The sequence below is a fragment of the Xenopus laevis genome, chromosome 8S, assembly GCF_017654675.1.
Source record: "Xenopus laevis strain J_2021 chromosome 8S, Xenopus_laevis_v10.1, whole genome shotgun sequence".
Taxonomy (NCBI): domain Eukaryota; kingdom Metazoa; phylum Chordata; class Amphibia; order Anura; family Pipidae; genus Xenopus; species Xenopus laevis.
Window position 1 is genome coordinate 57344086 of NC_054386.1, and position 133885 is coordinate 57477970.

The following is a 133885-nucleotide window of genomic DNA, read 5'->3' on the forward strand; positions in this document are numbered from 1 at the left end:
TGTCACTGCAACAATAACATTTGTAAAACAGCTTAAGTAGTACAGAGATTTGCCTGGGGTGGATGGATTAAAGTCTCCTAAATTATCTAGATAGATACTGCAGGTTGTTCTATTGGATATATTTGGCTGGGTTATTAATAATGTATTAGTGTTGAACACTACAGGGCCTTGGCGCAAAATCTATGCATAGTAGGCCTTGTGGATTCAGTGCAACATTTGTTACTACTGGTTACTAGGGTACATTTTTATTTTATTTCACACTGCTGTGTGCCAAAGTATTAATGCATCCCTCTTTAACTGCTTGTCTCTCTCTCAACTGTGTGTCAAACAGCATGTAAAATCACATGTATTTATAAAACGGTGTAATAGTTTGATGCAGTTTCTTAAATTCAGGAGGTGTTAGCAGAAATTTATATTTAATTTTGAAATCTGACATGGGGCTAGGCATGATGTCCATTTCCCAGGTGCCTCCAGTCATATGACTTTTCCACTCTTTACTGCTGCACTGCAAGTTGGAGTGATAACCCCCCCCTCAGCAGCCCATCAGCAGAACAATGGGAAGGTAACCAGACAACAGCTCCCTGGTAGATATAAGAACAGCACTCAATAGTAAAAATATATGTCCGACTGTGACTCCTTCAGTTACATTGAGTAGGAAAAATAATAGCCCGTCAGAAAGCAGTTCCATAGTGCAGCACTGGCTCTTTCTGAAAGAATATGACCAGGCAAAATTGACTGAGGTGGCTGCCTACACACTTGTTGGTTCAGGAATTAAATTTTACATAGTAGAATGAATTATTTGCAGTGTAAACACTGTAATTAGAAATAAATTTAAAGGGAAAAATAATGAACATAGATATTTGAAACTGACAAGAAGACACTAAGGGGCCCATTTACTTAGCTCGAGGGAAGGAATAGAATTAAAAAAACGGCGAATTTCGAAGGTTTTTTTTTGGCTACTTTGACCATCGAATTGGCTACTTCGACAAAAATTGTTCTATTATTCGACCATTCGATAGTCGAAGTACTGTCTCTTTAAAAAAAACTTCAACCCCCTACTTCGCCACCTAAAACCTACCGAAGTGCAATGTTAGCCTATGGGGAAGGTCCCCATAGGCTTTCTAAAGTTTTTTTGGTCGAAGAAAAATCGTTCGATCGATGGATTAAAATCCTTCGAATCGAAGCATTTAAGCGTTCGATCGAGTGATTTTTCGTTCGATCAAACTATTTGCACTAAATCCTTCGACTTCAATATTCGAAGTCGAAGGAATTACATTCGGCAATTGAATATCGAGGGTTAATTAACCCTCAATATTCAACCCTATGTAAATCTGCCGCTAACAGATTGGTATAAAAATATTTTAAAATGTTAATAAACTATGACAATTTTAAAGCCATACTACTTTGTAAAGCATCAGGATGAAAAAAAAGACCAATAACTTTATAATGTTAGGATTTTGCTATGTTACTGAGTGAAACAGGACAGTAGAAGCAAAATTACAACTTTTAGCCTCCTTTGAGCAAACTGGAATCTGGACAGTGTTATAAAGGGGAGCCCTAAGCTAAAATCCCAATATGTTCCATTAAATGCCACTGCATAGTCTCACGCCCTTCACAGACACACAACCAATAAGCTATTACACATTGTGCAAGGTGCCTGTTTGGTGCCCCAGTGATCACGTAGCATATCATTATCTAAATGACCTCAAATGAGATTCCCCCATAGCCCACAATCAGATATGCTGAATAACCCTTCGTGCATCAGCAAAGTGCCTCATAGCATAAAATTCCCATAATATATAGTAAGTTTGTAGTAACTGCCCTATAATTGCCACAATTCCACAGTAATTTTAACTGTAAGGAAATAGTTGAATGAGCACGCATTCCTGTGACGCACCAGTTGGATAAAATATCGTTCTTTATTCTATAGGTCAAAATCAAACGTCCTAACGCTTTTTCGTATCTAGAGATACGTAATCATAGGCACAATGCAATCTGTAGCACACAAGCTTCCAGTCTGGGGCGTTGTCACGTATGGCTCCCTAAATTCAGAACAAGTGCTAAGCTCCCTGGTCACGGCTTAATCTTCCGCATGTAGCAGCCGCCTTTGGCCTCGGGAGGAGCCCTCAGCTACTCAGATGCCGCCAGGTCTTACCTTGAGATGAGCAAAGCAGATGTTCTGAACGAGCAAAGGGGCACGTGCTTTTCCAAGTTTTAGGACAGAAGGCATCAGTTCAAGGAGTAGAAGAAAAATGTAGTGAGGCTGGCCGGGGTTGGTACAGGAGGAGTTCAAGCGAGGTCAATCAGGCCAGGGTCGGTACAGGCAGCATTCAAGGAAAAGTCGGGCAGGCAAGGGTCAAGGATTAGCAGAGTACAGAATAGTCAGGTAGGCCAGGATCAAAACTGGAATCAAAACAGACAGCATTCTCACCCAGATACTAAGCACGGGCAATGATTACCAGCCCAAAGCTGATGATGTTGTGACGCTCGCAAAGCGTAAAAGCGTCATGAATGGCAATAGAAGGATCACTAGCGGCAGTCATCCCCGCCGACCCACTAGACCAACATGGTGAGTCCTCACAGCTGTCTTCTCTGAGATCTTTACTACCACTAGTTTTTGCTGGTCCAAGAAGCCAACATGACCTGAGAAAGGCAGAGGGAGAGTACATATTACTTTAATATTGCACTCATTTCCAGATATAGCCAAGAGAATTAAGTATTATAAGATATAAAGTATTGATATTTCTTCTATATTTTTTATTTCAGATTATCAACTTTATGCTACAGTTAAGAAAAATGTCCACAAACAATAGATAAGACATCTTCAAACAAAATGTTTTAGTTTTGTTAATAAGAGGCAAATGGATCATGGAAATATTTTAGGCCCTCAGAGTATATTATATATTTTTATTAATGCTTAGAGATAAAGTTCTACATGTTTGGTGTAATTATAAGTTCATATTTCTGAACCATCACTGTTCTGACAGAGGGGGTTACAAGTCAGTGGACTCTAATTGTATCTACTTTTGACCATACACAAATAAAGAAAGGCGAAATACCCACTACTGGCCTTGCCAAGCTCAGAGTGGAATCTGAATCAGTTGATGTTGATTGGGGCAGGTCTTGTGGCTGGAACACAGACAGAGTCTCTTTCTGCTGCTGCTTCTTTCCCCTGCTGGGAAGAAATTACATTAACAACTCCCACTGCAAATACAGTAGGTCTTATTTATAAACAATGGGCAAATATTTGCTGTTCAACCTGCAGCTGGCTGAAAAAAAGCTAATCACTGGTTGGTTGCTATGTGTTACTGCTCATGTGTAAATTAGCCCAGTGTTTAAAAATGAGTCCCACTATCTCTTATAGGGGAAATATACCCTGGTAAGTATTAGGCTTTTATTGAATGTATTTTCTGTAAAAATTTAAGTGAACCATATTAGCAAAGTTAGCATTATGTATCTGCATATTTCATATGAGATATATCCATATTTAATCATTACAATGTCAATATGTTAATTATATTAATATCAGTAGGTTATCCTGGTCCAGCAGATCAGCAAATGCCTGTTATGTTCTCCAACAATGATTCAGACCTAGTAGCTATTTCTGAAAATAACCTCTATTGCTATTGGTAAGAGGGGGGCAATATATGTGAACTATATCTTTATATGATGTACCAGTACGATCTCCTCTTCAGCCTGTGTATTCCTCATCATAACTATAGATACCCATCCCTTTCCTGAACTTCAAATAATCACCTCCCTTTATCAAATTGCAGTGAGATTTCCCACTGGGAGGATACAGCAGCCAACATATCCCACATTGTATTGATCACACAGTGCCCCTGTAGATCCTTTTATCCTACACAGGTATTCCTAAACACGTATCTAGCAGTCCCCCAGTCAGGAGTTTTCAATTGCCACAGATTTCCAGAAATTACATAACTAAGCTCCAATTATAACAAATGAAATCACCATTTATAAGGATATAATTTACAGGATATTCATGGCTCTTGTGTATTATATTTTAATAGCTTTCATACACTTTCAGTTTTTGATGTTTCTGTTCCTTTAAGTGGAGCCTTGATCCATGAAATTCATAAAGCTCATTGAGTGTGTAAATACTATAAAAAATTGATGCTCAGCTATGAAATGAGATGTTTTACATTGAGCTTTCTCACATGGCTCCAGCAGATGGCAGTGTTACAACAGTCTTACTGCAAGCTAAAACCTAGCAGCTAAAGCTAATACCAAAGTTAATGCCTAGAAGCACACTGCGAGATGTAAATATGGTTGCCACCTTCTGTCCCGTGGAAATCCGGACAGGGGGTGGAGCAGAAATGTAAGGGGGGCAGAGGCATGAGGTTGTGGGGGCGAGTCATGGTGTATTGGGCGAAGCTATGACGTGATGATCGGTGATCGCCACGTCAATCATAGGAAATCATGCCCGGTTTTCCTAACTTGGAAAACCGGACAGGGTACAACCATAGATGTAAAAGAGAACATACAATATTGCTATATAGCTCCTTCCCAGAGAGTGTAAAGCTCATGGTTGGAAGATGGGAACCTGGTCTCTAACTCTCTGGCTTGTAGAAGCAACTTATCTTTTGAGCTCAGGTACATATTAAGGGACAATGAACTCTGTTCTTGGAACATCAGTGAAACTGGACTATGAGGATCTAAGCCTGAAGTCTAGTTAGGGTGAGATTAGGACTGAACATTGATTTACTATTTTGAATTTTCAAGAAACCATCGCAATTTCACTTGTTGAAGCACTGCCTGCTATTTCTAGCCATTCTTTACATTCCTAGAACTTACTATAACAAATAGGTAGTGTCACGATCGCAGCCCGGAGCAGGTCCAAGAGCTCCGGGCGGCGCGTCCCTCCTTGCCGGCGTCGCTTCCAAAATGGCGGCGCCCATGGCCGCCACGTGGGTAGCGGCGCCGGCGCGATGACGTCAGTGCGCCGACGTCGGCGCAAGGGCGTCAATGACGTCACAATGGCGCCAAATTCAAAATAAAAACGCCAACTAGACGCCAGAATGGCGCCCAAGTATAGGACTACTTTCCCTATAGTATCCTGGGTTTCCTGTGAAGCTTTATTGCTATATCTTGTTCCTGATTTATATTCTGACCCTTTGCCTGGACTTTGGACTTTGCTGATATCTGCCTGCCTGTGAACTTTTGCCTGGATCTCGACTACTCTTTTGATTAACCCTTTGGACACCGCGAACTTGCTCCCTCAAGAGGGCTTCCTCCTCGATCCTGACAACCTCCCTGGTGGGAGCATCCCGGCTCCCTGACATTATACTTGGGCCATGGATCCTACTGAGGAAGCTACGCCTGATGTCGGACGAGCGCTCCGCGGACTGGCGTCCCGCATGCAGGAATATGAAGCCCAGCAGTACCACATAGGACAGGCACTCGATACCCTTCTCTCCCGAGTGCCTCCAGCGCCTCCTGCTTCCCAAGTGGCTGCAAATCCTCCCATGGCGGACGTCTCGTCTAGCACAGGTTTCTCGTCTGGTGAGCCTCGTATTCTGCCTCCTCCTCGCTTCAGTGGGGACCAACAGGCCTGCAGAGGTTTCGCTACACAGTGCCAGATCCAGTTCGAATTTCAACCCTCGCACTTCCCCAATGAACGTTCCAAGGTGGGGTATGTGATGTCTCATTTGGTGGGCAAACCGCTTGAGTGGGCAACATCTCTTTGGGAGAAGAATTCTCCACTGACTTTTGATGCCAAGGCGTTTCTTCAAGCGTTTCGTACGGTGTTTGATGCCCCGGGTCGGGTCACAAATGCTCCTTCTCGCCTTCTGCAACTCCGTCAGGGAAACCGCAGTGTCAGTGACTATGCTATTGACTTTAGAACTTTGATGGCTGAGACTTCCTGGAATGACGATGCCTATAAGGCCGTATTCTATCAAGGTCTGTCTATTCGCATTAAAGATGATCTTATCTCCAGGGAGTTCCCTGATCTGCTGGAAGACCTGATTGAACTATCCATTAAGGTGGACACTCGTCTTAGAGAGCATCAAGTAGAGAGGGAGCATTGTAAACGATTTCAACCCGTGTTGGCACCTCGCTTCCAGAGACCTCTCTTGCAAACTCCAGCTGCTCAAGCCTCTCCTTCTCCTCCGGAGGAACCGATGCAAGTTGGAAGGGCTCGTCTCTCCGAACAAGAACAAGACGAATGGCTGGCTTATGTCTGTATTGTGGCGGACAGTCTCATTTTGCAAACTCTTGTCCGGTGAAGCCCACGAGTTCTGTTCCCCGAGGTATTTCCAGGGTAACTCATGTAGGGGGCACTACTCCGAAGTCTCAAGAGAACTCTCACAGGTTTCTCCTTCCTTTACAGATTCGCCTAGCCACTAAGACCATTGTCGGCTCCGCTTTCATTGACTCTGGAGCTGCTGGGAACTTCATGGATGCTCTTTTCGCCAAACACATGGAAGTTCCCTTATTCCCATTGTCCACTCCGCTTCGTGTCACTGCCATTGACGACAGACCCCTGGTGGCTGAATTTATCTCCATGACGACTGGTGAATTGCCTGTGCAGGTTGGGACGCTGCATAAAGAAAGACTTTCGTTCCTAATTATTTCCTGTCCATCAGTTCCAGTCGTTTTGGGTCTCCCTTGGCTACGCCTGCATAATCCCACCATTGATTGGTCCGCAGGACAGATTTCCCGTTGGAGCCCATTTTGCCAGAAGCATTGTCTTCCTGCTGAACCCCTCCAGAGGGTGAATATCTCTATGTCTGATCTGAAGACTCTACCCTCCTTTTACAGGGAGTTCTCTGATGTATTCTGTAAGAAGTCTGCAGAATTCCTTCCTCCACATCGACAATACGATTGTCCTGTCGATCTTCTGCCTGGAACCATGCCCCCTAGAGGTCGTACTTATCCTCTCTCTCCAGCGGAAACCACTGCCATGAAGCAATATATCCAAGAGAATCTCCAGCGGGGGTTTATTCGCCCTTCTACTTCTCCTGCCGGGGCTGGATTCTTCTTCGTGGAAAAGAAGGATGGAGGTCTACGTCCCTGCATTGACTACCGGGGTCTTAATAAAATCACCGTTAAGAACCGGTATCCCTTGCCCCTGATTGCTGAACTCTTTGACCAACTGAAGGGGGCTAAAATCTTCACTAAGTTGGATCTCCGTGGGGCGTATAACCTTATCCGCATCCGGGAAGGTGACGAATGGAAGACAGCATTCAACACTCGGGATGGGCACTACGAGTACCTCATAATGCCCTTTGGTCTCTGCAATGCCCCCGCTGTCTTTCAAGAATTCGTGAACGACATTTTCCGGGATCTCTTGGGAAAATTTGTGGTCGTGTACCTAGATGACATCTTGATTTTCTCCAAGGAACTTGCGAGCCATCGCTCTCAGGTGAAGGAAGTACTCTCTCGTTTGAGGAAGAACTCTCTCTTTGCCAAACTGGAGAAATGTGTGTTTGAAGTGTCCAAGATCCCTTTTCTGGGCTATATCATCTCCCCAGAGGGTTTCGAGATGGATCCTGTGAAAGTGTCTGCAATCCAAGAGTGGCCTCTACCCCTAAGTACTAAGGCAATCCAGAGATTCATTGGTTTTGCTAACTACTATCGGCAATTCATTAAGGGATTCTCTTCTCGTATTGCTCCAATCCTTGCTCTCATCCGAAAAGGGGGTAAACCCAGCTCTTGGCCCCCACCTGCTGTTGAAGCTTTTCAATCCTTGAAGGATGCCTTCACTTCTGCTTCGGTTCTCCGCCATCCTGATCCAGAGTTACCTTTCTTCATCGAGGTGGATGCTTCTGAAGTTGGAGCCGGAGCTATCTTGTCCCAAAGACATCCCTCTGATGGGAAGCTGCATCCATGTGGGTATTTCTCTAAGAAGTTCTCTCCTGCGGAGCAAAATTATGATGTAGGAAATCGAGAACTCCTGGCGGGTTAAGCTTGCCTTAGAAGAGTGGCGTCACCTCCTTGAAGGTTCCTTGATCCCAGTCACGATCTACACAGATCATAAGAATCTTGAATTCATCCAATCTCTCAAGAGGCTGAATCCCAGACAAGCAAGGTGGTCTCTCTTCTTCTCTCGATTTAACTTCGTCTTGACTTTTCGCCCTGGCTCCAAGAATCGGAAGGCCGATGCTCTGTCTCGAAGTTTCACTCCGGTGGATCGTACTCCTGAAAGACTAGAGCCTATTATTCCTCCTGTCAAGATCATCGCTTCCTTGTACCCTCAATTCGCTGATCAAATCCTGGCTGGTCAATCTTCTGCTCCTCCTGATACCCCCATTGGGATGGCGTTTGTCCCCTCCGAGTTACGTCTGCCCATTCTTCAACAGACTCACTGTTCCAAGCAAGCTGGACATCCCGGTCCAGAAAAGACTCTTGAACTCCTTCGACGTTTAGTCTGGTGGCCGACTATCCGAAAAGATGTCAAAGACTTTGTTTCTGCCTGTACTGTTTGTGCCACTTCCAAGTCCAGCCATTCTCGCCCCAGTGGGTTACTACAGCCGTTGCCTGTTCCCTCTCGTCATTTGGCAATGGACTTCATTGTTGAACTTCCTCCCTCCTGTGGGAACACCGTAATTTGGGTTGTCATTGACCGCTTCAGCAAGATGGCCCACTTCATCCCTCTACGGAAGCTTCCATCTGCAGTGGAGTTGTCACAGTTGTTCATCCAGTTCATTTTTCGCCTGCATGGCTTCCCAACTGAGATCGTTTCTGACAGAGGGTCTCAATTCACGGCTAAATTCTGGCGTTCCCTGTGCAAAGATCTAGGTATTAATCTTCAGTTCTCCTCAGTTTATCATCCCCAGACTAATGGAGCGGCTGAGCGAGTGAACCAAGCCTTGGAACAGTTCTTGAGGAACCACGTTTCCCTTTGTCAAGATGATTGGTCTGATCTCCTCCCGTGGGCGGAATTTGCTCATAACAATGCCTGCCACGCTTCCACTGGAAGGTCCCCATTTATGTCTGTGTATGGTCTACATCCTCTAGCCTTCCCACAAGACTTTGTGTTGTCTGATGTTCCGGCCGCTGATGACCATGCAGCCCACATGTCTGCTATTTGGGCTGCAACCAAGTCAAACCTGGAGAAGAGTGCTCTGGTTCACAAGTCGTTTGCAGATCGTAGACGTAGACCCTCTCCTCCCTACAAGGTCGGTGATAAAGTCTGGTTGTCTTCCAGGAACATTCGGTTGAAGGTACCATCTCCTAAGTTGGGTCCGAGGTTCGTAGGTCCATTTCCCATTTTGGAGGTGATCAATCCTGTGGCTGTCAGACTTCAGCTTCCCCCTGAGATGCGAATTCCCAACGTGTTTCATGTCTCCTTGGTGAAACCCGCCACCTCCAACCGCTTTTCCGTGGTCCAGCCTTCCCCTCCTACTATCTCTGTGGATGGCCAACAAGAATATGAGGTGGAGAAGATCCTTGACTCCAGGATCTCCAGGGGCTCTCTTCAGTACCTCATCAAGTGGAAAGGCTTCGGCCCTGAAGAATGCTCCTGGGAAGGATGCTCTGATGTCCATGCTCCTCGTCTGGTGAGGGAGTTCCACTCCAAATTTCCCCAGAAGCCAAGTCCTGGTGGTCCGGAGGCCCCCCGTGAGGGGGGGGTACTGTCACGATCGCCGCCCGGAGCAGGTCCAAGAGCTCCGGGCGGCGCGTCCCTCCTTGCCGGCGTCGCTTCCAAAATGGCGGCGCCCATGGCCGCCACGTGGGTAGCGGCGCCGGCGCGATGACGTCAGCGCGCCGACGTCGGCGCAAGGGCGTCAATGACGTCACAATGGCGCCAAAATAAAAACGCCAACTAGACGCCAGAATGGCGCCCAAGTATAGGACTACTTTCCCTATAGTATCCTGGGTTTCCTGTGAAGCTTTATTGCTATATCTTGTTCCTGATTTATATTCTGACCCTTTGCCTGAACTTTGGACTTTGCTGATATCTGCCTGCCTGTGAACTTTTGCCTGGATCTCGACTACTCTTTTGATTAACCCTTTGGACACCGCGAACTTGCTCCCTCAAGAGGGCTTCCTCCTCGATCCTGACAACCTCCCTGGTGGGAGCATCCCGGCTCCCTGACAGGTAGTCCTGACAGACTTTACTTCATTGTCCCTCTAGGGCAGAACAGGTTTACTGAGCCTTGTTAATTCCAAGCTTCCTGGACACATCCAGCTGAGTTAGCAGACGAAGGTCAAAAAGGGAGAGCCACCTTTTTGCAGTCATTATATTGAAATGTTACAGGAGGTGGTCACTATCTCTAAGAACCAATAACAAGGACCTGTAAATAAAGGAAATTAAGTACATGGGCTTCTGCGCAGTCACTAAGGAAAATATTAGGGATTAAAGACATAGGGACTATTAATCCTATATGTCCCTACATGTGTTACAATTTATTTAAATTGCACAAAATTAAACTCAAAGATAATCCTCTGGATTTCTGAAATTATAAACATGTTGGCCAAATTTATTTGGGGAATCATGTATAGGTAAGGGAAAGTCTTTGTACAGCATTAATCAAGGGCTCAATAAACAAAAAATATCATTAATTACCATTAAGTAACAAAAAAATTATTTATTAGTTAGTTATGATGGCTGTGCATAAAGGGATGCCGCATCATTACACAGTGAATGGTTACACAATGGTTTTCATGGACTTGAAAAATATTTTAATATGTATTAAAGCATTAGTGTATACAATAGAGAAGTCAGAGTTCCAAGACCTACCTGCACTGTTGGCTCAGCTCAATCTAGTCAGTGACTGATTCAGGGTTCATAAAGCTTTACTAAAATTAATGTGAACTAGGCGTCGGATGGAATACACCCTCAGGTACCAAGAGAGCTTAGTTCAGTTTTAGACCAGCCTCTATTTCTGATTTTCTCTGATTTTTGTTCATCTGGTATGGTACCTATGGAATGGAGGAAAGATGATGTAATTCCAATATTTTAAAAGGATTACAATCTCAGCCTGGCAATAATAGGCCAGTAAATTTGACATCCGTGGTGGGAAAACTATTTGAAGGCTTGTTAAGGGATCACATTTAAAATGTTGTCCTGGTGAATGGCATTAGAACAGCAATCAGCATGGCTTTATGAAGGATAAGTCATATCAGACAAATTTGATGCTGGGCAGTGGGGGAGCAGTACATGTGATTGGATTTTGCCAAAGAGCTTGATACAATGCCCCACAGATGACTGCTTTCTAAACTAAGGGTTGTTTGTACATGGATAGGAAACTGGCTACATGATTGGGTACAGAAGGTGGTTGTTAATGGTACATTTTCTACTTGAAATAAGGTTCTTAGTGGGGTTCCCTCAGGGCTTAGTATTGAGTCCTCTTTTATTTAACTTGTTCATTAATGACTTAGGGGAGGGTATTGCAAGTAATGTATAAGTGTTTGCAGATGACACAAAACTATGCAGCCCAATTAATTCTATCCAGGATGTGTTATCCTTGCAGCAGGATCTGAACAAACTAGCAATTTGGCAACTAAGTGGCAAATGAGATTTAGGGGCACATTTACTAAGCTCGAGTGAAGGATTCGAAGTTATAAAACCTTCCCCATAAGCTTTCTAAGCTTTTTTTGATCAAAGCAAAATCCTTCGATCGATGGATCGTTCGATTCAAAGGATTTAATCGTTCATTCAAACGATTTTTCCTTAGAAGTATTTGTGGTAAATACTTTGATTTCAATGTTCGAAGTCAAAGGATTTTACTTCGATGGTCGAATATCGAGGGTTAATTAACCCTCGATATTTGACCCTTAGTAAATGTGCCCCTTAATGTCTATAAATGTAAAGGGATTCAACTTGGATGTAAAAATATGCAAGCCACTTATACAGCACTAGGCAAATCCATAATGGAAAAGGACCTTGGAGTCCTTGTAGATAGGCCCCATCTAGAATACCCCGTACAGTTTTGGTCTCCGGTGCTCAAACTGGACATTATTTAATCAGAGAGGGTCCAGAGAAGGGCAACTAAGTTGGTAAAAGTTATTGAAAATCTTAGCTATGAGGAAAGACTGGACAAGTTGGGACTGTTCACACTGGAGAAGAGGTGCTTGAGGGGTGATAAGATAACTATGTATAAATATATAAGAATAATCTTTCAGATACTTTATTTACCAGTACCTGACAAATGGGCAGCCATTCTGATTAGAAGAAAGGAGGTTCTGGCTAAATATTCGGAAGGGTTTTTTTTTACAGTGAGAGCTGTGAAGATGTGAAATTCTCTCCCTGAATCAGTTGTATAGGCTGATACATTAGATAGCTTTAAAAAGGGTTTGGATGGCTTTTTAGCAAGTGAGGGAATACAGGGTTATGGAAAATAGCTTATAGTACAAGTTGATCTAGGGACTAGTCCGATTGCCCTCTTGGAGTCAGGAAGGAATTTTCCCTTCTCTGCTGGAAATTGGAAATGCTTCAAACTGTTTTTTTTTTGCCCTCCTCTGGATCAACTAGCAGTAAGGTTGGTTATATGTAGACCTAAAGGTTTGAACTCGATGGACGTGTGTCTTTTTTCAACCTTACTTAATATTAACTATTAGGCCTTGAGACTATATAAGAATTGCATTTTAGGCAGGAATAATTACAATACATTTAATATGGCGCTGGCAGCACTTTTTTGTTTCATTTTATTGACACCTTTGCCAAAGCAAAAGAACAGTTAATTTGCACATCTACCTGGTGCTTTCTTCATATTTCTGCAGACTTCCCCAAACATCTGCAAACAATTAGCACAATGACTTTATATACAATGTCTTTTTTTATTAATGTTATTAGAAGAACAGTTTTAACATAGTATCACTACATTACGCTCCTCATTGTCAGACTAGGTTAATTTGTTATATCAAGGTATTCATTACATAATATCAGGTTTATCCAGACAAAATGCATTACATTAGCAGTTTAAAAATAGCTTGACCAAAAATTCCCATGTAAATAACCAACAACAAAAAAAAGAATTCCCGGCAGAAATAACATGTTTACTGTTTGTATTGAAAACTAAAAGTAAATGGAAACCATGCTAATATGTAGGAGCTGTTTTATGGGAAAATTGCAGACAGACAGAGCACATTGCAAGGAAATGTTTATATTACTGATCTAACAGGGAATGCCTATTGTGTGCAATTACTCAGGTACCCAGGTGAGGAAATAGAGGTAGACTTCCTTGTAGGAGGATTGTCCCCCCCTCCGTGACTCTCCTGTCATGTATATAAAGAGCTGAGACAGGTTTCCTTCCGGCACTGTTGTGCTCCTTACCGCAGAGGCACCTTTGTGTTTGCAGCTCTCCATGAAGTAATGGCTAAGAAGGTGGCAGTGATCCTTGCTGGCTGCGGGGTTTATGATGGCAGTGAGATTCATGAGTCGGCAGCTGTATATGTTCATCTCAGCAGAGCTGGAGCTCAGGTAACAGGTTCTTTACAAACTAAGCCTTCTTACTGTTAGGCACTGCTGTTATACAATGCCCCAAGATCTTAATTTGTACTGGCTGTGTGTACTTTATTATATCTTTATCCTTATTTAGTATACTAACTACTCCCTGCTAAGATATCGTTCAAGCACAGATAGTCCCTTCCTTACAAGCTAAATACTGGGTGCCTGTGCTTTATCTTGTGATTCTGTTCCAATCCTCTTTTTAGGGGCTGTGCGTACCTTTCAATTTTGTTCATGCCATTCAGACTAAAACAGCATGCACTGAATTATGCATATGTACATTGTGTCTAATGTAGGCGTACCCATACTTCATCAGTGCAGGGTCTACCTTTAGTGATATTGTTCCATTATTCTCTACATCCATAAAAGCCTTTTTTTAGCATTCTGTTCTATGGAAGATATTACTTAAATATTGATTTATGAGAAAATGTATATTGTTATATTTAAACATATATTACTTATGTAACCTTAACATAGTAAATATCTGAAGAAAAGCATGAAACAGGCAAGCTGTTTGTTGACAGTGTCTTGAGATCTACTGATCACCAGCTAAAGGTCTACTGGTAGATCCAATCAACCTTTTGGGCACCCCTGATATAATGTGACAATATGAATTGCTTTATAGCATGCCTAGGCACCCAGAGCTTTGAAACATAAATCTGATTGGTTGATATGGGTAAGCAGACCTGTTGAAAAGAGCAGTTATTATCCCTTACAGTGCTACACAATATGTTGGCGCTATATAAATACATGTTAATAATAATAATAATCCCTAAAATGCCCTGTCCCAGACTAATGAATGCAGTGCTGTTCTTTACATATGCAATGGTCAGACACAGTATGAATTTATATTATAATACTATTTGATGCCTCCCATCCAAAGCTTTATATTGTCATGCCAGTTCTACCCTAAAAACAATCACAGTCATTTTATTACAGTGTTTTTATTGGCATAATTATTGCAAAAGCCTCTTAGTTAATAACTGTTGCCAGTTAGCGTCCCTGGCACATAATCCAGCAATTCTGTATTTGTTTCCTGGAAGTCAAGTGTAATTGTTCAAATTTGTAGCACAACCGCACCCACTAACTATTAAAGGAACAGTTGCGTTTTTTATCGGGACAATGAACCGTTACAGTTATTTTGAATCAGCTTGTTGTCTTTATTTACTATGGATTATTGTACCAGTGCCAAATAGCAATTTGCAATAAGTTAGTCAGGTGTTGGCCAGTATTAATTATTTACAGTTTCACTTTAACAAGTCCCATAGAGATGTGTACCTGATACAAGACACAGACTACATTTGTTACAGAGTAAAGTAAAGTATTTGTCTGGGACTCTTGCTCCATAACCTGCACACCATCTGAAAATGATTCACCCCTAGAGCTCACAATTATATATATTTGTAGCTAAGGAAAAGCAGTGTATGCAGTAAAAACCTTTTAGGTCCCTGTCTTTGGGGAAAATCAATGGCAAATCTAGAAATGATTGGAAACACAAAAACCTCAGCAAGAGACCTGTTTCACATACATAATGTTTCAAACATAATACATTTTTACATTATTCTGGGCTCCGGCAGACCCTGTATATGCATGGGCCTCCTAACAACCACATGGTCTGCACCCCTATTTCTTTTAGAAGAATCCAAACAAATTGACATTGCACATCAGTTATGAACATCTCAGGCCTCTGTACTCCTGGACCCCTTGTCATAAACTTGAGCTGAAGTTTTTGCATTCCAGTATCTAGAAAGCAAATTTCCCCAATTTTTTTAATTTCTAACATTTGTATTAAATTGCTCCAGTACAGATACTCATAGCAACCGATCTGTTTATTGAGCACATCCTAATAGGTTGCAGTTACAAATAACCTGATTTTGGGCTGAGCCCTTCTAACCCCATTTTGGGGGTTAATAGCAGCTGCAAACAGCTCTGAGCTATACCGACATAGGTAAGATGAGATACCTTCTGCTACTTCTCTGCTGATACAGCATGAACATAGAAATAGGCACAGATGTCTGTATTCAGTCTTTATAAACCTGCCAGTTTGCATTACTCTGTGCTGTTGGGTTAACAAAGCAATTTTTCGCTCCAAACAAAGAGCAGATGCATGTAGTGAATCACACCAAAGGGCAGCCCACAGAAGAGACACGCAATGTGCTTGAGGAAAGCGCACGGATCGCAAGAGGGAACATCAAAGACCTCAAAGAGCTTGATGTTAATGAATATGACGCAGTCATTATACCAGGTAACAGATTTGTCTGGGTCTATACACAAAGTAAATTATAGTAGAAATCATTAAACAATGTGGGGTTTGATTATTTATCATTTTTCCAACTATTTTTAGGTGGCTTTGGAGTTGCCAAAAACCTGTCCACCTGGGCTGTGAAAGGAAAGGACTGTACAGTTGAAAAAGATGTTGAAGCCATTATCAAAGGATTCCATGGAGTCAAGAAACCAATCGGTTTATGCTGTATCTCCCCCGTATTGGCAGCAAAACTATTTCCTGGATGTGAACTGACTGTTGGCTGTGATACTGAGTGTGAAAAGTATGTCCCGCCTTTGGTAGCACTCTTAAAACTCAATATAAAACCATAACTATTTTGGATGAATGTCTTTAAAAAAATAAACTTCTTCCTAAATTTGCTCAATGTTGAACAGACATTCAGGGACTTGTGTATCTGGAATAGAGAGAGAACTGCATACCTGGATCATCAGCAGTTACGGTATCACTGGCTGAATAAATACCCAAGATCAGAGACTAAACTAGATTAAGCCAGTGTTTTGCCTAAAGATCCCCAAAAAAACACTTCTACAAACCCATTATAACACCTGGGGCATTCCATACAAATTCCAAATCCCAGGTAGTTACATGGCAAAAATTGCAACACAATTTTGCCCTATGCTTTTGCTATATTGCACTCTTGAATTAGAGGACAACTACTTTAGTAAAGATTAACCTGTATATCAATTTCAATATAACATACCCAGTGTAGTGTGTAATCATATTTTATAAGTTCCTTGCAAAGACCTTATTCCCATTGCCTATGTCCCTAAAACTGGAAATACAGGAACATTGTAACAATGGAAACTTTTTCTCTAAGTAGAAATGAGATGTTGCCATTGTCCCTAAACTTCCATTTGTTTGTTCTATAGGTGGCCATATGCAGGCACAGCAGCTGCCATTAAAGAGCTCGGCTGCAAACATGTCAACAAGCAAGTGAATGAAGTTCATGTGGATGCAAAGAACAAATTGGTCACCACGAGCGCCTTTATGTGTAACAGTCCAGTTCATGAGATTTATGACGGAATTGGTGAAATGGTAAAATACGTTTTAATAAATTAATAACAATGTTCATGAGGATTATTTAAAATGTGTATTTACTGTACTGTATATATCATACAATAAATTACATTCTTTCAGCAGAATATTTTTTGTGTGTTTGAGTTTTCACTTGATCCTTACACAGATTCTAATAAAAGATAATAAAAGATATCACTGACAACAGTACTCAGATAATACCTGATGGCACTATGATGGGATTTGGAGCTTATTTAGAGTTTGGATTTAGAATTTACAAACATTAAAGGCACACCACAGTAACACTGCTAAGCACAAAACATGTTGATAATTTACTGATCCCTGTGAAAATATGCCCCATAGCAATCAATCAATAAATCTCTTTGATCCATCTATTGCAGGTATAATATGATAAAAACAAATGTCTGATTGGGTAGATACTGTATATAAACTTCTGCCTGTTGCTGGCTGGGCTCTTGTCCAACTTAAACTGGACAAGAGACTTAAAGGTATAGGAATACCAAAAAATGAAAGTCTTTTAAAGTAATGATAATATAATTTACTATTGCTCTGCACTGGTAAAACTGGTGTGTTTGCTTCAGAAACACTACGCTACTCGTGTAGCCATGAGGGCAGCCATTCAAAGTTCAAAAAGGAGAAAAGGCACAGGATACACAACAGATAAGCTCTGTAGTATACAATGGGATTCTTCAGAATTTATATGTTCTTCTTCTGTGTATCCTGTGCTTGAATGACTGCTTTATATATATATATATATATATAATATATATATATATATATATATATATATATATATACCAGTGCAGGGCAACAGTACATTATGCTATCAATCCTTTAAATCACTAATGTTTGGGTGTTACTGTTCCTTTAAGTTATATGTTTTAGGATGCACTGTCATTAAAATCATTAATACACAAGAGGTTTTCAGATAATTTGAGTTCCACCTAAAAAGATTTAAAACATTTTGCCTTCCAAATGTCATTTAGTCTCAACAACATTACAGATTTACAAATATGATTTCCTTAATCATTATCAAAAGGTGGCGGACAAGGAGCATCAATATAAAAACACATAAATACAAAAATAGAGTGTTATAGCTTGCCCTATTGTGGCTAATCTATTGGCAATAAACTGCTTCAGTAGGTTTCCTTCTCCTTTAAAATATATTATATATTTTTAAATCATTTATTAGCCTCCAAATTGTTAATGGGAGCCCTGAGCAGACCTGAGTTTTTTGCTTCATGGTGTCTGATTTATAAATGTACCTTTAAAATAAATGAATGCACAGAGTGCTATTCTAAGAACGTTTGTAGTTTACATACATACATATTTTTACATTTTACATTAAGTTTTTTTTTTTTTAATGAGATTCCAAAATGTAAGGAAAAATGCACTGCTAGTATATTAGAATACATCGCTCTTTGGAAGAAGCCAGACGGTGAAACATGTCAGCGGTGAAAGAGGAGTGTGGAAGCAGCAGCCGGAGTCCCGAGACACGTGTGCTGATACAAGAGAGATGCTAATAGACTCGGATCACCAGACGGATGCGCTGCAATGTTCTTAAAGGAAAACTATACCCCCCAAACAATGTAGGTCTCTATTAAAAGATACTGAGTAAAACAGCTCATGTGTAAAACCCTGCTTCATGTAAATGAACCATTATCATAATAATATACTTTTTTAGTAGTATGTGCCATTGGGTAATCATAAATAGAAAATTGCCATTTTAAAAAATATGGGCCGCCCCCTAAGATCGTACAATTCACTGTGCACACATACAAACCACATGTAAGGTCACATGAGCCAGAGTTCTGCCTTTTGCTTCCTCACTTCTTCCTGTTACAGTTAGGGGCAGATTTACTAAGGGTCGAATATCGAGGGTTAATTAACCCTCGATATTCGACTAGGAACTAAAATCGTTCGACTTCGAATATCGAAGTCGAACGATTTAGCGCTAATCCTACGATCGAACGATCGAAGGATTATCCTTCGATCAAAAAAACGCTGGCAAGCCTATGGGGACCTTCCCCATAGGCTAACATTGACTTCGGTAGCTTTTAGCTGCCGAAGTAGGGGGTCGAAGTTTTTCTTAAAGAGACAGTACTTCGATTATCGAATGGTCGAATAGTCGAACGATTTTTAGTTCGAATCGTTCGATTCGAAGTAGTAGTCGAAGGTCGAAGTAGCCCATTCGATGGTCGAAGTAGCCATAAAAACACTTAGAAATTCGAAGTTTTTTTAATTCGAATCCTTCACTCGAGCTTTGTAAATGTGCCCCTTAGTGTTGTAGTTTTTCTGGTCAGGTGATCTCTGAGGCAGCACAGATAGAGTCACGAAATGGTGGTTCAAGGCAAGAGATGTAAAAGGGCAATATTTATGTAAATATATATTCCAGTTTGGTAAGATTCTTTAATATGTCATTCAATTTGATATAAACTATCTGTTGCTTAAGTATTCATTTTGGGGGTATAGTTTTCCTTTAAAGCAATTTTAAAGAAGAAAGTTTGATACAAGAAGATTATAAGTGAACCAGGACACCTACCAATCTTAAAGCCTTTCTTTAACTTACTTCTTGTAAGTATGATCACCTGCTAAACTCACTAGGATATCAGATTGGGCTCTTGTGGAACTAGACACCACGGGTGCAATTTCTTCTTTTCAATACCCTTTGTTTATAGGGGATTGTATGCCACAGAATGCATATGTATTAAGGTGGCAAGCAACAAAAAATGTGGGTGTGAACTTAGCATTTAAAACAACTTTTAGAGTATTTGTGGACATTTTACTCATAAGTACTACACTATATTATTTGTGTTTTTTTCCCCCCTCAATGGTTTTTATCTTTGAGGTATACAGCAATCCTATCTTGAAAAGATACTTTTTGTAACAACAGCACCACCTGTATAACTTACAGTACTAATGATGTGCTGGATGAATAAAGTATTCTTAGCTTTTGTCCTAAACTATCACAGTTTTCTCAAATCCCCTTCTTTGATCTGTTATTGATATTTTATTGATATTATACACAAGAAGCCTGCACTCCAGTGTTGCAGTACAAGAGCAGATTCTTTGTGTATGCAAAATATGTTCTGGGCTGAGGATCCCTTTAAAATCACAGTATCAGGCCTCAGTAGTTGGTTCGTCAAGTAATAGCCTCCCCTAAGCCTCTCACTGGGAACTCAATGCCCTATTGAGGTGCAGAGAACAACAAAAAGTTTGTTATACACTTGTAGGCACTTAACTAACAACCGAGGGAGGGAATCAGAAGGGAAGAGACAAAATCATAAACAAAGTCAGGCACAGGTCAAATCTGGAGTCAGCAGCAGACAAGTAGAATCCAAGGGGAAGTAAGGAACAAGCCAATAGTCAAAACCAGTAATCCGAAACTTAATCAGAACGCTCAGTGTCAATCAGAAGGCGATCACCTCGCACTGGATTGAGGGGTCCAGCGTCTATTTACGAAATGAACGTATGCGTGAAAATGTGAACGCAAGGCACAACGTACGCACCAAATTTACCGCACATGTGTGAATGATGCTGATCAGCACTAGCACCGCCGGAGGACTGCCACAGTAATAAAGCAAAACTTTTTTTGTAATTGTATTTTTTTATTTTGTTAGGAGGGAACTAGTGCAACTTACATAAATATAGTATCAGGCAATTAACTTTGTAAAAAAGCAGGAAAAGAAAATAATTCTGAATTCTAAATTAAAATAATTTTTTTTTTGCACAATAATTTTATACTGTCCCTGACCACATATAGAAACATATAGTTTATACGTATATTTGAGGGAAAAAAACACTATATAAAATTAATTCTGAAAAGCTACACTTCTTTTTCAATTGATTCCATAGTATCATTGCTTATACCCACCGCTTGCAGGAGATCCACCAGTTCTGTGCTGCAACACTTAAATATATGGGCTAGTATATGAAAGAGTGTTGGTAGCCATTTGGTAGATGACAACACCCAATGACCACCAATCTGCTGCTGACATAAAAGGGGTTTAAAAAAAGTGACAAGAGGGGTTTAGGTGACAGAGAGTGTATTAGTGACATGGGGGGTATAAGTGACATAGAGGGTGCTAAGATGACATAGAGGGTGTATAATTGACATAGAGGGTGTATAAGTGACATAGAGGGCGTATGAGTGACATAGAGGGTGTATAAGTGACAAAGAGGATGTTTAGGTGACATAGAGTGTGCATAGGTGACATAGAAGGTGTATAAGTGACATAGAGGGTATTTAAGTGACATAGAGGGTGTTTAGGTGACATAGAGGGTGTTAAGATGACAAAGAGGGTGACAAAGAGTTGGGCAGATATGAGGCTACATACTCAGAATTAATGCCACGAGAGGCACCTAATAGGGTGGGGCTGATGATTTCTGGCTGGGGGTGTTAATGTGTACAGTAAGAAGATGGCATGGTGTCACTGTGGTAGGTGCATTTATTGTTGATGAAGAGAGGAAAGGAATATGGTGCCATTTTTAAGGGCGGAAGCTCAGGTACGTTACACATTTATAGCTCCCCAAACTGGAAAATCACTGGAAACAAAGGAAAGGGTTAGTTTAGGATATGAGCTGATGAATGCAATTATGTGGGGGATAATGGAGTAGGGATGGTAAAAGGTGGAACGGCATTACTGCTACTTGAAATGAATGGCAAACCTACACAATGCGAGTAGGAGAGTTGCAACGGATTGCATCTGGGTGCAGTACAGGAGCTTGAGGGATTAGGAACACTTGTATTCATGGACGCAGTCTAGAATTCTAGTGCCTTCCTGAAGAGACAAGGTATGAAAATCTTTCCTCTAAGCCACTTTCTTGTCCTGCTGCTGATTGTGCTGGGCTTCTTATTGCTGCCGTTCCATTTTCTATGGAAATCCTTAGGTCTGGTACATCACAAGTTGTTCCAGAAAAGGTTATAAGGTTATCTTGGATACCACCCCCCTTGTATGCTGCTACCTCAATTACATTTGTTAACCTAGCCTTGCCCCTAAATGTAGCCACCCCTTAAGCAGCCCATTGTTTGCAAACAAAACCCCCCAGACCGGTAATATTGACTGATTCCACCCATAGTCCTTATGGAGCTTCATTTGTATGACTATTTTAGAGCTTCCAAGACAGAAATAGAGTATTGGCAGTGAAATATAACAATGGGTTTATCCCCTTCTTCTAGTACCAAAAAAGGGACTGTAACTTTCTAAGACAAAAATGACACCTTTTTAATTAAATCTTTTGCTTTAAACATGCCACTCTATCTTGCATGTCTCTCCCTTCCATGCTTTTGATTAGCTGTCACCCCCATCCAGCTGGCAAAAGTGCAATTGTACCCCCTCACCTGACACTTGGGGGCTCCAATCTGCTGTACAAGGCAGGGGCAGCAATGCATTTGCAGTATTGTGTTTATGAGGCAGCTTGTCCCGATCACGTGCCTGGGGAGGGGAACTGGCTGTGTCACTGATAAATGTCTTCTTGACTTCCTTCTTGTGATAGAACAGAGGCAAGCTCAGTCATACACAGCCACTCTCAGGATTAGGAAGGAGCAGGAGCATAGTGCATTGGATTATTTTTTCTCTGTCCAGCAGGGCACAATGAGCTCGGGGGACGTAGTGTGCACCGGCTGGCTCATTAAATCCCCCCCAGAGAAGAAGCTGAAGAGATACGTAAGTAGAATGCTGTGCAGGCATCTGTTTATGGACTGAATTCAGGCACAAGATATAAGATCTGGGCTTTATCTCTCAGTCAGCGATGTGTTTTCTTCAGCGATCTTTTCTTTCCCACGGCTTTCTCATGTCCTCACTAGCTTACTATTAGCAGCATCATGGTCATGTCCTCTGTACAGGAGTCAGTCCCACTAAGTGAATAAATGGCTTTGCTCAATTTCATTCTTTTCTCCATAAATCTGAAAGGCATAATAATTGGGAAATTTTTATGGGTTAAGTAGTTTTCTTGATATATCTTCTGTTTTATGAGCTCTTCTTCCTCAATCTATTAAGCGCTTACTGGGCTGCAGTCTGATATACACAATATTACAAGTTTTGGTATGCTTACAGTATATACACAGAACTCCTGAAGCTTAAACTATGGCAACAGTTTGTCTCTTTTACAAGCACAAAAAGGGACTGTAACTTATTAAAAAAAACAATAAATTAAGCCCTTTTCTAAAATATCATGCTTTAAATGTGATGCGTTAGTAGCATGGAGGGTGATGGGAGTTGTAGTGCAAAAACATCTGGAGGGCTGCATAACTGGGCCACCTAGTGCTTGATGTGGGCAAATAGGCAAGTGCAGGAGAGGACCTACAAAGAAACATCATTTTTATATTTCCTATCATTTTCATCAGACATCCGACCAGGTTATTCCCCTGTTTTAAGTCACCCCTAGCACTGGATGCAACATAGTAATGTCCTTCATCTTATGAGCTGGGATGGCAGCGAGGATGATAGGAGGATGGAAGAAAGAATGTGCACTTTGCTCTTCTCCCCCTGTAGTGTTCACTGGTCTTTCTTTTCTAGAAAAAAGCAGGGTGTGTGTTTTAAGGCATATGAAGCTGCATCCGCACTGGGAGAGACATTCCAGCCCAAAAAACTGGGGGGCTATTATTTGTTCACACGAGCTGAGACATACTGGTATTTTTAATTTGATGGGAATTGTGTGGGGTGGGAATTAGAACACTGTCTAATTCACCAGTGACAAACCCACAGCACATGGATATTCCCAGTGTTTCTTCCCCCTGTTCCACTGCCTGAGAATGGCAGGCTTTTTACTTTTTCCTAAAAAATTCAAAGGGGAAGTTCACTTTTGCCATTTATATTTCATTTTCTTTGCCTTTTAACACGTTTTGAAACAGTTTACATTTAATCTGTTCTCAGGTTGCTAGGGTAGGGTCCCTCTTAATGGCTAACTGTGGTTCAAAAACTTTTATACTTCCTCACTCCCAATGTGCCTCTATTTCCAAAGTTCATTGGAAAAGTTTGTTCCTCCCCCCCCCCATTCTTTGCAGAGTGCCATTATTTCTTTGCTGTTTATGCATTAAATTGAGGAACAAGGCCACCGAGCTCATCATTTTACCCTTTATCACTGAGTACCAATCCCCAGTGACTCATGGCCATTTACATGTCTCATGAATCTGAAGTGGGCAAACAATCTACCACTAATTATATGGTTTAGACATGGAGTGTCAGATCATTAAAATTACATGTTTGCTTTCAGTTCACTAGTAGAATTATTGTATAATTTCTGGTTTGTGGATCAGGATCTGCAATATAACAGAGTAACTGAATAACTGACATGTTTTTTGATAGGTTCCATATATATTTTCATGCTAAATAAGAGCGTTCATTACACTTTATATTACATGTTGTATCTTTATCTTCTTTTTACTTCCTGCAAATCATCAGAGAGCTATATTTGCTTTTCTAAAATCTTTGGTGGTTTGTTTGTTGTTTAATATAATTACGATGCCAAACCAGCTGTAGCACTCTACTGCACTTTCTCTTTGACAAGTAAACAGTGTATGGCGTAATCTGTTGTCTCATCAACCTTTGGGAGGAGCTTTTCTTAAAGGGGATGTAATTCAAAATAAGAAAAACCTGCTTGATAAAAATAAAATGTCACTCTGAGCAACATTCCAGTATAAAATTATAAGTATAATAGTCATACCTGTCCCTTTCTACTGTCTTTCTTGGTTGGTACAAAGAAACAGAACCATATTGATTAACAGATGTGGAAAGAAGCATGCATGTCTGACTTCTGTTACTTTGTTTCAAGAGACTGCTGTAGAGACCAGGATTTTGATATAGACCATCGTTATGCTAACCATGCACCATTATATTAAGCTATCATGTCAACTGATGGAGTCAGTAGTCCAGCATATTTTCTAATTTCAATGTTTTTTATTGGGCAATTTTTAAATTTTACAACACAGACTTTGCATAAAAGTCAATATATATATAATGTATATAGCCTTGTTTACTTAAATGCTTAATAACATGTAGCACACCCTTGAGTGTACTTTTGCTGTGGATTAGAGCTATGTGTGACCAGGCTAACACTGCTATTAATGTGCCCCCGACCCCCAGTGTACCCAGGCAACTCCCTGCAACTCCCGGTACCTGGTGTGGATAAATGCAGCAGTAGATTCAGCCAGACAAGTCCTTTGCAGTAAATTATAACTGGTTTATTAACAGAGCACCGGCAAGATCATGGGTTACAGTACTTTGATGTTCACTGGCAGTTATAGAGTAGCCTCCAACAACAATATTCCCTCCAGGGGGGTAGAAGATGCAACAGACGGAGTAGAAATCAATATAGATCAGTAACAATAGACTTTGGAAATAGTTACCACTCTCACTGGCACTATCCTTATGGTTGAACACTAAGGCATGGGTTTCTCAGCCTGGGGTCTTGTATCTTGGCACCGGACTTGATCCTCACCTCACCCACTGTATTCAGCCTGGGATCTTGGGTCTTGGTATCCTATCTGGTCCTCAACTCACCCACTGTAGTCCCTGCACTAGTGGTTCAAATACCACGGGGTCCTAACCCCACTATTTCTCCTCGTTGGAGCCACATCTGCTCACTAGCTACCCTGTGCTGACTTTCACTCCTAGAGCGACTATTACTGTATTACTATCACTATCTTACACTTAACTAACTTTCCCGGCAGGCCTGGACCTGTAGTACCTCTCAGTGAGGCAAAGTCCCAGGACAGACCCAGACCTCATGGTGCTAAACCCTTTTATATTATCAAACAGTGCCATCTAGTGGACAATCCCCAGGTACTAGTGTGGACCCCACCAGGGACATAGCTGCCTAACTTAACTAAAGAACCCTTAGGTGTCCAAATACTAAAGAGGAATGCCTGAGATAAATACACCCAAATCTCAGGGTCTCTACATTCTCCCCCCACTTAGAAACGTCAACGTCCTCGTTGACAAACTAAACAGTTACTCTCAAGTGCACAATAAATCACATTGTAAATAACATTTACTATTTGTACATCACGCTTCAACAGCCTCTCCAGCCTCTCCAGAGGACTGCCCATGGTACAATGGATCCTGTAAACAAAAATATTGCAAACATGCATTTTTCCTGAGCACTGTATCAATACTTTAATGCAACCTCATACTGGGTCCACGGCCGTGGCCCTAAATCCTATTACCTCGGGATTAACCCTACTATTACCAACACTGTACTTAAATCAGGTATTCACATTTCTTTTATTTATGCACTTAGGAGGGAAAAAGGGAATTGGGATTTTAGGACAAGTGTCCCTTAACTATTTACAGTCTCTGGGTTGTTTGCCAAAGTCCTCCTTCCAGGTGGGTGCGATTCACCCCGAGAGTGGCTAAAATAAAGAACCCACTACAGAGTCCAACATGGTTTCAGTCATGCTGCAGGTCAAACCTGAGTCTCTGTTCTTTATGTGTCCTGACTCCAGGGGAAGCCTCCTCAACTTGAAGAGTCTCAAACCAGAGATAAATAAAAATAAAACTCCATTCCTTGAAGTCACTTGGGAAAAAAATAGAAATGCAACAAAAGACCTCCAGTGGTCAACTTTAACTTTTTTACTGGGGGTGGTTACTTCACCCTGCCCCCCACAACAGAAAACAGCACCCTCCTGGGTGTGACTCCTAGCACGCGGCTACAATGATAAGTCCCACAGATGCCGGTTTAGATCATGTAGGTGAACCGCATCTTAGTGTCCTCGTAGCTAATGTAGTATTTTGGGTGCGGCTTCTCCACAGTGCCCCCTTCTGGAAGTGGAACATCCACGCTGAAATAACGCGGCGCAGGGTTTTTCTTTCCAAAGCTGTGGACAGCATGGCGCAAAATGGTGTGTCCCCACCACCACTCATTCTCCAGGGACCGCACAAAGCTCCAGGCAGCTGCACGCCTGGCTTGATCAGGGTGGGAGAGAGTATTTCCAATTGTCTTTTCTTTCGCCACAATCTCCTCCACCACCCACTCATCTAGATTTTCCTCCACCTGCTCGTAAACCCACAGCGGTGCGTAGGGCATATAATACCCCCATTTCCTGTACACACGGAAGTTTATGACCCGCTGTACCCGGGAAACCCTGCAGAAGATCTCAGGATTGGCTCGGCCGGGTACTACCCAGAAGTGCTTCTCTTCAGCCCGGGTAATTTTCTTAGGGGCCCAGAAACTATGGGGCAATTTGAACAAAGGCCGGTCGGTGGCTCCATCATCTTCCGCCTCATCCACTGTTCCCTCCTTGCCACTTGACGCACCCTGAGTGACCCCTCTGCTTGGCATATCTGCTCCCTTGCGGGCCCATCCCTCTTTGCTGCTAGCCTCGGGGTATGGGGGGGGTCCTTCCCTCACGGGTGGCTCTTGGGGACCCCGGCTGGGGATATTAACACTTACCCCCTCTGGGCGGTTGGAGCGGCGGGAAGGTGGCCGTCGTTCCTCGCGGGTGGCATCCTCCGCTTCCTGGGAACCTCTGGAATGGATCTCCTGCTTAGGCCCTTCCTCCGGTTTGCTTTTCAATGGCACCATGACGCTCTCCGCAGCCGCGGGCAGAACTGGTGCCGTTTCAGGTGGGACGGAGGCCTCCGTCACTGCATGAACATGCGGGGTGCTGCCCTCCAGGGGGGTCTCTTCCTCTGGACGGTCGGTGATCGTCAGGAGGGCGGTTTCTCACTGCCAGCTCTCGGTGAGGGTTAGCCGCCTCTGGATCTGTCGATTCGGACTGACTTGCACCCTCCGTAAAGTAGCGCTCCTCATTGGCCATGAGGGCGATCAGTCCTAGAACAGCCTGGGGTGATCCTTGAACCTTGTCATCCACATAAGGTCCGATCCAGCACCTTTGCTGGCAATGTGGACATCGACCCCTAACATCATGGAAGGCTGGGTAAGCTTCATGTCGACATCGGCCGCAGACGGGGACCATCACTGAAACACCCGAGTCGCTCACCTTTTGAGCAAACACTCCACCCCAGGTATAGCGGCGGCTCGTGTCTTTCAGCACGCCAATCGACAGCATTGCTGAGGTAGATCGGAAGCTACCCTGATCACTGTCAGACATACTGGACCCTTCTGACACTCGTTGAAGTTTCAACTGCAAGGCTCGCTGCACACGTCTTCTCCTCTGGCCAGCTACTCTCGCACTCATTCGCAAAATGGCCGCCATGACGTCAGTCTAACAGGGGCTCCTCCCTGCTCCCTTTTGGCGCCGAATTCTGCACGTCAGATTGGCTAATACCCCACCTCCTGGTGTCAGAGGAGGTTGGGCTAAACAGGGTGGTACTGCAGACAATTAGGGCCACGTCACTCACACTTGTTTCGTGCCTTTCTCTGGCGCCAATTTACACGATCCTGATTGGTTCTCCCCACCAATCTGGAAAGGTGGGCACACAACTTTCCAGTCAGCCCTCTCCTTCAGGCAACAGTAAATTTAGGGCGGTCGGAACTCAGGCTGCAAGCTGCGCTAGGCCAAGATGCCTTTTTCCTCTCTGGTCCGGCACTGCAGCGCCTGTCACACTTTTCTCTCACAGCAATGAGTTCAATAAAGATATCCCGGACGAGCCCCCAAATGTAGCACACCCTTGAGTGTACTTTTGCTGTGGATTAGAGCTATGTGTGACCAGGCTAACACTGCTATTAATGTGCCCCCGACCCCCAGTGTACCCAGGCAACTCCCTGCAACTCCCGGTACCTGGTGTGGATAAATGCAGCAGTAGATTCAGCCAGACAAGTCCTTTGCAGTAAATTATAACTGGTTTATTAACAGAGCACCGGCAAGATCATGGGTTACAGTACTTTGATGTTCACTGGCAGTTATAGAGTAGCCTCCAACAACAATATTCCCTCCAGGGGGGTAGAAGATGCAACAGACGGAGTAGAAATCAATATAGATCAGTAACAATAGACTTTGGAAATAGTTACCACTCTCACTGGCACTATCCTTATGGTTGAACACTAAGGCATGGGTTTCTCAGCCTGGGGTCTTGTATCTTGGCACCGGACTTGATCCTCACCTCACCCACTGTATTCAGCCTGGGATCTTGGGTCTTGGTATCCTATCTGGTCCTCAACTCACCCACTGTAGTCCCTGCACTAGTGGTTCAAATACCACGGGGTCCTAACCCCACTATTTCTCCTCGTTGGAGCCACATCTGCTCACTAGCTACCCTGTGCTGACTTTCACTCCTAGAGCGACTATTACTGTATTACTATCACTATCTTACACTTAACTAACTTTCCCGGCAGGCCTGGACCTGTAGTACCTCTCAGTGAGGCAAAGTCCCAGGACAGACCCAGACCTCATGGTGCTAAACCCTTTTATATTATCAAACAGTGCCATCTAGTGGACAATCCCCAGGTACTAGTGTGGACCCCACCAGGGACATAGCTGCCTAACTTAACTAAAGAACCCTTAGGTGTCCAAATACTAAAGAGGAATGCCTGAGATAAATACACCCAAATCTCAGGGTCTCTACAAACATATACGGCATTTTAAGATAACATAGTTAAAGACACAGTATTTCTTGTATAAAGAAAGAAACTAGGCCTAGGTTTATATAAAGCAAATTGTCTCCTTGCAGGCCTTTTCGAACCATAAAAACTAAGAAGTCCAAGTAGAATATAATAATCAAAAATAAAACATTGTAATAGTCTTTAAGCTAAAGTATCATCTCAGAATACATTTTACTCTATTTCCGGTATCACCTTCTTTGTATCAATCCTTATATAAAGTATTCCAGAGAAATAAATTTAAGTTTTAAGTGAACCAGAGCTTTTTCTTATACTTATTTTGTGAATTACCCAAAGTGACATACAATACAAAAAAAAAAAGGACTACATCTACAACTAAACTACACTAAAACTACACTTAATTGGCTGTAAACCATCTTTGTTGCATTAGTAACTTATAACACAACCATTGTGAGAAAGTATCTTCTTCTTTCTAGCAGTATCATCCAGAGTCGGCGAATATACATGCATACATATGTAAGAGGATAGTAGATAGAACAACTAACCAATTAAATCTATGAATAATTTTGTTTCAGGATAAACCAATGACCACATTCTAATTTTAGCCATAAATGAATCTAGAGATCCAATTTTTGTTGCCCACGCCTTTTCTGCAGAAAGATTAAATTCTACCCTTTTTATTATCTCCTCAATTTTTGGGATATAATTCAGTTTCCAATTTTCTGCTAATAGGATTCTAGTGGAGACATAAACATGGTTATGAATAAATCTTTCTCTTGGTGGTAAGTCAATGACTTTCAGGTGTAACAAAGCCATGTGAGGAGGAATATGAGATAGGTTAACTGGAAGTCTTTTTAGTATGTTCTCCACTTCCTTCCACATGTCCTGAATCTTAGGACACTCCCAAAACACATGTTCCAGTGTTCCTTCCATACCACAGTCTCTCCAGCATAGTGGGGAAGCACTGGGGTCAAACCTGGTGATCTTGTCTGGGGTCATATACCACCTCCATAACATTTTAAGCAGATTCTCATGGTGAGAGACACAGCGGGACGACCTTTTTAATGTCCTCATAGCAAGTTCCCAATCCTCTTGTGTTATATCTTCTTTAAGATATTCCTGCCATCTATCTAATTGCTTATGGGGTATTCCTTTTTGATTATTTAGTAATGTTCGGTAAAAGAGAGCAGTACCTTTCAGGTGTGAATTCTCAGGTGATAATAACTTTTTTATCTGAGGGGGAAGTTTAATTGATATAGGATTGTGCGTTTTAAAGTATTTTTGGATTTTGTTGTATTTATGTACATCTGAACTAGGTAGACCATATTGCCGAACAAGTTCATCAAAAGGCCTAAGCTCCGAGTCCTGGAATAATTTATCAACTGAGCTAAGTCCCAGTTCAGTCCAGTTATCTAAAGAGACTTTTTTCATTACATACATTAAGTTATTTAAAGGAACCGAGACTTCAGATGCCAGTGGTTCATCTGAGCACTTCTTAACTAATTCTTGCCATGTTTTTATAGTATTAGCTATTACTGTATTTGAAACTTTAGTATTAGTCTTCCATGTTAGTTTTGTTTCTAGTAGATTCTTATAAGGAACACTAGGGTTGTGTCTCTGCTCCAACTCAATCCACTGTTTGCTCAACTCACCTGTCCAAATCCCTCTGGACTGTTCCAGGACTGTAGCTTTGTAATATAGTTCTAGGTTTGGTACTCCAAAACCCAGATTAGAGGCATGTAGTGTCAGAACTTTGTAAGAAAACCTAGGGGCCTTGTTAAAAAGAACAAATTTTATAAGTAAATTTTGTAATGGGGGAAAAAATCTTGGGGGTACTTTGATGGGGAGATTCCTAAATAGATATAATAATTTGGGGAGGATCATCATTTTGAACGCTGCCACTCTTCCCAACCACGAAAATTCCATCTTTGTAAGTGCTTCCAACTGTGTTTTCAACCTAGAGATCCACGGTTCAAAATTTTCCTTGTATATTTGTGATATGGAGGGGGTAATGTATATGCCTAAATATTTAATTGATTTTTCTGACCAGGAATAAGAACATATATTTTTAAGGGAGGTAATTGTTTTTGAGTCTAGATTACAAGGTAAAACCATTGTTTTATTTTTGTTTAATTTATAGTAAGATATTTTGGAGAAATTATTAAATTCTAATTCTAAATTTGGGAGTGATATTGTGGGATTTTGTAAATATAATAGAATATCATCGGCGTATAAGCCTAATTTAACTTCCAGATCACCAAGCTTAACTCCATGTATCAGGTTATTATCCCTGATTCTCTGTGCTAAAGGTTCCAATGTCAATATAAAAATCAGAGGGGACAAGGGGCAATCTTGGCGTGTGCCATTCGTAATTGTAAAGGGACTGGATAAAGAACCTGAAGATAGTACCCTAGCTGATGGTTCAGTATATAGTGCCATTATGGCCTTATGCAGGTAACCAGAACACCCAAATTTTCGTAAGACAGTAGACAAATATGTCCAATTGACCCTGTCAAATGCCTTCTCTGCGTCCAAAGAGACAAACAGAGAAGGCCCTCGACTGAGGCCTAATTCATGCAAAAGTGCTAGCACCTTTCTAGTAGCATCACTAGTCATCCTACCTTTAACGAATCCTACTTGATCAATATTTACTAATTGGGGAATTAATGGGGCTAGTCTGTTGGCTATGATTTTGGCGTATATTTTAAGATCTGTGTTCAATAGGGAGATGGGCCGGTAACTGCTTGGATCACTTAAGTCTTTGTCTTCTTTGGGATTACCGAGATAATTGCTGACAGAGATTCTTGGGGAAATTTACCTACTTTAACAACTTCGTTGAACATCTCTATTAACGGTTTGATTAATATGCTTCTATGTTTGATGTAGTAATCATTCAAAAATCCATCTATACCTGGGGCCTTGTCTCTCTTCAAAGTCTTAATTGCTACTTCTACCTCATTTTTCTGAAAGGGGATATTGATTTGCTTTTGTTCAAAGTCATCTAGGAATGGTAGTGTTATATTTTCTAGATAACTATCTATCTCTTTTTGGGTGGGTTGATGGGTATCTGGCTGTTGTTTCAAGTTGTATAAGGACTCATAATAATTTGCCAGTGCATTCACTATCTCTGTTGGGTGGTGTACCACTTGACCAGATCTAGGGTGTTTAAGTTTATAGATTCTGTAAGCTATCCTGTGGCCCTTTATCTTACGTGCCATAATTTTGCCTGCTTTGTCTCTATCAACATACCAGTTTTCTTTTAGTATGGATTGCCACTTATCATATTGTTGGAACATTAATTCACTAAGTTCTTTTCTCTTCTCTTCTAGTTGTGGGATCATAGATGTTTTTTTGTTAGTGTATACTTCCTTTTCTAATGTCTTAATCTCCTCTAGAATTCCATCTGTTTTTTCTTTTTTCTTTTTTTTAAGGATAGAGCTTTGCTGTATAAAGACTCCTCTAACAAATGCCTTATGGGCATTCCAAAGTGTGGTTTTGGATATTGCATTAGTATCATTTAGGCTAAAGTATTCCTCTATTTTCTCTTTTATTATTGGGGCTGAGTGCTCAGAGTGAAGTGTCATTTTGTTCATTTTCCACATATAGGTTGGTGGTGGGGAACCCTGAATTTGGATTTGTATTATCAAGGGTGAGTGGTCTGACCATGACCTGGTACCAATTTCAATATTGAATAATAAGGGGAGTGTAAACCTGTCCATTAAACAATAGTCAATTCTAGTGTAGGATCTATGCACCGACGAGTATAAGGTAAAATCTCTCTCTCCTGGGTGCATACATATCCAAGTGTCGTAGAGCTCGTATTTCAATAGAGTGGGTTGCAGGGAGGTCGGAGGTCTCTTTCTAATCGAGGAACAGTCAACAATGGGATCTGCTACTGAATTAAAATCACCAGCAATTATCAGATGACCTTTAGTTACCTTTTCAATTTGTCTTAATTTTTTATTTAGAAAGCTAACTTGGTTTCTATTTGGTGTATACAAATTTGCTATAGTATATTCTTGATTATCAATTTTGCCAATTAGAATTATCATTCTCCCATCGTTGCTGCTATACGTTTTTGTTATCTCAATACCTGAAGAATCCCCGACCGCCACACAAACTCCACTCCTTTTCTTTTTTGTTAGGTTAGAGTGAAAAATTTTTGAAAATTTGTGTAATCTGAATTTGGAGGCCCCCTCATCATTCAGATGAGTCTCCTGTAAACAAACCACATCAACTCCTTTTTCTTTAACAAGTTTGTGTATCAGGTACCTTTTTCTATGAGAGTTCACTCCTCTTACATTCAATGACAAAATTTTAAGTTTTCTAGACATATGTATAATGATAATACGCAAACTCTTTGCATTGACACATTACCGTATCTGGATGAAAACAACAACAGCAAGTTGGATTGTTCAAAACCTGTGAAAGTTCAGATTGTCCATTTCTCACATTCCCAAGGGAAAAAATGAAGGTTAAAACAAGAAACTTTTTAAGAAACCAAAGCAACAATAGCGTCAAGAAAGTTTTTGACTTCTCTGACACCACTAAGGATGCCATAAAACCCATATGCATCAAAGGGCCTAAAAGCGGCAAGGAAACTTCAAAAAACAAAGAAACCTTAAAGAAGTCTAAGAGACCTCAAAATTAGGAATCCAACAAAAATAACAAAAACAAGAAAAACTGATGACCTCTATAGGTCAGAGGTCAACACAAAACCAGATCACAGTCCACGGCCGTGGACTATGTATCCGAACAGTTCTCCTCTTCCTAAAGGTGTTACAAGGAAGAAAAGGAAGGAGAAAAGTTCTACGGGAGGGGAAAGTTTGTGGTACAACACTGAGAGTCCCTCAGTTCAAGTTCCTCCAGTTGCAGCAGAGGATTTTTGGCTTTCCTCAAGTTCAGGTGTGGTATCCATGGGCAGGTTGGATCTTCTATCTCTAGGGACAGTCACCTTCATTTTCCACTTTGCAATCTGTTCCATACCTTCCTGTGGGCTGTTGAACACGTATTTAATACCCTGTCTCGTCATCTTAAGCTTAGTTGGGAACCCCCATGAGTACTCCATCTTATAGGCTCTTAAAGTTGCAGTCACAGTGGAGAATTCCCTTCTGGCCTTGAGTGTGGTCTGAGAGAGGTCAGAGTAGAGAATCAAATCATCATATGGCTTAGGAAGTTTCTGTCCTCTCCTGGTGGTATCAAGGAAGGCCTCTTTGACATGATAAAAGTGCACTCTCATTATGACGTCCCGGGGTACATGCGGTTTAAGATAAGCAGGTTTAGGTAGCCTGTGGACCCTGTCCACGATCCTCTCAATGTCAGAGGTCGCAGGTAGAGTGGTCTTGAGCATGTCCCCAACATAGTTTCTCAGCTCATTTGTTGTTACGCTTTCTGGGACCCCCCTTATCTTGATATTGTTTCTCCTGTTTCTGTCCTCAGAATCTACCTGTTTTTCTTTCAGCCATTTCATGTCGTCTGCTATCTCATCATAGGAGTCCACTACCTCATTGTGTGCTGTAGTCACATCTCTCAGCTTGTTCTCTATGGCGGTGACTCTCTTATCAGTAGCCATGGTGACTGTGGCAAAAGTATCTGCCAGGGCTTTGAGGTCCGCTTGCCAAGCGCTTCTCAGGGACAACATAAGGTCCTTCATCAGGGCCAGGGTTAGCGGCTGGTCAGTTGCTGGGATGTCTTGTAAGGGGTCTGGGTGACTAACGTTTGGGGATGATTTGGTCACATCAGGGCCTACCTGAATCTCCGGAGCCTCAGTCCTCAGCCTGGATTTTGCGGGGCTCCTGGACGTCGGAGTGTCTGGAGAAGCAGTTCCAGCTTCATCATGCTTGTAGTTCTCTCCCTCAGGGGTCAAAACGCCAGGGTTTAGTGAAGAAAATCTATTCAGGCTCACAGGAATCTGTGATGCTGCAGATGTCTGTCCCCTGTCCTCATATCGGTGGCCATCTTGGATTTCTGGGGAGAAGGAATTCAAAAGCTTTCTAGGTCTGGGGCTTCTGTTTTTTCTCTTACTTTTCACTTTGTTCCAGTCCATGGTGTTCCTGAAGCAATCCCCTTCAATTTGGGTGCTGGATGGGTGCTGTGGAAGTCGCTGTGGGCCGCTGTGATCAGTGTCTCACACAGAGCAGAAGGATCAGGCAGCCATCTCACTCTGTAGCCACGCCCCTCAATCGTCCAGCATATTTTCAATGGACCATATGTTTGATCAATACAATTTTTTTGTGGCCATATTGAATTGATGGTTTCTATCCTGTAAGTGCACCCATGGGACTAGAGCTTGTAGAGATCAGGCCATAGGCAAAACAGCCTATGCAGGGGCTCAGTTATTATTAAAAGGAAAGGATCCATCATATCACTGTTCAGCTCCTGCTCAGAAACAATTCATGGAGAAGTAGAAGTTACAGTTTAACTACAGTTGGATGCAGCACTAATAAGTTGCTTTCTAAACTGATGCTGGTACCCCAGAAAAGCAGTTTGTTGTATTTACAGGTAAAAGTAGTTTGTCAACACTTTGGCAGCTCTGTTATTGAAGGACTGTTTCTCTTCACAAAGGTTACAGTCTATTATTTGTTTAAAACTGGCAATTTTTTGGACCACGTCCATTTTTGTGGCCACACCCCCAATTACCGTTTTCATTTTGCAAAGTTTCGCAGGTTATAAAAGTTTGAACATATTTCGGTGTTTTTTTTCAGTTATTACAGTTTTGTTAATGAAGATGAATTGCCCTTTAAGCTGTGAGTCTAACTTTTCACAAGGCCTGTTAGACCTGTTATCTTATATTGTTACAATTACTTATTTGCTTATCTAGATACATTTGGATAGTTACAGATGTATCATATCTTCTGTCGTGGCTGTTCTGGGCTCTCTGCCAAAAGCTAATTAAGTAAGAAACTTAGTATCTTTTTCTGCCTACGTATAACATACAAGCAAATATACAAATATAGGAACTTCCCAAACATATGATATTTCAGATAACATATACTCTTTGTTAACCACCTTACTCTTACTAACTTGGAGGGGCTTTCTGCACAATAGAAATAATAGAAGATAAATTAAGAATTAGCAATGAAAGACAAGCCTTAGACCTGAGGCACAGGGTGGTCAATGTCAGGAATTAGTAGCCATTTACCATGTATTTGACCTCTTATATTTGAGAAAGTAAATGCACAGCATTTCTATATGCAAGTGCAATACTGCATGAACTAGGATCGCCCTTTACCATTTTGCCTAGCAATTATCTGTAAAACCCCTGTAATGAAGGTGCATGTGCTGAGGAACATGCAGTAGTTAACAACAAAATACATTTTATGACCTTTCTTATCAGTGTGAGGAGAAGGAATTGATGCCAGACAACAGGAGATATATTACAAGTGTTCCATACCAACTAGCTTATCTGCCTCTCAGAGTCATATCTGGGATTAAGTGCATTTATATATATATATATATATATATATATATATATATATATATATATATATATATATATATATATATATATATATATATATATATACTTCCCTTCCTCCTGCAATATTAGTCTTCCTGTGCCCTGAATGATTCTTTTATTATATAGCATTGACATATTTACATAGCGATATGTACAAAGACTGTTCTCCGTTTTAATCAGTCTCTGTTTGAGAGGAGTTTGTAATACAAGGACTCTATCACAGGTCTTTCTTCGGTACCTGAAGGAAACTCACAAAGACACAAGGAGAACATACAGGCTCCTTTCAGACAATGCCAGTGTTGGAGGCAAATTGAGGACCCCTGCACTGCAATGCCTGCTATCCTTCAAGTCACCAAGTGAAAACTTCATGAACACTGCAGGGAACACGTCCAATAGCTGTAAGTCTATGTTTCAAGAAACAGTTCCAATCTGGCGACTGCCTACTGAGTTTCAAAACAGCCTGTTGAAGAAACATAGTCAGCCCATCAGTGGGGCTTACCTACTAAAGTCCTTTTTCCAGGTGGCCAAAAGCTGCTCTTTAGCATCTTGTTCCTCAGCAGAGCAAAAAAAAAAAAACTATGTTCTCATCAAGCAACATAAGCTAACCCATAACCAAAAACATCTGCGTTTCTTGCCAGATCAGATAAGCAGACCATTACCAAATCATCTAAGTGATGGGTGAAATCATTCTAAGCTGCTCCTATAGCCCTGAAGACACATAAGACATTATCATTTCACATCAGTTTCAATCGCTATAAACCTCTTAACATACAGGTATAGGAACTGTTATCTGGAAACCCATTATCCCGAAATTTCCAAATTACGTGACCATCTCCCAAGACTCCATTTTAAGAAAATAATTCTAATTTTCAAAAATGAGTTTTTACCTGTAATCATAAAACAGTACATTTTGCTTGACCCCAGCTACTATATAATTGATATAATTGATCCTTAATGGAAGCAAAACAATCCTATTGGGTTTGATTAATATTTAAATTATTTTTTAGTAGACTGAAGGTATGGAGATCCAAATTACAGAAAAATCACTTATCTGGATGTTGCCAGATCCCACAAATTCTGGATAACTGGTCCCATGCCTTTATTACATTCTGTCCTATTGTGTAACATCAGCTGACATTAACAGTAAACTTCCCTCTTCCCTGAAAGGAAACATTGTGCTGTTCACAGATATGTGCATGTGTCAGAGTTCCATTAGCTTCACAGGGGATCTTTTTAATTTTCCAGCAGGGTGGTAAACACTGTATTCCCCTAAATTTCCCTACCTCCTAATCAGGAACTGATAATCTGCGGCAGCAGAAAAGGCAAGAAGTAGAGAGTGTAAAGGAAGTTGCTGATCCCAGGTGGCTAAAGGACAGCACACTCCATATCAAAAACCTTTACTGATGGTGACATTATTTTCTTTATATTTGTCATATTTAAAGGTAATTGAGTGTTTGGCAAAGCAAAACAATGGTGGGGTAATGGGATTATATATTTAACTGCCAGAGTAATAAAGTATAATAACAAAATAGTTGACCAAACAGAGGTAACTACTAATTGGTTGATATGGGGTACTAGACTTAAGAAAGCTTTAGTTCATGGAGGCAATGAGGATTCAAACAGAAAACATAGCTCTGTTTTCTTGTACCAAGAGTTCTTTGGTAACCTGAACATCCATACACCTCAGCAGGTGAAAGCTATAGGGGGATCTAACTGGCAAATTCAGGGTAATGAGTTTCACAAACCCCATGTAGGGTTCTCGGAATGCTGGTATAAAGGCAAGAAGATTTTTTTTCCATGAGCTGAACACAGGAAGTCTGGAGGTAGCCAGTTGGCTACTACTTCAACCAAAGTGCTACCATTCTTGAAACACTTTTCTTCTGTCCTCAACAGTTCAGCTGTTACAGTTGTTTTTCTTTCACAGCAGTTCCTCTTTAAGGTCAGCCCTTTATTGTAACAAAGACTTGTTTTTACAGTTATCTGACCCATGAAAGTTCCTATTTTTTTAAGCATTTCTCCATATCAGTTCACAAATGACTGGTCAACCTGAATGCAAAGAGGATGCATTGTGGATATTTGTGCGTGTTTGAGTGTGTGATATGTAATCTAGCTGTTTCAGTTGATCTCAGTCAAGGAGATACACTGCTGAGTGAGCGTGAGGGCTTTTTGTTCTTCATGTCCTAATAAATGCTCTTGCACTTTTAATTATTTTTGTTTGATTTTTGAGAAAATTCACACTGCCATGCTTTTTATAAACAATTATAAACAATCTCCTTCTCATCTCCTTTAAAAATATATAGGCAGAATGCGACTTTGAATTAGTTATATATTAACTAAAATGCCTTCACAGTGCAATTGGGAGTCACTGTGAGCAAGAAACAGCCAACCCCTCCAGCTAAAGCCTAAAATGGCCCAAAAGGCTTCAATAAACCTAAGGGCAATATCACACTGTGGGCTTGATTCAATTCAATGTGATAAATTATACCTCCAAACATTTTGGAAATATAAAGAGGCACAAAAAGAGTTGCCATGATAAGCGGGGCAAACATTTTTGGACCACGTCTATTTTGTGGCCACACCCAATAATTACAATTTTCATTTTACAAAATTTGGCAGGTTATGAAAGTTTAAACACATTTCTATGTTTTTTTTCAGTTATCACAGATTGCTAATGAAGGTGAATTGCCCTTTAAGCTGTGAGTCTAACTTTTCCCAAGAGACATTTTTATCTTAATTGTTACAATTACTTATTTGCTTATCATAAAATTGTTACAAAGTATCTTTGTGCACCTGGTGGCTGTTCTGTGCTCTCTGCCAAAAGCCAATTAAGTTAGAAACTGTGTATCTTTTTCTGGCTGTTCAGTGCAGAAGATGAAAGAGAAAGTTGGGACATTTCAGTAACATGCCGGGACTGCGGGTTGAGCTGTGAAAAGCAGGACTGTCTCACTCAAAATGGGACATTTGGGAGGTATGGATAAATGAGTGATAAAGTAAAGATGTATTTACCTTACATTAATTTTACCTAATTCAATTCATTGCGATAAAGAATTTAGTGAATGCAGGAAAGGTCAATTCTGCAGAACTGCGTTATCGACCACCAGATATAACAATGCTATAAAAAAGATGTGTTTCCGGAAAATTTGCTCCTCACCAAGGGGGTAATAAAGCCACATGAGTACAATCTGTTGCATCCATGGCGTTAGGCATACCTCCTTAGACATAAAAGTCCCTTTTAAGTTTCAGCCAATCCTATTTGGTGTTGGGAAAATTTATAAATACATGACATCTTTTTTTAAGAGCTTGTAGAACTTGAGTCAATGACCGAGAGAAAGTGGATGTGCCACTAACAAGACCTTCTGATGACTGAAAGCTGCCAGATGCCAGAAAATGACAGGTTGCCAATGAGTTTGTGAAGCCTGGAATTGCCCTAGTTATAGGTGCCTGAGGATCAATATAAGCCTCCCCTAAGACAGACCAGGGTCAGATTGGCCCGGCAGGACACCTGGAAAAAAAAAACCCTCTCCCAATTTCCTGTACCTACAAAAAAACAATTAGCGGCTCCGTTCATGCATATGCGCCATGCAGCATCACAGTAGTGGGGCCAGGGGGTCCGGAGGGGGGCTCTGGACTGATCCTGAGCAAGACCCCGACTCTATATAGTCTTGGGGTACATTCAGGGGTGACAGACAGAGATGCTGCAGCAACTACTAGTGGATCCTCTGCTGAATGGTGTGATGCAGCAGGGGAAACCACAGCCCTTCTAACCTGCAATTTAAAGCAGAGTCTCCTCTTCTAAGGCTCATCAAAGTAATTTTCTTTTCTCAGCATTCCAGACACATCTGGGCAACATGGGAGTGCCTAAATTCTCCATGACGTAGGCCAAGAAGCAAACGAGTGAAGGGTTTTTATAGTCCCGTTTGCTTTGGCCAAATTTAGCATTAACACTTTTAGATCTGGGTTTTAAAAACAACATTAAATATGACATTAGCACATTCAACTTGCAAAGATGAACAGTCATGTGCAAACAACTGACTGTGTTCAGCCTCAGGGGAGCGCAGGAGTAGACGCACTGCATTCTTTTCAATGGGACTGTACTCATACAGATGCATGTAAGCGTCGAACGCAGGTTGGGAAGCAGCATGTTGCATTTTTCCTGCATTCGGCGCTTACATGCATCTGTGTGAGTACAGTCATATTTAAAAGAATTCAGTGTGTCTACTCCTGCGCTCCCCCTGCGGCTGAATGCATGAAACCGGAACGCAGGGGAGTGCAGCTAAAAACGCTTGTCTGTAAGAGCCCTAAGGGATAACTGCCCATGTATGGACACTCTGTGCACTTTCAGCTCCTGGCACTATAAAGCAGCTTGGGTTAGTAATCACAATCATATCCCCCCACCATGGGTCATAGCATAATTCTTGCAAAGATGAAATATAGTCCTAAATTGAACCAAAAATGAACTAATTTTTTTGGATTCATTTGGCAGTTTTGTTCGATCAGAGTTTGCAAGTGTGGCAGCCATCTTAAAGAGGAAGTAAATCACCCAAAAATTGTTGCCAATTAAAAAAAGTTATCATTGTAAGTGACTTTCCAATGTACATTCATGACAGATGATTTTATACATATTTGTTAATATGAAAGTGGTATTCTCTGTCTTAGGGGTTCTGCCTTTTGAAACAGTATAACAGAAGCCAACTGATGATCATGGAGATGCATGCAAGCATGACTCTGCTACTTTGTTTCAAGAGACAGAACCACCAGAGCAGAAAGGAACAGAAAAATACTGCTTTCAATTGCAAATATATTTAAATTTATAGCCTTTGAAATGTTTAATGAATGTATATTGGAAAGTTAGATATTGCAGTTGGAAATTTTCTTCCACTGGGCAACATTTTATTTTTGGGGTTACATCCCCTTTAAAGAAAAAACAGTAAGTAATGTGTACAAATGTTAATGCTTCAGAAAATGGTAAGGAATAGGAGCAGGAGGGTTTTAACTGCATTTCTTTATCTTTATTGGCACCATAAAAACTCCTTGAAAAACTCTGCTTTTATTGGAATATTTGGTATCAGTGTGCTTAAATGAACAGTAACACCAAAACTAATTAAAATATCATGTAGTGCTGCCCCGCACTGGTAAAACTGATCTGTTTGCTTCAGAAACACTACTATAGTTCATATAAACAAGCTGCTGAGTGGCAATGGCGGAAATTGAAAAAAGGCTAAATGGCACAGGATAAATAATGGATAACAGATAACATTATGCTCTACTGAGCTTATCTGCTGTGTAACTTCATTTGTGCATTTTCTCCTTTCAATAGCTGCCCCCATGGCACACAGCAGCTTATTTATATAAACAAAAGTAGTGTTTCTCAAGCAAACACAGCAGTTTTACTAGTGCAGGGTAACACTGTATTATATTTTTATTACTTTAAAACAAGATCAGCTTTTGATGTTACTGGTTCTTTAACACAATAATTTCCCTTTGAGGAGTAAAGCTGGAATGTCAGTGCAGTTAAGTCAAGCACAATCTCCTGTTATACATTCAGCCCACTTCATGTTGCTTTTCAAAACAAGAGAGCAGAATTTTTCCACTTGCTGCATTCCTTAAAGCAGACACTCCCAACTACTGTTATTCCTGCAACTCCCAGTATCCTGCAACAAACAATGGCTTGTGGAGGATGCAGGGAATTTTCGCTAGGCAACCTCCATAAGGACAGCCGTTTAAAGATGACAATGGACATGAAGAGATTATACTGTGTTACCTCACAACTTCAGTTTACACTTGCTCTGTTTGTATAAGAAACCTTTTTTGACATTGCTTACAACTGCCTTGAGGGATTGAGAATTTTATTAACTGGCTTTTATGATCTTAAAACAATGGAACTAGTATAACATCATTTAAAGGAACCACAATGCCAATATTAAATTACAATAATAATTCTGTTATTCTACCATCAACACGCACTCTGCATAGGTTGTCTAGTGTAATTTAAAGTGAACATAACACTAAAAATAATAATAATTTGATTATATTAGTATTTCCTTATATATAAAGTTTGTTTGCCTCAACTGATTCAGTTGTATAATATTACATCTTCATGTAGAATAAATTGTGAAGTGCTCTGAGGGAACAAGAACTTTGCACCTATAATGAGATTAATTAATTTACCCTTTAAACAGTAAATCTACCCCATTGTGCCATTGTCGTAAAGGTGTTTTTCATTTAGGGTAGGACTACATGGACTTCTTTGGCGCGTTCAGGCACGCTGCAAACAAACGCCATAGTCAAATTACATGTGACGGAAATAAGGTAAGTGATGGCAATGTCGGATGATGTCGTAGCATTGATCCGATGCAACACGACTGTCAGATGCAGACACAGCGTGCAGCGTCTGCAGCCGACAGTCGTCTCGTGTGAATCAATGCTGCGACACCATGCGACAATGCATTCACTTACCTTATTTCCTTCACATGCGATTTGATGCCGGCGATTTGTTGCAGAGCGTCAGATTGCGCCAAAAACGTCCATGTAGTCCTACATTTAGGGGCAATGCAATGTAACAGGTGCTAATTTTGCCCAGTACTCAACAAACAGGCCTGCCAAGAAACTTGGAGAGATTCCCAGTGGAATAATGCTTGTGTGTTTACCAGCAAAGTGGCCAACAAAACCATGGGAAGTGTCTCTCTATTGACCTGAATGGCATTCATCTGTATCCTGCCAGCATACTTGTGGTTCAGGTGATTATTACTCTTGGAAAACGATATAATGGCATTTGGAAGTTGTCTTTTTTTAAATCTACAGACTGTGCTCTACAGTAAACTTAAAATTCCTTTAGTTTATGTTGGATTCAGGGACAGACTGGCTGAGAGAGGGCCCATCGGGGCTGACACATTAGGTCCCTGCCGCCACCCCCGTAGTAGGGCACCCGCCGCTTCTCCCCAGAGGCAGGGCCCCTGCTTGCTACAGTCTCTAATGCTCCCTCTCCCCCCCCCGCCGGCGTGTACCTGCTTTGTTCATCACCCCCCCCCCCCAGTAGCAGGGCCCACGTCGTTTCCCTCTGCCGGGCTCCCTCTGTCCCTCCCCCCCCCTGCCAGTGCGCACCTGATTTACATATTGCACCTTCCTTACGCGATCAGGTGGGGGAGGTCAGGAGCACCGGCTATGTCTTGCCATGCTGTCTGGGCTGGCGGAGCCCACCGGGTTTTTTCCCAGTATCCCGCCGGCCCAGTCTGACGCTGGTTGGATTCGAAGATGTTCAATTTATCTCCCAGCATTCCATTAAGGGAATATATATGTGGACTTATCACAAAAGCAAAATAACTTAAAGAGATACTGACACCAGAAATTAAACCTTTTTTTTACATCTAACATAATATTGTCTTTGCATGCTATCTATAATTTTGCTATGAAAGTATTTACAGATGCTTTTATATTACCCATCTGATCAACCATGTTCCTCTCTGAGGGGGCTGCTATATTTGAGCTTTCAGATGTCTGTTAGCATTAGAAAAACTCTAACTGACATGTTGAGAAGGGACAGTCAAGTTGGCAAAGCAACCCTGTGAGTGAAAACGATCAACATGAGCTATAGGTAACTTTTAATATACATTAATATTGTTTTTCATAGTATGATGTCTTCCCAAAAGAAACTGGCAATCTTTGGATTCTGCCAAATGCTAGAGGGACAGATGTAAGCCACTATTTAGTGGGCTGATGGAGGCAGTTTGGGCCTCTCTGTACTTGAAATGTCAGGGCCTATTTTGTATCCCAGTCCAGGCCTGACTATGTGTATTCCTTTCTAACACATCCAGTGAATCTATTCATTCAGCTACTCTGTGCTGTGTTAGTATGCTGCTGTTTTAGCCCATCAATGACAACTTTGCTGCCCTCCAGCTGTTCTGTGCTTGGCTTCTGGGGTATGTAGATTAGAAAAGATAGGAGGTTGCAGGTTTTTTTTTGCAATTTTTGGATTTTCCTGCCAAGATAACACTAACTGTGGGGTGTTAATCCCATTTCTAATTCCTACACTTCCTCCGCTCCCCTCCCAAGTTTCTAGCTATTGCCCTGAGCATTCACTGCCACAGTATGTTTCCTGTGTTTGCTGGTTCAGTGGTAAAGCTTCATGCATTAACATGGAATGTACAGCCCTATGCACCCTCTTTGCAAATTAAGCTCTAATGAGCAAGGGCCCTCTGCTTCCTGAATTGGTCAGTATTTGTTTGTAATTTGCATGCTAAATGTACACACCCTTCTTTTGTACAGCCAAATGCCCTGCAGTTTTATAAATATGTATTAATTATAATAATTTTGCTTTTTACAAAAAGTTAGAAAAAGTCAGAGCAGACACAGGAATCTCTCCTGCTATTGTCCCCTCTCCCATTCCTCCCTTTGCTCCTCACAACATCTTTCACCCATTGCCTGATTATGTAGAATTTCCTTTTTTCAGTCTCACTTTTGCTTCACTTGCTCCCTATCATCCATCTAAGCCTCTAAGGGGAACATTTACTTAGGTCTGAAGTCATATGTATGTCTATATTAGTGATGGTAAAATTGCTTGAAGTGGCCACTTATTATTAAAAATGTCCAAGGAAGAAAAATACGGACAAAAGAAATTCTCCATTGTCCTAAAAATGAACCTACCATAAAACAAATGTGGCATGACCTTCAAATGGTTACAAAAGTGTAAATAACATACAGTATACTGTATTTAACAGTTACAATTGTTAAACATAGTCCCACATTAAAATATGAAATATTGAATGCAGGATATAATGTCACTGACATAGTAATGTTGAGAATGTAGCTTCATCTTAACAATTTTCCAGGTAAAACCAGGCGAAGTAGACTTTGGCGAAAAGGGTAACGTATTGGAAAATTTACACTTTGATAAATTTGCAGATGAACAATCTTTTGCCTGAGAGAAAATTTGCCTGGTGAAACAGCTGGAAAGTTCTCTAGTGCTGAGGTTTTTCGCTAGCGAATTTGCTTCTTCTCGATTAGGCGATGTCATGGCAAATTTTGCTAAACATCAACAATTCGCCCTTTAGTAAATGTGCTCCTAAGAGCTACCTTTCTCTGTTTCCCCACACTCTGCTACCAAATTCCACTCTACCTGTTTTTCACAAGACAACTATGGCTTGAACTAAAGGCTTAGTAACTTGCATTGTGTAGCATTTAGGGGCAACTATCAATGCATGTGCTTCCATGGAGACAGTGTTAAAGTGAGGCAAGAAGTATGATCTCATTCTGTATCATGTCTTTAATGCAAAATCAGTAAAACATAACTTGATTCTTACTTTTGTTGGTTTGTACATTTGCCTGGACTAGAAGAATAATCATGTGACTTGCAGTGTGGCCAAGTGAAACCCCTTTTTAACTTTTGGCTCATTTGAGTCAATAATGAAGTCAATAATGTACAGGAGTGAAGATAGGATTTTCACAACAAATAACCAGATATAATTTTTCCTAATTAGAGGCTTGCCATAGTATTTGTGATGAAGTAAAACCATGCAGTGCTTATGGTAATTATAATATTAGCTTAAGAATCCAGTCCCTGCTCGAGGAGGCCTGTAAAAGGGATAATAAACCTATGTCGTATGATGTTTTATTTAGTGCTCACACTGCTCCTCTAAGGCTATGGACACACAGGCTGTTGTTAGCAGCTGATTTGGGCTGATCTCAGCATGTGTGTGAACGTACACAGGCTGATCAGATTCAAATCAATGGAGCAGGGGCACTGAGCAGATCTGCTTCTCTCAGCCTGCAAAGTTACTCAGGCTGACAACAGCCACTGATCAGCAGCTGACAACAGCCTGTGTGTCCATAGCCCAAGACTTTATGGGTTAAAAGACATGGCTTTTGAATAATGAGGTGCACGAGGAGTCATCCAGGGTTACTATCTTTGAATGATTACATTTTATCAAAATTTCTATACATTTATATCACTGAATAGCTTTGGTTGCTTTGCTTCAACTAACCTTTGTTATCTCACAGCCTTCACACAAGGAGTGGTGTAATTGCTGATGTCACAGGACTGGCTTTTTGGCAGGAAGGGTTGTTTAACTAGCGCAAGCACTGTTTGCAAAGTGCTCAAATTTACCCAAAACTGGGTCATTTACAAAAGGTTCCTGTCCTGTTCACAAAGGTTCCTGTTCTGATGAATTGCACACATGGATGCAAGGGAATATTGAAGGTAATGCCAGGATCCCCTTAGCAGCTTGCATACATGGACACTAGGTTTTCACACTAGTGATGTGCAGGTCAGGGTTTTCCTGACCCGCACCCAACCCTAACCCGCCCTGCTGCAACCCGCGCCCGCACCCACTCTTCCAGGGTCCTTTTATAGACCCGCGCCGCCCCGCCCCACTGATGACGTCACAATGATGTCACAAGAGGGGCGGGGCGAGCAAAAGCGAGACTATAAAACCAGAAGTCGGATGCCGGCATTTGAAGGTGGCGGGCGGGGAGAGCAGGAGAAGAGCTCAACCCGCCCACCACCCGTGATGAGCAGTGCAGGTAAACCCGCGGGTCCCGCGGGTATCAGGTCGGCCTGCACCTCACTATTTCACACATTACAGGATTTACAGAATACCTTTGGCAGAAGTCAGCTGAATCTTAAGATCTCAACCAAACTGCTTCCAAAACCTTAAGGTCATGTGACTTTCCCTGGACATCTGACATCAATGCCGTTACTGATGTTGTGCATATTAGTACCCCAGAAGTGATGCCATCCCTACTGTGAAAATTGTGTGCCACATCTTGCACTTGATTTATCAAAACAGACAATAATTGCATATAATTCAAAATAGATATAAGAATAACCCCAGTATATGGTAAATGTGTGTGAACTCTCCAGTAGACACATTGGGTGCCAAGCAGTGTCGGACTGAGAGACCAGGGGCCCACCCAAAAACCATAGACCAGGGGCCCACTCTAAGTCCTATTATTCTTCCTTTCCTCACTCAACCTCTATTCTCCTAGTCTCTTTTCTTTACATACTATAATCTATTATTCCATGTATTTAGCCTCTTTGTTCTCATAGAAATGGGGAGTGACCATGAAATAGACCAAATGTTTAGCAGCATAAGGGCCCACTGACACCTGGGCCCACCATGAGTTTTTCTGGTATCCCGGTGGGCCAGTCCAACACTGGTGCCAAGCCCACACCTAGAGCCAGAGGGAGCTGATCTAATCAAATAGAAAAAGTGAGCAGGGCACTCCAAAAATCCAATAGACCAAATAAGTTAAAAATTAATTTTTATGAAATTGCATGTCCCTAAAATGCCATAAAAAGGTTTATTGTCTCATAGGCTTTAATCACATTCAAGTTACAGTGGATGCTATATAGCAGGGAATTACAGTAGCTATGCAACCCCGGGGGAAAATCAGAAACTTGTGTCTCAATTTTACACATTGCAATGTGCACAAAGAACAAGGTGCAATATCCACCAATGTAATGCTAACATATGGTAAGCAGCAGGGAGAGTTTTCAGGTGGTTTGCTGCTTGCCAAAATACAAAAAACACTGCAAGCAAAACCCCAGAAATCCACCTTGCGTGCCATAGGCCTAAGGGCTTTAGCACACAGGCAGATTCAGGGAGATTTTGTCGCCTGGCGACTAATCGCCTCTTCTTCGGGGCGACAATCTCCCCAAACTGCCTTCCCCCTGGTAAAATGAAAAATCGCCTGCGGCAATGCACTCGCGACGCTTCGGTTTCCGAAGTCGCCTGAAGTTTCCTCGTGAGGCAACTCAAGTATAGTGGATTACAACACTAGTATGGGAAGGGGTTTAATATATGTCAGTGTTCAAGACAAAATAGCACATTTAAATCTAAGATCTGCTATGTACACTGCAGCCCAGGTAATAGTAAAATACCTTGGCTTTGCTCAGCTTCAGGCTTTCTGTGCCATGCACCTGTACATACAGTAGCAAGGGGAACACTGGGAATATCAGTTGGAGCATGTGCTGAAATAAAATTTGGGCTGGCTTTTTCTTTCTGCTGGCTCTAATTAAGTAACCACTATTTCACAACATTCCGGTTACGTGAAGTGGTTAAGTGATGGCAGACCTTAACCATCACTTGCAAAATCCTGCATGTGTGTGTGTCTCTGTACAAAAACACTCAGCCCTCTGTGCCAGATAAGTGCAGGCTTCTAGGTACAAGTGCACAGCGCTTTTATGCTGAATCACCGAACAAATGCTTTATACAGTACCACAAATTGGGAGCTTTTTTTGCAGGAACAAGTTCCTAGAAAAAGGACAGTCTTTGAATTTAAAGAGTTGAAGGTTCACGTTTGGGAGGGAACAGTGATAATGTGCACAGTTTTGAAGAGAAAGGCAAAATGGCTATAAACAGTTGACTAGAGACCTATATTGGTGGGTCTTAAAAGAATAAGTAGATACAATAGGGAATAGTTGTTTTTTATGTTCCTGAAGAGCAGGGATATTTACATATTTACAAAACTTTGTTAGATTATCAGGACATGTTGGATGTTTGACCGGATGAAACAGGGGGTTCTTTATTTAGAGGGCAGAAAAAACCTTTAACTTGTTTTTTTTTTTTTTAAAGTTAAAGATGCTTTAGAATGGAGAAACTCCATTCAGCTATAGGCAAATATTTTCTCTTTCATATAAATGGGAAGCAGCATTGATGAGGAAATGTGTTTTGGATGCCATCAATGTCCTGGAAAGCAGCACAGCTTTCAAATTCCCTGGAGTGCAATAGGGATAATGCTTTTTCCTATATGGTATATCACAATCACCATCATTTTTTTTTTTTTAAATCCATGTCCCACTTTGACACCTTCAGTTATATTGAGTAGAAGAAACCAAAGGCTGCCAGAAAGCAGTTCCATCCTGAAGTGCTGTCTCTTTCTGAAAGCACATGACCAGGCAAAATGACCTGAAATGGCTGCCTACACAGCAACATTACAACTAATATATACTTGTTGGGTTAGGAATAAAATTTTACATGGTAGAATAAATTATTTGTGCCAGTCTTGTACAGGACAATTCAGACTGAAATGGATCAGTGGGAATCAGGGCAAAGCTAGATATTGTCTGACAGGGTCGTCTAAGGTTATCATGTACATTTAGCTGTATTTCCCAAAATACATTAGCACCAACTGTGTTTTCTATATACATCTGACGGGAAGAGTCACCTTTTACTTAATGGTATAAATGGCTGAGTTGACCTTCAATGGGTCGCGGTATTTGTAACACTTCATTGGTTGAAAGTTGACCTTTAAAGGTGACACTCATCTTAACTTGTTTAGTAGAAAAATAAAAACTGGGTAAATAGATAAATAGGCTGTGCAAAATGAAAAAAATTCAAATATAGTTAGTTAGGCAAAAATGTAATGTATAAAGGCTGGAGTGACTGGATGTGTAACATAATGGCAGAACACTACTTCCTGCTTTTCAGCTCTCTTGGTTTTCACTGTTTATTTAACTATTAGGTTTATTTAATGTTTAAATGATTTTTAGTAGATTTGAGCTGGATACAAAAAGCCATGGGTAATTTGATATCATTTGATATCATTGCAATTGCGCCAGTAAGACTGCTGTTAATTAATAAATGGTAGAAGAGAAGGGTTAAGTCTGTTTAAATGAAAAAGTTATAATCAAACAACTCTTTCCTTTAAGCATTTGCTGTGACTATTTTTATTGTTCTGTCATCACAATTCTAAGAATAGAGGTTGCTTTAGTCTTTTGTGCAGTAAACTGATGTTAATCAGTCATAGATTTCCCATCTCTCAGCAGGCTTATTAATATTACAGTTTATAGTCAGGGACAGTCAGCAGATTTTCAGCTTGCAACATTTTAGTTGAAATATGTAGCTGTACTGGCCATCAGTATTAAAGGGAATTTACTTTTAGTATGGTGGTATGGACATTAGAATTTCACGACAATCTGCAATTGGTTCTCATTTTGTACTTTTTTGTACATTCTGGCAAGGCATTTAAACTGTTAATCGCTTGGAGGTTTATAATCTGCATCAATTCACTAGTGGTGAATACCGACAATGAAATGCACAAGTCCTTGCCGATGTCTGTTATACAAGTGAATGGGTGGCGATTCTATTTTAAGTGTTCTGACCCCCACCCATGGAGCTACTGATTATCACAGGGACAAACCATTCAAAATAACCATGTGTGCTGTTGTCCTTAAAGTTGTTTAAAGGAGAACTAAAGCTTAACAAAAGAAGTAGGATAGAAACGTTGTACATTATGTTTTGGGTTTCTGTACCAACCTAAGGCAACCACAGCCCTTTAGCAGAGAAGATCTGTGCCTCAAAATATGCTCTAGTAGCTCCCCATCTTCTTTTCTACTGATTCACTGCATATGCTCTGTGCTGCTGTTAGTTACTGAGCTCAGGGGCCCACTCACAATATACAGTACACATAGAATATAAATGTCACGATATAAGGCTGATTAGTAATTAATACAGATAAATACTATGGCAGCACAGAAACCATTGCAACTAGCATCAGCATTTAATAATCAGCCTTGTAACATCAGCTTATCTGACAGGCCAACCTCATTTTCTGCTAAGCTTCTCAGCAGCTGCTCAGAGCCCACTGAGCATGTGAGTGTCGCAGACATTTTCCAAGATGGTGACCCCCTGTGACAAGTTTGAAGTGCTGGATTATTGCTGCTATTGAGAAGCTGAAACTTTAGGCCAGTGCAATAAATTCAGTATACAAAATAGGGCATTTTTAGCCAAATTCATTTTATGGGTTTAGTTCTCCTTTAAGGAAAAGCAGTGAAAAGAAATATTATTTGAAATTATGGAATGCTTTGATAATTTCATTCATTTGAATAATTTAGCCCCCTGCAGTTTGCATATATAGAGGACACAAACTCAGCAGTTTTTCAAAGTATGTGGCATCTACCCTGTTGGACCAAGGTGGGTTTGGATGAGATCACGTGCTTTACACTAAAAAGTGGTCCTCGTATTTAGAAATGGTCTTGACAATTTTGAATATCATTAACAAACTCTGTTTTCAGGGTTACAAGTGTCTGTATAGGCAAATATTAATTAGTAATATTATTATTTATTACTGTTACATACTTGTTTGCATTGATTCAAATGCAGTATTTTATCCTAGAAATAGAAAAATTAAATGTATTGGATTATATTATGCAGTGATAACATAATATATGTGATAGTATGATAGCAGCTATGTACACAGAGCAAGCAGTCCACTGAGTCTCACCAGTGAAAGTTTAGAATACATAGCGGCAAAACCCTAGACCCCATTTTAATATAATTTTAGATCCCCTAATCTTTGTGAATAAGAAGTTTTTCATATAAAAATATTGAACTGCTTATCAGTCAGTGCCACACTTCAAATAAACCATTTTAAAAAACTAGAATGTTTATTTATGAAAAAATCTGAATGTAAAAAATAAAAAAATGGTATAACTCAAATTTTTCAGGTTTATAGGCTTAAAAAACTCAAATTTGTGAGTTTCAAAACTCAAAAATCTCAAATTAAAAAATGGCTTGAATTTTGCCTAGAACAATTCCATTGACTTCTACATAAACTCACCAGTTTTTAGATGCAGATTTTTTTACATTCAGGTTTTCGAGTTTTGTTTTTGCTTAATAAATACCAGATATTCAAGTTTTTAAAAACATAATTTGAATGTGTGAGTTTTTGTGCAAAAAAATCAAATTGTGGAGAAGATTCAAATTCAAACCTTGATAAATCATGCCCTTATGGTACCTATGAATTGGAAGACAAATGATGTAATCTCATTATTTAAAAAAGGAATTATATTCTCAGCCTGGCAATTACAGGCCTGTATGTTTGCATCTGTGGGCAAGTTATTTAAAGGTTTGTTAAGGGATCACATTCAAGATTATGTTCAGGATAATGACATTATAAATAATAATCAGACAGATCATGTCAAACAAATGTAATTGCTTTTTATGATGAGCAACATAAAGTAACAACATAAGCGGGAACTTGTACAGTGGGGTTGCAGTAGATGAGATCTTTTTGGAATTTGCCAAAGCTTTTGAAACAGTACCACATAAATTACTGCTTTCTAAAGTAAGGTTTGTTGGTCTTAGTAAAGTTGTTTTTTTGTCATCGCATGCAAAAGCATTTAAAGCGTTGATGTTAGTAGGGCTGCTGGTAAATACCGGCCTTCCTATATATTCATCTTTTTTCCCTATTAATAACATTGGGATCAACCATAATTTTTACAGGCCAGGCCGGTAAATTACCGGCCAGTTGGCAACCCTAGCTGTGAAACAAAATTCACCTGGTGAACCTGCTTTAGTTTGCAAATATTTGTCTTGGAAAATATGTAAACGTTTACATAACCCAGTGACTGTGTAACGGTCGGCACCCAACACCAGCAGTGTGACCGCCTTTGGGCCTCGGGAGGAGCCCTCGGCTTACTTGGATGCTACCTGGACTTAAACGAGAGGTGCAAGATGGGAGTTCTGGATAGGCAGAGGGGCACGACTGTAGAGCAAAGTCTTTGGACAGAAGGTCGTAGTGCAAGGCGTGAAGGAATAGAATAGTCAGATCAGGCTGGGTCGTGGCAGGCAGAAAGTCAGCGTAAACAATTCAGGCCGGGTCTGGGCAGGCAGCGTTCAAAGCGAGGTCAGGCAGGCAAGGGTTCAAAACCGGGAGATCAATCAGATGGGATGAGGCAGAATCGGAGTCAAATAATAAGCAAGGGTCAGGTTCCAGAGATCAGAGTAGTAGAACAGCCAGGCAGGGTCAAACACAGGAATCAAACAGACTAGAAGCTTAACAGCACAAAGTACAAGGCACCAGGAACAAAACCTATCACGGGCAACCATAAAACAACAAATGCCCCTTTAAATATTTAGAATTTGGCACCATTGCGCGCTGACGTCATACGTCAGCGTGCCTGCGCCTTTAAATAGCGATAATGCGCGCGGCGTGCGCACTAGGGGGAAAGCCGGCAAGAGGAGCGGCGCGCGTCCCTGGCCGCACCACTAGACCACCAGGGTAAGCGTTCTTGACATTACCCCCCTCTCCAGGGGGGGCCACTGGACCCCCAGGCCTCCCAGGAAACCTGGAATGGAATCGCCTCCTGAGGCGATCAGCACTAATGTCCCCAACAGGAACCCAAGAATTCTCCTCAAGGAGCTCCTGGACTTCAAACTCTGGACGACCCTCAGCCAATACTGGAGGAGGAACAGAAGATTGACGAACATGTGAAACAGGCTTAAGGAGGGAGACATGAAAAGTGTTAGAAATCTTGAAGTTATCAGGCAGTTTGAGGCGAACAGACAAGGGGTTAATAATCTCAACAATAGGATATGGACCAATGAATTTAGGCCCCAGCTTAAGAGAAGGGACTTTCATCTTAATGTTCTTAGTAGACAACCAGACAGAATCTCCAACCTGGTAATTGGGAGCCTCCCTACGTGACCTATCAGCCACCCTCTTCTGAACAGCTGTAGCAGCGGAAAGAGAGTTATGCACCCCAGACCAAATTTTAGCAAAGTGACCAATAGCAGTGTTGACAGAAGGGACCAGGGACAAAGAACCAGAAAAAGAAAATGCTTTGGGGTGTAAACCATAAACAATAAAAAATGGAGATTGACCAGTAGAAGAATGTGTTGCGTTATTATAAGCAAATTCTGCCCAGGGTAACAGTTCAGACCAAGAAGATTGATTATCAGTGACATAGCAACGTAAAATTGTTCAAGTGATTGATTTACCCTTTCTGTTTGACCATTGGTCTGAGGGTGATAAGCAGTAGAGAAGGATAAATGGATTCCTACTAAGGAGCAGAATGCTCTCCAGAATTGAGAGACAAATTGTACCCCTCTATCCGAAACAATATTAACAGGGAAACCATGTAACTTAAAAATATTAGAAATAAATAATTCCGCCAAGGTTTTGGCGGACGGGAGTAGGGATGTCGCGGACTGTTCGCCGGCGAACTTGTTCGCGCGAACATCGACTGTTCGCGCTCGCCGAATGTTCGCGAACGTCGCGCGACGTTCGCCATTTTGGGTTCGCCTTACCTGCCGCTTTTTTTTTACCTCTCACCCCAGACCAGCAGATACATGGCAGCCAATCAGGAAGCTCTCCCTCCTGGACCACCCCCACACCCCCTGGACCACTCCCCTTCCATATATAAACTGAAGCCCTGCAGCGTTTTTTCATTCTGCCTGTGTGTGCTTGGAAGAGCTAGTGTAGGGAGAGAGCTGTTAGTGATTTCACTGATTTGAGGGACAGTTGATAGTAAGTTTGCTGGCTAGTAATCTATTTGATACTGCTCTGTATTGGAGGGACAGAAGTCTGCAGGGATTTGAGGGACATTTTAGGTTAGGTAGCTTTGCTGGCTAGTAATCTACCTTCTACTGCAGTGCTCTGTATGTAGCTGCCTGCTGTGGGCACTGATCTCTTCTGATCTCACCAGTAAACCCCCGATTCTCTAAAGAATCGTTAATGAAAGAATGGTAACAACAGTGAGGCAGCAAAATGCGATGGGTGCTGATTCACTCGGCATCCCCAGGCAGCAACTGGCGACGCTAATTTGTGGGGATGTAGAGTGAATCTGTGCCTATTGCTTGTTATTACCTATCTGCTATTAGAATTCTTAAATTTTGAGTTTATTGGTAGTAAAGTGTTACTGAAAAATTTCTTTATAAACAACATTTTTTGTGAAAATGTTCTCCTGTCCTTGAATGAGTTCTCCCTGGTGAGCTGTACTTAAAATCTTGACTTTAACATCAGATGAACGCTGCACTCTTGAAAATGCAACATAAAGTTGACCATGACCAAACACAGGCTCAGATAGGTAAATGCCGACTTTATCCAATGTTTGTCCTTGTGATTTGTTGATTGTCATGGCAAATGCAGCCTTAATGGGGAATTGTCGTCGTTTAAGTTTAAAAGGTAATTCCTGGTCAGAACTGGTAAGGTCAATTCTGGGAATCAAAACAGTATCACCGCTATGGGATCCTGTAAGCACTTCTGCCTTGATAACATTTTGTCTCATGCTCTTCACAACCAACCGTGTACCGTTACATAAACCTTGCTTAGTGTTAGGGTAGGGGCACACGGCGCGATTTCGCCGCGATTCTGCGCTGGGCGAGTTGTCGCTGCGTTTTTTAAGCCGAAATAGCTTTGCTAACTTTGGCGCTGGCGTCAATGCAAATCGCGGCGAAATCTCTGCGCTAATTCACACGCGGCGATTCTTTTTCTACTGTCGCCCGGAAACGCTCAGCGAGGCAACTTCGGACGACAATAGAAAACGAATCGCCGCATCTCATAGATCCTAACCGAAGTTGCGTGCGCATCTGCCTCCCCTCCACTCGGGACATAGATAGGCCTTCGGTTAGTATATAGGATCTGCTGACTGCTGTAATAACTTTTACTTTGCTAGTTGCTACTATAAGAGCCCAGTGCTATTAGTCTAGCAGTGTTGGGGAGTGGGACTGGTGTGCTACTGTGCTGCTCCTAGTAGTTCAGCAGCACCAACCCGAGAAATTTTTTTTTTTAATATACATATAATTTTTTTTTTATTTTACTTATCTTACTGTTCTTTAACGTGTACAGTGCTGTTTGCTGTTCTTCATAGTAGTGCACCAATAGTAGTGCACTTGCAGGCATTATTTGCCCAGTGTGTTCTTCAAACAACTGCCATCTAGCTGTGTGAGCTTGTTCACATTCTGTCTAAATATCAATAATAATACCGTCTCCAGAACCATCACCTGAGTGACGTTTTTCAAGCAGCAATAATATATTCCGTATCCACTGCTGTAGTAGTGTATACGTTGACCTTGTAGGCATTGTTTGCCCAGTGTGTTCTTCAAACAACTGCCATCTAGCTGTGTGAGCTTGTTCACATTCTGTCTAAATATCAATAATAATACCGTCTCCAGAACCACCACCTGAGTGACGTTTTTCAAGCAGCAATAATATATTCCGTATCCACTGCTGTAGTAGTGTATACGTTGACCTTGTAGGCATTGTTTGCCCAGTGTGTTCTTCAAACAACTGCCATCTAGCTGTGTGAGCTTGTTCACATTCTGTCTAAATATCAATAATAATACCGTCTCCAGAAACACCACCTGAGTGACGTTTTTCAAGCAGCAATAATATATTCCGTATCCACTGCTGTAGTAGTGTATACGTTGACCTTGTAGGCATGGTTTGCCCAGTGTGTTCTTCATTTTCAAACAACTGCCATCTAGCTGTGTGAGCTTGTTCACATTCTGTCTAAATATCAATAATAATACCGTCTCCCGAACCACCACCTGAGTGACGTTTTTCAAGCAGCAATAATATATTCCGTATCCACTGCTGTAGTAGTGTATACGTTGACCTTGCAGGCATTGTTTCAATTTGTTTGCCCAGTGTGTTCTTCATTTTCAAACAACTGCCACCTAGCTGTGTGAGCTTGTTCACATACTGTCTAAATATCAATAATAATACCGTCTCCAGAAACACCACCTGAGTTGTTGTTGTTGTTTTAAAAATAATGCCAGGCAAAGGCAGGCCGCCACGCAGAGGCACTAGGGGCCGTGCTGCTATGCTATCCTGTGGCCCTAGGAAATTGCCCAGTTTTAAAAAGGCAATGACCCTGAACTCCCAAAATGCTGAAGAGGTAGTTGACTGGCTTACACAGCACACCCCATCCTCTACCGTTTCTAACTTTACCACAACATCCTCATCCTCCACTGCTATGGCCACCCCACGTAACACTTCCTCCACCACCGGCGCCCCTTCTTCACTGGAGTCAGAGGAGTTATTTTCACATGAGTTTCTTGAACTGAGTGATGCGCAACCATTATTGGCAGAAGAAGATGAAGGAGATGAGGACGTTACACTAGATTTAATTCTGGCAGAGAACACAACAGAGATGGACATAATGAGTGATGAGGAGGTCCCCGCTGCTGCTTCCTTCTGTGAGCTGTCAGAAGAAATTGATGCATCTGAGGAGAATGATGATGAGGAGATTGATGTTTTGTGGGTGCCCAGTAGAAGAGAGCAAGAGGAGGATAGTTCAGATGGAGAGACGGAGAGTCAGAGAGGCAGGAGGAGAATAAGACTTAGAAGAAGCAGGGAGGACAGCTCGCAGGGAACAGTAGGGCAACAACATGTATTGGCACCTGTGGTCAGCCGGCCAACGCACCCGCCATTGCCGCCAACGCCTCCAACTTCTACTGTTACCGCCAGATTGCCAGCTTCAAAAAGGTCAGCAGTGTGGGATTTTTTAATGTGTGTGCCTCTGACAAAAGTGTTGTAATTTGCAATGAGTGCAGTCAGAAACTGAGTCTTGGGAAGCCCAACAGCCACATAGGTACAACTTCTATGCGAAGGCACATGAACGGCAAGCACAAAGCACTTTGGGAGCAACACCTCAAAGGCAACAGGCAAACTAAAAGCCACCCTCCTTCTGGTCCAGCATCTTACTGCTCTACCTCTGCTGTCCTTGACCCGTCTGAACCACCCTCCACTCCGCCTTCCACCTTGACCACCAGTTCCCATTCCCAGTCATCTGCCCCCAGCCAAGTTTCTGTGAGGGCCATGTTTGAGCGTAAGAAGCCAATGTCTGCGAGTCACCCCCTTGCCCGGCGTCTGACAGCTGGCTTGTCTGCACTCTTAGCCCGCCAGCTTTTACCATACCAGCTGGTGGACTCTGAGGCCTTCCGCAAATTTGTAGCAATTGGGACACCGCAGTGGAAGGTACCCAGCCGCAATTTTTTTCAAAAAAGGGAATACCACACCTGTACCACCATGTGCAGAGCCAAGTCACCGCATCTCTGTCACTTAGTGTTGGGCCAAAGGTCCATATGACTACTGCCGCATGGTCCTCCAAGCATGGTCAGGGCAGGTATGTCACCTACACTGCCCACTGGGTGAACTTGGTAATGGCTGGGAAGCAGGGAATGTGTGGCTCAACAACGACAGTGGAGTTGGTGTCACCGCCACGGATTGCACGCGGTTCTGCCACCACCTCTACTCCTCCTTCGCTCTCTACCTCGTCTTCTTCCTCTTCTTCCTCCTCTGCTGCTGGGTCCTCCTCCTCCACACCTGTGCACCCCCAGCTCCCCCTAGGCTATTCGACGTGCCAGGTACGCCGTTGTCATGCTGTCTTGGGGATGACGTGCCTGGAAAGCAGAAACCATACCGGATCTGTACTCCTGTCATCTCTGCAGTCACAGGCCGATCGGTGGCTGACCCCACACCAACTGAAGATCGGAAAAGTGGTGTGTGACAACGGAAGCAATCTGTTGGCAGCACTGAGACTGGGCAATTTAACACATGTGCCCTGCATGGCACATGTTCTGAATTTAATAGTCCAACGTTTTGTCTCGAAGTACCCAGGATTCCAGGACGTTCTCAGGCAGTCCAGGAAGGTGTCGGCCCATTTCAGACGTTCCTACACAGCCATGGCACGCCTTGCTGACATTCAGCAGCGGTACAACATGCCAGTCAGGCGTTTGATTTGCGACAGCCAGACTCGCTGGAATTCAACGCTCCTCATGTTTGAACGTCTGCTGCAACAACAAAGAGCCGTCAATGAATACCTGTTTGAACTGGGTGGTAGGACTGGATCTGCAGAGCTGGGGATTTTTTTCCCCCGTTACTGGGTGCTTATGCGCGATGCCTGCAGGCTCATGCGCCCTTTTGAAGAGGTTACAAACATGGTCAGTCGCACCGAAGGCACCATCAGCGACCTAATACCCTTTGCTTTCTTCCTGGAGCGTGCTGTGCGACGAGTGACAGATGAGGCTGTAGACCAGCGTGACGAGGAGCAGGAAGCGCATGATTTCTGGTCGGAATCACCAGAACGAGCCCAGGCACCTGCTGCAACGCAGGGAGAGGTGTCAGAAGTGGAGTCAGAGGAGGAAGGTGGCTTTGTGGAGGAGGAGGACCAACAGGAGCAGGTTTCCCAGGGGGCTTGTGGTGACCTTTTGGGGACCCCATGTCTTGTACGTGGCTGGGGGGAGGAGACCGTGGATGATATAGTCCTTGATAACGAGGAAGTGGAGATGGATACCTCTGCATCCAACCTTGTGAGAATGGGGTCTTTCATGCTGTCATGCCTGTTGAAGGACCCCCGTATCAAGAGGCTTAAGGAGAAGGACCTGTACTGTGTCGCAACGCTACTAGACCCTCGGTACAAGCATAAAGTGGCAGAAATGTTACCAACGTACCACAAGTCCGAAAGGATGCTGCATTTACAAACCAGCCTGCAAAACATGTTGTACAATGCTTTTAAGGGTGATGTCACTTCAGGAACTCATCAACATTCCAGGGGCAGAGGTGCCAGTAATCCTGCCACGAGCGCACCTGCAAGGACAATGCACTTTGGCCACTCTGTAACGTCAGACATGCAAAGGTTTTTCAGTCCAAGGCAGCGCCAGAACCCTTCTGGATCCACCCTCAAAGAACGCCTCGACCGGCAGGTAGCGGACTACCTGGCATTAACTGCAGATATCGACACTCTGAGGAGCGATGAACCCCTGGACTACTGGGTGCGCAGGCTTGATCTGTGGCCAGAGCTGTCACAATTTGCCATGAACCTCTTGTCTTGCCCCGCCTCAAGTGTCCTCTCAGAAAGGACCTTCAGTGCAGCAGGAGGGATTGTAACTGAGAAGAGAACTCGCCTAGGTCACAAAAGTGTGGATTACCTGACCTTTATTAAAATGAACGAGGCATGGATCTCGGAGGGTTACTGCACGCCGGAAGACTTGTTCTGACTCCCCATGCAGCTGTGCTTCTCTGCACGCCGCATGAATCCACACACAGCTGTCCTTTAGCGTCCTCCTCCCTCCGCCACCGTTACAAACTAGGGTGCAAACCCTACTGGTTTCATTTTAATCAAAACTTTTTGGACAGGTAAATCCTGAGTTTTTCTGGCCTCTGTGCTTCAGTGGCTGCAACCAAAAAAATTCATATTTTCAGCATTTATATGGCATATTTTTTCTGGCCTCTGTGCTTCAGTGGCTGCAACCAAAAAAAATTCATATTTTCAGCATTTATATGGCATATTTTTTCTGGCCTCTGTGCTTCAGTGGCTGCGACAAAAAAAAATTCATATTTTTAGCATTTATATGGCATATTTTTTCTGGCCTCTGTGCTTCAGTGGCTGCGACAAAAAAAAAATCATATTTTCAGCATTTATATGGCATATTTTTTCTGGCCTCTGTGCTTCAGTGGCTGCAACCAAAAAAATTCATATTTCCAGCATTTATATGGCATATTTTTTCTGGCCTCTGTGCTTCAGTGGCTGCGACAAAAAAAAATTCATATTTTCAGCATTTATATGGCATATTTTTTCTGGCCTCTGTGCTTCAGTGGCTGCAACCAAAAAAATTCATATTTTCAGCATTTATATGGCATATTTTTTCTGGCCTCTGTGCTTCAGTGGCTGCGACAAAAAAAATTCATATTTTCAGCATTTATATGGCATATTTTTTCTGGCCTCTGTGCTTCAGTGGCTGCGACAAAAAAAAATTCATATTTTCAGCATTTATATGGCATATTTTTTCTGGCCTCTGTGCTTCAGTGGCTGCGACAATTTTTTTTTATATTTTTAGCATTCATATGGCATATTTTTTCTGGCCTCTGTGCTTCAGTGGCTGCGACAAAATTTTTTTTATATTTTTAGCATTCATATGGCATATTTTTTCTGGCCTCTGTGCTTCAGTGGCTGTGACAAAAAAAACATAATTTTTCAGGAAAGTACACATAATTTTTCAGGGTTCTGCAACAGTGGCAAAATCGCATCTTTTATGGTCACCGCAGGTGATCAATAAAGTAGACCAAAACTGGGCCCACACTGCAGAATCAGTGTTTTTTGGTTCGCTTCACTGTACATTGAATTACCTCTGCCTGACCGTGCACGTGCGCACAAGCATGGTGACTGCTAAACACACCACTACAGAAATATTGCCACCAACAGGACGAACATCCTGGAGGTGACAAGCAACTAGTAATTAAAAACTATTATTTGCTCACTTGACGGTATCATTCATGAAAGCTCTTTGCGTTTTTTTGCGTTGCAGTAAGCGCCGCGTTTTGTCTTTGCGTGTGAACAGGCTGTAACCTTTACACGACTTGATTGGCATGTAGACACCGGACGTTTTAAAGCAGTTTATTACACAAGTTTAGAAATGTAGTGTGATTTCTGCCCTTTACAGCACAAAACGCAGCGCTGTGTCAACAATGTATTTTTCAGATACATTTTTGCCCTTGATCCCCCTCTGGCATGCCACTGTCCAGGTCGTTGCACCCTTTAAACAACTTTAAAATCATTTTTCTGGCCAGAAATGTCTTTTCTAGCTTTTAAAATTCGCCTTCCCATTGAAGTCTATGGGGTTCGCGACGTTCGCATTTTTGACGCAAGTTCGCAAATATGTTCGCGAACATTTTTTCCGCCGTTCGCTACATCCCTATCCACCACCACCCAGATTACTGTCTTCCCCTGGGAGGGAGGAAGATTAACAATAAAATCCATTGAAAGATGGGACCAGGGCCTATCAGGGATAGGTAGTGGCATCAATAACCCCTAAGACAAGGTCCTAGAGGGTTTAGACCTCTGACAGACTGGGCAAGAATTAACATAATCTTAACATCCTGCCTAAGAGAAGGCCACCAAACGTTACGGGACAAAAGAGATACCGTTATGGAAATACCAGGGTGTCCCGCCATTCTGGAGTTATGAGCCTCATTCAAAACCTGTTCCCTCAGATCCTCATTAACAAATAACTTCCCAGGGGGAGTTTCCCTAGGGGCGGAAGCTTGGGCAGCAGATAATAATGTGGTAAGATCTGCTCCCAGAGCGGCCACAATTAATTCACTGGGAATAATGGGGTTGTTCACACAAGGTTCAGAGGGTTGGGGTTCGAAGCTGCGGGAGAGGGCGTCAGCCTTAGTATTCTTAGACCCGGGTCTAAAAGTAAGGGTAAAATTGAATCGGGAGAAAAATAAGGCCCATCTGGCCTGTCTGGGATTCAATCTTTTGGCAGATTCAATATAAAGTAAGTTTTAATGGTCAGTAAAGACCGTTATCTGGTGCTTAGGCCCCTCCAACAAATGTCTCCATTCTTCAAAAGCCCATTTAACAGCCAACAACTCCCTGTTCCCAATATCATAATTTGCCTCAGCGGACGAAAATTTTTTTAGAGAAGAAAGCACAGGGGTGTACTTTGTTAGTTGTAGGATGCCTTTGAGAAAGGATTGCCCCTGCTCCCACCTCAGAGGCGTCCACTTCAACAATGAAAGGGAGAGAAGAATCAGGATGACGAAGAATGGGGGCAGATTCAAATTCTTTTTTAAGAAATTCAAAGGCTTGAATGGCCTCAGGGGACCATATGCTCGGATCTGCACCCTTTTTGGTTAAATCAGTAAGAGGGGCTACAATCAAAGACATTTTTTTAATAAATTGCCGGTAGTAATTTGCAAAACCCAAGAATCTCTGAAAGGAGAAGGAAAGCTACGGAGGAATTTATTGCCAATAGATTAGCTGCAATAGTGCAAGCTAGAATGCGATATTTATTCTGTAGAATGTTTTACCTTACCTGAGTAAAAAGCTCTAGGAACTCTCTGTTTGTTTAGGATAGGAGCTGCACTATTAATGTGGTGTGACATCACTTCCTGCCTGAGTCTCTCCCTGCTCTGGGCTCAGATTACAGTAGAGAAGGGAGGGGGGAGGGAAGAGGAGCAAACTGAGCATGCTCTTGCCCAGGGCAATGAGGTTTAAGCTGAAGGCAGGAAATCTGATACAGAAGCCCATGAGTACACAATAGAAGGAAAGAAATGTGGTGTTTCTTTTGACAGGGGACTCAGAGCAGCACTACTTTGGGGGTTTACTGGTATATTTAGATGGACCTTTCTGATAAGGCTTACTTAGTTTTAACCTTTCCTTCTCCTTGAATTGCCCGCAAGGACAAAGGTTGGGCCCACTCTAGAATAGCTTTAACCTTATCAGGATCCATTTCTAAACCTTTGTTAGAAATGGTGAACCCCAGAAAATGGATAGAAGGTACTTCAAAAGTACATTTTTCAAGCTTAGCGAAAAGTTTAAATCTTCTTAACCTGGACAATACCTCCCGAACATGACTACGGTGTTCAGATAGATTAGAAGAAAAAATTAGAATATCGTCCAAATAGACCACTACAAATACTCCCAGCAGGTCCCGGAAGATGTCATTGACAAATTCCTGGAACACTGCTGGTGCGTTACAAAGGCCAAAAGGCATTACGAGATACTCATAGTGGCCATCCCTGGTGTTAAAGGACGTTTTCCATTCATCTCCTTCTCTGATTCGGATGAGGTTATAGGCCCCCCTAAGATCAAGTTTAGAAAAGATTTTTGCATTTTTAAACTGATCAATCAATTCAGATATTAGAGGAAGGGGATATTGATTCTTAATGGTGATCTTATCTTCGTCACTGTAATCAATACAGTGACGAAGACCACCATCTTTATTACCAACAAAAAAGAATCCCGCCCCCGCAGGGGAACTAGAAGGCCTGATGAAACCCCTCTCAAGGTTTTCTTTAATATATTCCTTCATTGCCTGGGCCTCCGGCAGAGAAAGAGGATACGTTCTACCATGAGGAGGAGTAGACCCAGGGATTAAGTCAATTGGGCAGTCATACTGCCTGTGTGGGGGTAATGCCTCTGCGGCTTTCTTGGAAAACACATCTGCATAGTCCAAGTAAGCTGTAGGTAAGCCCTCAAGAACAGTAGCTGCCACTACGGACCCTTGACATGTTATACCCCAACCAAAGTACCTTCCTGGTTACCCAATCAATATGTGGGTTGTGACTTTGCAAACAAGGTAACCCCAAAATAAGAGGAGAGGAAGCACCCTCAATGAGGTATACAGCTATCTCCTCACAGTGTAACTTGTCAGTAGTCATAAAAAGATTTACAGTTTTCTTGGATACTACACCTGACCCTAAGGGTCTTTTGTCAACTGCCAAAATTCTCAAGGGGGAACTTAGAGGAACTAAAGGAACATTGTGTTTGGCTGCAAAGGCAGCATCCAAAAAGTTCCCCTCCGCCCTGAGTCCACAAAAGCAGACACCATGACAGAGCCCGTGGGCCAAGTTAGTTTAACTGAAATTAAAACCCTTGAGGCAGATTGTGGAGAGGAAACTCCTGCACCCAAATGGAGCTCCCCTTCTCCATTTAGGCTTGGGAGTTTCCCGGCCTCGTAGGACACTGGCTTAGAAAATAAACCTTCCCCCCACAGTATATACACAGACCCAAAGATCGCCTGCGTGCCCTCTCCTCAGGAGTTAAGCGAGATGTGCCTAACTGCATAGGCTCCTCCTGAGGTAGAGGTGCAGGGGACTTAACATTGGTCACCATATTTGGAAAGTTAGACTTTACATTGGTAAACCCAGAAAAAGAAGAGCCCTTCTCACCCCTTCTCTCCCTTTGTCTTCTATCTACCTGGATGGCTAGAGACATAAGATCATCCAGGTTAGAAGATAAAGGATAATTTACTAGGCTATCCTTAACAGAATCTGAAAGCCCAATACGGAACTGGCTGCGAAGAGCCATGTCGTTCCACCCAGTTTCAATTGCCCACCGGCGGAATTCAGTGCAATACACCTCCGCATCCCGTCTCCCCTGACGAATCGCGGAGTCGGCAGAAGATGCACGATCCGGATCATCATAGAGTATCGCCATGGTGTTAAAGAAGGTATCAAGGGAAAAGCGGGCAGGATCAGTGGGGGGCAATCTGAGGGCCCAAATTTGAGGGTCACCCTGAAGCAGGGTCATTACAAACCTTACTTTCTCCTCACCAGATGAGAAGGAATGAGGAAAGAACCTAAGGTATAATTTGCAGGCCTCCTTAAACACAAAAATTTAGTTCTGTCCCCACTAAATTTTTCAGGGAACACAATTTTGGGTTCATGGGTATTAGGGGTGTTACCCATAACAGCAGAAGAACCCACAGGAGGAATGGCAACTGGACTAGGCAACTGCTGCGGAGACTCCAGTCGGCGAGTCAGATTGTGGAAGCCTTGCATGAGATAGTCTTGCTTCCGCTCATGGTCTTCCAAGCGCAGTAGTAAGGTGGTAAGGAGCGCTTCTGTAGTGGAGGGTGCAGCAGCAGCTGTGTGACCTTCGTCCTCCATGGCCCGTGATAATGTAATGGTCTGTACCCAACACCAGAACAAACACCAGGCACCCTGGTCTCGGCTCGTGCTTCACCAGCAGTGTGACCGCCTTTGGGCCTCGGGAGGAGCCCTCGGCTTACTTGGATGCTACCTGGACTTAAACGAGAGGTGCAAGATGGGAGTTCTGGATAGGCAGAGGGGCACGACTGTAGAGCAAAGTCTTTGGACAGAAGGTCGTAGTGCAAGACGTGAAGGAATAGAATAGTCAGATCAGGCTGGGTCGAGGCAGGCAGAAAGTCAGCGTAAACAATTCAGGCTGGGTCTGGGCAGGCAGCGTTCAAAGCGAGGTTAGGCGGGCAAGGGTCAAAACCGGGAGATCAATCAGATGGGATGAGGCAGAATCGGAGTCAAATAACAAGCAAGGGTCAGGTTCCAGAGATCAGAGTAGTAAAACAGCCAGGCAGGGTCAAACACAGGAATCAAACAGACTAGAAGCTTAACAGCACCAAGTACAAGGCACCAGGAACAAAACCCATCACGGGCAACCATAAAACAACAAATGCCCCTTTAAATATTTTGAATTTGGCGCCATTGCGCGCTGACGTCATACGTCAACGCGCCTGCACCTTTAAATAGCGATAATGCACGCAGCGCGTGCACTAGGGGGAAAGCCGGCAAGAGGAGAGGTGCGGCAGGCGTCCCCGCCGATGGTGAGGCGGGCGTCCCCGCCGATGGCGCGGAGGGCGTCCCGCCACACCACTAGACCACCAGGGTAAGTGTTCTTGACAGACTGCTAATGCCATTCTTTATTATTTCACTTTCTATATCAGGCCATTCAGAAAGTAGCTCAGTGTTGCTCTGACTGCAGAACTACATTTAATAGTACATCATACCATCATTCACTTTATAACCATCCTATAGTTATGCTGTATGGTATATTCCCCCTTAATATTTCTTTATATCTACTGATTGCATAGAGGACAGTTTTATTTGCATAGACTTCCTGTTGGGCAATATAATAATATGGAGGCAACAAATTATTTTTATACTGCATTCTCCACAAAAAAATAAATAAATACATTTTGATCAAAAATTGTTGCTTTTCAATTTTCCAGAGTTTTCAGGTCATGTGACCATAAGGATTTGGGGGATTAGCTGAAGCTACAATTATGGGATTTACCGAAATTCTCTGCAAAAGATCTGACTGAATACTGAGAAAAAAATTAACACATTAAGTTGTCCAGAACATCAAAGTCACTTGACTTGAATTTGTTTTGTTTGGACACTAGCGATTCAATCAAACCCCAAAGTCTGTAAAATGATATGCTCAGCCACACAAGGGCTGCTCTAATGTGCTGGAATCTGCCCCTTAAAGGAACAGTTCAGTGTAAAAATAAAAACTGGATAAATAGGCTGTGCACAATAAAAAATGTTTCTAATATAGGAGTGGAGTGACTGGATGTATAAAATAACAGAACACTACTTCCTGCTTTTCATCTTTCTAACTCTGAGTTACACGGGCAGATTAAAGTCCTTTAGACCGATTCGGCAGCTTATCTGCCCATGTGTGGGGGCTCCAGACGGGTTCTCCCGATCGATATCAGGTCAAAAATCGGTCAAGTTTGATTTTTTGTATGATTCAGGACAGCATTGACTAGTTCATGCGGTCCTGTGACCCGTCGGAGCCCATTTGTAGTATTATAATCCGATCCCCAGGGCCGAATGCTCGGATTCATCCGATATTGCCCAGCCGTTAGTGGGCATATCGGGTTAAGATCTTATAGTGTATGGCCACCTTAAGTCAGCAACTTGAAGGGGGAACACATGGGACATAACTGTTCAGTGAGTTTGCAATTGATCCTCATCATTCAGCTCAGATTCAAAAGCAACAGTTATAACCCATGTGGTCTCCCTCAAGTCACTGATTGGTTACTGCTTGATCACCAGGGTAATCAGTCAGTGGAAAGCAAGAGAGCTGCAAAGCAGGAAGTAGTGTCCTGTTATGTTGTGTTAGACATCCAGTCTATAACTATATTTTTCTAATATAGTTAGTTAGCAAAAATGTATAAAGGCTGGACCTTTATACATTTTTGCTAACTAACTATATTAGAATTTTTTTTTATGTTGCATGGGCTGATGCATTCAAGTGAATGGCTGGTGTCAGAACCATGTAGGGTGGGTCTCCACCAGCTAAAAGAAGAGAAATTACCTTGGGTGTCATTAGCCAAAGTCTCATATGTTTTAGTATTTCACACTTATTTACTGATGGGGAATGCCAGTAGCTGAACATGAAGCCAATCTGTTAAAGCATAGCTCGGAGGTGCTAAACCACATACACTTGCAAGATAAACTTTAACAATTGTGGCTAATGTGAAATGGGTTTTGCCTTACAGTGGGGTCTAGAAGAGACAAGAGCACCAAATTATACAAAAATAAAATAAATACCAAAATAAAAGAATGTAAAGGCACTTTCATGTTTAACTGGTCCAACAGCTTGCCTGGGCACAGGTAATAAAAGTTTTTGGAAGATCTCTATGAAGTGATGGAAACATTGGATTTTCTTTAATTACATTTTTTCACACTGAATCCTGATAAGCGCAGTATTATATATATATATATATATATATATATATATATATATATATATATATATATATATATATATATATATATATATATATATATATATACTATATATATATATACTGTATATATATATATATGCAATACTCTCTTTCATCTCAAAGAAATACCTATAGTATCCACAGTCTGGATGACATACAACTTAAATTAACTAATTTAAAAATATTTTCAACCCTGCTACAGAACCTTTGAGGTTCCCACTTTGTCAGATGGTGCATACTTTGTACTTTGTGCATACTTAGAGCAGTCATTGCTCACAGTTTGGAGCTGCAGTTTTTCTCCAAGTCATTCTATTTGTTTCATAAGTTTTTCACCTTGAACATTGCCAAGAGACCAAAACCAGCTGCCGTTTGTAAATGCAAATACTTGTTACCGCGGACGACTTCTTGGTCCAGGGACTTCCCTGTACGAAGCCGGCAGTGCAACAAACCTAAACTGTTCTGGGGTCTAGTTCTGCATTCTCATAGTTTCATTCTAACAAAATCCTAACAGCTCCAACAGACTACTCCTAGCAACACAAAAGACTGACTATACCAGATTGTCACACCTACACGTCAGCTGTTTCTTTGGCCTTCTCACCCCCTCCCTACCTCCGTTGTTACTACTAGCAACCTTGCAGTAATAATACTGAGTACTTAACAGAAAACAAAATGATGGGAAATCAGATTGCTTTTTTGTCTTGGTACATGAAACCAGGTTATGTGAACATGTACAGGTTATGTGCTGCCTAACATTTATTCTCTGTGTGTTTGTGAGAAGCCATGCCTTGTCTTTTTAGTCTCTGGATATGGGGGCACTTGCAAGTACCCTCATAGTAGTAAAGTCATGAGAATAAATGTTTACCCCATTATATTCCATTTTGCTCTTTTTCAGATTTAAAGGCAAAAATGTAATGTATAAAGGCTGGAGTGACTGGATGCCTAACATAATAGCTAGAACACTACTTCCTGCTTTTCAGCTCTCTTGGTTTATACTGACTGGTTACCCTAGTTACCAGGCAGTAACCAATCAGAGACTTGAGGGGGGGCACATGGGTCATAGCTGTTGCTTTTGAGTCTGAGATCAATGCTGAGGATCAATTGCAAACTCACTGAACAGATATGTACCATGTGGCCCCCCTTCAAGTCGCTGAGTAGCTGAGTTATAGAGCTTAAAAGCAGGAAGTAGTGTTCTGGCTATTATGTTAGACATCCACTCACTCCAGGCTTTATACATTACATTTTTGCCTAACTAACTATATTAGAAACATTTTTTATTTTGCACAGCCTATTTATTTACACGGTTTTTATTTTCACACTGAACCGTTCCTTTAAAATGCCGCACAGTGTGCATATGGTACTTAAGGACAGGACTATTTAGCACCATGTACCCTCCATTGCTCCCTAACATGTGTGTCTGAATGACATGCAATTAAGGGTTAGTAGAGGGGATGCCTAGGTGCCTACCCCCAGCCTGCCCCCTTATGAATACAGCTTTTGCCAAATGCAAACAGTGCCATATATATCAGTAAGGTGCAAGCTGCCATCCATTATTGAAATCAGAAGATATGTGTGGGGTATATAGCCCAGATTATAGCGACAGCTTTCATATAGCAGAATGAATTGGTGAGCACTAGGTACAGTAAAGGAGGGCTTCAGATATTTGTAAGGTTGCAAATGCAGCCCCAGAGGCTGGTATGATTCACTGCACTCTTTTGATATACTAGAAGCCTATTTCAAATAGCCTGCTTGTAGTATTAGTAATGATTAAGGTTGCCACCCTGCCGGTATTTTACCAGCTTAGCCGGTAAAATATCTGCCAATTTGCCGGTATTACAAATTTACCGGCAATGTAGTTGCCGATAATTTTGTAATACCCTTAAAAAGCCCTTGGCCTGCCCCCAATTAGCTCAGAACTTACCTTTTTTTGAGCCTTCTGGACGTCGAGTGTGTTGCTCCATTTGCATCATGCTGTGTGGCTCCACCCCCTTTACATCACATACCACCCCCTTTTGTTCCCGCCCCCCACCGGTCGGTAACATTTTTCAGAAAAGGTGGCAACCCTATTAATGATTGAATCTGAAGGCCAAGTCTAGCCTTGGTGTTTTAGTGTTTTAATATATTGTTTCCCTGTTAAGCCAAGAGTTTAAAGTTATGCCTTTAATCAATGCCTTTTCTCAATTGTAGGGGGAAAGTCTGAGCACTGTTTTACTGTTGTACTTAGCAGAACCCAGACAGTTGTGTGCCTTTACAATGTTTGTAAAAAGCCATACAGCTTTCTCAGACACATTTTTACAGCTATGTAATGGTATTTAAGGAAGACTGGTTACACCCTTTATGTAGAAGAAGAAGAACTTGTTCACCATACAAAAACCCAGAATCACCTTAAACCAACAATGGATTACAGAAAAGAGAGGTGAATGTTTTAATATGGAGAAAGAGACAATTATGGCAGAAATGCATATATTTCATTAAATAAAAGCTTGCTGTTGAGATAGCAACAATGTCTTCCATTTGAATTTATGTTGTAAATATTTAATGCCACAATTTACCCGCCAGTTTGTGGGCAGATTTATCATAATAACATACATAGTAACGTAGTAAATTAGGTTGATAAAAGACACACGCATATCAAATTCAACATTTTAAAATTCATATATAACCTGCCTAACTGCTAGTTGATCCAAAAGAAGTAAAAAAATATATATCAACATTGAATCTCATTTGCCACTTAGCTGCCCAGATTGCCAGTTTATCAAAATCCTTTTGCAAGGATGTCCATTGTATAGTTTAAATACCTGAAATATTAGTTTTATGGTTCCTGTCTTTTAGGAAATGTAAAATACCTACCCACAACAATGCTTGTGGTGATGGATATACATTTATTTATATAGCACCAACAAGGTATGAAGGATTTCACACATTTACTTACCTGAAACCCCGGGCAAGTGCTACTATCAGCAGAAAACTGCACCGGCCCAGGGTTATTCCAGCAAGCACCACGGATCGCTCCTCTTCTGGCTTCTTCTTTCTTTGTGCAGCTGCGCACACCATTCATTTTAATGATGTGGTCAGTCTAAATTAATGTTAATTGGCCTATGGTGTAAAGCAACCTTATAACTAACTGTCACTGAGGTGATTGTAATCTCTCAATATGCTTAGAGTATAAAACGAGGCTATAAATATATAGCTTATAACTACAATATGTCTCGCTTTGTGAACACTGTATTTGCTTTTTATGGGCACAGGTTTATTTTTTCTGTGATTTGTAAGGGTCACTTTGAAGGTTTGTTTATAGATTGACTTTGTGAAGAAGAGTGTTTTATAAAATATTTGCGTTGTCGTGAAAAAAGATGAGAGTTGCTGATTATTCAATGACCCATGTGATTGGAAAATATAGCCTGGTATGTCTGTAAACAGTGCGGTACAGCTGAATTTTTTAAAAATGTTTTATTAACCAGGCAAAATTTTAGCAAATTTAGGAAAAGCAGGCTTTTGGTCATGAAATGAATGCCCTGGAGACTCACTTGATGCCAAATGAATTTACATTTTATCACACCCTGGTGCAGAAACCTCAGCGCTATGTAGAATGTTGCATGCATTTCTAGACAGAAACTTGCCATGGAAGTCTAAGAATGGACATTCTTTTAATATTTTCATACAACCTTGAACCCATGGTGAGCCAATGATGGGTGTTCAAAGCCAGAAATATGTAATGGTGGAATTCAAACAAATGTCTGAAGTGGTAACTTATTACAGACATGCATTCTGACACTAGGATGCGTTACAATTGAGATGCCCTTGTAGTCAGTTGGAACGTTACAGTCAATTAGAAAAATCCTTCTTTTCATATGATATACACCAAGAGGATGTAAACTATTCTTAAGTATAGTTCTTTTGAACCTCCAGCTGTGGACATTTGGACCCATTTCAAGGGTAACTAAGTCCCCCTAAGTCCAATTGTTTGGCTTATTCTAAATAGCATCTTTGGGAAGCTCTCGATGCACATCTGCGGTGGAATTAGTTCATAAAAACTCCAGATTCCATTGTGCTGAAAGAGTTTTTTTTGGTTCTGCTTTCTCTGATGAGTTGTGCATGCTGTTTGGAGTGTTCTGTCATGATTTATTCTCGCTTTTGCTTTGACTGATACAACTGCAGTCTGGGCTCTGTCTTTTAAACCAATTTTAAAGGAATTGTTCAGTGTAAAAATAAAAACTGTGTAAATAGATAGGTTGTGCAAAATAAAAAAATGTTTTTAATAGAGAGTTAGTTAGCCAAAAATGTAACGTATAAAGACTGGAGTGACTGGATACTTCCTGCTTTTCAGCTCTCTTGGTTTCCACTGGTTGGTTACCAGGCAGTAACCAATCAGTGACTTTAGGGAGTTTGATTACTCCTTTAAAGTTGCTGACTAACTCTGAGTTGGAGAGCTGAAAAGCAGGAAGTAATGTTCCAGCTATTATGTTAGACATCCAGTCACTCCAGCCTTATGAATTACATATTTGGCTAACTAACAGTTGAATACTTACACTCTGTCTCTGTAAGTGTTCTGAATGCAAGTGCAACAGTTCTCACACAGATCCATGCTGATCATACAGAGAAAACTGTTGCATTTGCATCCAAAACACTTACACAGAGCATAAGTATTCAACTGTAGCACGTTCATGCAGCCATTACACTTCAAATAATCTAATAAAGCACTGTTATACTCTACTCATCCTTGGCTATAAAAACATAACACTAACTATATTAGAAACATTTTTATTCTGCACAGCCTATCTACAGTATTTATCCAGTTTTTATTTTTACACTGAAATGTTCCTTTAAAAACTGAGGTTGATTTGGAAGCTCACATATCAAGTGATGGTGTGTAAATGATTTTAGCAGCAGAAATCATGAATACTAAAAAAAAACAGAATACTGGGAAAATATTTTTAAAATGTATAATATTTATAGTTATGAATTAGTTTCACCAAATCCAGCCAAATACTAAATTCTCCAAGGTGGATTTAACTGAATCCCAAACCAGATGCGAATCAAAATTTGCATACGAAAATAAGGTAAGAAGTTCACACAACAGTAAAATAAGTTCCCACAAAAAAATCTGCACAAAATTGTATGGAAAATAATATGCACCTTCACGGTCTAAAATTGCATGATTTTATGGGTTCAGATTCAGTTTGGTCACACACTTGGATTTGGCTGTATCCAAATACTGCTCGCAATCATTGCAATCCCAAACCAAATTTGGATAGCAGCATATGTTATTAGTTTATATTTTGTGGGTTTTTTTCTCAGCCAACTGTATGAAAGTATAAATATTGGGTGGTCAAGCTGCTTGTCCCTGTAAGACCAGCTTATCTTCAAAAACAAGTTGTATTGTTCTGTTAATACCTTCAAAAAATAGATTGGGCAAGGCAAGCAATGTGGAAGCTCCCACGTGTATGTATAAATGCAAATAGACGGAGGCACACAGGGAAGTAGGTTCATGAAGGTTCCTTGCTGACATGGTTCCTAATTTAAAAACAATCCATTAAAAGATTGAATTCCAGTAGTAGCTTGAAACTTAATGGAAAAATTATACTGGTAACATTCAACTAGGAACAATTTTATAATCTTTACATTATGCCGAGAAGATTCAATTTATTAATAATTGCATCAATAAAAAGGAGCAGAAGCTGCTATACTGCTTTGCTTACTTGCATTCTCAAATTTCAGTAGCAATGGAGATGTGACTCACGCCACTAATGGTGTTATTATGATAGCATTTTATGTCTACGACAAACATCACCAGTGTTGCTGCCCACAACAACCAGCAAAATCAGCAATTAGATTTGAACAGTCACCTTCAAGTTAGAAAACAAAAGCAAATAATTGATTGGTTTCTATGGGCAACATCACTGGTGATGTTTGTCTCCAATGTTAATAAATATGCTCCTTTGCCAAACAGCGAGCAATGTTTTTATTCTAACCTTGTTCCCTGATTTTCCTCATATAGACAGTGAACATCAGTATGTTTTCCTTTAAGATAGTTTTAATTTCTGTATGCATTCCATTTGTGGGTATTCTGCTAGCAGAGTCATTTTGTCTAATTTCCTGTTTGTGCTCCCTTTCTTCATGTGAGCTGTGGCAGTTAAAGATATGCAAATTGACATTTACTGACCTAGTGGCACTCTGATAGTGTCACTATTGTAATGTTAGAGATGTGGAGCTGTGAAGATGTGGAATTCTCTCCCTGAATCAGTTGTACAGGCTGATACATTAGATTGCTTTAAGAAGGGGTTGGATAGCTTTTTTTTTAAACAAGCTTGCAGTGTCTAAATCATTCTAATTTAGCAACTGATTAAATGCGTGAAATGTAAAGAACAGGTGATGGATCCGTTATCCAGAAACAGATTATCCAGAAAGCTGCAAATAACAGAAAGGCCAACTCCTATAGACTCCATTTTATCCAAATAATCTAAATTTTAAAAAATGATTTTTCTTCATAATAATAAAATAATACCTTGTACTTGATCCAGACTAGGACATAATGAATCCTTATTGGAAGCAAAACCAGCCTATTGGGTTTATACTTAAGGTATGGAGATCTAAATTATGGAAAGATCCATTATATGGAATACCCCAGGTACCTAGCAAAATGCGATAAGCGGTCCCATACCTGTATACCAAACATTGCAAGAATTATTTATTAGTCAAAATAGAGTTCACTTCCGTTTACCTAGCATGGAATTTACTCTGTGTCTTTTAGGCTTTTAGGGGCATATTTATTAGGTCAGATTTTTTCAACCTTTCATAAATATTTGACTATGATGCAAGTTTTTTGATTCTTGCAGGGGAAATACACACTAAAACTGGTGCTCACACCACACTGAAACCACCCATACAAGAATTCCAATCATTTCATATCTGTTTGTGGTAAAGCTGAAGCCTCAGAATTTCATGTAGTACAAGTATGGGATCCGTTATCAAGAAACCCGTTATCCGGAAAGCTCAGAATTACGGAATGGCCGTCTCCCATAGACTCCATTATAATCAAATAATCCAAATTCTTTTAAAAATTATTCCTTTTTTCTCTGTAATAATAAAACAGTACTTTGTACTTGATTCAAACCAAGATATAATTAATCTTTATTGGAAGAAAAACCAGCTTATTGGGTTTATTTAATGTTTACATAATTTTCTAGTAAAGATCCAAATTACAGAAAGATCCATTATCTGGAAAACCCCAGGTCCTGAGCATTCTTGATAACAGGTCCCATACCTGCACTACCAAAACAAGGGATTTCTATAACTCAAGAGCTGCACTTCCCATCTGACTTGGATTATTTCCAAGAAGTTTTTCTTTATTTCTCAGTATTCTCAAAAGAGGATGCTATGTCCTATCCCTATAGCCACCTGTATATCTTTTGACCACATCCTCTGAATTCAGCTGCAGTTTTGACAAGACCTTTAAGCCAAGGGGCACCGTTTATTTGCTCTTTTTTCTTTTTTAATAGCTACAACGCATACACATTTCTTGGAATCTTTCCAGGAAAGCTCTTAGTTGTAAAAGCTTATTTCATTTTGTCAAAAGGTGAACTGAATTTCCTTAAAAGCAGCTGTTCAAAAAGCAACTGCAGCAAGCCAAAACATGCATGCTGTTTGACTATATCATATAAAAAGTGCTGGATGTTATTTTTTATCCTGTACACAAAGTTAATTGGAGCTATCACTGCATCACCTATTTTATAAATAATTTATAAATGATTATTTGCAAAAAACAAATGGGACATTCTGATTGTTTGTTTATTTGTAAGACTACCATCTGCACATATGTACTTAAGAGCAAGCACTGAACAAAAAGCCTGCTTCCTTGACACCCCCAGTAAACGTTGCAGCCATTCTTCACCAATTACTTCATGGCACCCTTCTTTTTATGATTTGCCTTCTTTGCCATACTGGAACTTGTAGGCAAGCACCTAGGATGACAGGTTTGGGGGTAGCAATGCTGGGGGGTTATCGATTACCCCTTTTCCAACTCTCTCTTGTGTTTCTACTTCTTTTATTGCAATTTTCAATTTTCTGCTTCCCTTTGTTATTATCTTTTATTTTATCCTTGGATCTTGCCATGGTTTCATTGCATAGGAGTATTAATTACAGGCACCCCTTATAACTCTCCTCCTCTGATTTGGTGCTAAGTGCACAAATATGTGCTGAAAACCAAGTTAAGTCTCATGCTTTATTGTGGGGAAATTACTATGGCACACAAATCACAGGGTTTAATCCCCAGGTTTTCAGGACCTGTTCATACATATAATCCTGTAATGAAAAGGAGTACGGTAATAAAACAAATCTATGAAATGGGAAAATTGGGAATATGGGAAATTATATCTATTCCCTTTAAGAAATGTAAAGTCTATTTTATCTGCTATATTAGTTCATATTAACACATTTCAAGCAAAAACACAGTGCACAGCCGGTGTAATTACTTGAAATTAACTTGGTGTTTGCTAAAGGAGAACTAACAAAGCAGAGTAGAAATGCTGCACATTATGTATTAGGGTTCTGTACCAGCCCAAGGCAAGCACAGCCCTTAAGCAGTAATGGCCTGTGCCCCTGTAACTCTCCATCTTCTTTTCTGCTGATTCACTACACATGCACTGTGCTGCTGTCTGTTACTGAGCTTATAGACTGACTCACAATATATTTTATATATAGCATGTTGATTTATCAGTAATTCAGATTGTCTTTATATAGCTGCAAAAGCCAGTACAAATAATATCAGAATTTAAGAATCAGCCCTGTAGCATAAACTTCTATAACAGACAAACCACAATTTCTGCTTGATAATTTGTGACAATCCCTTAGCTTGCCAACAGCTGCTCTGAGCTCACTGAGCATGTGCAATGTCACTGACATCCCTCATAAAATCCAGCATTGGAGACTCCTGTGACAACTTTGAAAGCCTGGATCATTACTGTTATAGAGACACAGAAACCTTTGGGTTTGTACAGTAAGTTCATTATATAAAATAACGCATTCTATACATATTAGTTTTTAGGGTTTAGTTCTGCATTATGTTCTGATATCTCATCTATCTTGTTTCCCATCCTTCAGAACATAATACAGTTTTACAGCTCCTTTGTCACACTTTTTCTTTAGAGTTAAAGGGGTTGTTCACTTTCCAAACTCTTTTTTTCAGTAATAATTCACCATAAATGAAGACTTTTTTCAATTGCTTTCCATCTTTTATTTTTTACTGTTTTGCCAAAATTTAAGTTCAAAGTTTAATGTTCGTGACTCTAGTTTTTCAGTCTGGCAGCTCAGTGAACCAGGAGCATTCTGAACTGTTACAATTTGCTACATTTAGTTAATACAATTAGTTGATACAGTGAAACCTCAGCATCCCCTCATTTTAAGTTTCCCCTCATTTTACATTTGTTGTTGTTTTGTGGTCCCACCTATATATGATTCATAACACATTTCCCTGATTTTACATTTTCCTGGATTTCACACCATTTTTTTCAGGTCCCCTAAAAATGCGGGTTCTACTGTACAATTCTCAACAGTATCTTTGGAATATTAGCAACTACTGTCTTAATTCTAACAGCTGCCTTTAATAAAACTCAGGGATTCTGCTCAACAGGGACAAATATAACAAATGTATTAACTGAATGTATCAATTTTAAACAGTTAAAGATTTGGCGACCCCCCCCCACCTTGCTTAAGAAAGTAAAAAATGAAACGTTACACTTCAATATTAGAAAAATGGTCACAAATAGAAAATAGAAGGTAATCGGAAAAAGTATTTTTTTCTGGTGAACAATTTGAAACCAACTGAACTGAAAAAGTGTTTGAAGTCGAACAACTCCTTTAATGAAACTCAGGGATTCTGCTCAGCAGGGACAAAGATAACAAAAGTATCAACGAAATGTATCAATTTAGAACAGTTAGAGTAGGCGACCCCCCCCCCCAGAGCTGCAGGTGAGAAATTTAATTTTACACTTCAATATTAGAAAAAAAACAGCCACACATAGAAAATAGAAAGTAAATAGAAAAGGTCTTTATTTCTGGTGAACAATCTGAAACCAACTGAACTAAAAAAGTGGTTGAAGGTGACCAAACCCTTTAATGGGCTTTCAGTTTGTTAGTGCATTATCTAGTTACTAATTAAGCTTTACTTCCTCTTTTGAATTTATATTTTCTGGGAAACTCCTCTGAGCTTCCCTTTCTCACATTTTTTAAGTAATCTATTTATCTATTTCTGTAGTTGTTTTGTATTCTCACTGTGAGAGTGAGTACCTTTTATTTTCCCTTACAGAAAAGTAATTTGCCTATACAAATCAACGAAACCCCATAGTGCAATGTTGAATTCCTTCCTTTCACCCCTGTGCATTCACTAAATCACTGTGCATCAACAGGCATGGTACGCAATTTCATGCCACTGGTATGCAGATGCCCTCTCTGTCAATGCACAGTAATTTAGGTATAAAAGGAAGGTGATCTGCAATTTCACCCTCCTGCGTAGATCCGCAGATGGAGGAAAGGTCACAAATGGCATGGTCCTTATGCCATGGGTTCCCAAACCCAGTATGGCTTGGAGTAGTAGCAGAGGGGCTCAGCCTGGGCAACATAGGGAGAGAATGAACATTTGCTACAGTGAGACCCCAATAAGGGTTGAAACTCTGATATGGAATTAAAGCATTTTATTCTATAAGTTTTTGAGTAAAATTTAGTTGGCACTGGGCGCAGTCTTCCTAGAAGAGAGTGCAGAGGTCTTTTTTAATGTTCTATATATATATATATAAAAATATGTGCTTTAGCACTTTCCTAGTTCTATAAAAAAGAAAGTGCTAGACTGCTGATAAATAATAAGCAAGGAATTATACACCTAAGATGAGTATACAATTTATTTATTTACAAGTTATTAGAAGATAAAAGAGCAATGTGTTTTTTGCTAGAAATAAATACAGCTCAGCAGTACTGTTAATTCCTGTCACCAGCATGCATTTCTTTTAAGTGTGTTCCAATTATAGTGTATAGGAACAGACATTTTTACAACACCTACTCAAACTAGAACATTCTCCAAATAACAGACTCTCTCAGGGCAGGTTTAAAAACAGTACAATTACTCATTACTTTGAATGTACCCTTTTTCTCCAAGCTTCATGCTGAAAAAAGATCTTTGAAATAGGCTTTATTTTCACTCTTACGAAAACACAGGAAAATAAAAATGGAAGTCCACTTTATATGTCTACATTAAAAAAACACACATTCATTTTTCAACCGCATCTTTCATAAAACCCCATGGTATATGTAATAATCATTGATGCTATTAATAATATCACCTAAAACTTTGCCAATTCAGGAATGGGGTCTATTACCTGGAATACTTGGAACTTGGGGTTTTCTGAGAAGTTTTAATTCAGAGCATCATGCAAACTTTTATAAACATTTAAAGGAATTGTTCAGTATAAAAATTAAAATTGGATAAATAGATAGACTGTGCACAATAAAAAATGTTTTCAATATAGTTAGTTAGCCAAAAATGGAATCTATAAAGGCTGGAATGGGGTCTATTACCTGGAATACTTGGAACTTGGGGTTTTCTGAGAAGTTTTAATTCAGAGCATCATGCAAACTTTTATAAACATTTAAAGGAATTGTTCAGTATAAAAATTAAAATTGGATAAATAGATAGACTGTGCACAATAAAAAATGTTTTCAATATAGTTAGTTAGCCAAAAATGGAATCTATAAAGGCTGGAGTGAGTGGATACTAACATAATATCCAAAACACTACTTCCTGCTTTGCAGCTCTCTTGGGTTTCACTGATTACCAGGCAGTAACCAATCAGTGGCTGGAGGGGGGGCACATGGGTCATAACTGTTTGCTTTTGAATCTGACCCGCATACTAAGGATCAATAGCAAGCTCAATGAACAGTTATGTCCCACGTGACCCCCTTAAAGTCGCTAATTAACTCAGAGTTATAGAGATGCAAAACAGGAAGTAGTGTTCTGGCTATTATGTTAGATATCCAGTCACTCCAGTCTTTATAGATTACTTTTTTGGCTAACTAACTATATTAGAAACATTTTTAATTTTGCACAGCCTATTTTTACCCAGATTTTATTTCTACACTGAACTGTACCCCAACATGGCCGCTTGAACTGGGAGCTCCCTCCTGGTGCTGGTGGCCTAGTGCTGGCAAGGGGCTTTTTTTTTTTAAAAAACTACTTTTGGGGATAATATTTTTGGCAACAGGTTCCCTTTAACATTTAACACATGTAACAATCATTGTGCCTTGAATATGAATTACTGGGTTGGTTCACATCACTTAAACGTTCTGCTCAGCTGTTTCCATATAGTGGCACAATGATTTTCTATACTACATACTTAGGAAGCCAAATTATGATTAAATGATGGAAATGAGTATCCAGGCTCATTATGAGCCTGAAAGAAACATGGCTCCTATAATAAAATTTTGTTTGCTTCCAGATATGGCGCAGACGCTGGTTTGTATTACGAAGAGGAAGGATGAGTGGAAACCTGGACGTTCTAGAATACTACAGGAACAAAAACTCCAAGAAACCCATCAGGGTTATTGACTTAAATGACTGCGAGGTGCAAAAATACATTGGAGTCAACTTAATAAAGAAGGAATTTGAACACAGTTTTGTCTTCATTGTGAAAACAATCCAACGCACATTTTACCTTGTGGCGAGAACAGAAGAGGAAATGCAGAGCTGGGTGAATAACATCACCCAGATATGTAATTTTGGACAGTTAGAAGATGGAACAGGTAAGGCATTTAAGAAAACACACACAATGAGATGCTTAGAGCCAGATACTGTACATGTATGCACTTCTTGTCATATGCTACAAATCAAGTTAAATGCATCTTAGAAACTTCTTGTTTGAATGTGCATGAGTTCATTGGGTGAGATAGGTATAACCCTCTCCCCATCAGCTTTGCCACCAGATTTTGCAGGAATTAACCAATGACTGCCTAGGGGCTTTAAAAAAAGGAAACTTTTTATCTTTATAGGCATCAGTAGCCCCCTTTCCCGAAGCTGCCACTGTAGGCATGGCCCTGGTGTGTCTGTATAGACGATATGGTCCTGCACATGCACAAAATACATACTCTATATTGGCAAAATAAATCCATTCCTCCATTACCTGCCCATGTAGAAGAGCAAGGATTTTTTTTATTTGTTCTCTTTTTTTCTCCATCCAAGTATGGAAGTGTGTATAAGAGCATATAATACATACTATATTGATCTGTGCAGCTGGACAAGTGAATGCAGTGGCTTTATCTCTCCATACTGTCATATGGAACTTACATCCTTTGGATTTGTTTGTTCTAGGGAGAGAAACTCCCCTTCCTCTCCTTACTTCCTGTTACATTTGAGAAGAAATGAGTGTTTACATTTTTTTTGTTGGATGTGTTCACTAACTGCAATTAAAAATAATGGGCCCAACACTGAAGGTTGACAAGGGTGGCTAGTATTAAAAGTCAACAGCAACTACAGGGCTGAAAGTTGGGAATCTCTGATATACATATAGTATTTTATCGCCTCAAGTTGGGCCCTTAGTGCATCAATAATTATCTGCTGTCTACTCCTAGTCCGGTCATTGTGCCCTCATTGACCAGTTCCACTGCTGGTATGCATGATTGATAGCGCATGCACGATTGATCGCGCATGCATGCATGCATTCATTTGCGCATATGCGCAAAGCAATTTGGAAGCATCAAGGGCACCCTGCCTGCCTGCCCGGCGCTGGAATCAACTTTTTAGTACTAATTAATTCACAAGCTATACATGACTTACAATATGCTTTGAAACCAGTAAAATAAAGAGGAGGGGACTACACACAAATGTCAGCCCATAGCCCAATGGAAATAGAACAAATCAGATTTTCAATGCTGGCCAACAATTAGACTACATTTGGGAGCCTGTGCATAGTCCATTGCATCTACACCAGACACATTTGGTATGGGATTGCCTTTCCATTTTGTGTTTAAGCAGAATAAAATGTGCATTAGGGTAAAAGTAGGGCACAGTTTTGCTTCTAATCTACAAGTACAGAATGTCTCTCTAATTAAAGGGCACCTATCACAGCCAAAATCAAAAACATATTATCAATCTGACCAATACAAGCTAAACACCTTTAATCAAACTACATATATAGTTTTTTTTAAAAAAACTGCAGGTTTTAAAAAAAATCCCTTACTTTGTCAAATGGGTTCTTTCACTGAGGGAGTCCATACTGAGACTATAACTAGCATGTGCGAGATTTCAGAGCTACAGTTGGCTGGGAAGATATAGGTAGGAGGAGCCAGTGAAATCCAAGATGCCTGCCTCAGCTAGAACTGCAGTGGAGATAGGGGAAATCTTGCAGAAGGTATAGTGAGATGATAATTTATTTATTTATTTATTACACAAACAATTCTAACTGTTTTTAAAATCGGATTTCTTGAACTTTCACATAATATATTTACTTAGGAAATGATTTAAGTGATGATTGGTGCCCTTTAATGCAAAGTACTCTTTCATTTAAAGAGCAAAAATGTCTCAAGAGAGCCCTGGGATTGGCAATAGATTTCACAGTTGTATATTTCCAGCCCGGGTAAGCATGCCACCTTATTAGCTCATACTCTTTTCACTCCATTCTCCACTTATACTTATGCTCCCAGCTGCTTTATTATAACATTAATGCACAGAGATACTATTACCAAACGCCAAGCAAAATGTAGTGAGCTTGCCTTGTACCCAAGGGCACATCTTGCAGCAGTACCGGGCACCCCCACGCTCAGTGCCAGGCCAGCCTGGACAGATGCCCTAGGTAGCCCAGCTGGTTGGAGTGCCCCGCAGTGGCGCACGCACATGTGCGCAAACCCGTGTGCACATGCATGCGTGAAAACCCATTTGCACGGATGCGCAAAAGAAAGTGTGTGCGCACATGCGCAGAAAAAAGAGGCAATGGGAAAGGGACAGCACACTTAAAGGAAAACTATACCCCCAAAATGAATACTTAAGCAACAGATAGTTTATATCAAATTGAATGACATATTAAAGAATCTTACCAAACTGGAATATATATTTACATAAATATTGCCCTTTTACATCTCTTGCCTTGAACCACCATTTCGTGACTCTATCTGTGCTGCCTGAGAGATCACCTGACCAGAAATACTACAACACTAACTGTAACAGGAAGAAGTGAGGAAGCAAAAGGCAGAACTCTGTCTGTTAATTGGCTCATGTGACCTTACATGTGGTTTGTATGTGTGCACAGTGAATCTTACGATCTATGGGGGCGGCCCTTATTTTTTAAAATGGAAATTTTCTATTTATGATTACCCAATGGCACATACTACTAAAAAGTATATTATTAATGGTTCATTTACATGAAGCAGGGTTTTACACATGAGCTGTTTTACTCAGTATCTTTTAATAGAGACCTACATTGTTTGGGGGGTATAGTTTTCCTTTAAGCGCAAACAAACACACACGCCGGCCAGAGAAGGGACTGGAACAGGGGTAGGAGAGGCAGAGAAGGTGCGTGCCTGGTGCCCCTCCAGCTTTGTGCCCTATGCACGCGCGCAAAGGAGAACGCGCGAGAATGAGCATGTGTAAACTAAATGCGCAAGGACGTGCGTGTGTAAGCTAAAGTGTGTGAGGGAATACGTAAACTAAAGCGCGTGAGGGTGCACATGTGTAAACAAAAGCGTGCAAGGGCGCATGTGTGTAAACACAAGTGTGAGAGAGTGCAAGCAAGGACGCGCGTGGATGCTTATAGGAGGTTATATCCAAGTATCCATCCATCTATAGTGGAAGGGCAACTAACCAATTTTTATTTTGGCTTTGATGCATTTTTGAAAGATTCTTTTGCAGCCTGTTAAGCCTGTTGGCACTTCATAAATGAAATATAATGATGATCAAGAAGTAGAAAGTGAGGATTACACTTACGTAGAAAAAAAGATAAGGACCACACAGCTCACCGTTCCCCCCTCGCAATTCAGGTGCACAGTCCAGCAGTGTCCCCACTGTAGATTCAACGAAAAGCTCAAGAAAAGAGACGGCACTTCTGAAACTTGGGATTTATTCGAGTTCCTGCAAAAAACCTTACGCGTTTCGGGAGTTATCCCTTAGTCATAGGTCCATACGTATATGAGCTACTATACCTGCCCATAGTTGTTAGATGATAAGTAGCATAAGCCGACCTGCCACTAACCATTCACATTTAATAAAGTGGTAAAAGAACAAATCAAACGATGTTTTGCCTGTCACAGAAATCGTATAAAAGTTATGTCCAACAAACAGCAGTGACACCCATTGATATAGTCACATAGGCAATACATGCAGAGATATTATTGTTAGCCAGAACAGAAATCTTCTAACCTGTCTGATTGACTAAACGAAAAATCGCCATAGTACGAAAAATGTCGGGACAATCCACACACGGTCCAAAATTGTATGAAACTTTTATTTAGACAATATACTACAGCCACGAAGATCTATAACGATTATGGGGCAAATTTACTAAAGGGCGAAGTGACTAACGCTGGCGAAAATTCATCATTTCAGTACCGATTTACTAACGGTTGCTGGCATAACTTCACTAGCAAAGGAGATAGACTCTATCGGTTCTTCACTCCCTAACACCTAGTGAATTAGTGCTCTGGCGAATGGACGTAACTACACAAATTCACTAAGATGCGGATTTTACTGAGCGTTACCTCTTGCGCCAGACTTGCCTTCGCCACATGAGACTAGGCGAAGTGCAATAGAGTAGAAATTCCTTTTTTCAGGGTGATAGGCTGCAAAAGAGCGTAAAAATTGTTTTGGGGTAACTGGCTTCCCCCCTACATTTCTTAACATATGGCACATAAACTATACACTGGGCTCATATGTAGGGCAATATAACAACTATTTATTTTCTTTTATTAAGGTTTCCCGGACTTGTGTAGTGTAATGTGTTTGCTGCAACATATATGTCCATTGAACTTTAACTTCCCGCCCTAGCGCAACCTCGCCAGCGTTCGGCACCCTGGACGCAACTTCGGATTTTAGTGAATTAGCGTTGTCCTGCCGAATCTACGCCTGGTGAAGTGTTGCGCTGTGAGCGAAGCTGTTGCTGGCGATTTTTCGGAGGTTAGTGAATTTGCCCCAATATATCTTTATAAACAGTAGTTAGTGATATCAATAATTATAACTGATGCTTAGTGATGTCATTTATTTCACATGAGTCACTGTTATAAAAAAAAAAAAGGACCTTCTATTATTAAAGAATGTTAGAAGTCACCTCAGTGTTCCGTGACCTGTATAAAAGCACTTGGCCTTTTGCCTTTTGAGAGCAGGGCCCTTGGTGTCGCAGCCCCAGTGGGTTCCAAATCCACCAGTCCAATGTGAGTGCCATGGGAAGGGGGGGTGGCGACAAAATAGACAGCATCGCCTCTGCATGCACCCAGTGGCACTCTCTAGCTGGCAGTGTGGGGCAGCATGTAGGTGTTAGCTTGAATGCTGACAGTTAATAGGATTCAATACACTCACGGTTGGTAGAAATACTTCCTAAAGTTCCTCGTTAGCACTGTCCTCTTCCAGTCACGTGACTCGACATGAACATCATCCAGGAACACAAAAAAGAAGACACGCCTCCAGATTTATATGCGGTGTACCCAAAGTATCTCCAAAAGTTTTATTGTGCGGAGTTCAAAATCAAACATTTCAGGGGCCTCCAGCCAGTGATACTGTACACTGACAAAGGAGGCGAGGAGGCCCCTGAAACGTCTGATTTTGTACTCCGCACAATAAAACTTTTGGAAGTACTACACCCATATAAATCTGGAGGCGCTTCTTCTTTTTTCTGTTCTTAGCTTGCATGCCCACCTTGCAAATACTCTGTTCTGGGACACAAAGACGAGTCCCTGTGGCCGAAAAAAAAATTTGCATTAGGTAAGTACAGACTCAGTGATTTTGACTGACTAAGGTCTCCTTTAATGAGGGTGTATGTAATGAGTGGCATAGTTACAGCCCTAGAGATTTAGGCCTGCTTCTCATTTAATTAGAGGTGCTGGAAGCTCAAGGAGTTAGGGATTTGAATGAGATCACATGGAGCAGACTAGGTTTTACTGCTTTTGACCAACTACAGATGGAGTCAAAAATGGGTCAAAAGGACTTCACCTCCAAGAAAACTGTGGCACTGCAAAGCATTTCCCTTACTCCCTGAGTTAATCACTGTTTTGTGTAATGGCTGCTTCATAGTAAACTGGAGTGTAGCATTTACTGTACAGTGTACATATAACTGCTTTTATCTTCTTTGCCTTAATACCAGAGGGATATAATTGTTCTCTGGTGATAGGGAGGAAGGCTGGGCTGATTTTGCAGTCTGGCAGCAGGGGATGCACAAGGATGGCACTGGGTAATCATGTACAGTATCTACTAGGAAAATAATGCAGGGACATCTGCAGACAGACGTTCCTGACAGGACACAACTGTTGCTGCCATGTGGTCCATCTGGTGGCTCTGCAGAGAAAGTGCAAAAAAAACAGCACGAAAAATGTTGGTGTGCTTTTTCTCATGTGCGTTATAATAACAGTGATGCAAAAGAGTGCGAATCCCTTTGAAATTCTATTCTCTTAAAAGAATACAATCATTGTATTTTCTCCTTTCCTCTCTCTTTTCCTTTACTCTAGAGTTAGACCCATTTGTTTCTGGCATGGAGGACTGGAACAAGGGATGCCAAAGATGCCATGTTTGTAATTAGGAGCAGTACATCAGGATAGTAAATATGCCCCATAAACTATAATCCTACGCTAATAGATATTCTGTGGGCATGGGCTGGTAGGGAGAATGTCTGTTCTGCCACCATTTTGGGGTGCAACTAGTCACAGATTTGACCTGCTTAGCAGTCGCTCATACAGGGTAGGTAAGATTGCGGCTGGGGAGGGGGGATTTCTTACAACTATAGAGGAGGCAGACGCTCTCTGCTCCTTGGGCCACCCCAAAACTCCAGGTTCTGCTTACTTTATATTTATGCCACTGCCCAGTGACATCAGAGTGGGACTGAGCAGTCACAGCATACCTGAGAACCATTCAGACCATAAAGTGACAGCTTTATATACCCAAACATGCCCCGATCTGTCCTACCCCTTTTTCAGTCTACAAACTTAGTCATTTGCTTAGTCAGCTTCATGATGTAACTACAAACAAGCTTCTGTACTACTCACAACATTGGCTTTTGTGTAGATGTTAAAATAAACAGCCATTATCAATATGCATGTATTTTGTAGTGTCTTATTAATTTTAAGCTGTATAAAAACTTTAAAAATCTTCAGCCTAAACTGTACCAAGCTTTCAAAGATTGGTCTTATTTTTAATGGTCAAGCACTCCAGTCATGGTCATGCAGTGGTCCTTAAAGCTTTAGGCCATTATATGCATTGGGTGTATTGATTTCCAAACTCTTCTTTTGTTCTTTCTATATGTGGAGCTCCACTGGAGAGGATTACATTTCTGTTTCTTTTCAAGTTCTTTTGAAGATTCTCTTAATACTATTAGTTGGTGGTTCCCACTTCAACTTGCCAGCAAACTGCAATTCCCAGCATCAGCAAGGTGATGAACGGTAATTTTGCAGCCTTTAGAGGTTGCTTGAGAATTGTGGTTGACCAACTGTGCTCCATATAGCAGCATGTATGTACAGTATTTCTTACTCATGTAACAATAACCCAATTTCTTTTTGACAGCTAGACCAAAAACACAAAATACATTGTATATAATATTTCTTTAGTTCCTATCGTCGCTATGAAACCTGGAGAGATTATTACAGATCTTCATACCGCTGAGAACTTGTTATGTAAACTTGCTATGAGAGTCATTCTTTTTGCATTTCTTGGCCTCTTTCCCCAACTGTGTTTATCAGCCAGGGAAACAGTGTTCGTAGAAAATATAAACACCTTGTACAAGCTGGACTTCACTGCATCCCGCCTAAATGTTTAATAAATGGCATGTGTACAGTCTCCTGGCATGTAAATATACTAACACTGGGATTATTCTTTTAAACAGATTCTGCCGAGAGTCTTTCTCAAACTAACTCCTCCGTCCAGGCGTCCCCAGCAGTCTCCACTCACACATCAAGAATCACAGACCCTTCTTTCTCCATGGACAGTGCTTCTACAGACATCACATCGGAGGAAAACAGGAGTGAATCAGAATCCATTTTCATCCCAGACTATTTGTTTTTAGCAGACTGTGAGAGTGGCAAACTAAATAGTGCCAGGTATGTGCCACAGATGCTGTGTAAACACCACCCACTCACTAACTCGAATACACTGAATATATATTTCACTCTTTTAGTTCCAGTTAAAAATAACTCATTGTTCCCTTATATTTACTTATATAACTTAAATACATTTTTCTAAGATGGATGCATATTTCTAGTAGAGATGCGCCAAATCCAGGATTTGGCCTTTTTCAGCAGGATACAGCCGAATCCTCGTGCCTGGACAAACTGAATCCAAATGAACCCCCTTTCACTTGCTTTGAGCACTGTAAGCTGTGTTTTGTGCTAGGTTTTTTTTTTATCTTAGAAAAGATATAGATTGTATTTCCGCTTCAAGGCTTGTAAATTACACACTTCACCTGTTTTTATGATACATTTTTGCTATGCTATTGATTAGGTGAGGGAAGAAACACTAACGTGGTTCAGGATTTAGGATCATTACAACATGAAAAGAAAAGTCACACAACTAGGAATGGACTAATTTAAGAATTCAGCTAAAGTCCAACTCCAAGCTCAAAGTGCCAGAGCAGGACTTTAGTTTTTTAATGAGAGCAGCAAGACAGGACTGTGATTGGTTAGCTTGTATGCATGTTTAATCATAAATAGGCAGTGATTAGAGCAGGAAACCAGAGGATATCACGAGTTGGTCCCTAAGCTCAGGTCACTGACATCAGCCAAGAGCAGACCTAGCATGTGCAGTTGTTTGGCAAAACAAAAATGGAGAGCAACTGTGGGCATCCTCAGAGGCATGGATCATCATTTCTATAGAGCTTTGGTAGCTCTGGGCTGGTACAAAAGCCCAAAACATGTCAAAACATTTCTAGCTATATTCTTTTTTTAGGCTGTAGTTCCCCTTTAAGCTTGTTAACATTGAGTCATACTTGAATAAACCTTACTGATATGTTGAATATTTTTGCTCTTTGAATTTCCACTGAACAGTATAATTGCAGCTTGAATCCATGAAGAACGCATTGCATACACAAATTATTTCTTGCACACTGGCATACAAGGGGAACAAATGTTTTCTTCAGAACTGTCAAAATCACTAGGAAGAGAAACTGCCGTAAACCATTTCATTGTAGATTACATTTAATTGGACTGTGAGTTTATATAAATTTTATTCTACAAACAGACGTTCTATTTTATAAGCCTACTAATGTCTTTCCTCTATGTGGATCTGTAAGAAGAGGCAGTCATTTTTAACAACCACACCAACCAGCTTAATTTCTTTGTTGAGAATTAATTGTTGATAAAATATTTCATATTTAGTCATGCAACCAAGAAATGCTTTAAAGTGAATTTTATTTTTACATTTTAACCTCTCTGCATGAAATCAAAGAGGAATTTTCATGTACTCAAGCAGATCAATATGTTTTCCTCCTTATTAGTAGTGTACACATCTGTTGCCAAAGACTGGGGAAAACTTTTTTTGCATCTATTGGAGAGAGAGAGAGAGAGAGAGAGAGAGAGAGCTTTCTTGTAGTTGTAGCATTGAGAGGATGAAACAAGTTGCTGCCTTTTGTATATTCTACTCCCCTTATTCCAAATAGTCCAATGTGTAAAGATCCAAGTGTGAAAATCCAAGTGTAAAACAATACTAGTTTACAAATAACGTCCTTTTCAAGTCCATTTAGTGCAAGTCCATTAACTTGGCAAAAAATTGTTCCAAAGTTATAGAGGGAAACAATGGCCTATCTATAAACATTGACAAAAGAAATATACACTCAATAAGTATACTTAACACTATGCAACATGTTGCCCAATTTACCCTTACCCTAGCTGTTTTCTATAAATAGAGCTTTCCACCATTCTAACAGTTCAAAAAGCACAAATTTACAAAAAGCGCTTAATACTCTAACTGTCATTTTAAACCTTTTGGTTTTAGACAATACAGTTTTTTAATCCAGATAGCCTCTCTTTGTTAGAGCAAACTTTAATAATTGATGGGCAACAAGCATCTAATTGTTGTGAGAGTGGTCAGGTTATCTGGTGGGCTTAAGGTGGCCATACACGGGCAGATAATGCTGTTATCGGTCGTTTATACCAATTTGACAGCTGGTCTGCCCGTGTATGGAGGCTTCCGACGGGTCTTTGCGATCGATATCTGGACATGATATCGATTGGGAAGATTTGATTTTTCTCCCGAGCGACCGGTCGGAGCCCATTGCGCTCGTCGTAATCCGATCATTCGGCCATAGGGCCAAGGTTCAGATTACCCCCGATATAGTCCTGCCGTAAATGGCATATCGGGGAAAAGATCCGCTCGTTTGGCAGTGTCGCCAAACGAGTGGATCTTATAGTGTATGGCCACCTTTAGTCTGACACTGAGCACTGCTCATCACCATTCCAGGTCTGGTACCTAGCGTGCAGAATTGTCTTTTTTGATGCTCTGTAAGGACAGACATACACTACATTATTTTATGCTCTTCCAGCATGAAAGCAAAATAACTCAATATGTATGTAAGCTTTAGGGTGAACAAATACACAAACTTATCTTTACCTCCTTGTATACCGGTATAGAATCAATTATATTGAATGCTTGGGTTCTGGGAGGATTTATGGATAGGAAATCTTAGGTCTACTAAAATACATTTAAACATGAAATAAACTCTACAGGATTGTTTTGTATCAATATGGATTCAAGCAACTTAGTTGCAATCAAGGTCAAACTACTGTTTTATAATTACAGAGAAAAAAATAAATCATTTTTATAAATAGAATTATTTGCTAAAAATGGACTCTTTTAATTTCAACAATTCATAGATTTTTTGGATATCAGGTTTCTGGATAAGAAATTCCTTACCTGTGCTGAATGGAAAATATACCCAGTATTACAAAATGTTGCCAAAAAACGTTTCCAGCCCTGTGGTTACACCCTCAGTCTTCCCAGTTATATATAGACCCCCATATCTGCCAGAACCACTACTAATCCATTATAAACCCTGCATACTTTACATAACCGCCATCCTCACTTATCTTGGTGCCAATTTCTTCTGGTGAAAAGGTGGCAGCCATATATGTCATCCCCATGACTTCTAGAAAATGGCACCTCTTCTCTTTTAGAAACATAGCAGTTTTGGTGGCACAGCAACCTGAATTTCCAGGCCCAATTTAATTTACTTTTGGTGAAACTGGGGTTGCTACCTTTTATTAACACATTATACAGTATTTTCCATTTAGCATTATTGCTGATCTGAAACAAAGAAAAAACTATTTATTCACATGTACAGTATATTGTATACAATATAAATATTTAATGCTCTTAAAAAATCAACATATGCCTTAAAATGAAGTGGTGTTGAAAAAACAATTAAACAGATATGATTTTTATTTAGTGATATAATGGGGCAAATTCACTAATGGGCGAATTATTGCCCGTGAAGGCGTCGAGACACTCCATGCCACATCACCAGGCACAAATTCGCTACAACTACGCAAATTCACCAAAATGCGAAGTTGCGTCTGTGCACCCGAACACTGGTGAAGTTTTGCTAGCGTTAATTCATCAGTGCAAGCATTTCATAACAAACTTTCGCGAACTTTAGTTTCTGCCTAGCGTAACTTCAATAGTTCAATTAATATTAGGTCAATTTGAATAGGGCGGGTTCATATAGCTCTTATATATGACTTTAGAGATGGTGTAAATTGAAGTGGCCACTTATTATTAAAAATGTCAAAAGGAAGCAAAATAAAGGCAAAAGAGATCCTCTAATGCCACCCTTAAACAAATGTGGCATGCCCCTCAACTGGTTAAAAAAAGTTAAAATAAAATGTTATAATACTGTAGTTGCAACAGCACCGTTTTTTTAAATTTTAATGACTTCTCAGCATACAGGATATGATGTCACTGACATAAGATTGAGGAGTATGTAGCTTCATCTTATCAGTTCGCCAGGTGGTGCAGTAAACTCTGGTGAAAGAGGTAACGTATCATTTGCCTGGTGATAGGGTGCAAAACTGCACTAGCAATGGTCTCTTTCGCTAGCGAATTGTCCTCTAAGCCTGTTAGTAAATTGCCAATGTCCCTGCGGATGGGATTTCTGCCAAATTTTCACTGGACATGGCCACTTCGTCCTTTAGTAAATCTGCACCAATGTCTGCACTATTCTTATTAAACCAACCAAGAAGAAGAAGAAGAAGAACAGAGTGAAAAGATCAGTGTCCGTGCTATCTGTGAGAATTAGTTAGGAAGATGGAAAGCTCTGGATTTGGTTTAAAAATAGCCGCATTCTTGGTTAAGTAGATGAATCATGAGTGTCACTCATGAAGGAGGGCATCATGTCGGACAAGTATGGTAATTTAGCAGTCTTTGACCTATAATCTATAGGCTACTTCATTTATCTCTGAAATAGAGAAGAATTATGCAGTATCAGTGCCAACATTTCTATATCTGGCACAGAAACTAATGGAACATTCCTAAATTTTGTTCTGTGTATCCTACATTCTTGTGACACTGTGTTAATACAGAAGAATATTAAATGACTTCTTGAAGTTTCTTAACCTGTATTTAACAAAACCCTTGCCTACAGCCTTGTGAAACTCTGGTGATTTCTAGTATTTTTAAGTACAAAATGTTGTAGCTTTTATATAGGCCTATTGTGGGAAGTTGGCTGGATCCCACTAGGATATGGGCCCACATGGAGATCCTCTGGAACTTTGGCATGCCAGTCCTAAACACTCTATATTATTAGTGTATTATAGGTACAATGTTTTATATCAGAAGTCAAATATTTCTGTAACATAATACAGCTTTAAAGGAGAAGGAAAGGTTAAAACTAAGTAAGCCTTATCAGAAAGGTCCATCTAAAGATACCAGTAAACCCCCAAAGTAGTGCTGCTCTGAGTCCCCTGTCAAAAGAAACACAGCATTTCTTTCCTTCTATTGTGTACACATGGGCTTCTGTATCAGACTTCCTGTTTTCAGTTTAAACCTCATTGCCCTGGGCAAAAGCATGCTCAGTTTGCTCCTCTTCCCCACCCCCTCCCTTTTCTACTGTAATCTGAGCCCAGAGCAGGGAGAGACTCAGGCAGGAAGTGATGTCACACCATGTTAATATTGCAGCTCCTATCCTAAACAAACAGAGAGTTTCTAGAGCTTTTTACTCAGGTATGGTAAAATATTCTACAGAATAAATGTAGCATTTTAGCTTGCACTATTGCAGCTAATCTATTGGCAATAAAATGCCTCTGTAGCTTTCCTTCTCCTTTAAGATTGAAGGCCCATTTCATTCCTAGAGATGTTCAAAGTATTTAACTTTAAATGTTTGTCAATGAAACATTGGAACCATTTATTCCACCCCCAATCTGCCCCACTACACCAATTTACTTTCTATGCCCATAATCTCTAAAACTCTATGCACACATTAAGAATGAACTGCTTGCTCAAAGACACCTGCCAAGTGCTATTTATAAAACTTCAAACAAGTCTATTACATTCAATAATGAGGCTTTATATCTGTAAAAGAAAAAAAGAGAGAGCACTAATGATGCAGATTATAATAAGATAACATTTATTTGCATAAAATATACAGTACTCATTTACTATGCACCAATCACAAATGGGAAACTTTTCTGCTGCTTCCCAGTCCAGTAGTCTGCCTCTGGTTCCCTTGAACAGGAACACTCAAATTGTCCATAAAGTTCATATGTTCCGTAAGATAGACCTCCCCCCCACTCCTTCCATCGATTATTTTCAAAATTGCCACAAACAAGTTTTCCTCCAGTTTTAAAATGACCAAAAGCAGAATTCAGTGGGCAGTGTCCAAGGAGGCATGGCTTCTATTTGTTATAACTACATTTTCAATGGACTGGAGTGTTTATTATGCACATCTTTATAATGTGTGGGGACAGAATATTTATGATCTCCTGTCCTAATTGCACAAATGTGTTCCTGCACTGGCACATTTAAGGTCCTGGATGTCCTACTTATGTATTTCATTCCTGGACACCCACATTCTATCCAACTTTCTAATAAATAACAAATTCAGTTTGACAAGTATGTACTCCTTTTATTTTGAACTTTTATCCTCTGTTATTACGTGGCGTGGGGCGTGGGGGCAGTCTATGCAGCCACCGCCCCTACAATCGCAATTGTGCAAAATGTCGGCGGGTCCCAAGGGGGTGCGGACCCTGGTGCGGTCACACCCTTTACACCCCTTTTCTTTTTCACATCTCAGTGTTCCTCTTCCCCAAAGTATGTAAATTCATATCAGAGTATAATTTCTGTATGCAATTTCCTTTAGTTTACTAATTGGCTTAATGGCAAGGGCTCTTATGTAAATGATCGTAGATGGTTTTGATAAGTCGGACTAAGTATACGGTCTGTCCGTAAAATATCCCAATGTGACAAACAATATTCTATATTTACTGTATTTCGGATAACCATTGAATTCTGTTACATTTATGCACAATCTTCCAGCACATTTACAGATGAGGATCTGTAAAACTAAACACATTGAGATGTTTCATATGTTTAACTATACATTCTGCCCTTTTCAGATGTGATGCTTGGTCAAATTCTGATAAATCATTGGAGCAGATGTCCACAGATGATATCTTCCTTGACTCGGTGCAGTCTCAACATTCGCTTAACCAGACACTTTTTGGTGTTTACTTTAACCATAATAATATGCCATTAGCAAACTTTATTACGGCAAAAGATCTGGATTCAAATGGATCATCTAGTGACTTCTCCTCATCCTCCCCATTGCTGGGGCCATCAATACCACAGACAATTTCAGTGGATTATTCTGTTATCTGTGACGGGGAGATTATGCCAATTACTCCACCTCCAAGACCCCCTAAACCAAACCATTTTTCAGAAGGCAGGCCAGAGGTGATATCCATTGGCAATCTCCAGAATGGACATTTCTTCCCTGGAATGGTACCAAGAAGAATTTCTCTGTCCAGTTTGGACAATGTGAGGAACTGGAGAGGTAAGCAGCATCTCCTTATTTATTGGGTTTAACAGTAGGATAGATTGTAAGTGGTATATATATATATATATATATATATATATATATATATATATATATATATATATATATATATCAAAAAAGGTCCGCACACACAGGACTTAGGTGAGAAAGAAAAAATGTCTTTTATTCAACGTTTCGGCCCAGTCACTTGAGCCGTCCTCAGGAAGTGAAGGTGCACCAACAAACATACAGGTATTTATACACATTAGGAGTAGCAAAAAGGCGCCAAATACACAGATAAAAAAGGTAGTGAGGAAACGTGTGAGTGGTGAGCTCGTGAAGATGACGTCATCCACTGATCAGATTCGCCAGGTAAGTGCAGAGTGTCCACACATTAGGGGATAAGGCTCACACAACCAACTATATACCATGTGCATAGGTTATTTGTGAATAAAAACATAAAACATAATATAGAGTGGGAAAAGGTTAAAATACAAACTCAAAGTACGGAGGAAAACCCTGCCTACATCTGGACCAAACCTGCAGTTTGCGTGAAACATGAGCAACAGACGAGGATGTCGCCACCAATATCAGGTACGGGCATAGACGTATGGGATGTGGCAGCTCCTGCATTGTAACACCTGTTTGTAGCCATTACCCAAATTGGCCAACGAGTGTAGCACGATCATCTGGAGTGTGCCAAGGTACAGGTTAGTCCTGCCGGCTAGTTCTGCCGATGCGCGTATTCACCCTGCCGTCAAACACTGGCCTCGCAAATAGAGGTCTACCCTCGGGAAATCTCATAAGCCGTACGAGCGGTAAACCTCCCAGACATACGGTATAATAGTGTCAACCCCATGCCTGACACTATTATACCGTATGTCTGGGAGGTTTATCTCTTGGTGTGAAGCGTGTGCTTTGGACGTGCAGTTTGGGTAAGTGAGCCGTTAAATCGGCCCGCTGTCCAGATACACAGGCACCGCCAGGGCCGCCATTAGAAATCACGGGGCCCCGTACAACAAAATTTTTGGGGCCCCCTGGGCCCCGCCCACACTGACGACCAAGCTCCACCCCATATCCCGCCCACTCCACATCGCAGTTAAAAGACCACACAGACATCAGCGCTAAAAAAGTAACCCCCCCACACACAAGTTGTAAAAAGCTATTGATGGTCAGGGCCCCCTTATAAAAAATTGGGGCCCCAAAAAAAAAAAAATGTAAAAAAAACTAAAAAATAAACAAACATTGGTGGCAGGGGCCCCCTTATAAGTTAAAAACAAATTGGGGCCCCAAAAAAAAATGTAAAAAAAAAATTTTTTTTTGAAAAAAAAAACATTGGCGGCAGGGGCCCCTTATAAGCTAAAAACAAATTGGGGCCCCAAAAAAAAATTGGAAAAAAAAAAATTTTTTTGAATAAAAAAAAAAAAAACTGGTGGTAGGGGCCCCCTTACAAGTTAAAAACAAATTGGGGCCCCAAAAAAAAATTTGAAAAAAAAAAAAAAATTTTTGAAAAAAAAAAAACATTGGCGGCAGGGGCCCCCTTATAAGTTAAAAACAAATTGGGACCCCAAAAAAAATTTGAAAAAAAAATAATTTTTTTTTGAAAAAAAAACTGGTGGCAGGGGCCCCCTTACAAGTTAAAAAAATTTGGGGCCACCAAAAGAAAATTAATTTTTTTTTTTAAAAAAAAAAAACAATGGTGGCAAGGGGCCCCTTACGAGTTAAAAAAAAAATTGGGGCCCCAAAAAAAAAGTTTTAAAAAAAGATTGGTGGCAGGGGCCTATAGAATATTAAAATAATACATTGGTGGCCAGGGGATTAAAAAAAAAAACCACAAACTGGTGTTCAGTAGGATTGAACTCATGGCTTCAGTACTTCAACTTCGCCTCCTTTCGTGACTTCGGGTCTTTTCACCGCTTCAGGACTTCAATTTCGGCTGTTTTCGTGACTTCGGCTTCAGGACTTCGGCTTCGGCTATTTTCGTGACTTCGGGTCTTTTCGGCGCTTCGTGACTTCGGGACTTCGGCTTTTTCCGTGACTTCGGGTCTTTTCGGCGCATCGGCTTCGGCTTTTCGTCACTTCCGCATTCGGCACGCAACAGGCAAGACGTACGGCTCGGGCGCTCGTAAGGGGGGCCCGGATCTTCAAAAAATGCAGCGCTGCCGGGCCCCCCTTCATGCCCGGGCCCGGTACGCTTGTCCCCCCTGTACCCCCCTGATGGCGGCCCTGGGTACCGCCACCATTACCGCTCGTACGGCTTATGAGATTTCCCGAGGGTAGACCTCTATTTGCGAGGCCAGTGTTTGACGGCAGGGTGAATTCGCGCACCGGCAGAACTAGCCGGCAGGACTAAACCGTACCACACATTTCCTCACTACCTTTTTTATCTGTGTATTTGGCGCCTTTTTGCTACTCCTAATGTGTATAAATACCTGTATGTTTGTTGGTGCACCTTCACTTCCTGAGGACGGCTCAAGTGACTGGGCCGAAACGTTGAATAAACGACATTTTTTCTTTCTCACCTAAGTCCTGTGTGTGCGGACCTTTTTTGATACTTGTATATATATATATATATATATATATATATATATATATATATATATCTATATATATATATATCTATATATATATATAGATATATATATATATCTATATATATATCTATATCTATATATATATATATATATATATATATATATATATATATATATATATATATATATCTATATATATATATATATATCTATATATATATATATATATATATATATATCTATATATATATCTATATATATATATATATATACAGTATGTCTAAGGTACCTTTCATAATATATCTGACAATCATGACATTAATGACAAATTCTAGGTATTGATTCAAATTAGTTTGGAAAGATTTGCTCTCTACTAGGGAACTTAAAGCCACACATGGATGAGTTGCTGAGGACTGTATAAGTTCAATGATGCAGATCCTGCCTAATTTTCTATCCTGTCTAATGGATATCTGACCAATTTTTGGTCCCATACCAGTCAGGCAGGTTATAGGGAGGGAACACATACATGGGCCTGTAAGCAGCCAATACAATCTAAAGGGGCTGAGATGGCAACTTTTATATGGCTGTGTAAGGCCACCTTTACCAAGAACCATTACCAAAACCCCAAACCCTACACAAACCCTTCAAAAAATGAAAAATATATTATTGCAGAATTCTACATGCAGCACTTACTTGTGCCTGACCATACATCGTATTTTAATAAATATCTTCTGGTGCTCTTAAATATAATACTGTCATAAATGCTGACCTTAGTCCTTTCTAGAACATATGAACCATGCTGACATTGTGAAAGTTGGTTGTGGCTTATGTTGACAAGATTAAAAACCAGATAAAGGGAATCAGGTTCTGGTCTAAAGGTGTCCATACACAGGGAGATCCGCTCTTTTGGCGATGTCGCCAAATGAGTGGATCTGTCCCTGATATGCCCACATTGAGCTGGGCGATATAGGGCTGATCCGATTGTGGTCCGGCGATATGATTCAGTGATACGGGTGGTCGCATGAATGAACAGATTCTCCAGACTTTCGGCCAGGTATCAATTGGGGACTCCAGTCAGATGGCCCCACACACGGGCCAATAAGCTGGTGACTCAGTCTGACGGCAGCTTTTATCAGGCCGTGTATGGGGGCTAATAAAATACATTTTATGGACACTTGTCAGACTCACCAGTATAATCCAGTCGTAGAAGGAGCTGGAGCAGTAGATAGTGAACCCACAAGCACCTCACACAACCGCTACCCACCTGGAGTGGAACAGGGAGCAGGGTTGTGGAGAGTAGCCAATGAGACGATAAGCAGGCACAATTTCTCACATTGCCCCCCATCAAGGAGCGGCCTCAGGACTCGACAACCAGAAGGCTTACCAGGGTAAGTTCCATGGAATTTTTCCAGTAACTCCGGAGCGTGGATGTTAGAAGCTGGTTCCCAAGAATTCTCTTCCGGACCATAACCCTTCCATCTTACCAGGTACTGGAGACGCATTGGACTGAGGATGAAAAGCAGAGGAAAGGGACACCGAAATCTTAAGTGCTCCACACAAGGATCTCCAAAACTGTGACGTGAATTGCGGTCCCCGATCCGACACCACCTCATCTGGAAGACCATGAAGTCTTACTACTTCCTTAATGAAGGTATCGGCAGTCTCAGAGGCAGAAGGAAGTCTTGGTAAAGACTTAAAATGAGCCATCTTAGTTAAACGGTCAACAAAAACAACAATGGTGGAACAATTACAGGACAATGGTAAATCAGAAATGAAGTCCAAAGAAACTGATCCCCACAGAAGGCACTGGCAGTGGTTGAAGAAGACCAATAGGCCTAGAATGAGAGTCCTTGGATCTGGTGCAAACTTCACATGATGAGACAAACTTAAAACAGTCTTTAGCCATCCCAGGCCACCAAAATAATCTCTTAGCCAAAATAATGGTCTTTTTGATACCTGGATGACCCGCCAATTTAGAATCATGAATATTCTTAAGGACCTCTAAACGCATTTGTTCCGGAACAAAAATTTTGCCTCGATGAAGAAGAAAACCCTCCTTGGGAACTAATAATGGTTCACAAATGTTTATGGATGCTTCTTTAATTCCATCTACGAGAGTAGACTGTAGCAAGAGGAAATTATTAGAGTTTAAAATCGTCTCAGGAGCCAGAGGAACCTCGTCTTCAGGAGAGAACATTCGTGATAAAGAATCCGCCTTAACATTTTTTGACCCAGGTCGGTATGTGAGATGAAAATTAAATCGCATAAAAAATAAAGCCCACCTTGCTTGTCTAGGTCTCAACCTCTTGGCCGAACGTAGATACTCCAAATTTCTATGATCCGTAAAGATGAGAATCGGATGTTTAGACCCTTCAAGGAGATACCTCCACTCTTCAAGTGCTAGCTTGATAGCAAGTAATTCACGGTCAGCTACATCATAATTACATTCGCTTTTGGCCAACTTACGAGAAAAAAAAGCAACAGGATGAAGATCCTCTTGAATTCCAGTTCTCTGCGACAACACAGCACCCACCGCAAGTTCTGAAGCGTCAACTTCCAAGGTGAAAGGAAGGGAAACGTCTGGATGGTGAAGAATTGGGCCCGAAGTGAAGAGTGTCTTCAGTTTCTCAAAAGCCCCCTGAGCCTGTGGTGAACAACAAAACTTTTGATTATTGCGAGTCAACTCAGTAATTGGAAGGATGACTTGAGAAAAATTCTTTATAAATTTTCTGTAAAAATTTGCAAAACCAATAAAACGTTGAACAGCTTTTTTGGAAGACGGAATTGGCCAGTCAAGAATTGCAGAGATCTTCCTGGAGTCCATCTGGATTCCCTGAGGAGAAATGAAGAAACCCAAAAAGTCCACAGATGTTTGTTCAAACACACATTTCTCGATCTTAGCATACAGCTGATGAGTGCGCAGACGTGCCAGGACCCTCTTTAAATGTAATCTGTGTTCTTCCAATGAATTAGAAAAAACAAGGATATCATCCAAATATATGATGACAAATATATCAAGGAAGTCTCTGAATACATCATTAACAAAATGTTGAAACGTTGCAGGGGCGTTGCAGAGATCAAAGGGCATGACCAGGTATTCAAAATGCCCGTAACGAGTACGAAAGGCCGTCTTCCATTCATCGCCTTCTCTTATTCTGACTAGATTGTATGCGCCTCGGAGATCCAGCTTAGAAAAAATCTTAGCCTCCGCCAAACATTGAAATAGTTCTGGAATGAGAGGAAGTGGGTAACAATTTTTGACTGTAATTTTGTTCAAATCCCGGTAGTCAATGCACGGCCTTAACGAACGATCCTTCTTCTCAACAAAGAAAATCCCGGCTCCTGCTGGAGAAGAAGACTGTCTAATGAACCCTTTGGCCAGATTCTCATCTAAATAAGAACGAAGCTCCAAAAGTTCAGACTCAGATAAAGGATAAACTCGTCCAAAAGGAATCTGAGCCCCTGGAAGAAGGTTAATAGGGCAATCGTAAATACGATGAGGAGGTAACTTGTCAGCCCCTCTTTTATTGAAAACGTCCGTAAATTCCCAATAAGCTTGAGGAAGAAGGTCATGGATTTCAGAGGCAGGGGATAAAGAACAGACTCTATTTGAAGAAGAAATACATTGAGAAGAACAAAAATTTGAAAGAAAGTTTACTTCACCGGTAGCCCAGTTGATGGACGGGTTGTGTTTCTGCAACCAGGGTAATCCCAGGATGACAGGAAATAAAGGAGAAGAAACCACATCAAAGTTCATGACTTCAGCATGCCCTTTATTTAACAAAACAAAAAGTGAGACAGTCTCTTGCACCACAGGGCCTGAAGTAATCAGAGAACCATCTGCCACACGGAGAGCTATGGGATTCTTTTTGGACTGGAGCGGTATCTGGAACTGTAGTGCCACTTTATTGTCCAGGAAACACCCGCTGGCCCCAGAGTCAAGAATTGCTTGAAGTTCTACCCGCTTGTCTCCCCACTGCAAAGATAAAGAGACTGTCAGGAGAGGCACAGGAACATGGCAACCGGTAAAGTATTTTTCAAACATCCTCTTACCCGTTGGGCGGGTCGGACAACCCCGAAGCAAATGACCTGCTTGTCCACAATAGAGGCAGAGGTTGAGTCTGCGACGTCTGATACGCTCCTCTGGAGTTAATGCAGATCTAATGGCTCCAATCTGCATAGGCTCTGGAGCTGCACTGAAGACGGGTGGAGGAACAGCTGGAGAAAATGTAGAAGGCATTCGGATAGGAGGAGGAGCGGATGGTAACATCCAAGTCTGAGGTGGAAGGCCTGCTTTCTCAGCCTTTTCTTCCTCTCTGCGTTCCCTGAGCCTCTGATCCAGTTGGATAGAAAGAAGGATGAGGTCCTCCAAACTGTCAGGGATGCCAGTACGGGCTAATTCATTCTTTAATTCGGGTGAAAGTCCAAAACGATACTGGTTCTTTAGCGCTGCCGGGTTCCATTCAGTATCATCTGCCCATTGCCGGAATTCCAGCGTGTAATCTTCCGCTGGACGGATCCCTTGCTTCAGGGCATGCAGGGCGGCCTCGGCAGTAGTGGCTCTGTGTGGATCATCAAAAATAACTGCCATTGCATCAAAGAAAGAATCCACTGTGGCCAATACAGGACTGTGACGATCCATGAGACGGAAGGCCCAAGTCTGTGGTTCTCCCGTGAGGAAAGAAATAATAACCCCAACCCGGGTTTGTTCAGTAGGGTATGTGTGGGGTTTGAGCGAGAACAGCAGCTTACAGTTGCTCCTGAAGTTCCGGAACACCTTTCGATCACCAGCAAATTTCTCTGGAAAGGCCACTTTGGGTTCAGAGATTTCCGAGGTAATCACCTGGACTTCTGTTGGAGCAGGAGGAGTTGCAGCGGCCGTGGAAGGGAGTACAGCTGGCGGATGGGTCCTAATATGCTCCTGTAGCTGCGAATAGCCACTTTGCAGCTCCCGAACAGCTTGCGTGAGAGAAGACAGCTGTTGAGTTAGGACAGCAAACGGAGACGCCCCTTCAGCTGGATCCATCCTTTTGGCCTGGTTATACTGTCAGACTCACCAGTATAATCCAGTCGTAGAAGGAGCTGGAGCAGTAGATAGTGAACCCACAAGCGCCTCACACAACCGCTACCCACCTGGAGTGGAACAGGGAGCAGGGTTGTGGAGAGTAGCCAATGAGACAATAAGCGAAGTACAAGGGATTAGGCAGAGTCGTAGTCAGGAGGTCCGAGGTCAGAAGGCAGGCAGCGAGATTCGTAAACGATGAGACAGGCAGATAAGTCGAGACAGGCAGCAGGAATCAAGTCCGGGTACAGGCAAGGGTCGATAACAGGAATTCAAGAAGTTCAGAGACGCTAGGGTTTCGGTTCAAACAACCTAATAACCAGGCAATGCATCTCAGTCAGAACCAGGTTTAAATATTGTTACTTTGGCGCCAAACTGGCGCCTTTGCGCTGACGTCGCAGAACTGACGCCAGCACGTCCGTCATAGGCGTTTTCACCCGCGTCCTTGCGCCAGCGACCGCCGCCGGCGCCTTCGCGCCCACGCCCGTCGCCGGCGTCCCGCGTCACGCACCGGAGCGCATTAGCGTGCCCGCGCCTGCGCCGGACAGGACGCAGGCACAATTTCTCACAGACACTGATTAAGTAAATTTCCAGATAAGTGATCTACAAAGTATGGCTGATGTTTTATATTTTTTAATCCTTCCTTCTGCTTTGTAGATTAAGTGAAGATAAAATAAACACCCCATTCCAAGTTGTTTTTACTTTATTTTTATATGAATTTTCAGCAAAGCATGCGCAAAGGTTAATCTACTTTGTTTATGTATTTATCTTTATATATTTTCATCATTTACAAGAAAATTCCATCGTTTTTAAGAAAAATATCTTTGTCTTCACATGAGCTCTGCTCTGTTTTTATGGATTATGTTCAAATGTTGTCTTTCAGGCGACCTGGAAGACTGGTCATTAAGAACAAGAGACAAGAGGCTCAGTTTAAATCTGGTAAGTACTAAATATATTTCTGATTAAAGTCTGCTATACAAGTGAAGATATGAGTCAGGCACACCTCAACCCTACTAGCACTAAAAGGCTTAGAGCACATAGTTTCTCAGCCTTCCTAGTGTAGACATCAGGGTTTTAGATTAAAACTATATATAAGGGTTATGTATAAACTACAATGAATATAGAACAGGACATTACCACAGAACAGCTATGTTAGACTCTATAATTCAAGGTTAGAGGGTAGTTGAATATTTACACAGAACAGGGAGTACATCTGTTGCCTCAACGTCACAAGTATTCTTAGTGCAAGGTTAAGAAAGACACTTATAGCCTCAAAAATACACCCACTGCACATATACCATTCTGGACACTGTGCTAGCACAGCAGATGTACTTATTTGGACTATACTAAGGTCAGAAAGGGTTATACTTAAAATGGACAGAGAGGCACAATTATGTTAAACCAAGGACGATGATTTTAAAAAGTTAGAAATGTATGCGCTTCCTTTAATAAAGTATTACACCAACTTTTCGTCTCCCCTCAATTCCTGAACGGCTTGAATGTCTTCAAATCACACAGAGACCTGGAATATATCTATCAGTAAACAGTTCTACTTCTTGTATATGTGCCCTCAAACAGCGCCAGGGCGTTTGTTTGAGGGCACATATACAAGAAGTAGAACCGAGCGAAGGCCTGGAGAACAGTCACTAACTACCCGACTAGAGAAGTGTTCCCTGGTCAGCGGGGAAGCCCATAGCGTCTATCCCGCATTGCGCAATCCCAGTGGGAACAGGTACGAGAGACTGAGAAACCAGGAAGTGAAGCGGAGGAAGCAGGAATATTGGAACACGAGACAACAAACAGGATTACAAGCAGGACTCCATTGTGAATAGGCAACAACACGAGACCATGCCTGGAAGATCCTGGAAGTATTAACTAAGCATGGATCCAGTGCCGGTGTCACAGAAGCGCACAATTGTGTTTCTTTGTCACCTTTGTGTTTTTGAGGCTGATCTAAAGAAGAGCTGGATGGTTGGAGGTAAAGATTGTGATCTGTTTACTGATAGATATATTCCAGGACTCTGCGTGATTTGAAGACATTCAAGCCGTTCAGGAATTGAGGAGAGACGAAAAGTTGGTGTAATACTTTATTAAAGGAAGCGCATACGTTTCTAACTTTTCAAATTCTTTTGGGGTGGAATCCCTTTGCATTTGTGCATCCGCTTGACTATCTGCGCAAGGTGTTAATTGAATTATTTTATAAGATGGTTGGTTGTTACAGGATCAGCCCCATGAGGGAAGACATGGTTAAATGGTTGTATGTTATGTTACTAAAATGCCCCCCAATGTCCTCACGAGCATTCAGGATGTATGAGCTATTAGTTAATACTATGTATTAATGTATACCTCAAATAAAGCTGTCTGGTTAATTTCCTGAGTGAATCTGTTTGGTTCAAGTCAGGCGCAGGGGGAACTTCGGGGCCCGGCTCGATTTGAGTAAGTATTTATTCAAATCCAAGAAGGACTTAAGCTCCCCATAGACGCGACGATTCTTCTTGCCGAACGACAGATTTTAGGGAAGTTATCGTGGGGTTAGTGGGATTCGAACGATCGTACATCTTACGATTTTTCGGCCGACATCTGTCAGGAAATTGATCGGCCAGGTCAAAAAATCTTTGTCGATCCCAGTGCAATCTATCTATGTTTGCAGGGCCAAGCAGGCAGCTCCCCTTTGTTTTCCTGGCAAATTGGTCTTTTTAGTTGATGGTAAATTCGTATGATCGTACGATTGTTCTGAGAAGATCTTGGTCTCACGATCAGGATCTGATCTTTTAAAAATCTCAACATCTATGGCCAGCTTTACTCATTGTGGCCGAGAATCTTATATCCCTGGAGGACTATAGGAGGATAAATCCGATACCTAGCACTAATGCTAAGATCTCATAGTTTGTGCAGAGGCTGCTCACCACCTCTGTGGTCTAAATTTGTACAACAATGTTTTGCTGTGGAACTAGGACTTAACAAGACAGATGTTTAATTAATGATGGATCAGAAGCTCTTTGTCAATCGGCTATGAATCCTTATTGTAAGTCTTTATTAAGACTAAATGCACAGCAGAAGGAATATGACCAACCTATCCCCACTGTCATTCTTTCAGTGGCTTCAGTTTCCTTTGAAAGCTAACAGGCACTACTTACCTCTTTCTCAAACATTTATGTTTTTTTGTGTAGAGACACCGAGTGGATAGGTTGACAAGTTCTGAGCACAGAATGTATTACAAAGCAAATACTTGAATGAAAGAAACAATTGCTCATTTGCAACTGAGCTCAATGTGTTGGTCACAAACTATTAAAACCTATTAAATAGGTTCACAACAAAGAATTAGCAGAACAAGCATTTGCATTTTGCACCCTATTTCCCTTAGACCTATGTGGAGTGAAATGAGCTGCACATCTATCAGAAAAAGAATGCAGCACTTGCTATAGGAGGGAAGGGACATGGATGCTGCCTGCCACATCCCTAGCTTATAGGTCATTCTGAATGACAGAGCAGTCATGGAACTTATGGCATTTATTGCAGAGCTTCCCTAGTCAGCAATGGGTTCTTCGACCTGTAACAGATTTTTCCCTTTGTACTTGTTTTGTTTTATTCTTGGACAAAATACATAACAAGGTCACTCACTGTATAAAAAATAGTCTGCTCAACTTGTCTTATTACTGCACTATATACCGAGCAATTGTTCAATAGCCCTAATAAAACCCTTCCTGTTTTGCAACATAACAACCATTCTGTATATGGACTAAAAACTGCTAAAATCATCCTGGAATCTGTTTGGGAGTTTGGAATTACAAGAGGCAATTTAACCTTAGAGATATGCCTTTGTGCGTGCTTACAGTGATCCCTACTTGTATGATTAAGCAGAGCTATTTTACACAGAATGGTTTGATAACAGTGATTTATTATTCAAGAACACGAGACAATTGCAGACGATTGCTTCCCATTATTATTGAAAGGAAGCACATGGTTTATGGGACAGGGCAAGGATTATCAGGAGAAATAACAGATGTTCGCAGTTTATCATGATAACATTGCCTATGTGTGTCATTAACGACGCAGTTCTAATCGACAATAATGGGAAATGCCTTTTAGATCTTGGAAAATTCCGGTAAAAATGGCGACACATTCAGTGGGAAGCTCAGTGATTAGCCCATTGTGCACCATTATCAGTAATAGAGGAATAATCAGTGGGAAGTGTCACATGGAAACTCCTGAGCTTCATTGCAAAGTATAGGAATTCTGATCATTGCATGTAGCGTAGCTCTGTGTTATAAAGGTGTATTGAGATATTTTTCTTAAACTGTGCTCTAAATGACAACAACAAAAGCATTTTAAAAGAATATTATAGTTGAAATACAATCAAAGCATGCCCTGTAGAATGTAGTCCCTGATAAGTGTGTATTTATTGTGACAAACTGACAGCCTGTACATGTAGTTTTTGGGGGAATTACCTATGACAGACAGGTAAGTGTAGGATCAAGAGCATAAAGACAGGGACACCATGGGGACCATTTACTTAGCTTGAGTGAAGGAATAGAGGAAAAATAGTTCGAATTTCGAATGGTCGAATATGGCTACTTCGACCATCGAATGGGCTACTTCAACCTTCGACTACGACCTTCGACTTCGAATCGAACTAAAAATCATTCGACTATTCGATAGTCTAAGTACTGTCTCTTGAAAAAATTCTTCGACCCCCTAGTTCACCACCTAAAACCTACCGAGGCCAATGTTAGCCTATGGGGAAGGTCCCCATAGGCTTCCTAACAATTTCCTGATCGAAGGAATATCCTTCGATCGGTGGATTAAAATCCTTCGAATCGTTTGATTCGAAGGATTTAATCGTTGTATCGAACAATTTTTCCTTCGATCGTAGGAATAACGCAAAATCCTTCGACTTCGATATTTGAAGTCGAAGGATTTTACTTCGACGGTTGAATATCGAGAGTAAATTAACCCTCGATATTCGACCCTAGGTAAATGTGCCCCCATGTCTTCAGGCAAAAACACTGGTTTATTTCGGGCAAACTCTTCCCAACATAAAGAAACAGGAACACAGTTTAATAGCAATTTAACAAACCTACAAACGCAGGTCTTTGCACTCCAAAATGAAAAGCAAGGACTTGTGCCTTCCCGATGAATTAAACCCTGCCTATGAGAGGCAGATGGGAGAAGTTGTTAGTTGTCCACCATCCCACAATCTGCATACTGTCTTACTTCTGATTAGGGGCACCTTTGGGCACATTAGGTTACTGAGTCTTGTCTTTGCCACAGTAATGCTTGTTGCACCATTATGTGGATTCAGCACAATCTGCTAGAAATTGCCTACCATGAGTATACTCAGTACTGCCAATTTATGCTCTAGCACTTCCAACAGGGGAAATTAAAAACCCCAAAAAATGGCATCTCTCAGCTTTGAATTTGGCAAAATTAAATGAAACTAAGTCAAGATAAAGTCAGTGTCAGATTAACACTGACATTTCAGGACTGAGCAAATAGTTGTAAATATTGTTAAAAATGTTCCTGTATTTTGTCTGTTTGTTTGATAGCCCAGGGTTTCTGCTCTTTATTCATTAACGTCTGAAAGCTCAGAAGACAGTTATGTCCCAATGAATCAAAATATTTCTCCACCTGCTTCTGAGTCAGACTGCAGTCCAGATGGGTATATACCTATGAGCCCAGTATCGGCAGCCTTTCTGTTCCAGTCTCCTGTGAATTCAAAGGTCTCTAGTCCGTTGCCCGAACTCCCAACAGACTTGGAACCACCTCCAGTGAACCGGTATCTCAAGCCTCGTAGAAAGAGTAAGTGAAAGATACTGATACACAGTCATAGCAATCTACAGTATGTACTCATGCAGGGATAAGAGCACTTTGTCCTGTGTAATAAAGACAGTAATAGGATCCATTGTTATCATGTTTACATACTGTATAAAACATAGCACATCCAATGTACTCTTGTATATAAAATCATTTACTAATTAGACATTACAAGGACTGTATTTAGGTTAATTTCTGGATTTATATGTGTCGTGAGATAATTTTGACTTTTTGCTTCCCTAGTGCGCCCACCTCCTTTGGATTTGAGGAACCTTTCCACTATTAGGGAGCACTCTCCTCTTACAAGAATGTGGACAGTGCCTTAGTAAGTAAACGATTGGCGCGCTAGCGTCCGTCGTCCACGTGGTTCCCCCTGGGCGCTGCATTTTGGGGAAGACCCCAGCAGGGAAGGAAGCGCCAGTGAGCGCTCCTTACAGCTGGTCACAGTTAGATGATTCTTTAATAGTTATGGAGAAATATGAAAATATAGGTTTATTGGTAGCCATGGCTGTAACCATCAAAGCTTTCCCAATGTTGTTAGATGTTTCAGACAGGGTTCTGTCCGACACTTGAATACAGTTTCAGTGGCATCTGAATCTTTCTTCTGACATCTGACATGTTTTTTTTTCTTTGTAGCAATCGAACCAGCTTTATCTCTCCAGAAAGTGAGTGTATTAACTCAGCTGGAATCTTTGCCGGCCCTGGTTTAGGAGAAGATGTCACCTACATCCAAATGGTAATCTTTTAGGGATGCTCAGCAGAGTTATTGGGGCTCATTTATTCTATTGTTCCTAGCAACCATGTGAAGAAGGCACATGGTGCAAATGTGTAAGGAAGATCTGCATGTGTTAATAATAATATTTTATATCTTCCTTTGACCAAGAATATTGGCCTCTTCTTGTGCATCCACCTACTAAGTTTATTTGCATATTCAAATAACATGCAATAAGGGTTCACCCATAAAACTCACATTTTTTTGTATGTTCAATTACATTATGCAGCAAGTAGTCAGCACAATATTTTTTTTTTTTTTTTATGGCAGTGTACATTCCCAATGTTCACTTACCATCAGCACTCAATACAGAAGAAGACTGGAATAGCACCACCAATTAATTCCAGTTAAAATGTCCATATTGCACACTTAGGGCATTACAGCAAAGTTTCAGGTCATGCAGTCCATCAAGCTACTGGATACACATTAACAACCCTCTATATGCCCTTTTCTGCCATCTAGTGGTTACTAGTGTACAACAGCATAAAAGTCATCACAAAGTGCAAATGTTGATAAATGTCTCAGATTTACATGCTCTGTATGAAAAAGGGTGAATACTACATAAGATATCCATATTAAATACATCTGAAAAGAAATACAAATATAAATAATTGGTAATAGCTAAAATGAGGTAATCGTTTAAAAATCAGGCTCAAATCATACTTGCTATTTAAATCTAGTGGATACAATGTTTCCAATTTCCTTATCCAAATTGCTTCTTTGCACAATAATTCTTTAAGTCTGTTATCTCAATAAAATGACTACTGCTTGTTCTTTCTTTCCTGTATTAATTGCTGACTTGTGCTCTCTAATGCATTCACTGACCATTCCCATTGTTTGTCTGACATATGTGAGACCGCAGGGGCACCGCATGTGTTAAACAACATGAGTGACAGAAGCAAATCTTTATTGGGTTCCCTCTACTAGGATGATAAATATATTCCCTCTGTTGAATAACAACTACAATTGTAACAGGGGAATGTACCTTCCTTACCCTTGCACTCTTTTCTCCTATCATCTTTATTCCTTCGGACTGGACATGGGGGGGGCCCTCCGGTTACTAACCTCTGGGTCCCCCCTGCATGCATGCACAAACTGTGCTGCAATAAATTTTATTTGGGGGTCCCGGAGATCGGGGAGGGGGGCTGGGCCGGCGGGGTCCACCGGCCCAGTCCGATGCTGAGCAATGACACGGGGACTATCAAATTCTGCCACCATGTGTAAATTATCTTTTAATAAAGGCCAATTGCACCGCAAAATATTTTGCTATATGTTTGCTAAAAATATTATATATTATATGTCACAAATGTGACATAGTTTTCCTTACTTTATGGCTTTTTACCCATGTCTGTCCTGTCTATTAACTTCATCTAATTGTGTTATAAGAAGGTCATTTGGATAGCCTCTATCCCATTATTTTTCACACATTTCCAATAATCTTTCCTCTGCTACTTTTTTTTGAAGCAGCAGATTACAATTTGTAGGTTTTATATTTTAGGCGGATTTTCAGCGTTCCCAAATCTGTTTGCCTCTGAATGACTGATGTGTGAACTTGTCTGGGGGGAGGGCAGTGGGGTGCTGCCGATGTCTTTAGAAAAACAAAATCCCTACCTGGTGACTCTAGTGATGTCATCATGAGATTTTGCACTGATAATCTCATGAGATTTTGGATGGGAAACCTTAAAGGGATACTATCATCTATTAAAAGAGGCATAGAGTCACGGGAGGAGGGGGTCATTCTTCCACTGTATAGAGCACTTGTAAGGCCCCATCTAGAATATGCCGTACAGTTTTGGTCTCCATCACTCAAACAGGACATTATTGTTTTAGAGAGGGTACAGAGAAGGGCAACTAAGATGGTAAAAGGTATGGAAAATCTTAGCTATGAGTAAAGACTTGCCAAATTAGGGATGTTCACACTGGAGAAGATAACTATGTATAAATATATAAGGGGATCGTATAATAATCTCTCTAATGCTTTATTTACCAGTAGGTCTTTCCAGCTGACACGAGGTCACCCATTCCGATTAGAAGAAAAGAGGTTCTGCCTAAATATTCGGAAGGGGTTTTTTACAGTGAGAGATGTGAAGATGTGGAATTCTCTCCCTGAATCAGTTGTACAGGCTGATACATTAGATAGCTTTAAGAAGGGGTTGGATTGCTTTTTAGCAAGTGAGGGAATACAGGGTTATGGGAGATAGCTCATAGTACAAGTTGATAAAGGGACTAGTCTGATTGCCATTTTGGAGTCAGGAAGGAATTTTTCCCCATTTGAGGCAAATTGGAGAGGCTTCAGATGGGTTTTTTGCCTTCCTCTGGATCAACTAGCAGTTAGGAAGATAAAAAAAACAAAACTAAAAGGTTGAACTTGATGGATGTGTGTCTTTTTTCAATTTTACTATGTTACTATGTTACCAAGAGCCACAAGTGCCATCCCGCTGGCGATTTTTCATTATAGCTGGTGAGAAGGTAGTGGAAGGCAGTTTGGGGAGATTGTCACCCCGAAGAAGACGGACTAGCGTTTATTAGAGCACAAATCACATGACTATGGGCACTTGGGAAACCGACAATATGTACAGCCCCATTTCAGATTTCAAAATTAAAGAGCACTTGTAAGGCCCCATCTAGAATATGCCATACAGTTTTGGTCTCCATCACTCAAACAGGACATTATTGTTTTAGAGAGGGTACAGAGAAGGGCAACTAAGCTGGTAAAAGGTATGGAAAATCTTAGCTATGATGAAAGACTTGCCAAATTAGGGATGTTCACACTGGAGAAGATAACTATGTATAAATATATAAGGGGATCGTATAATAATCTCTCTAATGCTTTATTTACCAGTAGGTCTTTCCAGCTGACACGAGGTCACCCATTCCGATTAGAAGAAAAGAGGTTCTGCCTAAATATTCGGAAGGGGTTTTTTACAGTGAGAGATGTGAAGATGTGGAATTCTCTCCCTGAATCAGTTGTACAGGCTGATACATTAGATAGCTTTAAGAAGGGGTTGGATTGCTTTTTAGCAAGTGAGGGAATACAGGGTTATGGGAGATAGCTCATAGTAAAGTTGATAAAGGGACTAGTCTGATTGCCATTTTGGAGTCAGGAAGGAATTTTTCCCCATTTGAGGCAAATTGGAGAGGCTTCAGATGGGTTTTTTGCCTTCCTCTGGATCAACTAGCAGTTAGGAAGATAAAAAAAACAAAACTAAAAGGTTGAACTTGATGGATGTGTGTCTTTTTTCAATTTTACTATGTTACTATGTTACCAAGAGCCACAAGTGCCATCCCGCTGGCGATTTTTCATTATAGCTGGTGAGAAGGTAGTGGAAGGCAGTTTGGGGAGATTGTCACCCCGAAGAAGACGGACTAGCGTTTATTAGAGCACAAATCACATGACTATGGGCACTTGGGAAACCGACAATATGTACAGCCCCATTTCAGATTTCAAAATTAAATCTAAAAAATCTGTTTGCTAGGAATTCAGTGAAGAAGTTTGCTGTTTCTGCAGGTTGAACACCTCGACTGACATTGTTTTTGGGTCTTCTGGCCTTACCATACCAGCCCTGAATGTCCACTGGTAAGATGGACAGTCTGACATTACCCTGAGAATGAGAAATCCTGTACGACAAAACAAAGGATCCGAAATGTACAGCATCAGTTCTCATATTATATGTAATAGTGTATATTCAGAACAAAGAATTCCATATGACAATTTGTACTTTATGCTTCTGATTTTGTACAATACGATATTTTTTATAGCTACAAGTAAAGGATTCACCATCTGTCTTACTCTTAATTATAGCCTATAGATCAAAATAACATGCTGTGACTTCATCAGCATTAATATGTAGCTTTTCATGTTGTCTGTTCAAAACAGTTGGTTACCATCTTGACATTCCTGCAGACGTGACTGAGAAGTGAATTTATTTCTGGGAAAAGGCAATTTTGCTAAGAGCTGTTTGCTTACTGTCCCTTGTTGCTTCTTCTTTAGGAACATAGACAAGGGACGTCCCCTGTCAACGGAAGTTTTCCATGGCCACGGAAATTTAATCTGGACTATTTGGCTTTGGACTTTAATTCTGCATCCCCCTCCCCTGTGCAGAAGGTAGGAAAACACTTTTACACTTACAAAAGTGACAGCACACTAACCAGACGTCGTGTAACTGGCTGGTTAGTAGGGTCCATTTCATTAACAAGTGACATGCCACGTCTGGTTAGTGCTACAGTCCATAATTAGTTAAGAATTATTTTTCAAAACCTCAAATATTAGTACTTAAAACAATTACTTTTGCAGACTGTAACTAAGACCGGATTTGTGTTTGCTCGTGGTCCTAGCAACCACAGTCAGCACGCACCCCCCCTCGCGAGTGCAGTAACACTGCGTTCCTAATTCGGCTGGGCCCGGATTATGTCCAATAGGCCCGGGCATTTGTTGCCTCACCACAAATCCTGACTGTAACTGCATGGACTTGCTCATTTCTCCCTAAAAATATACTGTATGCAATATGTCCTATACCAAGAGTCTTCCACCCTGTATCTAATGTCTGCGCATCTCTTTTAAAACAGCAACCATTTCTGTCGGAGGAGCAGCGAGTAGATTACGTACAGGTAGATGAAAAAAAAACCCAGGCTTTGCAGAACACTAAACAGGAATGGACCGATGAGAGACAATCTAAGGTTTAAAGTAGTATTGGTCTCTTTTTGGATTTTTTTGCACTATTGGAAAAGCAGCTAAACAAACAGACTACACCAGTTTTCTCATGTCAAAGAGGAACAGAAAAGGGAAAAAGTTTTTCCTTTGTAAAAATGCTCTGATTTGGTATATTGATTTTTGATGACAAATTAACCACACAAAGGGGCAAATTTACTAAATGATAAATTATTGCCAGCGATCGCTTCATCACACTCCATGCCACTTCGCCAGGTGCAAATTCATTACCACTACACTAATTCACTAAAATGCGAAGATGACGGTCTCATTCGCTAGCGAATTGTCCTCTACGCCTGTTAGTGAATTGCCAATGTCCCTGCAGATGGGATTTCTGGTGAATTGTTGCAGGCGTCTGCCACTTCACACTTTAATAAATTTGCCCCTAGGAGTCTGTATATACTGACTGGGAAATGTATTATCCACTTTTCTGTTAGGATGGTTTAAGTAGTGTCACATAATAGATTTGGCAATTGAAGGGTTTGGGATGGTATAGATTTCCCTGTATTAATGGTTTCATTATTCTGACTTGACTTGTTTTTTGTGATATGTCATAAAAGGTCAACAAACTGGTGGGCAATGTAGGGGGGAAATCAAATGACTTGGTCCTTGAATTTTCGCCCCCACTAAAGCACTGTGCTGGGTAGATTAGGCAAAAGGACTGGCAATAAATTCTGCTTTTGTAAATGGCAAATCTAATCCACCTGTAACATTCAACACTATAGTTAAACATAAATGCAGAGAAAAAAGTGTGTTTGTCTTGTCCAGGCATATAGAAATACTTGTAATGGCAAACTAAGGGCAATGTGAAATATACAGCCCAATATGTGGCTGTACTTAAGGGCTAATACAGGCCGAAACGTGATGGGCATAAGGTCATCATTAAAATAAGGTTCTGCAGATATACTTTTACTACTTGATTTATGGGCATCCTATAGACTTTAAATGGTAACTAAAGTCAATCTATAAAAAATATGTTTAATAATCACAGCTGTATGTCTGAATGGTCCTAGACCTTTACTGTGATATAGCTATAAAGTAAGCCATGTGCATTAATTCAAACCTAATTCTTGTCTCATTGGCACGCAAAGTCTTACCTCATATACATTTAGCTATGATAAACCCCTCAAACCTTTACATTTATGGCAATTTTATATAGAGCAATTTGCAGTAGGTTTACTGTCCCTTTAAGCCATATTGTACAAATTTCAGGAGCACTAATGGTTCTATACTGGTGAGACTGTTTCTAATTGATTTCTTCAGTTTCTATGCATAAATAGTTTGTAATCCTTTATTTGGTTTAAATTTTTAATGTTTAAAATTTGCTTATTATTTTAGTAATTCAAGAAAAACAAGTAGAAATATTACAAATTTTTTTCCATACTGAACCTCAATAACCTGAAAAGTTCCATATATTAAACACTCTCTTTCCCAGGCTAGGCCCTGGACTGACAATCTGTGGATTTTGGCAAATGGCAGATGCTGTAAGATGCCAAAGACAGTCAATTATTTTTGAGCCTTCAACATATAAACTAAAATGTGCTTGAGCCATTCTCGTTTGGAAAAGTGCCTAAATGTTATTGCCCAGACCGCAAACAACTGAGAATTCAGGACCAAAACTTTATTCCATGAGTTTTAAGCTCAGATTTATTAGTTGATGGACAACAAATACTGTATATTTGCTGCAGATGAACTCGTGTACCTTGTCTACAAATATATACATTTGCATAATGAACGTTTTAATTGATGTGGATTTTGGAAATGTATTATCCATATATAGTAAATAAAGGATCTCCAAATCATGACATTCCAGCTGTTGCTAAACTGCACTACTATTACTACATGAATGCATGATTCAGGTGTCAATAAAGGGTACCTGGAGGCCTTGACTTGTGAGCACTTGTTTGCCAGTGCTTTGATGGACAAGGACCATTCTCTTTCAGGTTATGTCGAAAAACACTGTAAGTATGAATATCATTTCTACACACTGGCTGTCATACTTCAGCTATCAAGGATGCAAATCTAGCTGGATGTATTGAATGGCTGTAGAACCTGGGATCTTCTGAGGAATATGTTTTTTGTAACAGTCCTGTTTCCTAATACACTCCTAATACTTCTGGCGATGGGAACTCAAGGAACTGTGGGCCAGATTCAATTCAGTGAGAAAAAGTTCACGGTTTACTGTTTCAAGTGAAAAGTAATGGATGAGATTAAATTTGAGGAGAAAATGTTTTCCCCTAATTCAGTTACAGATTTTTTCCATAGACTTTAATATCACTTAAAGGATCAGTAACATACATTTTTTTTAAAAAAAAAAAATTAGTTAGTATAGAACGAAAAAAAACCACAAAGACATATTAAACTTTTAAATCGCTAAGTCTTTATTAAGAAATAACTTACCGAAACTCTGCTTGCACACACATCGACGATCCATCATGTGGCGCTTGATTTGATCGCAAGTGGAGTTTCGGTAAAGACTTTAAAAAGTTTAATATGTCTTTGTGTTTTTTTTCTTTCTATACCAAAGAATTTTCTTAAAAACAAATTAGATGTTACTGGTCCTTTAATAAACATTGAGATAAGTTTTTCTGAATTTAATCTCAAAATTAATCTCGTTTGCGTTCGTTTGGGGTCTGTTCTCAGTTCACTGGTCTTCTGCAGACATTCTCATGGTTTAGCAAGAATAAACCATATTATAAGGGCATGCAATGGCATTATTAAACCAGGTTGTCTTTACAAGGTCATAACAGTATACACAAATATTCCTAATACTAATTTAAGCATTACACATTGTACATATATATATATATATCACTGGAAGTGAATTCATTTTCATCTCTATATTGAACGTATTTGTATTAAAGAGCATAATATAAAAAAATCCTTTTGTTTAAACTGTTACCATTGTTGTATAAATATTTGCACTTAAAATGTAAATTTTTCAAATAAAGAGGTTTTTATTTAAAATGAAAACACCTATTGATATTTTATTTTACACTGGTGGGAATGGTGCTCAGAATGACATATTTATAAATATATATTTTACTACTGTTGCATCTTGCAGTATTAAAAATAAATCCCAACAGTACATTACATTTTAATTACTTAAAAACATAATTTTTTTGGTATTACTGTTCTTTAAGTCTATGCAAACTCTGTCCATGCAAGGGTAACATAGAGCTCCATCTGATTTTATGGAGCACAGAACACCTAGTTAAAGACAGAAGTGCCAAAAAACTATGCTAAGGCACTTTATGTTACAAAATTCGGATTTGTGTAATTGTAGAGGTTTTTTTTGTACTTCAAGTGAACTCACAATTCAGAAAAACTTGTTTCCTTATTTATTAAAAATTCTGAAAACTTAAATCAATAAATTTAAAAAAACTTGATTTCCAGAAATTCTTGTTTTACTCATCATTTTTAGTTTAGAGTTGATAAGTTTAATATTTTTTCTCAAATAGAATGAATAATTTATATTTTGGCTAGGACAGCTCCCATTGACTTATAAATGACCTTTCAAGCTTTTCGATGCTTAAGAAATATCATAAATTTATGGGGGTTTTTAAACATTCATTGATAAATAATGCCTTAAAAGTTTGCTTTGTTAAAACAAACAGTATTTTTACTTGCATTATGCTACAACAATGTTTTTTTTTTTTACCCAGAAGTCTAAGGCTATAGGCACACAGGCTGAAGGCTGTGTTTTTTTGCAGGCTGAGAGAAGCAGATCTGCTTAGTGCCCCTGCTCCATTGATTTGAATGCTACCAGCCTGTATGCACTCGCACACATCTCAGCCCAGAGATGCCTCCTTTCATCTATGTGGTTTGACCTCAGCTTCAGCTCCACTGTGTCTGAGCACATGCAGGCTGGTAGGAGTATATGCATAAGTATATATGTTTTGTGTACAAATTGTAGCCAAATGGGCATGTGAGCTTACATATTTTGACCAAAGTGTGGTACTAACACCTCATTTTTGTAATTATTTTTAAAGGTATTTTTAAAGATATTTGTATACAAATATAGGCTTTTTATCTTTTATAGCAGCTGGTCAACTCCAGATTGTGGGTTAAGCTGAGTGCTGGCACAAGGCTGTTTCTAGCAGCTGGTCAACGCCACAGTGTAGGTTAGACCGAGCGCTGGTGATTTTTTTCTGTTTTTCGTGTTCCCGAAACGTACAGTATGTGTCAACATGGTATGCAAGGTAGGTGGCAGAAGGCCCAGCCCTCATGAATATAGGACTTCTGAATGCAGGTAGCTATGCATTTTTATACAAAAACCATGTCCTTTTGCTTCAGATCTGCACCCACATGCCTAGCAGAGAAGATATCTAAATATGTAATAAAAAAAACATGTTACTCCTAAAACTAATTTTTCTTACTTTATTGAAGGCCCATTGTCCTCTTCTGGGTGACTTCCTTTAGTATCTATCAGGTACTTATACACAACAAAATGGCTCAGCAAAGGCGTACTGCATTCGCTGGCACTCCTCCATTAAAGGTCGCATGTTTGTGAGTTGCACCATTAAATTTAGCCTTCTCCTTAACTTGACTCATTTACTGCTCTGTATTGTTTATACCACTTTCTGCACAAACTGGCAAAAAAAATCTGCAGAGCTTTTTCCTGCTTAATGAAAAATGACCTGTGTCCTTTCTCGATTGCCTTTACACAAAATAGATTAGCACAATCCTTGCTAAAGGGTTTGTTTTCCAAATATGATTGAATTCTATGCTGCTTTGCTCCAGACATTTTAGGGGTGACTCTGTGGTTGTCATTTGGCAAATTCAAATACACTTTGTCATTTGTAATCTTGGGCTAGTCTATTGTTCTCTCTGACTCTCTCTGAACATCTACATTTCAAACACATTGTCCCATAAAGGGTCAGTGTGCTCTATCTGTAGTAATTAAACCATATTAAAAAAAAAAACTGGATCTGAATTTTTACAAGGTTTCTAAAGATGGCTGCAATCCTTTAAATGGAGTATGGAGTCCCATGAGACCGATTGTTCTTGGGGCTGGGTGTTGTTGGCAGTGGGAGGGGGCCTGTCTAGTTTTCAACCCTCTCCCCTTGGCTCAGGGCAGGTATGAGAGGTAAAAAAGTGAGGTGGTGGGGGGCAGGGGCCTGAAAACCTTTTTGTTTTTGTGTTGCAGGTGCTGCAGGAATCAAGGGGCACAGGTATTAAGGGGTCTTGGCTTCAAAAGCAAGTTCTGCAGCATACAAATTTGAGGCAGAATGAAAATTTGGTATAAAAAGGAATTCAAATTTCACGTTAAAGCAAAAGAAGAGCACAAAGGGATCATCAGGAGGAAGACTTCAACTCAGCGAAACAAAATACATCAGCTTCAGATACAGCAAGAGATAGCGGTAGGCAAATGCAGGAAGGAACATCATTTCAAATTCGCAATGAAGAAGGGTGAGTACTGAAAAATGAATGTTAATGATACAGATACTTCTGATTCAGATAGTTAGTCTGTAATAGAGATGTCGCGAACTGTTCGCCGCCGAACTTGTTCGCGCGAACATCGGGTGTTCGCGCTCGCCGGAAGTTCGCGAACGTCGCGCGACGTTCGCCATTTTGGGTTCGCCATTGTTGGCGCTTTTTTTTGCCCTCTCACCCCAGACCAGCAGGTACATGGCAGCCAATCAGGAAGCTCTCCCCTGGACCACTCCCCTTCCCTATAAAAACCGAAGCCCTGCAGCGTTTTTTCACTCTGCCTGTGTGTGCTGAAGAGATAGTGTAGGGAGAGAGCTGCTGCCTGTTAGTGATTTCAGGGACAGTTGAAAGTTTGCTGGCTAGTAATCGTTTTGATACTGCTCTGTTATTGGAGGGACAGAAGTCTGCAGGGGTTTGAGGGACATTTAAGCTTAGGTAGCTTTGCTGGCTAGTAATCTACCTTCTACTGCAGTGCTCTGTATGTAGCTGCAGTGGGCAGCTGTCCTGCTTCTGATCTCATCTGCTGACTGCTGCAATAACAGTAGTCCTTGTAAGGACTGCTTTTATTTATTTTTTTGTTGTTTTACTACTACTACTACTACTACTATAAGAGCCCAGTGCTATTAGTCTAGCAGTGTTGGGGAGTGGGACTGGTGTGCTAATCTGCTGCTCCTAGTAGTTCAGCAGCACCAACTTTAATTTTTTTTTTTAATATTCATTTTTTTTTTATTTTACTTTTTTTATTTTACTACCACTGTAGTAGTGTATAAGTTGACCTTTTAGGCATTATTTGCCCTGTAGGCATTATTTGCACACTGTTTTCTTCAACCCGCCATCTAGCTGTGTGACCTTGTTCACATTCTGTCTAAATATCCATAATATTACCGTCTCCAGAAAAAACACCGGAGTGACTTTTTTCAAGCAGCCATAATATATTTTACGTAATCCGTATCCACCGCTGTAGTAGTGTATACGTTGACCTTGTAGGCATTATTTGCACACTGTTTTCTTCAACCCGCCATCTAGCTGTGTGACCTTGTTCACATTCTGTCTAAATATCCATAATATTACCGTCTCCAGAAAAAACACCGGAGTGACTTTTTTCAAGCAGCCATAATATATTTTACGTAATCCGTATCCACCGCTGTAGTAGTGTATACGTTGACCTTGTAGGCATTATTTGCACACTGTTTTCTTCAACCCGCCATCTAGCTGTGTGACCTTGTTCACATTCTGTCTAAATATCCATAATATTACCGTCTCCAGAAAAAACACCGGAGTGACTTTTTTCAAGCAGCCATAATATATTTTACGTAATCCGTATCCACCGCTGTAGTAGTGTATACGTTGACCTTGTAGGCATTGTTTGCCCAGTTTTTTTGGCCGCAGCCACTGAAGCACAGAGGCCAGAAAAAATATGCCATATAAATGCTGAAAATAGTAATTTTTTGCCATACGTTGACTCAACGTATATGGCAAAAAATGACTATTTTCAGCATTTATATGGCATATTTTTTCTGGCAACTGTGCTTCAGTGGCTGCGACCAAAAAAATGCATATTTTCTGCATTTATATGGCATAATTTTTCTGGCCTCTGTGCTTCAGTGGCTGCAACCAAAAAAATTTATATTTTCAGCATTTATATGGCATAATTTTTCTGGCAACTGTGCTTCAGTGGCTGCGTCCAAAAAAACTGGGCAAACAATGTCTACAAGGTCAACGTATGGCGAAAAATTACTATTTTCAGCATTTATATGGCATATTTTTTCTGGCAACTGTGCTTCAGTGGCTGCGTCCAAAAAAACTGGGCAAACAATGCCTACAAGGTCAACGTATGGCAGTTGTTTAAAGAGAACAGTAGATTACTAGCCAGCAAAGCTACCTAAGCTAAAATGTCCCTCAAATCCCTGCAGACTTCTGTCCCTCCAATACAGAGCAGTATCAAGCAGATTACTAGCCAGCAAGCTTACTATCATCTGTCCCTGAAATCACTAACAGCTCTCCCCCTACACTATCTCTTCCAAGCACACACAGGCAGATTTTTCAGATACATTTTTGCCCTTGATCCCCCTCTGGCATGCCACTGTCCAGGTCGTTGCACCCTTTAAACAACTTTAAAATCATTTTTCTGGCCAGAAATGTCTTTTCTAGATGTTAAAGTTCGCCTTCCCATTGAAGTCTATGGGGTTCGCGAACCGTTCGCGAACCGCTCGCATTTTTGCGCAAGTTCGCGAATATGTTCGCGAACTTTTTTTCCGACGTTCGCTACATCCCTAGTCTGTAAGGGATTTGATTTAGAAGACATTTAAGAAATGCAAGGATGCTGCATCCTGGATGGAATTAATTGGGCTGCATAGTTTTGTGTAATCTGCACAATTACTTTACAATACTTACTTTACAATACTTACTTTACAAGATTTACTTACTTTACAAGATTACTTACAATACCCAGGGGCGATCCTGGCCCCTCTGCCGCCTGAGGCAGCAGCAGTTGCTGCTGCCCCCCCTCCCCCAGAAATTCACGCATTTTTGCTGCCCCTGGTACCTAGTGGGGTTCTGCCGCCTGAGGCGACAGCCTCAACTTGCCTCATTGGCGAAGCACCCCTGATAATACCCTCCCCTAAGTCATTAATGAACAAGTTAAATAAAAGTGGACCCAATACCGAGCCCTGAGGAACTCCACTAAGAACCTTACTCCAAGTAGAGAAAGTACCATTAACAACCACCCTCTGTACCTGATCCTGTAGCCAGTTTCCTATCTATGTGCTAAAGACTTCAATAAACCCAACAGACCTGTGTAGAAAGCAGTCATGTGTGAGGCACTGTATAAAATGCTTTGGCAAAATCCAAATAGATCACATCTACTGGTGCCCCACTGTCCAGCATCTTACTTATCTCATCATAAAAAGCAATCAAATTTGTCTGACATGACCTATCCTTCCTAAAGCCATGCTGATTTCTGCTCATAATGCCATTCACTAGGACAACATTTTGAATGTGATCCCTTAACAAGCCTTCAAATAATTTGCTGACCACACTGGTGCCATTATTTAAAGGAGAACATTCTCAACCCACATCTTTTACGATTAATATCCTTTAAAAACTTTTTGCTGCAATGGGCTCCTCATTTCCTATCTTTGCCTTCCGGATTGCATTTTTACAACATTTATTGTAGTGTTTATATAATTACTAAACACAGCTTCTGATCCCATAGACTTGTAGTTTTTAAATGCCAAACTCTTCTTTCCTATTAACTTCTTTACTTCTATATTAAGCCACATAGGGTGATTCTTGGTGCTTCTACATTTCCTTCTTAAGGGAATAAATTGAGAACAGTAACAATTTAATATCATTCTAAATCATAACCATTTCTGTTCTGTGTTTTTAGCCGAAAAGATAATGCCCCATCTATGCTCTGAAAAATTAGCGTTCTGAAATTCAGTGTTCTTGTTGTCCAAGTCTATTTTTGTTTTATGCTAATGAAATGAGATTACATTCTGGTCACTATTACCCAGGGGTTCAATTACTTGCACATTTACTATAAGTTCTGGGTCATTATAGATCACTGATCCAGTATATCATTTTGTTTGGTTGTTTCCTCAACAACTTGTGCCTTAAAATTGTCATGTGACAGGTTTATAAACTTGTTCCCATTAACTGTCCTGGCAGTACTAGTGCTCCAGTCAATATCTGGGTAATTAAAATCACCCATCAGCATTACTTTCCCCAAACAAGCAGCCTTTTCTATTTGCATCAGGAGTTTAGCCTCTTCCTCCTCACTTACATTAGGGGGTCTATAGGGACTCCTACAATTAATTTGCTGGAATCTTTACAAGAAGTGAAGAGCTCCACCAATAAGGCTTCACCCCCACATTTTCTATAATCACCTCTTCCATTATATAAGCTTTAAAAATCCTGGCGAACAAACTGACAAACCCCTCCTCCTTTTCTATTGCCACTATCCCTCCTAAACAAAGTATAGCCACTGATATTAACTGCTCAGTAATGCAACTCATTTCGCCATGTTTTAGCCACACAAATCACGTCTTAAGGTGGCCATACACGGATAGATCCGCTCGTTTGGCGATGTCGCCAAACGAGCGGATCTCCCTCCGATATGCCCACCTTGAGGTGGGCAATATCGGGCTGATCCGATCGTGGGCCCTAGGGCCCAACGATCGGATCCTAGCGTTCGCCAAACGGGCGGTCGGATCGCGGGACCGCATCAACGAACAGATGCGGCCGCGATCCGACGGGATTTTTAACCCCATCCGATCGAGATCTGGCCGACTTTCGGCCAGATCTCGATCGGGGAAGCCCGTCGGGGGCCCCCATACACGGGCCAATAAGCTGCCGACTTGGTCTGTCGGCAGCTTTTATCGGCCCGTGTATGGCCACCTTTAGTTTTTCCTCCATTGCCAGCACCTCTAGCTCTCCCATTTTACCAGTCAAACTCCTTGCATTTGCAAACATACATTTAATACTGGCACCATATTAAACATATGACTTGTGGTCCTCACTGTCCTTAACAGTACCCCCAACCTAGGGGCAGATTTACTAAAGAGCGCTTAACAGGCGCAGGCGTCAATTCGCTAGTGAACGGGACCGTCGCTAGTGGTCATTCACACTCTACAAATTCACTAAAATGCAGATTTTACTGAATGTTACCTTTTTCGCCAGAGTTGCCTTCACCACCTCAGACCAGGAAAAGTGCAATAAAATAGCTAGGTCTTCCTCAATATTCTGTCACTTACATCATATCCTGTGAGCCAAAATGCATCAAAGTCCAAAAAACTTTAAATTTCCCGCCCTATGCAAATAGACCTAAGCACAAGAACACTAGCGAATTTTCACTAGGCAGAAATGAATGCTAGCACATCTTTGCTTTGAAATGCTCGCACTGCCGAAGTAACGCTAACACTGGGTCGGCACCCAGGATGACACTCTGCATAATAGTGAATTGGCATAGTCTGAGCCCATTAGTGCCTGGTGAAGTGTTGCGATGGGTGCGAAATGGACACTGGAGAAGATTTGCCGGTTAGTAAATATGCCCCCCAAATCTCCTCCCCCATTTTCCCTTCCTTTGCCCACTACTTCATCTAACCTGTCTTCCACAGAGTCTCCCCTTGTTTATTGGCAGAATGTGGCAGGGCCAAGTAAGCACCAGAGGGTTGGATACTATACCCAGGCTAACAGGCTGTGATTGTATGGTCAGGGTTCCACGGAAACCATGGGGCGTGTTAAGAGAAAACAGGGAGAGCAGGGCAAAGGGTTCTGGGCTCCTCATTGGTTGATGCTCTTAAAAAAATGTGATGTCAACTGGGAAGCATTTGGTGAAAAGGACTAAATATGCTAAATGTTTAATAAACTTGTGACCTCTGGTCCCTCATATTTTTCCACTCGTTTTGGAGTTCAGTCTGGTTATTTAATAAGTAGGATTCATTGGTCAGATGGAAATGTTTGCATTGCATTTAAAACAGATAGTGGCATAGAACATTTAGGGCTCAAGACGGCTGCAATTCTTTAGATGGAGGCCCATCAGAACTATTGTTCTTGGTGCTGGGTGTTACTGACTGCCAGTGGGAGGAGGTGGGGGTCTCACTAGTTGGTTGTTTTCAACCCCTTTCCCTTGGCTCAGGGCAGTTATGAAAAGGGAGGAGATTTAATTAAAAGGTGAGGTGGTGGGAGGCAGGGCCCAGATACCTTTTTTGTTTTTGTGTTTTCCCACCCCCAACCCCTTAAGCTGTACAGGTTCAGTTCTTCAAGAGGAGAGGGAGGTCACACACAATAGTGGCTGAATGTTCATCAGAACTCATAGTAGCAGAATGCCCAGGCTGGCAGGCTATAATTATAATGTCAGGCTTGCGCGGAAGACTATATTACCATACCTCATAAAGGTAATGTAGTGAATATTACTTACCCTGGTGGGCCAGAGGTGCGGCGGGGACGCCCGCCGTGCCACTCCGTGTCCGGCACCATCTTGGATGCTTAAGGATGCGCGCCTCCACGTCATTTAAAGGCGCAGGCGCCAAATTTGAATAGTTTAAAAAGCTCATTAGGGCTGTGAGACATTGCCCGTGATAGGATCTTGTTTCCTGGTGCTTTGTTAGCTGTTCTGTTCTGATTCTGTTTCCGGTTTTGACCCCTGCCTGGCTTACGATCATCCTGACTTCTATAACTGACCCTTGCCTGAATATCGACTATCCTTTTGTTGAACCCTCCTGTCTGATTGATTACCCGGTTTTGACCTTGGCCTGCCTGATTACCATTGACTTCTGCCTGCCTCGACCCGGCCTGTACTGATTACGATTCTGTTTCCAGTTTTGCCCAAAAGACTCTGCTACCAGCCGTGCCCCTTTGCTAGACAGAACATCTTGCTTCGAACCCCTCGTTAAGTCCAGGTGGCACCCAAGTAAGCTGAGGGCTCCTCCTGAAGCCCAACAGTGGTCACATTACTAGTGAAGCCGAGCCGAGACCAGGGTACTTGCCATTTGTTCTGTTATTGGGTGCCGGCCGTGACATTATCACGGGCCATGGAAGACGAAGGTCACGCCACTGCTGCTGCTCCCTCCACTACAGAAGCGCTCCTTACCACCTTGCTACAGCTCTTGGAGGACCACGAGCGGAAGCAAGACTATCTCATGCAAGGCTTCCACAATCTGACTCGCCGGCTGGAGTCTCCGCAGCCTTTGCCTAGTCCAGTTGCTTCTCCTCCTGTGGGTTCTTCTGCTATGATGGGTAACACCTCTAAAACCCATGAACCCAAAATTGTGTTCCCTGAAAAATTCAGTGGGGACAGAACCAAATTTTTTGTGTTTAAGGAGGCCTGTAAATTATACCTTAGTTTCTTTCCTCATTCATTCGCATCTGGTGAGGACAAAGTAAGGTTTGTTATGACCCTGTTTCAGGGTGACCCTCAAATTTGGGCTCTCAGATTACCCTCCACTGATCCTGCCCGCTTTTCCTTGATTGTTTCTTTAACACTATGGCAATTCTATACGATGACCCGGATTGTGCGTCTTCTGCCGACTCCGAGATTCGTAAATTACGCCAGGGAAAACGGGATGCGGAGGTATATTGTACTGAGTTCTGCCGGTGGGCAGTTGAAACTGGGTGGAATGACATGGCTCTTCGAAGCCAGTTCCGTATTGGGCTTTCTGATGCTGTTAAGGATAGCCTAGTTAACTATCCTCTATCTTCCAACCTGGATGATCTCATGTCTCTTGCCATCCAGGTGGATAGAAGACAGAGGGAGAGAAGGGGTGAGAAAGGTTCTTCCTTTCAGTCTGGGTATACCAACACTAAGTCAAACTTTCCAAATGTGGTGACCAATGTTAAGTCCCCTAATCCCTCTGTGTCTCTACCTCAGGAGGAACCCATGCAATTGGGTATATCCCATCTGACTCCTGAGGAAAAGGCCCGTAGGCGGTCCCAAGGTTTATGCATTTACTGTGGGGAGAAGGGTCATTTCCTGAATCAATGTCCTAAGAGGCCGGGAAACTTCCAAGTCTAAATGGAGAAGGGGAGCTCCATTTGGGTAAAGAAGTTTCCTCTCCCCAGTATTCCTCTAGGATTTTGAGATACCTGTTAAACTTACCTGGCCTACGGGCTCTGTCAGGGTGTCCGCTTTTGTGGATTCGGGGGCAGAGGGGAATTTTTTTCGCGGCCAGATTTTGTGTTCCTCTGACCTCTCTAAACCCTCCCATGAGAATATTAGCGGTGGACAAAAGACACTTGGGGTCAGGGTTGGTTTCTAAGAAAACTATCATATCTATGTGTGTAAACAATCTCCACAGTGAGGAGTTAGCCCTTTACATTATAGAGGGTGCTTCTTCTCCTCTTATTTTGTGGCTACCCTGGACTCACAATCCTCTTATTGATTGGGTATCTGGGGAGATTGTTCAATGGGGTTCAAAGTGTGGGGGTACCTGTATTCCCTCTTTGGTGGCGACTACCTCTTTTGAGGGTTTACCTGCAGCATATGCAGAATTTGCAGATGTGTTTTCCAAAAAAGCCGCTGAGACTTTACCCCCACACAGGCAGTATAACTGTCCAATCGATTTAATTCCTGGGTCTACTCCCCCTCATGGTAGAACTTTTCCTCTTTCTTTGCCGGAAGCCCAGGCAATGAAAGAGTATATCAAGGAAAACCTTGAAAGAGGTTTTATTAGACCTTCTTGTTCCCCAGCAGGGGCGGGCTTCTTTTTTGTTGGGAAAAAAGATGGTGGTCTTCGCCCTTGTATAGATTACAGAGGTCTTAACAAGATCACCATAAAAAATCGCTATCCCCTTCCCTTGATCTCTGAATTATTTGACCAGGTTAAAGATGCCAAGATCTATTCTAAACTTGATCTTAGAGGTGCTTATAACCTCATCCGAATCAGGGAAGGGGACGAGTGGAAAACAGCCTTTAACACCAGGGACGGCCACTATGAATATCTAGTAATGCCATTTGGTCTCTGTATCGCTCCCGCAGTGTTCCAAGAATTTGTTAATGACATCTTCAGGGACCTGCTGGGGATATTCGTAGTGGTCTATCTTGACGATATTCTAATTTTTTCCTCAAACCTGTGTGAACATTAAAGACATGTTCGTGAAGTTTTACGAAGGTTAAGAGAGAATAATCTTTATGCGAAACTTGAAAAGTTTACCTTTGAGGTTTCTTTTGTTCAATTCTTGGGTTTCAATATTTCCAGTAAGGGTCTAGAGATGGATCCAGGGAAAGTAAAAGCTGTACTGGATTGGGCCCAACCTCTCTCCTTACGTGCAACACAAAGGTTCTTAGGTTTCGCCAATTACTATCGTCAGTTCATTAAAAACTTCTCCCTGATAGTGGCCCCTATTACCGATCTGACTAAGAAAGGTACAGATCCAAGCATATGGTCCCCCCAAGCTATCCAAGCTTTTGAATCTCTCAAGAAAGAGTTCAGTTCTGCCCCCATTCTTCGACACCCTGACACTGCACTTCTTTCATTGTTGAGGTTGATGCCTCTGAAGTTGGGGCTGGGGCAGTACTTTCTCAAAGGCATCCGGTAACCAACAAAGTGCACCCCTGTGCATTTTTCTCTAAAAAATTCTCGCCTGCTGAGGCTAACTATGACATCGGAAATAGAGAATTGTTGGCTATCAAATGGGCCTTTGAGGAATGGCGGCATCTGTTGGAGGGCGCTAAGCACTTAATAACGGTCTTTACTGACCATAAAAATCTTTTGTATATAGAGTCAGCCAAATGGCTGAATCCTAGGCAGGCTAGATGGGCACTGTTTTTCTACCAGGCTTAATTTCGCTCTTACTTTTAGGCCAGGCTCTAAAAACAGGCAGATGCACTCTCTAGAAGTTTCGAATCTGACCCCACCGAATCTAGTGAGTGCACTCCCATCATCCCAAGCAAATTAATTGTGGCAGCTTTGGGATCTGAGCTTACTACTTTGTTATCTCATGCTCAATCTTCTGCCCCAGTTGAAACTCCCTCCGGGAGACTATTTGTTCCTGAGGATCTTAGGGAACAGGTTTTGGGTGAAGTCCACAATTCCAAAATGGCGGGACATCCTGGTATCACTAAGACAGTGTATAAGGTTGGTGACTCTGTTTGGTTGTCTACTTAAAACATCAAACTCAAGGTCCCCTCTCTCAAGTTGGGTCCTAAGTTTATTGGTCCATATCCCATCTCAGAAATAATTAATCCTTCCTCTGTTCGTCTTAAATTACCAGTCAATTTTAAGATTTCAAACTCTTTTCACATCTCTCTCCTAAAACCAGCTTCACAGGTCCGTCAGCTACCAGTTCCTCCCCCAGTGTTGGTTGAAGGTCAGTCTGAATTTGAGATCCAAGAACTCCTCGATTCTTGCCTGGTGCTAGTAAGCTCCAGTATCTAGTTAAATGGAAGGGCTATGGCCCTTAGGAGAACTCTTGGGTCTCAGTTAGTGACATCAGGGCTGACCGTCTCAGGCGACAGTTTCATCAAAAATTTCCTGGGAGACCTGGGGGTCCAGTGGCCCCCCCTAGAGGGGGGGTAATGTAGTGAATATTACTTACCCTGGTGGTCCGTGTCCGGCGCTATCTTGGATGCTTAAGGATGCGTGCGCCTTGACGTCATTTAAAGGCCAGTGCGCAATGGCGCCAAATTTGAATAGTTTAAAAAGCTCATTAGGGCTGTGAGACCTTGCCCGTGATAGGATCTTGTTCCCTGGTGCTTTGTTAGCTGTTCTGTTCTGATTCTGATTCCGGATTTGACCCCTGCCTGGCTTACGATTATCCTGACTTCTATAACTGACCCTTGCCTGAATATCGACTATCCTTCTGCTGAACCCTCCTGTCTGATTGATTACCCGGTTTTGACCTTGGCCTGTCTGATTACCATTGACTTCTGCCTGCCTCGACCCGGCCTGTACTGATTACGATTCTGTTTCCTGTTTTGTAATGTGACCCTCGGCCCAAAAGACTCTGCTACCAGCCGTGCCCCTTTGCTAGCCAGAACATCTTGCCTCGAACCCCTCGTTAAGTCCAGGTGGCACCCAAGTAAGCTAAGGGCTCCTCCCGAAGCCCAACGGTAGTCACATTACTGGTGAAGCCGAGCCGAGACCAGGGTACTTGGCACTTGTTCTGGTATTGGGTGCCGGCCGTGACAGGTAAAGCCCATATTTACCTATGGTGAGAGGCTGGCACCTCCCTGCATGGCTGCATTGTCTTGGGAAATGTGTCACCTGACCAAAGCATTAGTCAAATGGACTGATACTTCCCTGCTGTAGCTTTTATAGGGGATATATCTCCAAGGAGTAATTGTTGGAGCACTCCAAAGCAAGTAAAATATAGGTAAAGTGCATGGCATTACTTTGCTTTATGGCGTGACAGTATGGGAAACAGAATGCATAGCTCTGGGAGGGCCCAGGGGAAAGATTGGGCCTTCTCATACCCTGAAATACACTCAATTGTATATTTGCTGTGAGGTGTTATAACTGGTGCTAGGGAGCTTGGTGACATTAACTATGCCCCCAACTTGAAAGAAGGTCAGTTTGCTGTCTGATTCCACCTAGGTATCTCTGGGTATCAGGCTCCCTTTAAAGAATGGAATTATATTTGGACACAACAGAAAAGTAAAATAGGTTAGGAATCCTAGTAGACTTACATTTAGTTTTATTAAAATGTGTGATCGAATGTGTCCACACCCTTATGGTTTATTAGGTTTGTGTCTGTTTAGAAGTTTCAGTTGCCATCCTGAAGACTGTACAAGACTGCACAAGACTGCCACTAGTCTACAAAGTTCCAGCTCTGTTTGGAATAAGTTTATATGGTGAATAAAGTATACTATTGTAAAATATAAGGATATTATAAGTCACCGAGGTGTTCCAGGTCATTGAACTCCAAGCACGGCCGGGACCAGTCGGCCGGGCGCCAAATGCTACCCGGCCGAGCATGTCGCCCTCTCCTCTTGCGTGCGCACAAACGACCGCTTGCACCGAAGAAGCGTCAGTGCGAACACGTGTGAACGCTGGAAAGCAAGAAATGCTGCTGAAGGCGAAATAATCAAGGAACCGAACAAGGGGAAAGAGGAAGAAGAGGTACTGTGCCTGGCGCCCCTCCAACTTTGCGCCCTAGGCACTTGCCTCTTCTGCCTACCCCTGGTTCCAGCACTGACTCCGAGGCTACTTATAATATCCTCATATTTTCCAACAAGGGGTACTTTATTTATTATAACACACACGTTTTAGTGAGTCACGTGACAAAAATGATATCATTACTCACCATTTATAACTGATGACATCACTAGTCACCATTTAAAAAGAAATAATTTACAAGATATTCATGGTTTTTGTGTATTATGTGTGTATGTATATATATATATATATATATATATATATATATATATATATATATATATATATATATATATATATATATATACACACACACACTTCCAGACTATACCCTTAGATGCTCATGTTTTAAACAAATCTCTGTATAGCTGTGCTCTTTGATGTTAACTGTTATGTTTTGGTAGCCGAGGATAACTAGGATGCACAAGTTTGAAAAATAAAAATATTTTTGGTTCACTAACCAAGGAGTGCGGGTCCTCTTGAACTACATATATATATATATAATCCCAATCCGGTGCACTCTCAACCGAATGGCATCAGCCTGGGTGCTGGTCAAGAAAACATGTAATAGATACAAAAAACCGCACTCCTAGGGCTTATTTAGTGAAAAAAGTCAAACAAACTTTTATTCAACGTTTCGGCAACAACACTGGTGCCGTGCCATTCAGCTTCCTGAAGACGGCACGAGTGTTGTTGCCGAAACGTTGAATAAAACTTTGTTTGATTTTTTTCACTAAATAAGCCCTAGGAGTGGGGTTTTTTGTATCTATTATATATATGCACACTTCCAGACTAGATGCTCATGTTTTAAACAGATCTCTGTATAGCTGTGCTCTTTGATGATAACTGTTATGTTTTGGTAGCCGAGGATAAGTAGAGTATAACAGTGCTTTTATTAGCAGGCTCTCATGCAGCCATTACACAACAGTAAGCTTAAACTCTAACACTCTCAAGCGGTACAGAAAGTCCTGTGTATGCACAGTACAAGTCCTGTGCACAGTGACACCCGCAGGCCCTTTGTATAAACACCACAATAACCAACTCACTAGTATCTTTCCCTGCTCAGTTGCCCCATGTTTGCATCATATCAAGCTTGCAAATTTGTTACTGTAAAAATCTTCTATTCTAGGAGTCAACACGCCCAATCTGTTCAGCAGATTCACATGACCACAGATCATTTAAACTCAGCACACTGATACTCATTAATTAGAAAACATGTCCTTTAATGAAAAGGAATTCAAAAATGTGTCCCTTTTGATTAGTAGGAGCCATGTGGGAATATAAAATCTTGTCAAGAAGAAAAATACAAACTGACTTTATATTGAGCTGCAATCGCTTTATTACAGATAATAATCTTGTCTGGTTTAAGGGCTGGTTATTTTGCATGTTTGAGAGTGCCTAAACACATCAGCTTATTGATTCTATTACATTCTATGTCTGTATGTAGTATCTTTATTTAGAATAGAGCTTTACTAAAGACAAGTTTCACTGTGTTTGTTTTCCATTTGAAAAAAAATTATTTCACAGTAAGTAAACATAACATGTATGCATTCTGTAAATCCCTGTCACATTAATTAACAATATTCCATTGACCATTTTTGAACATACGATATGAAAATCGGTAGATACATTGTCATACCTGAGCTAAAATTTGCTGCCTATTGAGGATCCATATTTTACTGATTCTAAGTCACAATACTGCATAAAGTTTTATATGTGAACAAATTTACATACACAAAATAATGTGGCGTGTATGTATTTACACTTGTAAGAGATATATACTGTTTTTTGCACCTAAGACAATAGAATAAATGGTTGCATTAGAAACTCACAAAAACGCACTGTAGAGTGAAAAATAAAGTCTATTAGTTGGTTACTTTTTTATGCACTTTGTACACTGAATTCTGCTCTGTTTTGGAGAGCAGAGAGCACTGACGGATCCAGAAAATACTTCTGCTCAAGTCATGTAATTCTGCTTACCTAGAAGTAGTGATTCTTAAGCTCCCCATAGACACGACGATCCTTCTTGCCGAACGACCAATTTTAGAGAAGTCCGACCAATCCTTCGAAATTATCGTGCGGTTAGTGGGATTCGAACGATCGTACATATTACAATTTTTCGGCCGACATCTCTCAGGAAATTGATCGGCCAGGTCAAAAAATCTTTGACTGTCCCCGTGCAATCTATCTATGTTTGCAGGGAGAAGCAGGCAGTTCCCCTTTGTTTTCCTGGCAAATTGGTCTTTTTAGTTGATGGTCAATTCATACGATCTAATGATCGTTCCAAGAAAATCGTGGTCTCACGATGAGGATCGGATCTTTTAAAAATCTCAACATCTATGGCCAGCTTAAGTCACAGATGTATCACAGATGTATAATGAGGTCACTGTTCTCAGGCTGAA

At 41.1% G+C, this 133885-nt stretch overlaps 2 protein-coding genes across 4 annotated transcripts; both read left to right on the forward strand.

The window, feature by feature from the left end:
- The first annotated feature begins 12877 nt into the window (after positions 1-12877).
- On the forward strand, positions 12878-16843 carry gatd3ala.S (glutamine amidotransferase like class 1 domain containing 3A-like gene a S homeolog). Of its 2 annotated transcripts, none has more exons than XM_018233833.2 (4): positions 12878-13390; positions 15521-15662; positions 15762-15963; positions 16571-16843. In XM_018233833.2, the coding sequence occupies exons 1-4, from the start codon at positions 13283-13285 to the stop codon at positions 16758-16760; spliced, it is 642 nt and encodes a 213-aa protein (XP_018089322.1). In that variant the 5' UTR covers positions 12878-13282; the 3' UTR covers positions 16761-16843. The 2 variants fall into 2 exon arrangements, with proteins under 2 accessions (XP_018089322.1, XP_018089321.1); XM_018233832.2 differs by having other exon boundaries at positions 12884-13390; positions 15518-15662.
- Positions 16844-22238: 5395 nt separating this feature from the next.
- On the forward strand, positions 22239-116263 carry gab3.S (GRB2 associated binding protein 3 S homeolog). 2 transcript variants are annotated; one of them, XM_041575327.1, is made up of 11 exons: positions 22316-22402; positions 36881-37055; positions 80864-81167; positions 88433-88646; positions 95148-95584; positions 104046-104101; positions 108709-108961; positions 109220-109301; positions 109613-109712; positions 113740-113853; positions 114315-116263. In XM_041575327.1, exons 3-11 carry the CDS (start codon positions 80903-80905, stop codon positions 114429-114431), a joined length of 1638 nt encoding a protein of 545 aa, XP_041431261.1. In that variant the 5' UTR covers positions 22316-22402; positions 36881-37055; positions 80864-80902; the 3' UTR covers positions 114432-116263. The 2 variants fall into 2 exon arrangements, with proteins under 2 accessions (XP_018088450.2, XP_041431261.1); XM_018232961.2 differs by lacking the exon at positions 36881-37055 and having other exon boundaries at positions 22239-22402.
- Positions 116264-133885: the final 17622 nt, after the last annotated feature.

Excerpts from the sequence above, each read along its gene's own strand:
- gatd3ala.S (XM_018233832.2), top strand. The coding sequence starts at position 13,283 with ATGGCTAAGAAGGTGGCAGTGATCCTTGCTGGCTGCGGGGTTTATGAT. Across the intron at positions 15,663-15,761 it reads TGACGCAGTCATTATACCAG|GTGGCTTTGGAGTTGCCAAA; the intron begins GTAACAGATTTG and ends AACTATTTTTAG. Across the intron at positions 15,964-16,570 it reads TGTGATACTGAGTGTGAAAA|GTGGCCATATGCAGGCACAG; the intron begins GTATGTCCCGCC and ends TTTGTTCTATAG.
- gab3.S (XM_018232961.2), top strand. The coding sequence starts at position 22,331 with ATGAGCTCGGGGGACGTAGTGTGCACCGGCTGGCTCATTAAATCCCCC. Across the intron at positions 95,585-104,045 it reads CAATGTGAGGAACTGGAGAG|GCGACCTGGAAGACTGGTCA; the intron begins GTAAGCAGCATC and ends GTTGTCTTTCAG. Across the intron at positions 113,854-114,314 it reads CCCCCTCCCCTGTGCAGAAG|CAACCATTTCTGTCGGAGGA; the intron begins GTAGGAAAACAC and ends CTTTTAAAACAG.